Source organism: Adiantum capillus-veneris, chromosome 19, assembly GCF_014529385.1.
Source record: "Adiantum capillus-veneris isolate H3 chromosome 19, ASM1452938v2, whole genome shotgun sequence".
Taxonomy (NCBI): Eukaryota; Viridiplantae; Streptophyta; class Polypodiopsida; order Polypodiales; family Pteridaceae; genus Adiantum; species Adiantum capillus-veneris.
In genome coordinates this window covers 46,310,162-46,438,895 of record NC_140949.1, presented here as the reverse complement: position 1 = coordinate 46,438,895, position 128,734 = coordinate 46,310,162, and the positions used below count along the sequence as shown (strand labels likewise).

The 128,734-nt window shown below is 40.7% G+C and overlaps 1 pseudogene; it reads left to right on the top strand.

Annotated features, from left to right (window-relative positions):
• Positions 1-13,269: 13,269 nt before the first annotated feature.
• Positions 13,270-79,194, top strand: LOC147433940 (small ribosomal subunit protein RACK1-like; annotated as a pseudogene).
• The last annotated feature ends 49,540 nt before the right edge of the window (positions 79,195-128,734 follow it).

Genomic DNA, 128,734 nt, shown 5'->3' with positions numbered 1-128,734 from the left:
GGCAAGCCTCACCACAAGAGGCAGCAAGGACACATGTCATGCACCTACCTAGGTTGCCCTCATAATGTGCCTAAAGCCTATTGGTTGGCCTTGAGGGAGGTCCAATGATAAAGCAAGAAGGGGGGTTGCTTGGGGGTATACTCTCCCACACACACACACACTCATTGTGTGAAGTGCAAAGTGCAAGAGCTCCATCTCCTTCTCCAAGCTAGTAGAGAAGTTGAGAGCCTACACCAACACTCTTGGCTATGGAATGCAAATCCAACCGAGAGCCATGCTTCAATGCTTAAGCTTTCCATCTTCTCCATCTTCATTACTATGATATTATGTATGCTAGCACGAAGAGTGATGATAAGTGAGGAACTATTTCTTACTCCTATGAATGTTTCTTCTTCCTCTTCCCTACCCTCATTCCCCGCTAGCTCTCTCCACCTTTGAAGGTGTTGGAGGCCTTGGGACTAAGGCTTGGGATAGTTAATGCTTTTTGTTTATGTTATTCTTGTGATGAATGAAACTTTCCATATTCATTGTATCACCTAGGTCACAAGGAACACAAAGATTGTATTGTACCAAGTCTCTCTTGATGGGAGAAACTTTAATACAAATGCCTATCGGAGCGGGGACCGGCTCCACATAAATCCGGTCCTCAACTATTGTCATGTTCTCTAAACTCTCTCTCTTGCAAAAGTATTGTTTATGCCAAGTTAACTAAGTACTATGATTATGTTTCTACTGTCAATTAATTTCACCCTCTATGCTCTCAAAGTAGTCTCACAAAAATGTTCTCTTGAATTTTCTTAATTCTGCTATCCTTAAAGTTCATAGGCCATTTCCATGATGGCAACAGGAAAGAGTATCACTTTTCTCACCTATGATGGCACCTTTGGTGCTACTGAAAAAGTATTGGCCTTCATCTAGTAATTTGATGCGGCCTTTAGAGATGAGGGCTTCACGGAGTCCTCCAAGCTATGCCATGTAGCTATGCACTTTTAAAAATCGGCTCGTCAATGGTGGGCTAACCTTCGTGGTAACAGCGAAGCCCCAAAGACATAGAAAACTCTACGAGTTTCCATCATGAAGCCTTGCAATTGATGCAAAGGACAAAGTGCTTACCGAATGGCGGAGTTTAAAGCTTCTCTCCCATGAGTCTATTCACAAATACGTAGACAAGTTTTGGGATTTACATCTAAAGGCTACTGTCTTTCAAAAAATAGACTTCGTTCAGCAAAAGCAATAATTTTGTGCAGGATTACTCGAAGAGATGGCCGAGTACATCAACTCTCAACAGCCTAATTCTATCACCGAAGTAATCCACCATACCATGGTTGCTTCGCGCATCAATTTCCAACAAGGGGCTAGACGGAATGTAAAGCCCATGGAAAACAAAGAAAAAAGTGATGCAAAGGGGAAAACCAATGACCAAAATTCTTCCCAAAGCAATCCCCACAACAACAATCAGTCCAAGGAGAAGGGAGTCTACAAAGGTAAAAACAAACTCTCTCTTGAAGAGCTTGATGTAATGGAAATGGCCTATGAACTTTGAGGATAGCATAATTAAGAAAATTAAAGAGAACTTTTTTGTGAGACTACTTTGAGAGCATAGAGGGTGAACTTAATTGACAGTAGCAACATAATCATAGTACTTAGTTAACTTGGCATGAACAATACTTTTGCAAGAGAGAGAGTTTAGAGAACTTGACAACATTTGAGGACAGGATTTATGTAGAGCCAGTCCCCCCTCCAATAGGAATCTGTATTATAGTTTCTCCCATCAAGAGAGACTTGGTACAATACAATCTTTGTATTCCTTGTGACCTAGGTGATGCAATGAAGATTTAAAGTTTCATGCATCACGAGCATAACATAAACTTTGCAAAAAGCATTAACTATCCCAAGCCTCAGTCCCAAGGCCTCAAACACCTTCAAAGGTGGAGAGAGCCAGCGGGGAATGAGGGTAGGGAAGAGGAAGAAGAAACATTCATAAGAGAAATAAATAGTTCCTCACTTATCATCACTCTTCTTGCTAGCATATATAATAGCATTAGTAATGAAGATGGAGAAGATGGCAAGCTTAAGCATTGAAGCATGGCTCTTGGTTGGATTTGCATTCCATAGCCAAGAGTGTTGGTCTCTCATTTACGATTGAGGGGAGCTCCCCTTGGCTTGATTATCATCATTAGGATGCAAAGGCTCATGAGATGGTCTGGGGGTTGGGTCATGGGCTTGGGATTGATGAAAATATTGTGTGGTGGTGTCGTCTTCCTCAGTAAAATTGGGTATTACAAAAAGACTAGAGGTCGAGTGGCCAGAAACACGAGGGGAGGCAGGTTCGGGTGCTTGGTCTGTCGTTGGTGGAGGTGCTGCTTCGTACCTCCGAGGTGGAGACCGAGGTTGTGGTCGTGGCAGTGGCACAAAAAATGCATCGGCGACTCTTTCAGGATGAGTCTCCACAAGATTGATCATATTCTGGATGATCGTCGTCCTGAATGCCTCCAGATGCAAGTTCGAATAATCTACCAGGTTCCTTGCCTGCAAATGAATTCCATAGCTTTTATACGTTGTCAGGAGTTTTTTTGAGCAAGGGATTGCGCATATGTACATACACATGCATGGTGCATCGAATAAATGATTACCCAATTTCCATAGCCAGGTGGTTACGTGGGGCCCACATGTGTACAGGTAGGACAGCATGTACATAGTGCAGCGATTTTCACTATTATCAGTACTAGTGTGTTTTTTCTACAATAAGGAGGAGTTGGTAGCGCGTAAAACTTCTCGAGGAAGCTATCCGCGGGCCGACGACATGAGGTAAGCAGGTGCGTCAGATGGCATCTAGTGGCGTCAGGAGGGCGAACGAGGTCAATATTTGCACGCGGATGAGGACCGACACAACGTGGGTGTTTTCTGGTGAGAGTTATGCAGAAAGGTCATCTTTAGGACCACTTTTTGGGGCCACTTCACGTGGTGGCGAGATGCATTATTGGAAAAAAGCTGAGTGCCAGGTGTGCGAATGATGCAAAAAGGTGACAACTATGCACTGCGAGGTCAGTTTTTGGCCTGTTCGGGGTCCGTTTGAGGTCATCTAAAAGGCCAAGGGTGCCCAACTAATAAAGCTAAGTGTGGGAACTGAAAAAACTGAGAGAAGACCAGAAAAAACGTGGAGAAGAGAGGAGGAACAGCCGCAACTGTGTTTTTGCCCATTTTGGAGCCTGTTTTGGCTGTAAACTGCTCATCCGAGGTCGGATTTGAGCACTTTGACATTGTAGACTGGGGTTTTGGGCCGTTCCGGACGCGATGGCGCTGTCCATTTTGCCAAATTCCTCACTCTTTTCCTGCTGTTTTTCTGTGTAAGTTTCTTCTATGAGCGAAGTTTCTGCTCTAGTTTGTGATTGTATCTGGCTTATTTTACCCATATTGTGTGAGCTATTTGCCCCATTGGTGTTGGCCCAAGCTCAATTGTATCTAAACATCAGAAATTCTCCTCTTTTGAGCTGAGTTTTTTGGGTGTGTGTGTGTGTGTGTCTGTGTGGAGTGGGCAAGTGGATAGTCTCTCTCCTCTCACTCCAGAGGTGTGTTCCCTGTCTCGGCCAGGTATGTTGTCTAAGCCGAGTGGTGCCCCATAGTGTGTGTGTGTATCTTCCCAAGAGTGTGTGTCGGGTCGTTATAGAGGCACTGTGTGTGTTTTCATCCCGCTCACATTCTTTTGGCGCCCCCACGGAGGATCTTCTTCGAGTACCTTCTGCTTCGAGCCTCGAGCTTCGAGCTTCAGGTTGCAGGTTACAGGTTACAGGTTACAGGTTACAGGTTACAGGTACAGGTACAGGTGATTCACACAGGTACAGGTAGCTGGAGTACAGTGATATACTAGCAGTGATGTCACTTGCAGTTGTTGTGGGAATGCATCACTTGGCGCCTATTTGAGCGCATTGTCTGCTGGATTGTACGTTACTTGTGGAAACTGCCATTGTACGCATTTGTGGAGCCATACTTGGTTGTATTTGGCAGTCCCAGCCATTTCTGAGACTTGGTCTGGAAGATAGTTATTTCTGAGACTTGACTATATGCGATTTGCATTAGCCTTCGTGTGAGGGTCGATAGCGTGAGGTTTTTATTGAGCTGGGGGATTCTCAAATGTAGAGATCCTTTCGGTGATACAGGTAGCTGGAGCACCCTTTTCGTGACCTCGGCATAGGCTATGTACTAGTGAGTCCTACTTGATGCTCGGGTTCTATTGTTGACAGTTTATGCATACATAGACAGTCTATATTTTGGGTTCCTACTGCTCTACTTCTGGGGAAACTCTGTCGAAATTTTCCCAAGTTATGATGGCTGGTTTTTTGGTATTTTGAGCCATTTATGCTGTTATGCTGCCGAAATTTTGGCAAAATCAGAGGATAAGACAGGTGTGCTTTCTTGGGAGCTGCATGGTTGACTTTAATGGATGATCAAAATGGCCCTCAGTTCACTCCTTTTCATTTAACTCAAAGAATTCAGATTAATGTTCATGTGTCCAGGAAGATCTTTTTCCAGCAGCGCATAGTCTTTATGTTTGGGCCAAGAAGATTGAGAGAGATCCTGGAATGTCCTTTGCCTGTTGTCATTCCGATGATTAACTATGAAAACTCATTTGATGTGCATGTGTTTGTCCTTATCTAAAGTTGAGCTCCATTGAAGTTTCTGGGGATTGGGTAGTGAAAAGTTTTGGGTTCTTGCACGTGTGTTCGAAGGGGTTCTCAAAGCATCATAATTTGGGTAGCCATGGCTTTCTCTTATCCGGAATTTCATGGAAGAAGTGATGAAGATGTGGAAGAATTTTTGGAAAAGATGGAGGTTGCCTGCATTAGCAACCAGATTCATGACCCTACGCAAATGTTACGCCTTCTCCAAATTTGTTTGAAGAGTGATGCACGAGTTTGGTCTAAAGCATTTGAAGAGGAGTTGCGTGTAGCAGATCCACCTATAAGATTGAGTTGGGACAATCTAAGGCATGGATTGGAAGTGGAGTTTGTGAAGATAGAAGATCCTGACAAAGTGTGGCAAGAAGTACAGGCTTTGGTGCAAAAGGAAGGTGAGCCAGTAGATGTGTATATACGTAAGTTTTCATTGGCATGGGAGCGAATGTGCAAGGCTTTAGCACCACAGGTACCCCCGCCTGACATGATGAAGAAGGACAGGTTCTTAGCTGGTCTTTGGGAGAATATGCGTTGGAGAGTGGAGCTAAAGAAGCCTAGGACATATGAAGATGCACTAGAGGTAGCAAGGAACAAAGAGTGGAAGCTGAGGAAAATGAGCCAGTTAGGGGTGGAGTCTTTGCCCATGAGGTCTGAATTTCAGCCTATGTACTCTTTACAAGGGCGCATGTCAGGGGTTCATCACGAACCAGTGGGTCCTGTTACTACTCAGGTTATGCCGGCAGTGGTCACTACAGCAGTGCAAGATGATGGGCTAAGGCAAGACATGAGGCAAATGGTAGATTTGATGAAGAATCTCAGCCTAAACATGCTAGGTCAAGTGGGAAATAATCGAGGTCGAGGGAGGTTTGCAAATCAGCCAGGAGGTGAAGAAAGGCCTAGGAATGGTGTTGGACAAAGCAATGGTAGGTTTTGGAGGCAGACGCCCACATGTTATAATTGTGGAGAGTTGGGTCACATCAGCCCGCAATGTGATAAGCCACCAAGGATGGGGGGAGACATGTATCCATTGCCAAGACAGGTGCTAACTAGGTCAAATGATTATGGCATCGAAATTAAGGGAGACGAAGGAACCAGTGGACTGACCCAGGAGGAAAAGGGAAAGACAAAAGTGCTAAGTGTAGTCACCTTGGAGAAGGCATCAAAGCTAGAGGATACATTAGTGATGCCTATTGGGAAGAGGACCACAGAGGATAAGGAAGGAAGAAGTGCCCCAGGTCCTAGTAAGAAGAAAGGAAAGAGCCATGAAGGCGAGGATGTCAAGGCCAAGAGGAAAAGGAGAGCTCGTCGAAAGTTTCATGTTTCAGATTTTCCACTAGGGGATGGGCAATTAAGCTATGACTTGAGGGAGGATCTGACGAGCAGGAAGGCAGATGTTACTTTTGGGCAGCTTATAGAGATGGTGCCTAAGCTAAAGCGACAGTGGAAGAGGATGGTTAACCCAATGGAGAAAGAGCCAGAGAGAGGTTCAGTGAAGGTGTTGGCAATGGACGAGCTACCAGACATTTGTCCAATAGTAGATGTGTGGCATAAAAGGAAAAATTTGGGACAAGTTTATGTGGATGGCGGAGCCCAAATATGCGTCATAACACACTCATGCGTTGAGAAGATGGGTCTCACAGTGGCTGGGGTGTCAGGGTTTCGGATCAGATTGGCAAACCATCAAAAAGTAAAATGCTTGGGTGTTGTAAAGAGCTTAGAAGTGGAGGCATATGATGCAAAGGCAGTGGTTGATTTTCATGTGATGCCAGCAGGGTTGGGAGCATATCCTATTATACTGGGCAGACCATGGTTACGTGCAGTGGGAGCTGTTCAAGATTGGCGACATGGTACGATTAGCCTCTATGGAAAGACAGGTACCAAGAAGCTTTATAATATGGACACAAGGAAACGATTAGAGGAGCTTTATGAAGATGAGGATGAGTCTAGTGATGAAGACTCTTCCACGGTGACAGATGAGGACAGTGATAGCACTACCAGCAGTGATGAGGATGCTGATGTTGCATTTCTTTTGATGGATAAAGAAATCCAGGAGTGTGGTTTAGTCGCATTTGCAAATGAGGTTGAAGATGAAAGTGAAGGGCCTTATGAAGTGATTGAAGGGCTGATGCAAACCAAGGTTGAGTTGTCAAAGAAGCAGGAATTAATGACGCAAATGATTAGTGGAGACCTCTCAACTATGGAGAAGGACATATATTTGCACATGCTGGCTAGTTTTCCTGATTTGTTCATTACTTCATATGAAGAGATCAGAGGGTTCAAGGGCAAAGAGATGCATATAGAGCTGAAAGAAGGTGCTAAGCCAGTGCGGCAAAGGCTAAGAAGGATGGGTCAAGAGCAAATGGAAGCCTTGCGGGTAGAGGTGGACAAGTTATTGAAGGCAGGGTTCATAGTTCCAGTGGAGACCACAGAATGGGTGAGTCCAGTTGTAGTCAGTCCAAAGAAGGATGGGAAGTGGAGAGTTTGTGTGGATTTTAAACCCTTAAACGCAGCCACTAAGAAGAACTCATATCCTCTTCCATTCATCGATCAGATCTTGGATTCAGTGGCAGGTTATGAGAGGTACAGTGTGTGTGATGGTTTTTCAGGCTATTTTCAATTGAAGATTGCTCTTAAAGACCGCACAAAGACCACTTTTATTACGCCATGGGGCTGCTATTGCTACACAGTATTGCCATTTGGGTTGTCAAATGGACCTTCCTTCTATCAAGAGAGAGCGAATTGGGTGTTGGAACCATTCATTGGTAGTTGTGTTAAAGCTTTTATGGATGACTTCTGTGTTTATAGCAGTAGGGCTGAACACCATGAGAAGCTGCAGATGGTATTGGCTCGATATGATGAATGTGGAGGACAACTAAATCCAAAGAAATGTCATCTAGCACAGCCAAGGATGAAGTTATTGGGCCACATGGTGTCAGAAAATGGCATTGAGGCTGATCCAGACAAGGTTAAGTCTATTATTCTTCTTCCATCACCTACGAGTACGAAGCAATTGGCAACCTTTATACACAAAGTGAAGTACATGGCAAGGTTTATTCCATTGTCGTCTCAGATTCTTTATCCATTACAACAAGTGGCAAAGCATGATCCATTGCAATGGGATGACAAGTGTGAAGAAGTGTTTCAAGAGGTGAAAGAGGTGTTAGGGGGTTTGTCAGCCATGCAGGCTCCTGATTGGGAGAAAGTTTTTTATGTAAATCCATCAGTAGGGGATGATGCCATTGGAGCCATGCTATTGCAAAAGGGGAAGGGCAGCCATTATATGAGGCCAGTGTATTGTGCAAGCCGAGTGAAGTTGGTAGCGGAGAGAAAGTTTTCGGAAGTAGAGCTAGTGATGGCCAGTGTAATATTTGCTTGTCGACGATTTCGTCATTACTTGCTACCACGGCCTTTTGTTTTCTTGACGAGTTATGCTTTTTTGCCACAGTTAATTAATGGTATTAACATGTCAAATGTGGTGAAGAAATGGGTAATTGAGCTGCAAGAGTTTGAGTTTTTTTTTATTAGTGGAAGATAGTACAAGGGCTACCCTAGCTGATTTGTTGACCTACAAGGAGAATCTCCTTATTGTTAAGGAAGAGGTGGTGAGAAAGGTAGTTGAAGAAGTGCCACAGATCAGCAATGCACATGTGTTGTTCTTTGATGGTTTATACAAAAAGAGCCACGATGCAGCTTCAGGGGGTATAGCACTTTATGATCCAGAGGGGAATCTAGTATGCAAGAGAGGGTTCAAATTGGATGCGCATAGTAACAATGAGGCTGAATATGCTACATTGGAAGCCGGATTACACATTTGTTTGAAGCATGGGGTTCGAAGGTTGAGCATGAAAGGTGATGCCTTGTTAGTGGTGAAGCAAGTGCTGGGTGTGTGGAAGAGCAAGAACACCTCATTGAAGGAAATGTGCTTCAGAATTAAAGGCCTGTTAAAAAAGTTTGAAGCATGGAGCATCAGACACATTGAACGTGCTCTAAATGGAGAGGCACATGAAGCAGCTCAAGGCATGATTGGGGAGCTATTCGTGTTGAGGACCAATTTACCTCTTTATCATGGCCGGGAAAGTTTGGCTCAAGAAGAGGAGTTTTTGCTAACAGGAATCATTCCAAAGGAGATTCAGAATTCTAAGAAGTATGGCTTTGTGCGTAGAGCATACAGGTACAAATTGATTGGTGATGTCTTATACATGAAAGGGGCTGATCTCGTGTTGAGACGTGTACCTTGGAGGGAGGAGCTTTACAGAGTGTTGGAAGAGAATCATGAAGGCGCATGTGGTGGCCATTTTGCTCTAAATATTACCTTGCATAAGATTTTGCAAGAGGGGTATGTATGGCCTAGTTTGCACAAGGATGTTCACCATTGGTGTAGGTCTTGCAATAGGTGTCAAGCATTTGGGAAGAGAGTGTTGAAGCCAGAGCTACGAAAAACCATTATGGCGTTTGATGTGTTTGAAAAGTGGGGGATTGATGCAATAGGCCCGTTACCTATCACAAGCAGGGGAAAAAGCTATATTTTGATGACAGTGGACTATCTTTCTAGATGGGCAGAGGCTATAGCAGTAAAACAGATCACTGCAAAGGATGTGGCAAAATTTGTGTATGATGAAATATGTTGCAAGTTTGGGGTGCCATTAGAGCTACTTTCAGATAAGGGGACAGGATTTCGAGCTAAACTGCTAGATTTTTTATGTGCAAAGATGAAGATTAAGCACCAGCATACCACTCCTTATTACCCACAGTGTAATGGCTTAAATGAAAGATTCAATGGTGAGTTGGTACAGATTCTTTCGAAAGTGACAGAGCACCAAGGAAAGAATTGGGATTTGGAATTGCCTAGTGCAATATGGGCTTACCGTACTTCGGTGAAGACAGGTACAGGGTTTACTCCGTTTCATTTGGTGTATGGAAAAGAAGCACTATTGCCTGTGGAAGTAGAGTTGCCTGCGGTCAAGATGTTAGAGAAGTTGCTTGGGCCGCCTAGTGATGCATTCGAAGAGAGGCTCTTACAACTACAAGAGGTTCAGTTGGATAGGATGAGTGCATTGGAACATTATGGGCAGATGCAAGATAGGGCTTTGGCAAAGATAAATGAAAAAGTCAAAAGTAAGGGTATCAAGAAGCATGACTTGGTTTTGCGCTACAACAGTAAGTTGGACAACACCTTCCAAAAGAAGTTTCAAATTAAGTGGGAAGGCCCTTTCAAGGTAGTGGAGTGTTTTCCAAATGGCACATATCAGCTGGCTAACCTGGATGGTGTTCTACATAAGTCAAGGGTAAATGGATTGCGTCTTAAATTGTATCATGCTAGATTGATGATGGTGGAGCAAGATGAGCTGTCTGTGGAGCAAGCAATGTTGGTGAAGGATGAGGAGACCTGTGATGCGGCGAGTCTCATATCTCTCTTTACTGCTGCTGATCATGAATGATCTAGCAGGCTAGGGGATGGGCAAATTATGTCAGGAGTTTTTTTTAGCAAGGGATTGCGCATATGTACATACACATGCATGGTGCATCGAATAAAGGATTACCCAATTTCCATGGCCAGGTGGTTACGTGGGGCCCACATGTGTACAGGTAGGATAGCATGTACATAGTGCAGCGATTTTCACTATTATCAGTACTAGTGTGTTTTTTCTACAATAAGGAGGAGTTGGTAGCGCGTAAAACTTCTCGAGGAAGCTATCCGCGGGCCGACGACATGAGGTAAGCAGGTGCGTCAGATGGCATCTAGTGGCGTCAGGAGGGCGAACGAGGTCAATATTTGCACGCGGATGAGGACCGACACAACGTGGGTGTTTTCTGGTGAGAGTTATGCAGAAAGGTCATCATTAGGACCACTTTTTGGGGCCACTTCACGTGGTGGCGAGATGCATTATTGGAAAAAAGCTGAGTGCCAGGTGTGCGAATGATGCAAAAAGGTGACAACTATGCACTGCGAGGTCAGTTTTTGGCCTGTTCGGGGTCCGTTTGAGGTCATCTAAAAGGCCAAGGGTGCCCAACTAATAAAGCTAAGTGTGGGAACTGAAAAAACTGAGAGAAGACCAGAAAAAACGTGGAGAAGAGAGGAGGAACAGCCGCAACTGTGTTTTTGCCCATTTTGGAGCCTGTTTTGGCTGTAAACTGCTCATCCGAGGTCGGATTTGAGCACTTTGACATTGTAGACTGGGGTTTTGGGCCGTTCCGGACGCGATGGCGCTGTCCATTTTGCCAAATTCCTCACTCTTTTCCTGCTGTTTTTCTGTGTAAGTTTCTTCTATGAGCGAAGTTTCTGCTCTAGTTTGTGATTGTATCTGGCTTATTTTACCCATATTGTGTGAGCTATTTGCCCCATTGGTGTTGGCCCAAGCTCAATTGTATCTAAACATCAGAAATTCTCCTCTTTTGAGCTGAGTTTTTTGGGTGTGTGTGTGTGTGTGTGTCTATGTGGAGTGGGCAAGTGGATAGTCTCTCTCCTCTCACTCCAGAGGTGTGTTCCCTGTCTCGGCCAGGTATGTTGTCTAAGCCGAGTGGTGCCCCATAGTGTGTGTGTGTATCTTCCCAAGAGTGTGTGTCGGGTCGTTATAGAGGCACTGTGTGTGTTTTCATCCCGCTCACAACGTAATTGAAATAAACCATGTGTGCAAGGATTACAAAAGCAAAACATTGCACTTACACTTCTACGCTCCTCAACATAAATGCGTTCCAAAAGAAGCTCCACATTTGCAAGAACTCTCCATCCACAAGAATGCGCGTTGTCTTGCTTTGGAACCTTGCAACTCAAAATCAACATATCTTTCTAAACACTGTCTTGGGTTAGTGCTTCCCATGCAACAACAAGCTTCTGAACAGACCTGCAATACATAGTATATGGTGACCACACGTTGTATCAAAATTGCAGAATCAAGAAACAAGTAGCTACGTACCTTCAAACATTCCCATGAAAACCATGCGCAGAGTTTGCAAGGTAGCAACGCTTGCACTCAATGTTTAAGCCTACAACGCTCAAATGTGATCTGATTGCACAAAAAAAAGGAATTAATTTGCTATTCGTAGTATACAAAATATTAAAAAGACTAGCAGTATAAAAAATACTTACTTTTTGTTGTAAGCTAAAAGTAAAACTTTTATCGTGTCCATGTTCACTGATTGAAACCAATCAACGACTTCAATCAAGGAAATGTTCTTGGTTATTGGAGGGATTGCCAAAATGTTGTCCATTCCCCTGTTAGATAGATGGACTGGTGCAAGTGTCTTGTTGTATCTAAATCATAACAACTTCAGAGAATTGATATCCCGGGGCATCATTGTCACTCTATGGATATGAGTTGTGAGGATGTAGCTATCTTGGAACAACTCGATCAGAAAGTCCTTGGCTGCCTCATGGAGGCAACCCATTGCACTTCTGGTCCATCGAAAATCCAAATTTGGCAAACTACTCTTTGAAAGGGTAACTTAGAAATAGCAAGAGAAACATGTCTCTGGAGTTTGTGCAGCTCAAGCAAAACGCTTTGGTTCTTCTAGTACCTCCGACTATGCATTGTTGCCCAAAGATTAGGCAAGGTTTTGCCTGCAACTCTTGAGGATAAAGGTTGGTTGTCTTGCGGGTAAACCTTCCTTGCGGTCTGCTTCGTGCGAGCCATGGAAACAAGTGTTTACCCTAGAAAGTGTTGTGGGAAAGAATAAGAAGAAGATTGAGCAATGAGAAGGTTACGTTGCAAAAGCTGATTCTGAGAGGTGAGGACAGTCGTCAAGCAACAGTGGGGTATTCGGAAATAGAAACATTATATAATCATCAAGGACATCATCATCATTACCAAACGTATGGCGACCCCAATTAATTGAGTCGCTCATCATCATTGGGAAGAGTGCATCACCGCATGAACGACATGTGGCATACTGCATGTCAACTGGGACACGAGGTGACAATGTGGTTGTCGCAACACAATGCGATATGGCATGTTCCTTGTTCGACCAAACCCCCTCCTCGTGTTGTGTCACGACAAGGAAAAATTTTGCGGCACAATGCGAGTAGGGGGAGTAACCGTAGCCAGACCTCCTTGTCACGTTGTGGTGCGGCACTCTTAAAGGCACGTCATAGCGCGATAGGGACTAATCCTGTTGTGGTGATGCCTCTCTATCATTGTGGAGCGACATTTGGATGTCGTGTCACAACACGATAGGGACCACCCATATCGTGGACATGCCTCCTATCACGTTATGGCGTGACATTTGGATGTAGCATCACAACGCGGATAGGGACCACCCATATCGTGGACACGCCTTCCTATCGCATTGTGGCGCGACATTTGGATGTTGCGTCACAACACGATTGGGACCACCCATATCGTGGAGAGAGCTCCCTATCGTGTTCTATCGCGACATTTTTCAATCGATGCACAGTGCAAGCAAGTCAACGGCTGTGTGACATAAACCTACCACTCGCATTGTGGTGCAGCACATTTTGATAAAAGCTCTTCCTTCATAATCATTAACCAAAAAAAGAAACAAAGAGCAGAGGTATATTTCTCTCTCTCGCTCTCTTCTTCCCTCTCTCTCTATATATAGATATCTCTCTCTATATATATAGAAGCCCTTGATGGTGGCAATGATAGGCCTATGGGCAACCCTGAAGGGGCATAGTGATTGGGTGACAACTATGGCCACTCGAACATGATTGTTTTGGCATCTTGAGATAGGTCGATTGTGGTGTGGCCGTTCACCAGGGATGACCACTTTGCATTCACCAAGAAAGGTCTCAGGAGCCATGGCCATTTCATGCAGGATGATGTTCTCTCCTCTGATGATAGCTAGTTTGTACTCTATGGTAGCTAGGACGGCGAGCTCCACCTCTAGGATCTCAATTTGGGCTCTGCCACCCATTCCTTTGTTGGACATAGCAAGGATGTTTTATGTGTTTCTTTCTCTATTGACAACCACCAGGTTGTGTCTGCTTCTGGAGATCATTCCATCAAGCTTTGGGACACTCTAAGTGAGCATAAGTACATGATTCAGGATGTAGATGCACACATTGGGGCTAGGTACCCTACGTTCATTTCTCCCCTTATAGCTAATCTCATTATTGTGTCGGGCTCATGGGATCGATCTGTCAAGGTTTAGAATCTTAGCAATTCTAAGCTCCATACCGAGAGAGAGAGAGAGAGAGAGAGAGAGAGAGAGAGAGAGAGAGAGAGAGAGAGAGAGAGATTAAATTTGATAGCCCTCTTACAGAACCATATATTGACACTTTACCAAATTATACAAGAAATAAAAGACTGTAGACAATAGCCAAAGACAAAAGAGACAGAAGACAAAATTCATTATTTTATGTTGGTACATTCGGTTCTGGTAGGCGAACAATTGAGCTTCAAAACCCATGAAAGAATAGACCTATACCTGTCACCATCCAACATAAGTAGCCAGTTAGAACATGGGCAACCTTGATAGGAAGACAGGTATCCAAACAGTCTATTCAGCTTGTTATTGATGTACCATAACCCTAAACCCCTTCACTCTCCTTATATACATTTCGAGGGAGTTTTTTCTTTGCTTCTCTATCAGGCATGATCCATTTTTTAACGGTATTTTCTACAATAGGTTTGTTTGGTAGACTTTCCTCTACCATAAATTCAACCGGTGCACTGGTTGTTTTCTGGTTTGATGATGAAGACTGATTTGCATCCTTCCGAAAAATCACGCATGGCGGATGGACGTGACTTTCCATTGGATAGGTAACATCTCTTGCAAGTTTTTGGGCTCGCATTCTCAAAGGATGGTATATCCCCCGTAGTTTGGCTTCCGATAGAAAGCATCATACCCTGTAGTACAATTTCATAAACCAGATCTTGTCTATTAGTGGTCTATGCTAGATGCTAGCTTCTAAGAGTAGCTAGAGAAAACTAAGGCAGAAAGCAACATTTTTGTATAGTGATTACACATGACATTGGAAAACCTACTCCCCAAGTGGATAGAGTGAGAGCCTGAGAGAATAAAAAGAGAGAGATAGAGAGAGAAAGAGATAGAAAAGGAGCTTCATTTTGGGGTTATGTAGATGATCTATTTCAAAGGATAAGATATATGCTACTTCTAAATAAGAAGTAATGTATTTTGCCAAAATTTTGGCAGAGTTTTGTTTGTAAGTAGACCCATTTTTCAAAAGTAAATCGGCCCTCCTTTTTTAGGAGCCTCACATGAGGATTTTGTTTTAAATGATAAATCTAGAACTACCCGACAAAGTATGTACGCAGTTTTAAAACACGGTTATGTCAGACTTTTAAAACCTAGAAAAATCTTTTCCCTTTTGTCAAAATTTTGGCAGAGTTTTGTTTGTAATTAGACATGTTTTTCAAAATAACCATGCCCTCCTCTCTGAGGAGTCTCACATGAGGATTTTCTTTTCAAAAAAACCATTTTGGAAAACTTTCCCACAAAAGTATATCAATAAGCATTGGAAACAACTTCCTTTCCAAGTAATTAGATCAATCCTTGAAGTGTAAGACAACCCCTTTTCACATTTTCAAGACCAATTTCACTTAATAGTTTGTTTTATAAACTTAGTGTATAAAAATCAATAAGAAACTATTTCAAATATTGGTTGAACATCCTCTTAGTAGATCAAAAGTCTACCTGAAAGCTCGGGGTTGTCATCCGTATGCTTTGTGTTGAGGCCGTGCCGATGATTTCCAATGTAAGGCTGCCAAATAGACCATACAAGATGCTATTTTGTGAGCAAATGTTCACCATTATGTGACATACAGTCAACCATTGTTCAAAAAAGTCCTTTTAGTTACAACATATTATGTACATAATTAATTGCCAAGTTCTTCTCAAAATAATTCTTACTATCTTTTTGACTTTGTGTTATACCCAAAATAAATTAAAAAACTGGTATCTCATACGCATGCTCATGGAGTTAAAAACATATATCCTAGTACACAATGCCGATCTTTTTTTGCATAACTTTATATTTTTTTTCTTACCAGAGAGTTCTTTTCCTTATTGAATGTTTTATTTTGGGAAATCAAGAGCTCTTTTGGCATGCTACTTGCCTGTTTTTCTATCAAGTATGTATCCCCAGCTAGTGTCTACTGTCATGCCGATGAGAGGTTCATTATACAGTGTTCCGGACCATGCGGTTTATATAGTGTTCTGAACCATGCGAACCGTGTTTCATACCATGCGGTGTTTTGCATTTAGATTAGTTCTCCCTTCTTATGCCTTTATACAAATATTTAACAAGTATACTGAATGCTATTCAAAACAAAGTTAGTTTCCCAGTTTATTAGAAGCTAATGGACATGTCTTTCACAAAATCTAATAACTGCAAAGCGTTAAAAGAACATAACGTAAAAACCAATGTCTTATTACCTATGAGGAGTAGCACCGGGCCTTTATGTGTCGCAGTGCCGCCACCCAAAGATGCTACCGATCAATGCTGGATGATTCCTTGACTTTTGTGCGTTGGGGTAGTATGCCGCAAGATGTGTGCAAAGTGTGTGTGTGTGTGTGTGTGTGTGTGTGTGTGTGTGTTGAGAGGATACTGCTACGTCCGTAGGTTAGAAGAGAGCCTTTGGGTACAACAGTATAGTGTGATTAGCACTATGCCTGTGCGTATGGGCTTCTTGGTGGATTTTTGGTACTCCAGACTTGCGTTTTTATAAGTGCATCGCAACAGTTTCCCAATCTGTGCCTTCAATACAACCATGTGCTCAAGAGAATGAGTTAGAGGCACCAACGATTAATTATTCCTTATCAGGCATGCACCTCACGGTGTCTTTAAAACCTTTTTAACTTTTTTTGTTTGTCCCCATCCACGTTAAGTGTTTACAGTAAGTGAGCCACTTTGAGTAAGGTTCCATTCATTTTTAGCTTTGAATTTCCAATGGTGAGAAAACCAAGGGGGGATTTTTAATACGAAGATAACATTGGAAGTGTTGGCTAACAATTCTAGAGAGAGAGAGAGAGAGAGAGAGAGAGAGAGAGAGAGAGAGAGAGAGAGAGAGAGAGAGAGAGAGAGAGAGAGAGAGATTTTATTATCATCCCTTGAGATCAAATATGACATATGGGACCAAAGTTACATGTGATGTAGTGTGTGTGTGGCCAATGAGTGACTCTTGATGCTCCAAAATTGTTGTGTTGAGAGTTGCAATGGAGAGCCCACATTGTGGCTGAGAGAGGAAAGTGTGTAGGTCTAAGTCATGGCTAAAAATGTGGTGGAAGCAAGTTCGGATGTGACCAAAAGCTGAAGTGTCTGGTACTTAGACTCTCGAACTTGTAGTGAGCATAATGTGCACCATTGATTTGACTCTTCTCCATTGCCCCAAAGCCTCGTCTCACATCATATGGGAGTGGGAGCTAAGCCAAATGGTTGTGATAGTGTGTATCACGGACAAGGGGATAGGCTCAAGGATGTAAGTGTGAATACGGTTTCCTCTTTCAGCAAAGAAGATGGTTTTGTATGAAGTGTGACCCACCAGATTCCTCCCAAGCCATAATACATTGGTGTTGTAGAAAAGCTTCATTCACTTGCGAGTCAATTGAGGCATCATGTAGCAAGTGTAATGCATCACATCTCCCAAACCACTTCTTTATGTCTTGCATCCATCCTGTGCTCAAGATCTTGCTTTAATTGCGCATAACCCCAATTGGAAGAGATTATGACTAGGATCATATATGGTGTTTGTGTCTTAACCTGGAGAAAGCTTGCAAGAAAACACTTTTGGACATTCTCCAACTCTTTCCAAGTAGACTTTGAGATGCTCTCGCCCCACACTTCAACTCCATAAAGAAGAATCGGTGTCACCAGTGCATCAAAAAGGTACTTATTGAGAACCCAACACTCTTGTTTCCGCGTTACACATGTTCTCAAATGCATAATAGGCTCTCTTTCCCGCTTTCAAACGATGCATGGCACATTCATGCCACTTGTGATTAGCCGGAACCTTAGGGCTAAGGACTTAAAGCTCTCAACAACCTCAAGTGTCTCATTACTATACACAATGCATGGCTTCTCCTTATGGTTGGTTTTCAAATCATAACCTTTGTCTTAAACTCATTCACAATCAGCCCACTATGCAAGGAAAAGTTCTCAAGGACAACCATAAGATTTTGTGCATCTTCTAAAGTGTGTGCTAGAAGCACTACATCATCCGCATACAACAAAAGCATGATTACCACATTGCAAATAGTGACGTCTTCAATGCCTTCTTCTTGCATAAAGTCAAGTACCATTTGTTCCAATTGATCGATACATAAACCAAAGAGAGTTGGTGACAAAGGCCATCCTTGTTTAACCCTAATAGTGCTTGCAAATTTTTTTGAAATTCCTCTTCCCATGCGCAACTGACACATCACCGTTTCATAGATTCAAGAATCCGCAAGCATAAACTCACTTGGCACTTGGAATTCTTCCATCCTTCTCCACAAATTGTCATGTTGAATCATATCAAAGGCTTTCTTAAAGTCCACAAAACAACAATATAATCGCTTGCCTCTTTCAACCGACGTTCCTCCATGAGAACATGAAGAGTGATAAGATGATCAATGGTGTTATGGCGTCGACAAAAACCCACTTGTCCTTTTGCACGCTTGTCAGTCTCCTCAGTCCAATCACTCAATTTCATCTCCATTATGCACCCAAACAACCTTTCCATAAGAGACCCAATCATTATATTCCGATAGTTGTTTACATTCTTTACATCATCTCCTTTATGTAAAGGCTTGACCAATTAGTACTCCAATCATAAGGCATACCATGTTGAAGTGCAAGGTTGAACATATCACACATCCACTCATGTGTATAATCTCCCGTCCATTTAATTATGCGGCTTGATACCTTGAAGATCTCTCGCTTTGCGAGTGACCAACTTTTCAAGCCCACCGCATACATCCTCAATAGTAAACAAAGAGGGCATACATAGGAGTGAACCATAAAATGGATTTTTTTCAACATTTGGTTGCTCATATAGTTGCCTAAAATGTGTGTACATATCCACAAGACTCAAGTTACCATTCTCAACCTGCCCACCCCCCAAGTTTCTCCAAAATCTTCCACATGCACCTGCCTTTTCTTGGACTTGAAAACATTGTTGTCTTACTTCCCGTCTTCTTCTCTTCTTTTGAATCAATGCCTTGTATGTATGCAAATGACTTTGATAGTTGTCTTTGTCCATAGTTGCATCAAGCTTTACCAAGGACGTTCGAGCATCTTGACATTCTTTATCAAACCACCTTTTGCGTGATTTATATTTGTTGATACCATGGACATGCTTTATGGCAAATCATTCTTCTACACAAGAACAAATAACTTTCTTTAAAAGCTTCCTATTTAGTTTCCAAAAGTGAATCATATTGAAGCTTTGTCATCCAAAACTTTTGCTCAACCATTTCAATGTACATTGGTAGGCGTTTGAAATCCATACATGGTGATAACTTCTCTTCCCTTTGGCTTAGATTATCATGAGTACTTGCTTCTCCACATGCAAGGTCAATACATAAGGTCTGATAGTCTGATTCCGGGGTCCATTGGCCAAACATAAAACTCTTTATGCGATACATGATGGCTTTGAAGATTAGCATATAGTCAATAACACTATCCCCATTATGTTTTCTACATGTGAATCAATTGGTTTCACTCCACAAAGATACGCCATTGGCAATGAGCATACCCGTACTATTACACATGTGCAAAAATAACTTTCCATAGTGATCCAACTCTTTTTCATCCATTGAAGTACAATCATACAAGTGAATTTCCTCCAACTCTCTTGAATTGTATGGCATATCAAATTGTTGAGTACCATGTTGCAATGTTTTTGTGCGAGCATTCATATCCCCAAAGACAATAACATCACCTTCGCCTTTGAAATAAGCAATGTTCTCTTCTAAATAAAAAAATGGTTGATCTCTATCCATGTAAGAATAAAAGGGGGAATCATGAGATGAGGAATGTAGCAATCTACTACAAAAATGGGTGCTCTTTCTGGTGTCATAATTTTCAGGCATACATAACGTTTGCGCTTGCCATATTTCACAATTGATACAAAATCTTCCAATCCTTCCTTAACCATACATGCTACCCTCCTTGCCCTCTTTGTTACTTGAGATATCTCCTTGTTTTTCTTATTCCTCACCTCATATGCCTTGTGATGCATATTTTGTTGCTTAATAGTGTGACATTCACATACAAAAAAAATTGTATTCCTCAAATAGATCCAATTATTATTAAGGATACTCTTTTGTTTGGTCTCATCCATCAAGGTGCATACAATTGGTTGTTCTCTTGAGGGAGGAGCTCTTTGCTTGCCCACTTTATGTGCTCCATAAACCATAACTTCGGACATGCCAAAGTGGGTTTTGAAGAAATCTTTGATAACAATGGCAAGAGAAGGACGTGTCTCTAACTTCTCTTTGGGAATTCCATGAATAGCAATGCTCTTGGAACATCGCTCCCGTTCCTTCTAACACTGGGTTATCCGCACCGCCCTCTAGCCCGGGCGAGAGAATAGAGGTTCTCGGAAACTATCGTTGGTCGCCGTTTTTTTTCAAAATCTCTCTCTCTTTCATTATTGTCCGCACTCTCTCTCTCATTCCCCCCCTTATGTTTTGCCTCGCACACGCCTCTCTCTCCTCCCCCTTGTTTTCTTCCCACCGGCAGGCCGCGCCCAACCCCCACCCCAATCTCTCCCCCTCTCTCACTACCTCCATTCCCCCTTCCTTCTGTCTCTTCTATCTCTCGCTGCGTGTGAACAACCCCTAGGGGAAACGATAATAATGCACTCTCCCTCATCCTCATATCCCATCCTTTGACCCATTTAATCCCCCCCCCCCCTTCCTCACTCAGTGTCGGCCGAAAGCAGCCCTACCCTCCTATCTCTCTCTCCCTGGCGCATCCTCTAGACCAGCCCACGAGGGTGCAGCGGACCATCTCTCTCTATCCCACAACCCACACACCCAATCCCTCCCTCACCACCTCATCCCCCCGCTCTCTCGCTCTCTTGCTCTCTGCGCTCGGAGCTCGTAGGTACAACTTACAGCAACGAAACCATCTCTCTCTCACTACACACCCACACTACACACACACACACACACACACACTTTCTCCCTCCCATCTTCCCCAGCACCTTCTCCTCTCACTCGTTCTGTTTTCCCTGCATGCAACAAACACATTATATATATTATGTATATATATATACATAAATGATAAATTACCCCCCCCCCCTATTACATATATGATATACACAACACATATACACATACGCGCACGCATACATGCACACACACATATACGCACTCACAATAAAAAAATAAAAGGAAAATACGACATCAACACCAAAGGAAGAAGGCGGCCAACTCGTGCGTTGTCAACACCAAAACAAGAAGTGGCGCCGAAGGCACGCCCCGACTAGCACCGAAAGGAGGTAACACAAAACATCTCGGCTTCTCATGACAAAAACCGACTCCAACAGCACTAAAACCTCACACCGACCACCCGAACCATCGACAAAACCCTTGTAAATGCCCCAAAACCCCACTTTTCCCTAATAACCTAGCCATGGCTAGTGGATTGTAAAAAACTCTCCCCCACCCCACTCTTTCCTCTCTCTCTATCTCTACTTTCTCTCTATATCTCTCTTACTAGAGAGGCATCTAGACCTTCTACAGCGACCAATGGATATTTGCAAGGACCATTAGGTAAGGACCACCTCTCAAGCCTATATAAAGAGGCCTCTGCTAAGCACAAAAGGCAGACAAGTGAAGGAGGAACACACTAGCTCCATGCACTCTACATTTTAAGCAGCACTAATGCATGTAGTGCACCCCATGCTTGAGAGCTAATTGCATCATGTTTGGTTGCAAGCTTGGGCATTTTAGTATTGTCAACATCACCATTCTCCCCATGACTCACCACATCACGGTTGAGTTGCTAATCATGACCACTCTATGCACATGAAGTAGTCACTACTCTTCCGCCAAGCAACATGAGCACGCTTGGATTGAAGGCATCAATGCCATGCTACCTTGGGCCGCTCTCAATGTTGGTCATTGATGTCATCGGTGGCCGCATCGTCTTGATGTTCCCCCTCAACTAACCTTCCCACTAACTCCAACCTCGCCATGCACCATATGGTGCCCACTTTCCATGATGCATCCCTAATGCCAAGAGCCAGGTTTGTAGTCATCAAGACCACCACTTGTAAGTATCATCATCACCAATAAAGGGTGCAATGTTGTTTTGATCTTTGGGGTCCATTCTCTATTTTGATTTCCCATAGTTACTGGATGTTTCATCTCTTGCATATCGCCCTGCTTGTGGTTCATCACATGTGATCTCTCCAATCAGTCAGTGTGCCCTATTCCGACCTTGTCACATACTTCCCTCGTGCATACACTAATGACTAGTGATTAGGCATTCTCTTTACATATGGACGTCTGCTATACCACCATTTCATGTTGATTACCTAGAGGGCATTTCACTTTTGCTACCCTAGGTCATGTATGTTTGCGTCCTAGCAGCACTTATGCTAGGTGGTGCCCCTTCCTGCCTATAGGATCATTCCTACCTTGAGATGATGCTTTGGAAGGTTCAGGCTATGTGTGGTGTAGAGGCCATACCATATGGCATGTCATTTCCGACCATCATTTTCTTGGTGCCCCCACCGAGGATCCTTTCATGAAACCCTCCAGTTTACAAGACTGAAACCCCTAAACTTTTGTGGATGGATTAATGGCTAGCAGGGTTCGCTAACTGGACGATAGAAGAAGAAGAGCTCCAAGCACAACTAGACGAACTCCGCATCTCCATCAAAGCCTAAGTGCCAGGCATAATGGTAATTGATTTGCAGTGGGAGAGTCAACCAGCACGCCAAACTCAGTGGATATACATAGGCCGGGTGCCAAGAAGAAGAAGGAGAAGGTCGAAACCATGTCCGCAACCTACAACCAATCCACAACAACAAAATGGAGGGAGCTCTGCACAATAGAGAATCAACACTATTCTACTTCGAGAATCGGGTAACTCAAGTCACCGAGGTAATTATCACAGTCAGTTTCCAAGTTGCACCTGATGCTGTAGCACAGATAACGAAAGCACGTGCTCACACTCTCACTAGAGAGATTAGGGATCTACTAAGTTTGTTTCAGGAAAGAACACCACCCTCTCCCACAAGCTTGGACAGTGACTAAGCACCTCTAAGCTTCACATGAATCAATACAACCTACCTCAAGACAGATCACACATACTGACACAAGTACGCTCAATCAAGGTAATACTGGACTTGAAGGCTCACTACCAGCGTGTCATCGACACTATGCTGGGTGGGGAGCATTTTTTTGAGGTTCTGGAATCAGATCAGCCATTTTTTTTACCTTTGGTACAAGGCAATGTACCGTTTGAGATTTTAATCTATGTCCTAGTATAAAAGGGTATACACGCCTCCTTGTAAATAAAGAAAGAAAAAAAAAATTGCAAGCTAAGCAGTGTGTCTTTCTAGCTCTCTCTCTCAGTAATCATGGCAAGTGTAGCATTTCCAACATTTAAAGGAAAGAAGGGGAAGGATTTGGTAACAGATTTCCTAGATGACTTTGAAGTAGCATGTGTAGTGAGCAACAAAGATACAAATGAATCTCGGGTTAGAATCTTTAAGCATCTCATGAAGCTAGAAGCTAGGTCATGGTACAATGCACTTCCACAAGCAACCAAGGATGACTGGGAGCCCTTAAAAACCGCTTTTAAGAGGCGCTTTGGGGGAGGTACCACTTCAAAGAAGTTGTGGGACAAGTTGAGAGACTTGAAGTAGGAGGGTCTTTTAGAATATGCCACCTATAAGTCCAAATTTGTGCATTTGTGGGAACGGTGGGTTGAGTTACTGGCAAGGGGGGAAGCTGCACCCGATTTCCTAAGAAGGACCGATTCATGCATGGCTTATGGCCACTTCTCAAGGAGAAGGTGAAGGGTAGATTCCCGGCTACGTACAAGTTAGCCATCGAGATTGCTCGCCTTAAGGACAAGAAGCTACAAATGAAAGCCAAAGAAATCGAGTCAACAGAAGCATGAACATCACGCCGACCAACAACCACGACAACCACCATCCCTCCACCACCACCGACTCATGGGGTAAGACATGACCAACAAGATATGTTGGCCCATATTACTGACCAACTGCAGAATTTGTCTGTCCACTTAATACAGCAAGGAAGGAATCAAGAAAGAGATCAAGACCCAGGAAGAGCACAACGACAAAACAGGGAATATCACTGCTACAACTGTGGAGAAGATGGTCACAGTATGTATTGCTGTCCCAAACCACGACAAAACTATAATAGAGGAGGAAGGAGGAACCAACTGTCACCCCCTAGAGAAATAACACCCCCACCCCGAGCACCAGCCCCACCAACACAAATTCTACGTCCACCCCAGGCACCACCACAAGCATCCATTCCACCTCTTCCACCGGCACCACCACCTGATTGCCATGTAAACATCTTTTAAGGATAGAAGAGAAAGGAAAGGCCATAGTAGTGGATCCGCCCAGAGCAAAGGAGAGGGATAAGGGTAAGGAGAAGGTAACCTTTGTAGAACCATTTGAAGCCATGACTGTGAAAAGAGCTAAGAGGGAGAAAGCTACACAATCTGATGATGAGAGAAGCATGAAAGGAGAGACTAGCAAGAGGCCATCCAGGCCATGACGGAAATTAGGCATCACCGACTTCCAGTTAGGGGAAAGTTCTAAGCCCTATGATCTAACATTGGATGTGGAAGAGCAAGGACCAAAGATTACATGGCCACAACTGCTACATCTCGCACCAAAGATAAGGCGGCAATGGTCCAAAATGGTAAGTACAAGACGCTCCAAAGCAAAGGTAGCCGGAGCAATTTCGGGTTGCAACATGGATGACATCCTTCCAATTGTCGACGTCAACATAAAAGGAAAGAGGGTTGGCAATACCTACATTGATGGAGGTGCACAAATATGTGCGATGAGTGAAGTTATGATGCTTCAGTTGGGGCTCGAGGTTGATAGGCCTTCTCTATGTAAGGCAAAGATGGCAAAAAACACAAAAGTAAAGTGTGTAGGTGTGGTAAGTGCTATGAAGATAAAAGCTTTCAACACTGAGGTAGAAGTAGACGTTTTTGTAATGCCTACAAAGGGGGAGGGCTATCCATTAATCTTGGGAAGGCCATGGTTGATGGACATGAAGGCAAAACAGGACTGGGGCATTGGGCTTCTATGCATGACTGGCAAGAAAGGGGAGACAATCTACTACAACATGAAGACTGGCAAGCAGAAGCAAATGGATCTAGAAACATCAGCAGATGAAACCACTAGTGAGGAGGAGACCACATCCACCAACGAAAGTGACAGTTCCATTCGATGTGATGGATATCATCATAAAGGATCCACGAAGGGTAAGCACAACTGGTGATCCATCTCCAGAAGGGTGACGCAATGAAAAGGAGAGCAAATCACCTGGCCTAGGAGAAAGTAGGTTGAAGGGTATGTTGTCCACGGAATTAACACTTGAGGAGAAAGATAGTTTTTTGCAAATGTTGATGGGATTTCCTGACCTATTCATTGACAACTATGAAAGAATCACAGGTATTACAGTGGTGGAACATCGTATTAAGCTGAAGGAAGGGGTAAAACCAGTTGTGCAAAAGCTACGACAACTGGGGGTCATACAAGAAAAAGCACTCTTGGCCGAGGTAAAGAAGTTGCTGGAAGCAGGGTTCATCTATCCTGTGGAAAACTCAAAGTGGGTGTCACCCGTAGTAGTGACGCCTAAAAAAAATGGTAAGTGGAGGGTCTGCATTGACTACAAACCACTAAATGCAGCTACAAAGAGAGACCACTTTTCTCTCCCTTTCTTGGATGAAATTTTGAATGAAGTAGGGGGTTTTGAATTCTACACCGTGTGTGATGGTTATTCTGGATATTTTCAAATACGCATAGCCTTGGAAGATCAGCTAAAAACCACTTTCATCACGCCATGGGGTTGTTTTGCATATAAAATTATGCCATTTGGTCTCACAAATGCACCTGCCACATTCCAAAGATATGCCACATATGTCTTTCAACCGTTCTTTGGAACATCCATAAGAGTGTTCATTGATGATTTTTGTATATATAGCTCGCGCATTTCACACTTAGAAAAAGTAACTGAGGGTTTGGCCAGGTTGCAAAGCCTAGGCAGGCAATTAAATGTGGACAAATGCCACACTGGGGAAACTAAAGTCATTCTATTAGGCCATGAAATTTCAGCAAAAGGTATCAACGCCGACCCAAGTAAGGTGTCCGCACTCATAGCCCTACCTTCACCAACAACATCACGTCAATTGGTCTCTTTTTTTTCAAAAAGTGAGGTACTTGAGTAGATTCATACATCTACTATCACAACTTGTTCTACCACTACAATAGCTCACTCAAAAATCAACTTTCACTTGGGACGAGGAAAGCGAACATCACTACAACAAGGTAAAGGAGGTCTTAGCCACCCTGCCAACTATCTCACCACCTAAGTGGGATGAAAAATTCTATGTCACCTCAAGTGTGGGTGATGATTCATTAGGTGCTGTGCTAATCCAAAAGGATACAACAACATCTTTCATGAGGCCAATTTACTTCTCTAGTCGAATGATGACAGTAGTAGAGAAAGGTTTCACCCATGTAGAACACCTAGTCCTAGCTCTTAGATTTGCAACTACAAAGTTTAGGTCATATTTGCAACCTAAGCAATTTGTGATTCTAACCACGGATGAGATGTTTCCCTATGTTCTACAACACATGGATGTGTCTGCTAGGATTACTAAATGGCTAGTTCGTCTGCAAGAATTTGACTACACGGTACAGGTGGAAAGCACGACAAGGGCAAGCCTGGGGAGACTCATGACCTACCAAGGCTTTGAGAGGAAGGAGAAGCAATCTAAAGGGGAAGAAATTCAATTACTTCCAGTACCACCGATGGTAGAAGGAGCACACTCTCTCTACTTGGATGGAGCCTACAAGCGGGCATCCGACAAAGCAGTTGCAGGCATAGTGGTCTTTGATGGCAAAGGTATCAAGGTATTTTCGCTTGGCCAATTGTTAGATTCACATTCTAACAATGAAGCTAAGTATGCAGCACTAACCAAGGGTTTACAATGGTGCGTCTCGCAAGGGGTAAAGCACCTTAATGTATTTGGGGATGCTCTACTTTTGGTAAGGCAAGTAAATGGAGTGGGGTATCGATGCCATAGGACCATTTCCTAGGGCCAACTCAAGGAAATTTTACATTATCATGGAAGTCGACTATATGACTAGATGGGCACAAGCTACAGCCACTACGAGAATCACAACGGTAGAGGTAGCTAAGTTTATCTACGAGCACATATGTTGTAGGTTTAGCACACCATTAGAGATCATCTCTGATAGAGGGCCAGGTTTCAGAGCAGACTTGGTAGGAGAATTAATATAGAAACTTGGCATTACAAGGAGGCACTCTTCACCATATTGTCCTCAATGTAATGGCCTAGTTGAAAAGGTGAATGGAATGGTTTCTAAAATTATTACCAAGCAGGTAAACAATCATCTTGGAGACTGGGATAAGTACCTACTACCAGCTTTGTGGGCCTACAGAACCTCTTTCCGTACATCCTTGGGATTCACACCGTATCATTTGGTATTTGGTAAGGAAGCAATTTTGCCCATTGAAGTGCAACTACAAAGTCTCAGAGTAATGGCAAGCCAACTTCAACGACCCAACATGCATTTGAGAGATCACATCATCGATTTGGAAAGACTACAGCTAGACAGAGAAGAATCAATAAATTATTATGCAGCACAAGCAGAGCACAGACGGCTTAGCTTTAACCAGCATCTTCGGCAAAAAGAATTAAAGAAAGGAATGTTGGTGCTCCACTACGACAATCGCTTCGACACACACAAAGATAAGAAACTCCTACTTCGATGGGAAGGTCCTTTCATCATCAGGAAAAAGTATGCCAATGGAAGTTACCGACTTATGGAAGCTGATGGAAAAATTCATAAAACCAGGGTAAATGGTTGGCTGCTCAAACCTTATTTTCTTCGATTTGATCAAGCTCCACCACCTATCGACATTCCTGACGAGGATACACCATCAACCTCCACCTCCGACAACAATGATCAAACAGATGAGTTAGAGGCATGAATGCCCCTAACCTTAGAGAGAGGGCTAATGACACCGGGTTATCTGCATTGCCCTCTAGCCCGGGCCAGAGAATAGAGGTTCTCAGAACTATGGCGGGTTGCCATTTTTTTTCAAAATCTCTCTCTCTTTCATTATTGTCCGCACTCTCTCTCTCATTCCCCGCCTTCCGTTTTGCCTTGCACACGCCTCTCTCTCTCCTCCCCCTTGTTTTCTTCCCACCGGCAGGCCGTGCCCAGCCCCCACCCCAATCTCTCCCCCTCTCTCACTACCTCCGTTCCCCCTTCCTTCTCTCTCTTCTATCTCTCGCTGCGTGTGAACAACCCCTAGGGGAAACGATAATAATGCACTCTCCCTCATCCTCATATCCCATCCTTTGACCCATTTAATCCTCCCCCCCCCCCTTCCTTGCTTAGTGTTGGCCGAAAGTAGCCCTACCCCCTCCCCCCCCTATCTCTCTCTCCCTGGCGCATCCTCTGGACCAGCCCGCGAGGGCGCAGCGGACCATCTCTCTCTCTCTCTCTCTCTCTCTCTCTCTCTCTCTCTCTCTCTCTCTCTCTCTCTCTCAACCCACACACCCACTCCCTCCCTCACCACCTCACCCTCCGTTCTCTCGCTCTCTTGCTTCCTGCGCTCGGAGCCCGTAGGCGCAACTTACATCAACAAAACCATCTCTCTCTCACTACACACCCACACTACACACACACATTCACACACACACACGCACTTTCTCCCTCCCATCTTCCCCAACGCCTTCTCCTTTCACTCGTTCCGTTTTCCCTGCACGCAGAAAATGCATTATATATATTATGTATACACATATATACATACCCCCCCCCCCCCCCTCCTTCTCTCGTTCCCACACACTGCACTAAACACATACTTACATATATGATATACAAATACGAACACACATACGTGCACCCATACATGCACACACGCATATATGCACTCACAATAAAAAAAGAAAAGGAAAATACAACATCAACACCAAAGGAAGAAGGCGGCCAACTCGCACGTCGCCAACACCAAAACAAGAAGTGGCGCCGAAGGCATGCCCCGACCAACACCGAAAGGAGGTAACACAAAACATCTCGGCTTCTCATGACAAAAACCGACTCTAGCAGTGCTAAAACCTCACACCGACCACCCGAACCATCGACAAAACCCTTGTAAATGCCCCAAAACCCCACTTTTCTCTAATAACCTAGCCATGGCTAGTGGATTGTAAAAAACTCTCCCCCACCCCACTCTTTCCTCTCTCTCTATCTCTACTTTCTCTCTCTATCTCTCTTACTAGAGAGGCATCTAGACCTTCTACAACGACCAGTGGATATTTGCAAGGACCATTAGGTAAGGACCACCTCTCAAGCCTATATAAAGAGGCCTCTGCTAAGCACAAAAGGCAGACAAGTGAAGGAGGAACACACTAGCTCCATGCACTCTACATTTTAAGCACCACTAATGCACGTAGTGCACCCATGCTTGAGAGCTAATGGCATCATGTTTGGTTGCAAGCTTGGGCATTTTAGCATTGGCAACATCACCATTCTCCCCATGACTCACCACATCACGGTTGAGTTACTAATCATGACCACTCTATGCACATGAAGTAGTCACTACTCTCCCGCCAAGCAACATGAGCACGCTTGGATTGAAGGCATCAACGCCATGCTACCTTGGGCCGCTCTCGATGTTGGTCATCCATGATGCATCCCTAATGCCAAGAGCCAGGCTTGTAGTCGTCAAGACCACCACTTGTAAGTATCATCATCACCAATAAAGGGTGCAATGTTGTTTTGATCTTTGGGGTCCATTCTCTATTTTGATTTCCCATAGTTACGGGATGTTTCTTCTCTTGCATATCGCCCTGCTTGTGCTCCATCACGTGCGATCTCTCCAATCAGTCGGTGTGCCTTATTCCGACCTTGTCTCATACTTCCCTCGTGCATACACTAATGACTAGTGATTAGGCATTTTCTTTACATATGGACGTCTGCTATACCACCATTTCGTGTTGATTACCTAGAGGGCATTTCACTTTTGCTACCCTAGGTCATGTATGTTTGCGTCCTAGCCGCACTTATGCTAGGTGGTGCCCCTTCCTGCCTATAGGATCATTCCTACCTTGAGATGATGCTCTGGAAGGTTCAGGCTATGTGTGGTGTAGAGGCCACCCCATATGGCATGTCTTTTCCGACCATCACTTCAACTCCTCTACATCCACATTTTTAACATTCTTTGTTTGAGCCATAGCTTGCATGAGGGAGGAATTAGGAACCACATTGCTACCACATATAGTAGCCCAAGACTTGTTTGTGTGTACATTTTTCATGTCATATACATCCTGGCTCATGGTGTCAAATTTTTCATCTTTCAATACATGATCATGCTCTACTTTGCTCATGTGCTCCTTCAAAGCATTCAAGTACAGAAGAGAGCGTTTATATTCCTTGACTTCCTCTTCAAGTTGTATCAAACATGTTGTTTGTATCTCAAGTGTCCTCTTGAGATTCTCATTCTCAACCAAAAGAACCCTTAGTATGCCATTCTCCATTGCAAGTGCCTGTAAGTCTTCACCTTGTTTGGTGGTCTCTTCAAAAACGATATCAAGTATGCCATGATCATGGTTTTCGATGTCATTGGTTGAGTGGTTGTGTTGCTATCTCCACACTTTGAAGATTTAGGATCATTTTCCACAATTGTTGAAGAAGAAGAACCCTTGCAAGTGCTGGAAGACATTGTATGTAAAGTAAGAGATGAAAGTTAACTTTCCTAAACGTGTTAACTTCAAAAATGATGTTGCAAAAATGTCTTCCATAACTCATAAAATTTTAATATTTACATCAATGCCTAGAGGGCACCATTCTTTTTGATTGAAGCTATAGATCACCCAATTTGGAATTTGGTTAAAGAAATTATGATCAAAAGAGTAAATTGATGTCTACTAGGTCAAAAAACAATTAAGAGAGAGAGAGAGAGAGAGAGAGAGAGAGAGAGAGAGAGAGAGAGAGAGAGAGAGAGGAGAGCTTGGACACTAAAGGTCACGGGGTGCCATTGATGGGATATATTGCATGGGAGAGGGGTAGGGATTTTGAGGCGGATTGGGTTCAAAAAAAATATGAGGGCAGATCTTCTCGTGGGTCTCAAACCCTTGCTTATACCATGGAAACATTTTTCTATTACAATCATGCCCGTGCACACATCTAGGGTCTTGTAGGGAAACAATTATATATATTGGTAAACCTGGACATTTGGCATTTATATGAATTTACTTGCATGGTCCTAGTTTACTTCGCACCAATCCTATGGCCCGTGCTAGCTTGAGATGTGCGCACTCAATTCATTGTTGTGGATCCCATTATGGAGTCTTCATTAAAGACCCCACCGTAGATAGTCCCGAGGGAAGGAGAGAGAGAGAGAGAGAGAGAGAGAGAGAGAGAGAGAGAGAGAGAGAGAGAGAGAGAGAGATCTCTTTCTTCCTCTTTCTATCTGTCTATCTCTCTCTATCTAGCTCTCTCTCTCTCACTTTCCCTCTCTCCATCTATTTAACTCTATATATAGATAGAGAGTGAGAGATAACAATAAAAACAGGCTCCTTGTAATTGCTCAAATTGCCTTTTGAGCAAGCATTTTTTATAAAATGCAAAATTTAAACAAAAAGAGAAGAAAAGCTTACTCCAAAGCTCGCTCAAAAAGCTTGCTCCATTCTAATCCCCTTGGAGAAGTAGGAGCTCCATAGCATACCTTCTACAGATGTTGAGGACAACGTGATTTTTAAACCAACCAGACAATATAAGGCATCTTGAACTACTTTTGCAATGTTTGTTCTTGCTTTCTCTACCAAATTTCTAAGCTCAAGGTGCCTAAATTCCAAGTGGGAAAAAGCAAGAGCTTCAGTGATGGAAAGCAAAACCAACTTAGCCTCTCCATGCAATAGATGCTTGACCACATTGGACCGGCTACTGTTGTCTACAGCTTTCCTCCAAATGCTATCCATGGGCATATTTGTATAGATTTCTTGTTGTTCAGTCTAGAAGAAAAAGCTTGAGGTACAACTAAAGACCTAATTGCACTTGGCATTGTCCTCGCTTCATCAACATTTATCACCAACCCGTGGGAATGGTTGAAGAGGTGCACTTTGTTGCCAACTAGCAGACATGAATGAGGAAGGGATTGGCTATGCCCCCTCTTGTGATCCCCTCTAAAAGCTCTCTCACTCATTTGAGGACTAGAATAGGACTCCCACTTTGCATCACCCTTCATTGTTTCCTTCTTGTTGGTGTAGAAGGAATGTGCACGTTTTTGGTACCAAGTGAATAAGGTGTTGCATTGGAGGGATCCGTCTAAGACAATTGCAAGAATGCAACAGTTAACCATGTGGCTCTATCTGTGCAAGATCCAAGCTACCTTTCTGCATTGGAAAGGATTTTCAAAGCTTGCCAAAGTTTCTCATCTTCTACTTTTCTAACATGCTAAAGTCTGTAAGTTGTGGATCAATTATTTCCCACAAGGATGTTAGTTATGAGAGTGGCAAATTGAGAGATTAGAGCTAAGGCACCTACTCTAGATTCCATGAAGTCTCTAATTGCCTTCACAGTGTTGGATGTATCAGGTGACAACACCACTCCCAGAAACTCTATGAGCTTCTTCTCAGGTATCATCCCAACTCCTACACAATTGAGAGAGGAGCTCTCTTGCTGAGAAAATTGATATGATCCAATGTCATCACAACATCCCACAAAAAACCATTTGATCTACTAGTAATAAGGTACAAAACAGAAAGCTCTATGTCAATCGTTTCCTACAAAGCAATCTTTTGAAGTCTTGAAACTATGTTAGAGTCTTTGATCTTTGAGAATAGGAACTTCTAACACCATTTGTTGTGATGAGTATGAAAACCACATAGCTAGGGGGCTCTTCTAATCTCTTCAAGAATGCATTCCGTGCATCCACATTCACATCATGCCACTCATCTACGATGAAGACTTTATACTGGTGCGAGGGTGGTAGAGATATGTGCTTGAGAAGAAGCTTATACTCTTCATCCTACTACTTCCACCAACATCAACTTCCCTAATATCAACATTTTTCCCTTCATCAAAAGAGGAGCATTCCTTGCATGTTCCGCAAGGCGAGTGCTCTTTTGAAGACAGGAAATTCAATGTAGCATTAAAAATCCTCGCTGCATAGGTGTTCCCTTTGAAATGGAAGTACAAAATTTGACTCTTATGCCGTTTCTTAGTATTGTACCACTACTACCAACTTTTTTTAAAGCGGAAGAGGGATGGCCTTCACCCCTAGGAGGAGTCCGCATTGCAGTTGCACCCATTTTTTCTTTTCCTATTGTCTCCACTTGAAAGCCTCCTTCAAATGATATCTAAATTTCTTCATCTATAAGTTTTGTTCCTAGATCAACCGTCCAAATTGTTAGTGGAGGTGTTGGCCTTGGCTTTACGTTATGATCCACCACATAACAATGAATAACACAGTTGGAACAAAACCAAAACCATTGCTTAAGTAGCCCATTTGGATGTTTTCTATAGCCCTCAAAAGATGGTGCAGGAGTCCCTTTACTACATGCCATTGGGGGTGCCACTACATATTACATGGCTATCAAGAGGAGTTCTTCTATTTGTCCACATAGTTTCATTGACCTTTTGTTCCAAAACACAAACCTTTGCCTTGTCTATAGAATTCTAATTCCCATCTCCAATCCCTATATCCTCCTTGAAGATCACGTGTTTTTGTATTGTACTGTGGTCTATGTATGGAGTCATCCTCAACATCAATCACAATTAATGGACCTCACTTTTGTTAAAGGGTTTCTTTATCTCCTTGAAGTGATGTGCAAGATTTATACATGGGTGTTCCACATGTAGCCTCATTTACTACTCTTATCACTTACATTGGACTAGGGGAAACTCTCTCCTTGAGTCTCTCTAATGAAGGACCCTTTCCAATATGCTTACCTTGAGAGTAAGAATTTTCTTTTGTGCTTTGTAGTATTGCATTAGCCATATTTGAAGTACATGCATTATATAGTGAGAGTTTTTGTTTGAATCTCTTGCCTGCGAGCCATCTCCCATGCTTACTCTCAAGCAAGTTTGTTCTCGGGGTGTTTGATCCATCGCTACTTCTCTCTATTGATATCATGATGCTCCCGCAATGTGGAATACACACCTCCCACCAGCTCAACCAAGAGTCCATTGGTGAGGATGTTCTTATCCATGCAATGTCCATTGCGCCACTATTGTCAAAGGAGACAACCCTTTTATGTTGCTACCTCCCTAGAAGGGACTAAACACCATTTTTTTGCACATTTATTTGTGAGTTTGTTGAGATGAAGAAACAATGTACTTTTATTGTGTGGGCCACCATTGCCTTCTCTGTTATCTCACAAATTGCAGTTGTGAGGAGGTCTTGCATGCTACACTATAAGACATTCATATTAGTATATTTATTAATAGTCATTTCTTAAGATATGCCAAACTCGAAAAAAATATGTTGCTAAGAATCAAACCTTGGATCATTTACATGCATGCCATGGTAACCCAATTCGCCACTTCATGGGTGTGATCAAATTGCACCCAAGCGTGGCAAAGATCTCCAATTCCACTTTGCTGCATCCAAGTGACCAAACCCAATCCTGAGGTGCGGCCAATCGTAGACATTTTGAACACAAAGCACCACTCTCCTTTGCCCCTTGCCTAGAAAGTCTGATTGTGTGAAAATATCATATGTAACAATCCCATTTTAACCACGACAGGGAATCTACACCAAAGCTCTCTTTTGTTGGGTTGTTTCTTGTTACTGCCACGTACCAAAAAAACCTGTATTATAGAATTTAGTTACTTTAAGTAATATGCACAAACAAGAGTAACAAGTAATCATGCTCACCGGTTGTCCTCCACTGAGGGGTCTATTGCTTCAACAACATTTAAAATTCTTACTCGCCAAGTACATGGCAAGAGCTTTCTTGTTGCATCAAAGTTGTTGTCACAATTTCCTTTGCCTCACACATTTGTACCTTTCACGTGCACTGCATGTCTGTCTACACTGAGGACTCGTGCAATCATTTATTTGGATTTATCGATGACTCTTTTGGATTTTACCATGTCTCATGTCATGTTGGTGATTCCCTTGATGTACCATCAATCTATTCATACTTTCATCCCTTGGCATGACATAATATACAAAGCAATCACATGTATGCAAACAAATGGGCAGTTATCCACAATAGTGCCATGTGAGCTTGCCTCCATGACCATCACATAATTGCCCATACAAGGTAATTTGAGCATGCCACCATTGAAATGCATCATGTTCGACTTCCAAAACTTAGCTAATTTTTGAAAACTTTCATTGAGACACTTTAGGGCACCTACACAATGGCTTTTGTAACACACTCCAGGAAATGCAGAAACTCAAACACCATGTCTCTCCACACACCCCCTCTCTCACATGCACACTCTCTCTCTCTCTCTCACTCACTCACTCTCTATCCTTGCCTTTCTCTCTTTACACACACACACACACACACACTCTTTCTCTCTATCTTTCTCCACACACTCATATGCTCTCTCACACATGCACTCTCCCTATCTCTCTCTCTACACACACATCCTCTTTCACACATGCACTCACACTCTCTCTCCCTCTACACACACACATCCTCTCTCACTCACTCTCTCTATCTATCTGTGCCTCTCTCTCTGCACACAATCTCTTTCTTTATATTTATCTCTCTCTACACACATCCTCTCTGACACTCTCCACATCTTTCTATCACTCTCACACACATACACACCTCTCCTTTCTCTCTATCTCTCTCTACACCTCTCTCTCTCTCTCTCCATATCTCTCTCTCTACACCTGTCTCTCCCTCTCTCTCTCTCTCTCTCTCTCTCTCTCTCTCTCTCTCTCTCTCTCTCACACACACACACACACACACACACACAATCCCATTCTCTCACTCTCTCTCCGCTCTCTTATCTCTCTCTACACATGTGTCCTCTCTATAGCTCTTCCTCCCTTCCCCTCTCTAACCTCCTCCTCCTCCTCCTCCTCTCTCTCTCTCTCTCTCTCTCTCTCTCTCTCTCTCTCTCTCTCTCTCTCTCTCTCTCTCTCTCTCTCTCTCTCTCTCTCTCTCTTTCTGGGGGTAGCCTCGTGGTAGAGGGCAGACTCGTGGACTGCTCCCATATGCGGGGCAGCCCATGTGGCATGGTCATGTGGATGTGGGTCACCACACACGGAGTGCATTGATCTGTGTGGTGGTCCACATGCTGGCCCCAACCACATGGATCGTGGGCAACCCGCGGTCCACATGTCATGTGAGTTGTCCCGACAACGAGGCCATCCACAAGGGTAGCCCACATTGATTGTGCACCACTCTAGTCCATGGAGGGGTGCCCCCGTGGAGTCCATCAACGTGCCCCCTCATGGACTGCATGTGGCCTTTCATCCACGTGCCCTCGCATGGACTATGGAAGTCCACAGTGGCATCCCACTTGGACTGCAGGTGGCCCATGATCCACATGAAAAGTCTACCCCTCCCCCCCTTTTGCCTATAAAAGTGGAGTGCTCCCTTGCTGTCCCTTTTTCTCTCACTCTTACTCTCTAACTCTCATACTCAACATTTAAGATTTATTGAAATCCGAAAAGCCCTCCCCTCTCACTATCCCCCCGCCCGCCTCTTTTCTATAAAAGAGGAGTATCTCCATACTCTCCCTTGTCTCTCGTACTCTTACTCTCTGCCTCTCAAGTAGTCACTCTCACACTCTTAAGTTCTCAAGATCTTATGCTTTTCACTATTAATCATGTACTAAAACTCTCCTACTCCCTCACTATTACTCTCACACTCTCAAGCCCTCAAGCTTCTCTTCCACTCTTTCTCTCATTACCCTCTACCTCTCCCCTCCATTCTTCTCTATTTATCTTTCCCTTTCTTCATAGCCTCCTATCCCTCTCTTCTAACCTCTCCACCAACTATCCTTTCTTCACAGGGCCCTTTTCTATAATTCTTACCCAATGCATTTTCACTCTTTTTTTTGCACCCCTGTTATTGGAAAAATACCAATTCTTACAAGAAATTAGTTTAAAAGAGTGGACTGTCAATAAGAAATCCCAATCCAAACAACTCACAAAAGTGATTCTTCTCTTCTTGTGATGACATACATGGTTGGATCATTTGTGATGACGGCTATACACGTATCTCCATCAAAGGGTGCAATCACATCAACATCCATAGAGGCACAAAACATTTGTAATGACCCTCTTTGTAATCTCTTTGGATCCATGGTTGATAGCCATGTTTCTTCTTGTTGGATTGATACTGTGGGACGCATGTCTAACCTCACTATCCTATCTTATTGCAGTATTAGCGAGAATCATGATTAATTTGTCAAACCATGGGACGAAGCTGACTCGCCTAGTGCATAGAGGCTACAAGAGGTTGTCAATATCTCAGAAAACAACTAACAACTCGCATCTAACTCAGGCTACACTCAAGTGACTGAAATCATCAAAAGCCAATCGCTCATCGGCAAGCAAATCACATCCGTTACAGCATCAAATGACATCCAAACCTAACGAAAATTCTATGAAAAGTTTATAAGACCTAAGCACACATGCTTATAGTCTCAAACCCTACTTTAGGTCAAGTTCCAAAATCGCGATTATTAATAGCAGTGGATTTTTGACCTAGTCGTTTTTGACCCAGAATGCATCTAAATGCTTAGCAATGATGCCCCAATACCCCTCCTATGCTTAGTTTTTTATTTAAAAGTGTAAATTCCTAGTTATGATGAAATTAGGCCATGGGTCGGCGACGCCAAAAGCTACAAAATACTGTGAATGGCTTACGTCAATGCGTAGAGCTCTTACCTGCGGTTGCAGTGCAACAAACGCAATCGCAATGTGACAACCAGAGAGGGAGTAGGAAGCGCGAGAAGGAGAGAAGTGAGCGCCATTAGCTCACGCTGTGTATTTCTTATCCAAAAACTTATTAAAAAACTTATTAAAAAACTTATAAAAATTGGCTTTTATACCTTAGCCAATGTTTTTGGGTAGTCAAAACTAATAATCTGGAGTTCTACTAAAGCTGGGTGATGACTGGCTGATACAATCTGGAAGCTTGTAGCCCCGGCTCATTAATTATAGAGTTTATCCGAGAAAGTAGGAGTTACAATATTCTCGATTCATCAAAATAATAAATGTTTTACAAAGGGAACTCCAAAAAATGGTGTTCGTGTTAGCTTGCTGCTAACATTCCCCCCCTCCTCGCCCGTGTCGTCCCTTGACACAACTTTATGGGCTGAAATAGTCTTCGGGTTGACGGCTGGCGAGGCGGTGTTTAAGCGCGTTTAGTGCCTTCTGGTATCTGATTCTTCATTCTTTATCGAGCACTTGCAGAAATTGCATTGTTACTTGATTCTTCAGCTCCACCACTGAGTATCCTACAAACCTGGATGTTAGGTTATTGATTACTGACGCAAATATCTTCGTTCGCCAGGTGAAGAATCCAGTGTAGAATTCTTCTTCAAAGGCCAGCATATTATTCGATGGCAAGAACATGCATCTGGCATAGAATCCGTAAAGGACCTCTTCTGAAGGTTTCCCACTCAGATCGTAGCATAAGCCTTTGTTTCCTTCCAAGAATGATAGCCATGGGATTCTTGTTTGCTCAGGCTCATTAAAAACTTGTATACATGTGAGCAGCATTTTTGCAGATCTTACATAACATGGTACATGAGAGATCTAGCAGAATCTTGAAGAAAGACATGGTGCCCGTTAGGGTTTTCACCATGTATTTCTCCGTCGCTTGGCCTCTCTCTGGAGCTGGTAGCCTAGGGAAGTTGAGCCAAGTTGGCCTCTTCTTTTGCAGTGCTTCATGCGCTTGCCATGTCCTTACTCTGGGTACAGGACAGAAGGTCGGATCTCTTTGAAGGGCTGTAGGTGCTCTTGTGAACAGAATCAGGTATCTTGGATTCTTGTTCAGCCAGCTTAACCTCCACTTTGGGTGGTCTTTATCTGCGCCATCTTCTTGCATATCTTTGTACATCCTTTCTTTCACCTGTAATAGTTCTACTTTGATGAGAGGGTACGGCAGGGATTGTTGGTGCCATTGAACGTTCATCTTATTGAGAGTGAGCTGAGTGACGTTGACAGAGTGTAAAACTCTCAACTCCCAATCCATAGCGGCTTTCCACTGCTCATCCACCTCTAGGGTGATCTTCTCCTTCAGTGCGTCTTCTTCAGCTTTTGACATTGAACGTTGATCTTATTGAGAGTGAGCTGAGTGACGTTGACAGAGTGTAAAACTCTCAACTCCCAATCCATAGTGGCTTTCCACTACTCATCCACCTCTAGGGTGATCTTCTCCTTCAGCGCGTCTTCTTCAGCTTTTGACAGTTGGACCATTGGCACTGTGTCTTCATCCGTGATGTTAATCTAAAAATCTTCATTACCACTCGGCTCTGCTGTTGATTGTGTCTCAAACTCAGCAAATGAGACCGAGGGTATGTCTATCTGTGGCGGCTCTGAAGTGCCTGCCTCTTCTGCGTGTCTGGTTTTCCATCTCTAAGGAGTTGATTAATCCGCTTGAGTTTTGCTATCTCCTTTAGAAGCTCCTCCTCTCTTTGAACCCGCATCAATGCCAGGTCCCTGTGCTGTGATTGTTCTAGCTTTAATTTCAATTCTAGATCTTTGTTTTTCTTTTCAAGTGCCTTATACACTTCGTCAGTTCCTTTGATCGAGGCCACGGCTGGATTTTCTCTGATTTGCCGTAAGAAAATGGCATGATCATTGATCCTCTATTCAGAATACTGCAGAGAAGCATTGGCAACATCTAATTGTACCTGAATTTTTTGAGCTGACAGAGATGTCGTGAGAAGTTCATTCGTAACTTCTATCAGCTGCTCGTCTTTTGCTTTGCAAGCATTAGATAATTTGTTGACTAGATCACCTAGCTCCTCCATTTCTTTTTGTTGCCTATCTCTGGCTATCTAATGCTCTTCTGCTTTTGCCTTCAACTCTTGCACCTGCCTTTGGAGATCAGTGATGCTAATCATCCTATCTTCTAGCTCCCCTTGGAGAGCGTCCATCACTATTTCAAGTTCCTTGGCCTTTGTGCTACGGTTTAAAGCTACTGAACGGAGTCTCTGTGTCATTTCTTGCATCTGACGTGCACATTCATTGACGTGGACTATTACCTCGTCATTTGACTGCCACTCCTCTTGCCGTGCCAGCTGAGATGTGCCTGCAGCCTCATGTGTTGCTTCTTGCTGCGTCATAGCTACTGGTGGTTCATGTGTGGAGGTAGATGGTCGGTCTTCTTTTTGGCCATCTTGATGCTTTGATGCCTCTGCAGTTTCTGGCTGAGTAGAAGTCGAGGGTGTTGTCTCAACCCTTGCTGTCTCTTCAAGTGCCGGCCTTTCTTCCTTTTCTTGCTCAAGTTCCGTCTCATGTGCAGTTGTAGGCGTTTTTTCCGCATCTGCTTCCTTATCAGTCTCTTTTTCAGATCTACTTGCCTTTTCTTCTTCTGGCTTTTGAGTATCTTCTGCTGCCTTCTCCTGTTCTGGCTCGGCTTCTTTTTCTTTTTGTCCGTTGGAGTGGTCAGCGTCTTGTGCAGATTCTGTTTGTTGGGTGGACTCAAAATCTTTCTCTTTCTCAGTCTTCTTCATTGGTGTCTTTGCCTGCAATGACATGAATCTTCTCAATATTAGTAGCTATGCCATTTTTAGACACTATATGTCCAAGAATGTTTCCTTGTCTTTCCATGAATGTGCACTTTTCAGGATTTAAGCAAATCCTATAAAGTCTACATTTTTCTAATACCTTTTTGAGGTGTTCAAAATGATGAGCCCGGATTGATGAATGTACGCACAGATCATCCATATATACTTCTAATAATTTCCCTAAGATATTCTTTGAAAGCATGGCTCATCAACCTTTGAAACGTGGCTGAAGCATTAGTTAACCCAAATGGCATAACCCGATAGGCAAAAATATCCCATTCTGTTGCAAAAGCAGTTTTGTGTTGATCTTTTGGGTCAACCAATAGTTGATTGTATCCCGAAAAGCCATCTAAGAAGTTGTAAGCTTCTTTTCCTACAACTCGTTCTGATACATGCTCAGTTATCGGAAGAGGAAAGTTGTCTCTAATGATAGTTGCATTCACCTTTTTGAGATTAACACACGCTCGTAATTTTCCATTCTTCTTGGGTACGACCACAATTGGAGACACCCAATCTGTGTGTTCAATTTCATAAATGAATTTGGCTTCCTTTAGTTTTTCAATCTCTTCTTTGATCTTCCTGGCAAATGTTTCGTTATACGTGTATGGTCTCTGTCTACTTGGTTTCGCGTCATCTCTCATGGGTATAGTATGTTGACATATTTTTGGATCAACACCCTTGACATCCTTGTAAGACCAAGCGAAGATATCTCGGTATTCCTTTAACAAGCTCAGCAAAAGCATTTCCTCTTCTTCTGTTAGGTCATTCGCAATGTAAGCAGGTCTAGGCTCTTCTCCTAGTTCAGCCAAGTCTACCCTTTTAGCGTTTTCAGGCCCTTCGTAAGATTTGCCTTGTTTCCGTAGTTCCCTAACAGGTTGTTCAATTATGATTTTTCAATCTTGGAGGATATACTTTTTGTAATGGGATGGAACATGCATTACATTATTACCATCCTCTTCCGTGGTTTCCATTTCGGTTGTGTATATCTCCTTTAGAGTTTTTTTCAACTCTTGATATTTCTTTTCCCGCTCGACTCTGTTCATGAGTGGTTTCTTATCCTGTGATTTTTCTTGAGTACCCTTCCTTATTTTTCTCGATGTCTGAGATATTTCTGAGTTTTTGTTTGAAGGATATCTGTCAGTTATTTTGTCATTGACACAATCATTAGCATTTATTTGCATCAAGAATTGTGTTTTACTGGAGATTGATGGCATAGGTCGTGTTTTTATAATATTTGTGTCTCTCTTTTGTCTATACCATTTTTGTCTTCTGGATTTCTAGTTTGGAAACTCAAAAAACTTTTCCTCCCCTCCTTTTGAGAGTATCTTAGCTCTCGTATGCTCTTTTTCTGACCCCAAATCTTCAGAGGTAGCTGAGTGTTCATCTAACATTGTAATAGAGGTCAGAAAAAACTTGTTGATCTTTCATTAAGTCCTTGGGTTCCTCATCTTTGTTTTCAATGTTGAGGATTGAAATCATTTGGATGGGAATTATGTCGTAGCCATCCTCATTGCAAAATTGAGTAGGCATAGACGTATCCACACATACATTCATTGTTGCTAAAATTTGAGTCCACTCGAATGGCTCAAATAAATACTATGGAAAGGGTTCAGGTACGTAGGCTTCGTCAGTGCAGTCCCTTTTTAGGATACATTCTTCTCGTCTTAAGCTTTCGTTTTCTGAACCTCCACACATCCAAATAGGAGTGTCATTGTTTAACCAAGATGGGAGTTTAGCTTCAGCCAAAGAGACCGAATCAAACTCTTGGATGGGTGTTTTCAAGACATCTCTATAAGTGTGATCTTTTAGATTGACTCTTGTTATAAATCCCACTTGCTTCAAGTACAGATAGTTGTTTCAACAATCTTGGATAAGCTATACCTGTCGCATGAAAGGTCTTCCCAATATGATTTTATAGTTGAGTTTTTTTCCAAAGTCTACTATGGCAAAAGTGTGTTGATATTCAATTCCACAAGAATTGACTATCACTTTTTCAAGCAGCCCTAAAGGTCTCTCAATGTGTCCATCAGCCAACTGCAATTTCATTCGAGTTTGTCTGATGGCTGGCTGTACCCAAGATTCCCATACTACTTTAGTGGCTATGGCTATGACAACTCTACTATCTAGTATCGCCATGGTTTTAATGTTATTATACTTCACTGGGAGGGTGGTGTTTCCTTCTTCTCCTTCATAATATTCTCCGACTTTGTTCATAGGAACTGATCAAATCTCTTTGTTTTCCATGTCATTTTTCAATTTTTCCAAATTCTTTGAGATTAACCCCATTATCCCCACCTTTTCTAGGGTTTTCTGTAAATCACCCCACAAGTACGGTCTGAGTTTTAATAGTTCTCCCAAAGTAAGAGTGCATTGAATGGGTGTAGACATGATTGAATGAATGTTGTCTACTTCTAGGGTCTGTTCAGCTCTTTTTACTTGAGTGATCCTGCATACGATGGATTCATCTTTGTTATCTCCCAAGTAAGAAGGTAATATTTTTTAAGTCAATGGTTTCGACATTCCTGAAGCTTCCGATCCGCAATCCCCGTACAAGGATTGTAAATCCATGTTCATATCAGAAGGTAGGTTATCCAACCAGACTTCCTCTATAGGAGCTGACTTTAGAGTTAGGCTCCCATCATTGATCTCTCCCACTTTTTCCCATAAGTGTCCTAGTGGCCAATCTTCCTCTACGAATGGAATTCCGTCTAAAGCATCTTCGCTGTCAAGCACTATAAGCTCTAGTTCGTTTGTTTCAAGGTGGGGTTCTGCCACCACATCGGATTTTGCTTTTGTTTCTTCTACCACAAGCTCTTCAGGTTTTGCAATACTTTCAAGCTTGGGTTTTTGTTTTTCCAGCATTTCTTGCGTGATTCTTACCAAATTTTGATAAGCTTCCAGCTTAGCTGCTTCCATGTCTGGAGATGGATAGTTTTTCCACTTGTTTTCCATGTTTTGGCCTACTTTGAGTTCTGCTTGGTAGGCTTCCAAGGCGGCATTAATAGGCTCAAATTTTTTATCAAACCAGAATGGATCCTCCAGATTTCACTATTGTTTCCTTGAATTCACTGCCAGATTCTTTCAACTTGTCTTGGGCTAGCTTCTTTGCTTTCTCTTAGATTTCAACCCGTTGTTTTTGTTTTCTCATCTCATATCTTTTGCTTCTGCTCCTTTTGATTCTTTGAGAAGAAACTTTTGTGTTCTCTGATCCATCAGAGGAGTTGTGTTTCTTTTTCTTTGCTTGGGCTCTAGTGATTACCTTGATTGGAACAATCGGTTCACTCTCTGATGAGCTACTAGGAATCACTTGGACTACGTTTACTACGGTTTTACCCTTGTTCAAAAGATTCTTAGGAAAATCTTCTAGAAAGTGTCCTCCTTTTTGCAACATTGTATGCAATAGGCTTCAATTGATTTGAGGTTTTTGTTAGGCTCTGGACATTCATTTTTCCAATGGTCATCAGCACCACAATTATGACAGTTTCATGTTCTACGCTTCATCATGGGTCTTCCCATGGGAGGTCTGACACCTTGATTAGATACATAATCCATTGGTGCGAGCTCTAGTGGAGCATAAGTCACGGTTTCTTCCATTGGTGGTGGATGTGGATTATACCAATCTCCTTATACCATTACTGTAGATGGACTAGGCTTTGCATAGGGTGTAACTGGCACTAATGCTTGTTCATCTATGACTCCTTCAGAGTGCATGTACTTTATAGGCACTGCATTATGTCCTGGATACGGAGGTTGTTGTCCCAACACAGGTTGAGGTCTTTCCATACCCATTGGTGGTCTTTGAGCTTGGAACATATTAGGTTGATATTTGTACATGGGTTGTCCTTGTGGCCTCATGGGCACGTACTGAACATTCTCATCATACTTTGGTCTAAAGTAGCACTTATGGGTCTCATGGTTGGTCCATTTACCCTCAATTGCACACCATTTTTGTGGCTTAATTAATTGTCCCTGTGGAGGTATCCCTTGTCCTCGTCCTCTCATAGGTGCTTTTTGCATGTTGTTCATCATGTCGTTCATCCTTTTTAGCATATCTTCTATGGCTGAGAGTGGTGCCGCAGCAACCGTTCCCACTTGTGCTGGTTTTGTTGGATGCTGTCTTCTCACTTTGGTTATCATTAGGGACATCTTCTTCGTTGCCTAGGTCAATAGCATCAGACACACACGCTTCTAGGGTTGTATGCTTTTTACTATAGAGTATAGCATGAAGTTCCTTGTTTAGCAGTCCCTCTAGAAACAAAGATATAAGTCGTACTTCTGTAGGTATCTCCATCTCTGGGCATCTGGCAATGTATTATTTCATTCGAGTTGCACAATCCCTAACAGACTCACCATGTTTCTGTTTAAAGCTGTAGATTTGAGCTACGTATTATTTGATCCCAGTTTTGCAACAAGCAGCTACAAATCCTTGAGCTAATGTGTTCAAGTCCATGATTGACCTTGGTCGAATGTTTTGGAACCATGTCAAAGCTTTTCCTTCTAATGTCATTTCAAATCCCTCGAATTGAGTATGGAAATCGAATATACGCTCTGCTCTCAGCACTTGCTTAAAGCTTGCTAAGTGGTCGTATGGGTCCCCTGATCCATTGTATTTTCTGACCCATTTTTGAAAATCAGCTGGTCTGACGCATCTGTTTGCTTCAAATCCAGGTCTTCTGGGAGTTGGTCATGTTCCGAGTCCTTCAAACCAGTCTGTTGGAAATAGTGACTCATGTAGCCCTGGACTGGCCTTAGTGTCACCCGGTTTTCTACGTGATGAGGTGGTTTCTAGTTTCTTCACATTATTCTTAGATGATCTCTCACGGTGTTCATCCCTTGGAATTGTTTCCAGTCGTTGCCCCAATATCCAATCCCGGATGGAATACCCTTGATATTTGGTTTGTTCTACCTCCTCAGGAGTCATCATAACAAAGTTGTTGTTATAACAATCCCTAAACAGGTAGGTTGGTAGGTCTGCTGATCCCTTATCCTTGATCTTGAAGATATAGATGATCTTCATGGTTGTTAATTGTCCTGGTTTGGCATGAGAAGTCCATAGAAGATCTTTTATGTTTCTATCTTCCCAACAATAGACTTCGATCCTATGATTATCCGTACTAAGTAGTTTCAAAGGCTTCAAGTCTACTTGATCGTATCCCTCGAATTTTAAAGTTGGTGATCCTTCTTTTGCTGACATATCTGGGATTATGGTGTTTACTTCTAACCCCCATTTGTCTATCACGTCAGGGTTTTTGACTTGTAAATACTGAGTTCCGTTTCGATCCATGTATATTTTTCCTTGTTTGTTTGCCCTAACCTCTTCTTCGAACTCAATACCATGGTCATCAATGCGAATAGCATACTCCTCGTTAGGGTCCAAGTAAACCAGAGCTCCATGACGGTTAGTCTTGTAAACAGATAGTATATGCTTATAGCGCACTGTCATTCCGGTTCCCGAGTGAGTCGAGTAAGAAGACATTTCAGATGTTGAATCTGAAAAAGTGTCTGAGACTTTTTCAGGAATTGTGTGTAAGGAATTGCCTTGATTCACGCTTTCTTCGGTAAATACTCTACTGGAGGTTTCTCCGAGTATGCCCCGATTTCCTAGTACACGACCAGATCTAAGGTTCATATAGACTTATGAAGCCCTGGATAGAGTACTCACCTTTGGATTGACTTGTCATCAATTTCCACTTGATTCAATTGGAACTTCCTATCAAGCCAAGGATTCCTCGTCTACAACCTGATTTCTATACAAACTTGATCAAGTTAGCTATCCTTCTATGAAGACAGTAGAGTTTTTGCTATTCTTGTGATTGGTCTCTATGTATCACTTCAAATCAAGCTATGAGAGTCAAAAATTTGACTTTCAGATTCGACTTTAGGAAAAATCAAAGGTTTGATCTGCAACTTAAAAACTAAGTGTACATGTATCAATTTTGATCTGACTGAACCCAAATTTGCCATGTGGCTTTATATTATGTTGGTCTATCACTATATAAGTTCAAAAGTCAAATTTGATGTCTCTGGATAGCAAAAGTAAGTAATCGCGATCATTTACTTTTGTCAGTTTTTTGCACTTTTTTGATAGGTTTGGCAAGTATACAACTTGTTAGAGTCCCTAGACAAGTTTCAACAAGTTTGGACAAAATCTGATCAAGTTTATCAACTATTTGGTGTCTGCAGACTTTGATTTCGAGAATCTGGCTTAAGTCTCCCTTTTGGGGTCCAAATTCCACCAAAATTGATTTGTGAGGTCTACTTGATATGCTTGACCTTATGATGCACTCAAATTTGCAAAATCATCAAGTTTTGAAGCAGATGTAAATAATTGTGATTATTTACTCCAGCTAGATTTTTACAAGTTTTTGCCCCAACTTCGACACGGATCTGTTTAGCACCTTAAGTTAAGGTCACTAGCCAATTTTCATCAAGTTTGGATAATTTTTGGTCAAATGGTCAGCGATTATCTGTCCGCAGACTAACTTTGCAATTTTAGTCACAAATTTCACTCAGGTGGTCCAAATCTTACCAAATTTGGTTTGTGGGCTTATTACAACATGGTGAAAATAGTGGTATGTTGACTTGGTAAAAAAAGTTGAAAAATAGGGCAGATGTAAATAATCACAATTATTTACTTCTGATAAATTTTTATAAATTTTTGGTCAACTGAGCGTGTACACATGTTTATCACATCAACATAAGCCTATGAATCAAATTTCAACAAGTTTGGATTTTCCCCAATTTATACTCAAGATTCAAAAAGTCAGTACAAACTTTAGTTTTTACCTATTTTTTTACCAATTTAGTGATCCAAATCTCTTGGGTCTGTACAAAAGTTGTTTGTACACATGCAATGAGTCAATGGTATGAACTTCGACCAGTTTAGAGCACAAAGTTAATAATCGCGATTATTAACTTTAGGCTTGAAATGAGCACTTTTTTGCAATTTTCTCAAGGACAGTCTTTATATGATGTATTTTAAGCCTATGAATCAAGTCAAAACTTGATTTGGCCTAAAATATCAAGAAAAAGTAAATAATCTGAGTTTTGGCCAACTCTTGAAATTTTTTACCGCAAAGTGTCTTTGAGCTTACCCACTGGTTCAGACAACTCTTACGCTTACTCTCCAGTCGGATTGAGTGGATTCGAGTCTTTTCGAGCTATTTCTAGCCGTAGACCTAAAATTTTTCAACTTCCAATAATAACTTACACTTGATTCTTTCAAAGAGAACGATGTTCTAATATCCACCTCGGATCCTACTTACCCTACTCTTAGATTCTCATGCAATGGGATTGTGGAAAGTGTCCACAAACACTCGTTTTCTTGTGTTTTTTATGTTTTTCAGAGCCTTGATCTTAATACTTGTCTCGTCTATCAATCATTTTCCAAATCCTAATCTAAATCTACAGTCCTACAATCCTAAAGGTACTCAGCAAGTACGATTACTTCCAAGCTACCTCTACACAGCAAAAGACGACACTCTTAAGCTATGTGGTTTCTAAAAGAAAGTTTTGAACTCTAGGTGAATCTAGAGGAAGTTAAAGGACGACTACATAAGATGCTCGTTTTTTTCCCTAGTTTAGGTCTTTTCGATCCCCGGCAACGGCGCCAAATGTGGGACGCATGTCTAACCTCACCATCCTATCTTATGCAGTATTAGCGAGAACCACGTAATTTGTCAAACCATGGGACGAACCTGACTCGACTAGTGCATAGAGGGTACAAGAGGTTGTCAATCTCTCGGAAAACAACTAACAACTCGCATCTAACTCAAGCTACACTCAAGTGACTAAAATCACCAAAAGCCAATCGCTCATCGGCAAGCAAATCACATCCGTTACAGCATCAAATGACATCCAAACGTAACGAAACTTCTAGGACAAGTTTATAAGACCTAAGCACACATGGTTATAGTCTCAGACGCTACTTTAGGTCAAGTTCCAAAATCGCGATTATTAACATCAATGGATTTTTTACCTAGTCGTTTTCGACCCAGAATGCATCTAAATGCTTAGCAATGATGCCCCAATACCCCGCCTATGCTTAGTTTTTGATTTAAAAGTGTAAATTCCTAGTTATGATGAAATTAGGCCGCGGGTCGGCGATGCCAAAAGCTAAGAAATACTGTGAATGGCTTACGTTAATGCGTAGAGCTCTTACCTACGGTTGCAATGCAACAAACACAATCGCAATGTGACAACCGGAGAGGGAGTAGGAAGCGTGAGAAGGAGAGAAGTGAGCGCCATTAGCTTACGCTGTGTATTTTTTATCCAAAAACTTACAAAAATTGGCTTTTATACCGTAGCCAAGGTTTTTGGGTGGTCAAAACTAATAATCTGGAGTTCTACCAAAGCTGGGTGATGACTGGTTGATACAATCTGGAAGCTTGTAGCCCCGGCTCATTAATTACAGAGTTTATCCGAGAAAGTAGGAGTTACAATATTTTTGATTCATCAAAATAATAAATGTTTTACAAAGATCAGAACTCCGAAAAATGGTGTCCGTGTTAGCTTGCTGCTAATAGATACACATGTTGTGTTATATAATCACCTATTGCGTGGAAGTCCTCTTTGTCATCTTTTGGCTAATCTGGCTATTAGAACAAACAATGAATGTGTGGCAAAACTCATGACCTCTATAGCTAAAAGAGGTTACTAGCCCACAATGGCTTATTTCATTATGTTCAAAGTTTTTCGAGAGAAAGATCTCATACGATTTGATAGGCGTGGCACTTATGGGCGAGAGTTAGTGATGTCGGGCATGTTTGATGACCAAATTAGAGCCATTCCAGAGCTCTCTCACATGAAGGAGAAAATGTTCATCATGTGGGATAGGAATCATCGGCTCCATGCGTGGAAATATTGGGCATTGCACGAGCAGCTAGATAAATTCTCGACCCCGAAGGTTGAGTGCATGATTGTGAAGCTTGACCTTGAGGAGATGGAAGAATTTCTGTTAGTGGCTCAACATGATCAACAAGTAAGGTATTTTACATCACTTTTGGTGCACTTGAATATTGGATTGTTATTAAATTATTATCTTTAACAATAGGGTCATACAAACCATGTGCCTCACACGACTACCCATGATGTCTTCATGATGCAAAAATTGACACTTGCAGACACAGAGTCCTTGTTGGACAAGTTCAATGAAGAGGATAGGGCAAAAGCTTAAAGGGCACTTTGTGGCATGGCAATGAACCAATCAAAATGGCTTACACTGCCGATGTCTTTGCTAGCACAACTATTGTGGAAGGTAAGTGTAAATTGTAAGACACATGCATTAGATGACTGCATGTTCTTTCACAAAAACTCTATTTGTCTTTACATGTAGTTTGTATTAGATGACGAGTTTGATGCAATGTATTGGCTCAAAATGCAAAATTTTCTAGCTAAGGACAATAGCGATCACCTTTCAAATGAAGTGGATTACAAGGCAAGCTATGACTTGGTGGTAAAGGAGACGTAAAACTTCTTTGTTTAGAAGGGATTGGAGATAGTATTCATTCACAACCCCGATAATGGTACGAAATTCTTTTGAAAATGCATTTCATTTGTGAGTTGGGGAGAGAAGGGTTGTAAAATGAGCCTCTTCAAAGTGTCCAAGGTTGTACGCGTATACATCAATCCTCTGGAGAAAGTGCTATTTCCTTTTGAGTGCATTGTTTTTTTTATGATTGTTTAAGATGGTTTCCAATAAAACATTGTAGGAAATGTCATTTGGTTGACATATTGGCCAAGGATGATGTTTTGATGATGGAGACATCTATTCCAACTCAAGTGAAGCCATTAAGACAGTAGCTAAGAATGCATGTTTACTGGTGACAGTTGGAAAGGTGGGTGTAGTAACATTAGAGTACGGGATTATATTTATTAGTGCAATATTACTAATGCTTGAAGTGCACAATTTATTGAGCTTGTCATAGAAGATAAAGATCGAGAAATCCATGGTGGAGAAGCTATACGCATGTGTCACGTGTGATTATGGCCTATCTCATGCAGGTTTTTTGACAAGAGCACTTCGACAAGGCTTTTGTACGATGGAAGACAACCACATGAGCCACACACAACGGAAAGGAGCAGCCACACTTTTCATTAACTATGTGACACCTACTATACGGGGATTTGAATATAGAGTTTTATTGGGAAGTTTGATTCATATTGTATGTTTTGATTAATGGAGTTGTAATGGACACCCTCAAGAAAGGTGATTTGTGAGACTACGTTGAGAAATTGGAGGGTGAACTTAATTGATGGTAGCAACATAAACATAGTACTTAATTAACTTGGCATGAAAAATAATTTTGCAAGAGAGAGAGTATTAGTGAACATGACAATAGTTGATGACCGGATTTACTTGGAGCCGATTGCCCCTCCAAAAGGTGTTTGCATTATAGATTCTCCCATCAAGAGAGACTTTGTTACAATACAACCTTTGTGTTCCTTGTGACCTTGGTGACGCTATGAAGATGGAAAGCTTCATGCATCACGAGCTTAACATAAACTTTGTAAAAAGCATTAACTATCCCAAGCCTCAGTCCCAAGGCCTCAAACACCTTTGAAGGTGGAGAGAGCTAGCGGGGAATGAGGGTAGGGAAGAGGAAGAAAAAACATTCCATCGGAGAAAGAAATAGATTCTCACTTATCATCACTCTTCTTGCTTAGCATAGCATAATAGCATAGTAATGAAGATGAAGAATATGGAAAGCTTAAGCATTGAAGCATGGCTCTTGGTTGGATTTGCATTCCATAGCCAAGAGTGTTGGTGTAGGCTCTCCACTTCTCAACAAACTTGGAGAAGGAGATAGAGCTCTTGCATTTTGCACTCCACACAATGAGAGAATGTGTGTGTGTGTGTGTGTGTGTGTGTGGGAGAGTATACCCCCCTCTCATGCTTGATCCACCCCTCTCTCTCTCTCTCTCGTATTATTTTATTATTTCCTTTGGACATGTGTCCTCTTTTTTCTCTTTTGAGAGAAAGAAGTTAATTATTTATTTTTATGTATCTAAATTCTCATTGGACCCCTTTAAAACCTAACCAATAGCATTAAAGCACATCATGAGGGCCATATGTGGAGGATCATTTGAACATGTGTCTTTTATGCTTATTGAGTCATTTGGTTGAATGGAATACTTCAAGGACTTATTCAATCAAGCAAGCATGTGTCTTTTATGCTTCTTAAGTCATTTGTTTTGAATTTAATACTTCAAGCCTTAGTCAAAATCAAGCATGCAAGTTCATGCGTCTTGAGAACTTATCTTTGAATTTAACATTTCAAAAACCTTAGTCGTTTAAGCATAAAAATCACCTCAAGCTTTGGGCAAGGTTCCCACAACCACTTTAAGCGTCTTAGCACCTAATACTTGGGTACGATTTCCACCTCGAAGTTAGCCCTAGCTTGAGTAAGGTCAAAGGACTTTTTAACACTAACTTTTGGAGATCTTTAATGAAGCTAACCCTACAGTATTTAAGCTCCATTAGGTAGCATTGCTCTTTAACATACCATCTCTTATTTGGACCCCTTTTAATCTTGGCCCCATGTTGAGACAGATCCATAAACACATGTCTATATTCTAACCCTTGTTCTCGTTTATTCTCCCACATTAAATGATCAGTTTAATATGAAAAAATCATTTGGGTTGGTTAGATATTAGATTTTATGACATTACCTCTCTCTTGAAATCATAGTCGTCCTGGACTATGAGGCAAAAGAGATAAAGCCATAGTCATTAGTCAATTTGTCTTAGCGGGTAGAGGATCCCTTTTTACCCTACGACATCATTCCAAGATGGATGACTAATCCATTTGGGGCTTGGGAGACATAGCTGCCGCAAGCATGTCTGCTCTTTAGTCCATTTCAACCTCCCAATAGAGTGACAAATTCTACATGGTGTTTGAGAGACGTCGTCATCACAAACATGATTCTTAGTATGCATACTACTTAAATTTGTGCACAATAAAGAGAAAATTAGTCTTATAAGATAAAAACATTGATAATTTAAATGAAACATGTACATTTGCTTACTCTAATGTAGCATTGTAAGCGTTGACAAGGTTCATACTATCCTTAAGCTGGATTTCTTGCATCCATCTAGCATCTTCAAAAGGATAATTTTTGAACTTAATAAGATACCGTCGAATAATCTTACCATGTTGTAGTACCTTGTCTTCATGCCGAAGGATAGCTTCGGGTTGTAGCACCTCTTCTTGATCTTTGATTTCGGAAGGGTTTTTAATAGTTGGTTCATTTGGAGGCTCTTCTTTGTAGGGCTTAAGTAGGCTCACATGAAAAGCATTGTGTATGAGCCAATGGTTAGGTAACTTGAGTTGATAAGTCACCTCATTGATTGGCTTCAAAATTTGAAAAGGACCATAGTATCTTTTTGCTAGTTTAGCATAATACTTTTGATGGCCCGTAGGATTTTTTCCCATCGTTTGCCTCAATCGAGCCTTAGGAAACTTAAGTAAGACCCAATCATTTTCTTTGAACGTTAAGGCCCTTCTGTGCTTGTCACAAACATCTTTTTGCCTTAGTTAAAAGATGGATATAGCCTCCTTAATCTTTTGAAAAGATGCTTGCAGGTCACGGCTATACTCATCCTCAACGAAGATCTTCCCATGTACTTTAAGTAGCAAGGGACTTTTAGGTCTTCCCTCTATGATTTCAAAAGATGCTTTTTCCGTAGAAGTATGGATAGTATTATTATACGCATACTCTACAAGAGTTAAGTACTTTTCCCATTGTGAGGGTTGATCTACTTCTGTAACATAGGTCTTTAGTAGATCAAGAATCGTAAGATTGGCTATCTCACTTTGGCCATCTGTTTGTGGGCGATAGGCCGAAGAGAAATTCAATCTTGTACCTAGATTTTTGCAGAGACCTTTCCAAAAATTACTGGTCATTCTAGGATCTCTATCTGACACGATGGATGTTGGAAATCCATGGTGTTTGAAAATCTGGGATATGAAGAGAGTTGCCTTTTGGTGTGCCTTAATGGTCTTCTTGACAGGGATAAAGTGTGCTTGCCTGCTAAACCTGTCGACTATTGTCCATATTCTCGTATTCCCATGGATAGACATGGATAATCCAAAGATAAAATCCATGGATATACTCTCCCATGGTGAATTAGGGATTGGCAATGGCTGGAGTAATCTAAGTTGCTTCCCTCTATCATACTTGGTCTTTTGGCATACCACACATTTTGAAACATACTCTTGTATGTCCACTTTCATGGTAGGCCAATAAAAGTACGTCTCTACTCCTAAAAGAGTAGGTTGAATGCCTCTATGTCCCACATAGGGAGGAGCATGGGATTCATACAGGACTTTCTCACGAAGGGAGTGGGTAACACATAGCCTATTGCCATGGAGAAGATAACCATCCTGCACGGTGAATGGTTCCTCTTTATTCCCTAAAGCAAGGGTTGACATTATGTCTTTAAAGTCAGGGTCAGTAGCATACTCATCCATCATAGAAGATAGACCATTGTGAGTTGCTATAGACATAGCATTAACTTTTGGTCGTTGTGAAAGTGCATCATCCATTTGATTGTGCTTACCAGTAATGTGAGCAATGTGGAAATTAAATTGTGGAAGAAAAATTTCCCACCTCATTTGTTTGTCGAAAAGCTTTGTTTGCGTCATGAAGTACTTGAGAGTTTGATGGTCTGTTCGTAAGATGAATGGAGTCTCCAATTGATAATGCTTCCATGTGTCTAGGGCATGTAGAACAGCTAAAAGCTCTTTCTCATAAATGCCCAAGACCTATTCATCCATATTGAGCCTTCAGCTCTCATATGCTATGACATGCCCTTCTTGAAGCAAGACTGCTCCAAGGCAATCACCACAAGCATCGCATTGGACCTCAAATGGTTTTGAGAGATCCGGAAGCATGAGGACTGGTTGAGAGGTAAGCTTCTCTTTGAGCTTGTCAAAAGATTTTCTCCTTAGCAATCTATGAATACTTAACATTCTTCTTTGTTAAGTCATGTAATGGTCCTGCTATTTGAGAAAATTTTTCTATGAAGAAGCATCTATAGTATGCACACATACCAATAAAGCTTCTTAGCTCATGTAGATTCCTTGGATTAGACCATGCTTTTATTACCTCTAACTTCGATGGATCCATACGGATACCATCTTGAGAGATAATATGACCTAAGTATTGAATCTCTTGAAGGAAAACTTTGCTTTTCTTTTGGTTGAGAGAAAGCTTGTTCTCCCTCAAAGCTTGAAAAATCACTTGGAGATGTTGCTTGTGTTCCTCCAAGGACTTGGAGTAGATTATGATATCATCAAAGAACACTCCATTAAACTTGCGGTGGGGTCTAAATATTTTCTCCATCAAACGATTGCATGTGGCATGTGCATTGGTCAAGCCGAAAGGCATGACTAGATATTCATAAAGACCAAACGTTGTACAAAACACGATCTTTAAGATATCTTCCTCCACTATCCTTATTTGATGATAGCCACTTTTAAGGTCAATCCTACTGAAGTAGGTAGATCCAAACGGATTTTATACCCGAGGTACGAGAAATCTATTTTTGATAGTGATATGGTTTAGTGCGCGATAGTCCACACACATGCGGTATGTTCCATCTTTCTTTTGCACTAAAAGGACTGGAGAACAAAATGGGGAGGAGCTAGGCCTCACCATCTCTTTGTCTACCAATTCTTGTACTTGCCTCATGATCTCCTCTTGTTGAGCTTGGGAAATGCGATAAGAAGGTTTTTTAGGCGGTGTGCTTCTTGATAAGAGCTCAATCGATGGTCATCATCCCCTCGTTTTGGAGGTAAGTCCATAGAGATATCATCGATAAACACATCTTGGAATCCTTTTAGAAAGTTAGACAAGTCTAACTCTTCTTGATTCCTACCATTTACCTTTGATGAAACATTAGGACCTTTTAGGGACTCTTTGACAAAACTCATGTACGCAGAAACTGAGTTCTTCATTGATTTATCAAGAGCAAGAGGATTTACAAGTGGTATAGTATGACCAGACTCATTAGCATCTATATACATGTTCTTTCCCTTGTAGGTGAAGTAGAACTTCATGTTGGCAGCCATGCAATCAAACCATGGCGCCCCTAGGATAGCATCCTCATATTGGAGAGGAGAGATGAAAAAGTCTTCTTTGTCGACATAGCTTTGGACATGAAGCCTCAACTTCCCAATCAAGGGAGTAACGGAGGCTTGTTGTCCCTTGAAAGCTGTGTCAGTCATTACAATATCTCCCATCTCAAAAGCTTGAATGCCCAACCTAGTGGCCAAGTCCGCTGATATGAAGTTGTGAGTAGAGCCAGGGTCAAACAAGATGAAGGCAACATGCTCCCTTACCTTTCCCCAAGCATAGGAGAGAGATGATCCTTTGCAATAAGCATCCTCTTTTGGAGCTTTGATGGTGGAATCCCTAGGAGTCTCATTGCGAGCATTTTTCTTGGGACAAGAACGATAGCCATGTACTTGCTCCCCACGCTTAAAACACTTATGGTCCTTGCGAAAAGCTTCAAGCTCTTCATGAGAGAGTTTGTTTTTACCTTTGTAAACTCCCTTCTCCTTGGACCTATTGTTGTTGTTGTAGGAAGTGCCTTGGGAAGACTTTTGGGCATTGGTTTTCCCCTTTGCATCATTTTTGTCTTTGTTTTCCATGGGTTTGACATTCCGTCTAGCCCCTTGTTGGAAATTGATGCGGGAAGCAACCATGGTGTGGTGAATTACTTTGGTGATAGAACCAGGCTGTTGGGAGTTGACATACTCGGCCATTTCTTCAGGTAATCCCGCACAAAATTGTTGCTTTTGCTCGATGAAGTCTATCTTTTGAAAGACAGTAGCCTTGAGATGTAAATCCCAAAACTTGTCCACATATTTGTGGATAGACTCATGAGAGAGAAACTTCAAACTGTGCCATTCGGTAAGTACTTTGTCCTTTGGATCGCTTGCACATAATTTCTTCATGATGGAAACTCATAGAGTTTTCCATGTTTTTGGGGCTTCACCATTGCCACAAAGGCTAGCTCACCATTGACGAGCATAGCTACATGGCGTAGCTGGGACGACTCCGTGAAGCCCTCGTCTCCAAAGGCCGCATCAAATTGTTGGATGAAGGCCAATACTTTGTTGGTGGCAACAAAGGTGCCATCATAGGTGAGAAAAGAGATACTCTTTCCTCCCTCTTTGAATTTCTTTAGCTTTTGTGACCTTCACAATGCAGGGTAAGATTTGCGATGTCCTCCCCTCTTGTATTCTCTAGGAGAATAGCCATACCTTTCATCTGTAGAGGAGGAAGCTGAAGAATAAGGAGAAGAGGGTGATCTCTTTCTTGCCCTTTTCTTCCTTTGTTTCCTCTCTTCCCTTTTGAAGTGACGAGGAGAAGGACTATGGGTTAACCGTTTCCTCTTGGGAGGAGTTGGCAATCAATCGTTTAGTCCGCCTTCTTCGTGGAGACACATCTTTGGATTCCTCCTCTCGTATGGGAGAGAGTCTTCTTTTGGGGGTCTCATCAAGAGGCCTCCTAAGCTCTCTCTCTCCTCTTTGGAGAGGAAGGGAAATCCCATAAGCCCAAAGTTGTTGAGTAACTTCGGCTTGCAAAGTAGGGTTGCCCATAGCTTGATGCAACCTAGTAACAAGATAATTGATAAACATGGGGGCTTCATCATTAGCACCTTCATGAGCAAAATCAAAGTTATCAATGTTCATTCTACTCTCTTGGTTATTGTCAACCATGCTAATTATACTTATGTGTTTACTTAGTGTATTCTTTGGCAACTCAAAACCTTAGTTGCTATTCTCTTAGCCTTTGCAAATAAGCACTTAAGTATCTACAACCACGACTCGAATTGGTTAATTATAGAGAGTAGTGGGGTGGGCCTAACATAGCAGAATTGTCGAGGGATAGCTCCTTTCGGACTTCTTATGGCTCAATAATGGTAAACCGGTAGGCAAGTCTAGAAAGAACCCATTATTAAGACCAATGCTCCCAAGGTGCGCACCATATCCCACATAGTGGGCTCAACAAAATTGATAATAGATCCCAGTCCCACTTACCCTAATATAATTAACAAAATCAACCATTAATAGGCTACTTAAGGACCTTTCCTCTTAAGCAAGAAAAGAGAAACCAAACTCTCTGATACCAATGTAATGGAAATGGCCTATGAATTTTGAGAATAGCGGAATTAAGAGAATTAGAAAGCATTTTTGTGAGATTAGTTTGAGAACTTCAGGGTGAACTTAATTGATGGTAGCAACATAAACATAGTACTTAATTAACTTGGCATGAACAATACTTTTTCAAGAAAGAGAGTGTTAGTGAACATGACAATAGTTGAGGACCAGATTTACTTGGAGCCGGTCCCCCCTCCAAAAGGCACGTGTATTATAGATTCTCCCATCAAGAGAGAATTTGTTACAATACAATCTTTGTGTTCATTGTGACCTTGGTGATGCTATGAAGATGGAAAGCTTCATGCATCACGAGCTTCATATAAACTTTGCAAAAAGCATAACTATCCCAAGTCTCAGTCCCAAGGCCTCAAACACCTTCGAAGGTGGAGAGAGGTAGATGGGAATGAGGGTAGAAAAGAGGAGAGAAGAAAGATTCAATAGGAGAAAGAAATAGTTCCTCACTTATCATCACTCTTCTTGCTTAGCATAGCATAATAGCATAGTAATAAAGATGAAGAATCTGGCAAGCTTAAGCATTGAAGCATGGCTCTTGGTTGGATTTGCATTCCATAGCCAAGAGTGTTGGTGTAGGCTCTCCACTTCTCAACAAACTTGGAGAAGGAGATGGAGCTCTTGAATTTTGTACTCCACACAATGAGAGAATGTGTGTGTGTGTGTGTGTGTGTGTGTGTGTTTGAGAGAGAGAGAGAGAGAGAGAGAGAGAGAGAGAGAGAGAGAGTATACCCCCCCTCTCATGCTTGGTCCACCTCTCTCTCTCTCTCTCGTATTATTTTATTATTTCCTTTGGACATGTGTTCTCTTTTTTCTCTTTTGAGAGAAAGAACTTAATTATTTATTTTATGTATCTAAATTCTCATTGGACCCCTTTAAAACCTAACCAATAGCATTCAAACACATTATGAGGGCCACATGTGGAGGATCATTTGAACATGTGTCTTTTATGCTTATTGAGTCATTCGGTTGAATGGAATACTTCAAGGACTTATTCAATCAAGCAAGCATGTGTCTTTCATGCTTCTTAAGTCATTTGTTTTGAATTGAATACTTCAAGCCTTAGTCAATCAAGCATGGACGTTCATGCCTCTTGAGAACTTATCTTTGAATTTAACATTTCGAAAACTTAGTCATTTAAGCATAAAAATCACGTCAAGTTTTGGGCAAGCTTCCCAAAACCACTTTAAACGTTTTAGCACCTAATGCTTGGGTACGATTTTTACCTCGAGGTTAAAAGGTCAAAGCACTTTTTAACACTAACTTTTGGAGGTCTTTAAAGAAGCTAACCCTACGGTCTTTAAGCTCCATTAGGTAGCATTGCTCTTTAACATACCATCTCTTATTTGGAGCCTTTTAATCTTGGCCCCCTGTTGAGACAGATCCATAAACAAATTTCTATATTCTAACCCTTGTTCTCGTTTATTCTCGTACATTAAATGATCAATTTAATATGAGAAAATCATTTGGGTTGGTTAGATATTATATTTTATGACATTACCTCTCAAGAAATCATAGTCGTCCTGGACTATGAGGTAAAAGAGATAAATCCATAGTCATAAGTCAATTTGTCTTAGCGGATAGAGGATCCCTTTTTACCCTACGACATCATTCCAAGATGGATGACTAATCCATTTGGTGCTTGGGAGACATAGCTGCCGCAAGCATGTTTGCTCTTTAGTCCATTTCAAACTCTCAAGTAGAGTGACAAATTCTACGTGGTGTTTGAGAGATGCCGTCATCACAAACATGATTCTTAGTATGCATACTACTTAAATTTGTGCACAATAAAGAGAGAATTAGTCTTATAAGACAAAAACATTGATAAATTAAAAGAAACATGTATATTGCTTACTCTAATGTAGCATTGTAAGCATTGACAAGGTTCATACTATCCTTAAGCTGGATTCCTTGCATCCATCTAGCATCCTCAAAAGGATAATTTTTGAACTTAATAAGATACCGTTGAATAATCTTACCATGTTGTAATACCTTGTCTTCATGCTGAAGGATAGCTTCGGGTTGTAGCACCTCTTCTTGGTCTTTTATTTTGGGAGAGTTTTTAATAGTTGGTTCATTTGGAGGCTGTCCTTTGTAGGGCTTAAGTAGGCTCACATGAAAAGCATTGTGCATGAGCCAATGGTTAGGTAACTTGAGTTGATAAGCCACCTCATTGATTGGCTTCAAAATTTGAAAAGGACCATAGTATCTTTTGGCTAGTTTAGCATAATACTTTTGATGACCCGTAGGATTTTTTTCCATCGTTTGCCTCAATCGAGCCTGAGGAAACTTAAGTAAGACCCAATCATTCTCTTTGAACGTTAAGGCCGTTCTGTGCTTGTCAGCAACATCTTTTTGCCTTAGTTAAGAGATGGATATAGCCTCCTTAATCTTTTGAAAAGATGCTTGTAGCTCACGGCTATACTCATCCGCAGCGAAGATCTTCCCATGTACTTTAAGTAGCAAAGGACTTTTAGGTCTTCCCTCTATGATTTCAAAAGGTGCTTTTCCGTAGAAGTATGGATAATATTATTATACGCATACTCTACAAGAGGTAAGTACTTTTCCCATTGTGAGGGTTGATCTACTTCTGTAGCATAGGTCTTTAGTAGATCAAGAATCATAAGATTGGCTATCTATCTTTGGCCATCTGTTTGTGGGTGATAGGCCGAAGAGAAATTCAATCTTGTACCTAGATTTTTGCAGAGACCTTTCCAAAAAGTATAGGTCATTCTAGGATATCTATCTGACACGATGGATGTTGGCAATCCATGGTGTTTGAAAATCTGGGATATGATTTGGTGTGCCTTAATGGTCTTCTTGACAAGGATAAAGTGTGCTTGCTTGCTAAACGTGTCGACTATTGTCCATATTCTTGTATTCCCATGGATAGACTTGGATAATCCAAAGATAAAATCCATGGATATACTCTTCCATGGTTAATTAGGGATTGGCAATGGCTGGAGTAATCCAGGTTGCTTCTCTCTATCATACTTGGTCTTTTGGCATACCACACATTTTGAAACATACTCTTGTATGTCCACTTTCATGGTAGGTCAATAAAACTACGTCTCTACTCCTAGAAGAGTAGGTTGAATGCCTCTATGTCCCGCATAGGGAGGAGCATGGGATTCATACAGGACTTTCTCACGAAGGGAGTGGGTAACACATAGCCTATTTCCATGGAGAAGATAACCATCCTGCAAGGTGAATGGTTCTTCTTTCTTCCCTAAAGCAAGGGCTGACATTATGTCTTTAAAGTCACGGTCAGTAATATACTCGTCCATCATAGAGATAGATCATTGTGAGTTGCTATAGACATAGCATTAACTTTTGGTCGTTGTGAAAGTGCATCAGCAACTTGATTGTGCTTACCAGCAATGTGAGCAATGTGGAAATTAAATTGCGAAAGAAAATTTTCCCACCTCGTTTGTTTGTTGGAAAGCTTTGTTTGTGTCATGAAGTACTTTAATGGTCTGTTCGTAACATGAATGCAGTCCCCAATAGATAATGCTTCCATGTGTCTAGGGCATGTAGAACAGCTAAAAGCTCTTTCTCATAAATGCCCAAGACCTATTCATCCGTATTGAGCCTTCAGCTCTCATATGCTATGGCATGCCCTTCTTGAAGCAAGACTGCTCCAAGGCAATCACCACAAGCATCGCATTGGACCTCAAATGGTTTTGAGAGATCCGGAAGCATGAGGACTGGTTGAGAGGTAAGCTTCTCTTTGATCTTGTCAAAAGCTTTTTGCTCCTTAGAAATCCATGAATACTTAACGTTATTCTTTGTTAAGTCATGTAATGGTCCTGCTATTTGAGAAAATTTTTCTATGAAGAAGCATCTATAGTATGCACACATACCAATAAGGCTTCTTAGCTCATGTAGATTCCTTGGATTAGACCATGCTTTTATTACCTCTAACTTAGATGGATCCATACGAATACCATCTTGAGAGATAATGTGACCTAAGTATTGAATCTCTTCAAGGAAAAATTCGATTTTCTTTTGGTTGAGAGAAAGCTTGTTTTTCCTCAATGCTTGAAAAATCACTTGGAGATGTTGCTTGTGTTCCTCCAAGGACTTGGAGTAGATGATGATATCATCAAAGAACACTCCATTGACCTTGCGGTGGGGTCTAAAAATTTTCTCCATAAAACGATTGAATGTGGCAGGTGCATTGGTCGAGCCAAAAGGCATGACTAGATATTCATAAAGACCAAACGTTGTACAAAACGCGATCTTTAAGATATCTTCCTTCACTATCCTTATTTAATGATAGCCACTTTTAAGGTCAATCCTACTGAAGTAGGTAGAGCCTTGTAGTTTATTAAACAAATCTTCTAGCCGAGGTACGAGAAATCTGTTTTTGATAGTGATATGGTTTAGTGCGCAATAGTCCACACACATGCGGTATGTTCCATCTTTCTTTTGTACTAAAAGGACTAGAGAACAAAAGGGAGAGGAGCTAGGCCTCACCATCCCTTTGTCTACCAATTCTTGTACTTGCCTCATGATCTCCTCTTGTTGAGCCTGGGAAACTCGATAAGGAGGTTTTTTAGGCGGTAAGCTGCCTAATAAGAGCTCAATTCGATGGTCATTATCCCCTCGTTTTGGAGGTAAGTCCATAGGGATATCATCGATAAACACATCTTGGAATCCTTTTAGAAAGTTAGACAAGTCTAACTCTTCTTGATTCCTGCCATTCACCTTTGATGAAACATTAGGACCTTTTAGGGACTCTTTGACAAAAATCATGTACGCAGAAACTAAGCTCTTCATTGATTTATCAAGGGCAAGAGGATTTACAAGTGGTATAGTATGACCAGACTCATTAGCATCTATATACATGTTCTTTCCCTTGTGGGTGAAGTAGATTCTCCTCTCAGGTAACTTCATGTTGGCAGCCATGCGATCAAACCATGGCGCCCCTAGGATAGCATCCTCATGTTGGAGAGGAGAGATGAAAAAGTCTTCTTTGTCGACATAGCTTTGGACATGAAGCCTCAACTTCCCAAATCAAGGGAATAACAGAGGCTTGCTGTCCCTTGAAAGCTGTGTCAGTCGTTACAATATCTCCCATCTCAAAATCTTGAATGCCCAACTTGGTGGCCAACTCCGTTGATATGAAGTGGTGAGTAGAGCCAGAGTCAAACAAGATGAAGGCATCATGCTCCCTTACCTTTACCTAAGCATAGGAGAGAAATGATCCTTTGCAATGAGCATCCTCTTTTGGAGCTTTGATGGTGGAAGCCCTAGGAGTCTCATTGCGAGCATTTTTCTTGGAACAAGAATGATAGCCATGTCCTTGCTCCCCAAGCTTAAAACACTTATGGTCCTTGCGAAAAGCTTCAAGCTCTTCATGAGAGAGTTTGTTTTTACCTTTGTAAACTCCCTTCTCCTTGGACCTATTGTTGTTGTTGTAGGAAGTGCCTTGGAAGAATTTTGGGCATTGGTTTTCCCCTTTGAATCATTTTTGTCTTTGTTTTCCATGGGTTTGACATTCCATCTAGCCCCTTATTGGAAATTGATGCGGGAAGCAACCATGGTGTGGTGAATTACTTCGGTAATAGAACCAGGCCGTAGGGAGTTGACATAGTCGGCCATTTCTTCACGTAATCCCGCACAAAATTGTTGCTTTTGCTCGATGAAGTCTATCTTTTGAAAGACAGTAGCCTTGAGATGTAAATCCCAAAACTTGTCCACATATTTGTGGATAGACTTATGAGAGAGAAACTTCAAACTGTGCCATTCGATAAGTACTTTGTCCTTTGCATCGCTTGCAAAGAATTACTTCATGATGGAACTCGTAGAGTTTTCCATGTCTTTGGGGCTTCACCGTTGCCACGAAGGCTAGCCCACCATTGACGAGCCAATTTTTGGAAGTGCATAGCTGCATGGAATAGCTTGGAGGACTTTGTGAAACCCTCGTCTCCAAAGGCCGCATCAAATTGTTGGATGAAGGACAATACTTTGTCGGTGGCACCAAAGGTGCCATCATGGGTGAGAAGAGAAATACTCTTTCCTCCCTCTTTGAACTTCTTTAGCTTTTGTGAACTTCGCCATGCAGGGTAAGATTTGTGATGTCCTCCCCTCTTGTATTCTCTAGGAGAATAGCCATCGCTTTCATCGGTAGAGGAGGAAGGTGAAGAAGAAGGAGAAGAGGGTGACCTCTTTCTTGCCCTTTTCATTCTTTGTTTCCTCTCCTCCCTTTTGGAGTGACGAGAAGAAGGACTATGGGTTAACCGTTTCCTCTTGCGAGGAGTTGGCGATTGTTTAGCCTGCCTTCTTCATGGAGACACATCTTCGGAGGAACATAGGGATTCCTTACTCTTTTGATCTTTGGATTCCTCCTCTCGTATGGGAGAGAGTCTTCTTTTGGGGGTCTCATCAAGAGACCTTCTAAGCTCTCTCTCCTCTTGGAGAGGAAGGGAAATCCCATAAGCACAAAGTTGTTGAGTAACTTCGGCTTGCAAACTAGGGTTGCCCATAGGTTGATGCAACCTAGTAACAAGATAATTGATAAACATGGGGGCATCATCATTAGCACCTTCATGTGCAAAATCAAAATTATCCATGTTCATTCTACTCTCTTGGTTATTGTCAACCATGCTAATTATACTTATGTGTTTACTTAGTGTATTCTTTGGCAACTCAAAACCTTAGTTGCTATTCTCTTAGCCTTTGCAAATAAGCACTTAAGTATCTACAACCACGACTCGAATTGGTTAATTATAGAGAGTAGTGGGGTGGGCCTAACATAGCAGAATTGTCGAGGGATAGCTCCTTTCGGACTTCTTATGGCTCAATAATGGTAAAGCCGTAGGCAAGTCTAGAAAGAACCCATTATTAAGACCAATGCTCCCGAGGTGCGCACCATATCCCCCATAGTGGGCTCAACAAAACCGATAATAGATCCCAGTCCCACTTACCCTAATATACTTAATAAAATCAACCATTAATAGGCTACTTAAGGACCTCTCTTCTTAAGCAAGAAAAGAGAAACCAAATGCTCTGATACCAATGTCGTGGAAATGGCCTATGAACTTTGAGAATAGCCGAATTAAGAGAATTGGAAAGCATTTTTGTGAGATTATTTTGAGAACTTGCAGGGTGAACTTAATTGATGGTAGCAACATAAACATAGTACTTAATTAACTTGGCATGAACAATACTTTTGCAAGAGAGAGAGTATTAGTGAACATGACAATAGTTGAGGACCGGATTTACTTGGAGCCGGTCCCCCCTCCAAAAGGCGTATGTATTATAGATTCTCCCATCAAGAGAGACTTTGTTACAATACAATCTTTGTGTTCATTGTGATCTTGGTGATGTTATGAAGATGGAAAGCTTCATGCATCACGAGCTTAACATAAACTTTGCAAAAAGCATTAACTATCCCAAGCCTCAGTCCCAAGGCCTCAAACACCTTCGAAGGTGGAGAGAGCTAGCGGGGAATGAGGGGAGGGAAGAGGAAGAAGAAACATTCCATAGGAGAAAGAAATAGTTCCTCACTTATCATCACTCTTCTTGCTTAGCGTAGCATAATAGTATAGTAATGAAGATGAAGAAGATAGCAAGATTAAGCATTGAAGGCTTTTGGTTGGATTTGCATTTCATAGCCAAGAGTGTTGGTGTATGCTCTCCACTTCTCAACAAACTTGGAGAAGGAGATGAGCTCTTGCATTTTGCACTCCACACAATGAGAGAATGTGTGTGTGTGTGTGCGTGTGTGTGTGAAAGAGAGAGTATAACCCCCCTCTCATGCTTGGTCCACCTCTCTCTCTCTCGTATTATTTTATTATTTCCTTTGGACATGTGTCCTCTTTTGAGAGAAAGAACTTAATTATTTATTTTTATGTATCTAAATTCTGATTAGACCCCTTTAAAACCTAACCAGTAGCAGTCAATCACATCATGAGGGCCACATGCGGAGGATCATTTGAACATGTGTCTTTCATGTTTATTGAGTCATTTGGTTGAATGGAATACTTCAAGGACTTATTCAATCAAGCAAGCATGTGTCTTTTATGCTTCTTAAGTCATTTGTTTTGAATTTAATACTTCAAGCCTTAGTCAATCAAGCATGGACTTTCATGCCTCTTAAGAACTTATCTTTGAATCTAACATTTCAAAAACCTTAGTCATTTAAGCATAAAAATCACCTCAAGCTTTGGGCAATGTTCCCATAACCACTTTAAGCGTCTTAGCACCTCATGCTTGGGTATGATTCCCACCTCGAGGTTAGCTCTAGCTTGCGTAAGGTCAAAAGACCTTTTTAACACTAACTATTGGAGGTCTTTAAAGAAGCTAATCCTACGGTCTTTAAGCTCCATTAGGTAGCATTGCTCTTTAACATACCATCTCTCGTTTAGACCCCTTTTAACCTTGGTCCCTTGTTGAGATAGATCCATAACACATGTCTATATTCTAACCCTTTTTCTCGTTTATTCTCCCACATTAAATGATCAGTTTAATATTAGAAAATCATTTGGGTTGGTTAGATATTAGATTTTATGACATATGATATTTCAGCCCAACCAATAGACCTATAAATGGCAGGAGCCTATTTTCGTCAAAGCTAAATCCCATACTACTAACAATGTAAATACTTGATTCACCAGTATATATGTTAGACTTAAAGACCATGAGGAATTACCTACTGAAAATAGTGGTAGATCCGAATGTAAGTATATTGAGGCTTTAGCCTAGGAAAAACCCAATTCGGCATCATTGTCGTGCAAATTGAGTAGAAATAAAGCCACATATTATATCCCTAAGCCGTTCTGATCCCATACCATAATCTGATAGGTACTCAAACGTTGAAAAACCTCCTAGTCACCATTTGTATCAGTATAGATCAAATGAGCAATTAAGCACACACAACCAATTAGGGGTTAGTACAAGTAATCTCAAGAGAACACGAAAGTGCACAGAAGTCATACATAGGTGAGTGTACCCTTCACTCACAATCACCTCATGTCTTGTGTAAGCAACAAAGCTTCTATACCATCAGCGTTCATGGGTTGGAAGTCAGCCCTTAATTTGTTAGGGAAGCCCTCATATGTTTGGAGCTTGACGAGGCCCAAAAACACCATTTTTAGCATCCTTCTGAATCACCAGTAAGTAAATTTTCATTCCCAGTATAACAAAAACACATCAATTATCAAACCCTCATATTCTAAACACATAGATGTTAATTGACATCACAACACCTGGTGTTTTTCACACTTATACACTTGTTTAGAAGTCGCAGAAGCATGTTCTGGCACAACCAACTTATCCTTTTTTTTGCCATAGCCCCCACTCAGAGCAAACCAATATGCATAACATAGACAAAGTGAAAACTACAATGGTAACAGGCTAAGTGATTCTTCAAGAGACAAATCTAGTGACTCCCACAATTACTTACAGTAGAGAACATGGAATCACACTCCCCTTGAACTTTGCAATATGAGAAGTCACAACAACTAAGCTGGGTGCAATAACCCAATGCCATATTCACAGATCATCTAACCACCCTAGTGTTGGGTAAAGGCTGCCACGGCTCATATCTGCATGTAACATTCTCAGCTTGAACCCCCCTCACATACGCATCATTGGCAACACATAACCTCGACTTACCCACTTGTAGGTGCATAATAATATCCTGTAACTTATATCATTTAGCATCTCTCTCTGGATAATGCACACATACATCTCCAAGCAAGCAGTTCAATTCATTAGTTGAAAATGGATTTGACTAATCAAAGGATGGCAATACTCATACATAGCCTATGGTTCTCAAGGCGTGGATGACACCAATTAACTTATCTCCACTAGATCACACGTCCTAATTGGCATACAGGTAGGTGCATGTGCACCTACTCATTACATTAGCATTTTTATTGGTATATATATGAGATTAATATAATTGTAATACTATTCAATTCTTGTGAGTTTTGGCTTGTAGTTCTCACACAATGATAACTTAAAACCACAATGTAGTATAGTTATGGTAGGCTAGTTCAATTTTAAGCACACGTATGAAGAAGAATGGATAAATGTTTGATGCACATTCTTCTAGCACTGAAAATTGCATGTGCTGGAAATTGTGGTAATACTTTGGTGAATGAACATTCGTGAGTAGGATGGATACTACCTTGTTCGGATTTCTTAAAATAATTGCATGCTTATTTTGATAATAGAGATTGATGGTATGACCATAAAGTCTTCATGCCTTCGACCTCGTGTGAGCATTTTTGTGAGATAGCAGTCTGTGGATCATTTGAAAACATCATTGGAATATAAACAAATTACTAGATTTTATTCGTGTTTTGATGCCGTAAACCTCGTGTGAGGGTCTTGCAAGAGATGGTAGCCTATGGGATTTTTTTGTGATTGTCAGAATACAAACAAAATGCTGCTAATTTTTTTGAAATTTTGGGACACATGCACAGTAAAAAAAGATGGAATATGCGATTCCACAACACTTTGATAGAATATTATTGTCCAATTTTGATGGTCCATCTCCATCTCGGAGACGCACACTTGGGATTTTGAACAGCACGTGGGTGGATGTTGGATCTCAAGCCGCATGTTGGATTTTTCACATAATGACATGCTTTTTATGATAATTTTATAGATGCACTTCTACATCCGCCTCGTAGTAAGGTTTGGGAGACCTAATTTGGAATACATTAGCAAAGATATCGCTAGTAGTCTTGAATTTTATGACTAAGGTCCTATTCTGATTTCTTAACGTTACTTCATAGTTTTTTATGATAATATAAAGGGATTTAATTGTAAGAGTACTTTTTAGTAGGAGGTTATGGCTTGAGATAGACAAAGCATAGGATAATTGGTTTTGATTTTTCTTTTACTTTGAAAGCATTGAGCTAGTTTTCTCTTCATAAAGGATAGTCTCTTTTGAGATGGCCATAATTGGATTTTTTTTTGAAATTTTGTTCGAGATACAAGAAAATTTTTGTCCAATCTTTTCCAAATTGAAGTCTATGTGATAACTAATAAAGTTAGTTGACCCTTGCTTAGCAGGGAGTGTCACAATAGAAAAAGGTTTTTACACACATCCTTCCATGTAACACCAATGTTTTGGGTGCATATAATTACTGTTGTAAATGCTATTTACTTGATCTCTGCTTAGTTGTTAGTTTCTTTGTAATCTCTTACATTGATAACAAGGGGAAGGTTGATTGACACATGTCTTCCCAAGTAATGCCAGTTCTAATGGGCTTAATGCCAAGGGTGGTGGTGGTCACAAAAAAATTATAAGTACCTTAAATTTAAGTTTCATTTTGAACTTATTCCATCTTGTAGGATTTTGCAATGCCAATTTGACAAGCAAATGTTGCTTCAGTCAAGTAGAGTTTGGCAGTTAGATGACATTTGATAGCTAAGCTTCAGGAGCTATCTCTTGTAATATTGGGCAATCTCATGCTTCTCAATAGGTTGCATGATTCGACAAGGTTGTTCCTCTAGGAAAGATCGACAATGTCGATTCTCTTTTGCTTTGACATTTATGTGTCAATCCAAGCACGTATTAGCTAAGAGCAATCACACTCAGTTCTATCTCATCTCCTTGATGAACATTTGCGAAGCAAGGCTTCACTTTGGGGCATTTTTCCTAGAAGCTTTCAAAGTTTAGAATATGCTAGTAGCATACGAACTTGGGAAAAGTTGGCGTCTATGTGTTTTTTATTGGTGGTCGGTATGAACCAAGCCCCGTGAGCATACAAGGTACATCTGACAGCTCTAACTTTCTCAGGATACATGGCTAGGAGCCATATTCAACTGAAGTCAACTGCTCTCAGAGGGGCAACAAGGTTGGACAATTTCAAGTTCTACTTGTATTTCTCTCATCCAATTTCATTTGAATAAGATTTATCTGCTGTGCAAAGCAAAGTGCTTTGGCAAACTTACTGCAAAGCAAGGCTTCTCTTCTATGCCATAATACTATCCATTGACTTAAGATCAAGGATAATGGCACACAAGTTTGGCAATAAGAGGATATAAGCTCACAAACATGGTTTGCAATGACCAACTATAAGGTATCCATGCCAATACACATCTTGCAAGGCACGTATGTCATCTTCTCATGTTGTGGAGACCGTCATTGAATCCAAGGGCTTATCACACTATGTTTCTTATATGCATGCATGGCATGCCAATATTGTGGACTCATTTCACTAAAGTATGGTTTACGCTTCCACCATAACATCATTTACTTTTTTAAGAAAGAGTTGAGACTGGTATATTTGCTTGTGATCATTGTTTGTGACTACAATGGCGGGAATTTTTTGTGCACAAGGTGCTAGCAATACAGATGATGCTTTCTATGGATAGCAAGCAGGCATGGCCTCACTATCAAGAAAATACTTCATGGGATGACATGAATAGATGATGAGAGTCTCTCAATGTAGGTGATCTCCTATTTGAACATCCAAGGAACTTTAGTATGACTACGTTGTTAGGGGTGTTGACAATTTTCCTCTACTATTCATGGAGAGATATGATTCCTTCAAGATTCAGTTATGAATAAGATTCCAACTTTCAGACGATCTATGCTTAATTGCAGCATTGTTGTGTCTCTAGGAGTGGTAATTTTAGGGGTATGATCCAACTAATATAGAAACATTCCATAGGTGTTGAGGGTCACACTTCATCTCATCACAATTGTACTTTCAAGGGAAAAAGTTTGCAATCTTTCAAGCGGTAGTGAAAATTTTCAACTTTCGAAGTTGATTCCAATCAATATTAGACACGGTAGACTATGTTGTCACCGCTGCTAACTGCTAGTTCGCACAGTTCTTATACGGAGTCTAACCAAGGGGTTTTAACATTACAAATTTTAACCAAGGGGTTTGGATTGCAAGGGCAACACCCAAGGTTATCATCAATGCAATACCACTTGATTTTCACTAATCTTTTAGTTAGTGTCACTAGGCCCTTTCACGTATGAGATTTGGTCATGTACACGTGACTACGGATTAGTGAATGCTATGTTCAACCTTCAGGGATGCACGTGATTTGGCTTTATTCCATTTTTTAATATGTTTTGCTTGAATTCTCTAATTGGGATATGTTAGCGCTTGAATGCTTTCATCCATTTTTCTCTTCAGAGACATGACAAGGTCATGTAGGAGCAAAGTATTTTGGGTTGTAGTGTCTGAAATGTATTCCTACATTTTCAGTTATGGACCTACATGTAGGGTTTTGTTTGGCACATGTTGTCACATGGGATACAACATGGTCTAAGAACTCATGGAGTTTGGTTTAGCCAGTGTGGAACAAGGTAATGAGGGTCCCTCTCACTCATGTCGCAGAGTCTTTACAATTACCTCCACACACAAGTACATCTCGTACTTGAAGGATGTTCTTTTTTCGGACATCCTTATCTGAGACATATTCCACATGTGGAGAATATGAGTCTCTAGGGCACCCATTATTTCAATTATGTGTCTCACAACAGAGTCCTTAGGTGCTGGTCAAATCCATTTATTAGACCATTCTGAGCACATTGTATCATGAATAATTTCAATGGCAAAAAATTATCGAATACTTAGTAAGACTTGTTAAGGTTACAAGTATTGTTAAACAACTTTAACGGGTGGTTGCTTATACATGTAGCAAAATTCTATTTTGTTTAATGAACAAGTTCATTTGATACCTAGATATGATGGACTTTCACATTCTACTATGGTCCAAATATGTTAGCATAATTTTCACATGGGAAGTATTTAATTATATCCCGGTGAGATGTGAACATAACATTAGCCGTAAGCATTAGCAAGTATGATTATGGATATGCAGGTTCGAATTTGTTTTTTTGCTAAATGCATGCACACTAGGTGTTATAGGCCCTAGTGTTTAGCAAAGGCTGATTTGGAGCGGCATGCACATTCATGAAATTAATAACTTCTAATGCATTTCACACTATATTTGCAATATCTCTATGAGATTAATTGTGGATCTACCAATCACCAATAGAGGTCATGGCTTGCTTTGGTGGGTACTTGTAGATCAGTTGACTAAAGTTAACCAAGATGGTTGTTCCTAACATTGTTGATTAATCAACAGTGTTGCAAGGAATTGTGATCCCAGTTTACTAGTCATTTTGGAGGATTGCTTGTAAACAATAAGGATACACATATAAGTATTGTCAGTCATCCAGAGAGGATAGGTAGATTTTAAGTGTTACAAAGGATATGCTTAGCACATACGTTAGCACCAAGCAATCCAATAGAAGATATATCCCTCTTATTTGAGTTTGCTTACCATGACTCAAAGCATGTTGTGAGACTAATCAGTAGTTACAGTGGGGCTTTTTACAAATGAAGAATGATATTAAGTCAAGGACTTATACTTTGCTGTTGAGTTACGTCAGCCAGTTACTTTCAAGAAAAGTGAAAAGAGGTACTCTTTTCGATACATCTTACTTTTGATAACTCATGTAGCATACTCAAGTGAGTTCTAAATGGAGTCTATACACTATGTTGGCAGATATGGGCCGGTTACACAAGACGGTTGCAAAGGGACAACAATGTGAAAAATCAAGATGATCTTCTTGATTTCATTGAACCTCCTAATGAACTGTGTTTCGATCAAATGGACAGTTGGATCCATGAAGGATGCCACTACAAAAAACATTAGTGTTCTTATGAAGATATCACACGGCCAAGACGGACGTGCGGTCAAGGGGTGCTATGTTTTAATGATGAATCATTGATACTTATTGTTTCTTATGTTCAGGGCGCAAATAGAATTATCCCAGCCACTTTATAAATTGGGCCGATGTACATTAGAGCTTCCTTCTTTTGGCTAGTCAAGATGAACTCTACTAACACTTTGTCAAAACAACCAATGCTAGTTTTTTGGGTACTTCATCAAAAGTCTACTCTCTAGGATTCATGTTGTTCTTCTTGAGGGATTGGGAGGATAAAAACCCAAGCTCTTCAAGGGAATCAAGTAAAAATGACAACAACAGTGCGAACTCACGCTTTTTGATTGACTACGTTGACTTAGGCTTCTACACCGCATAAGTGCAATTTTTCTACTATTTTTTAATGCATGCATTTATTATCCATGATAGATAGAAAGCTTTTCCTCTACTATCTCAACCACTTTTGACCATTTTTCTAGTATAGCAACTACATAACCAAGTACACTTGTGACAATTATAAAACGTGCATGGGCATCCTAGGACACCTAAGATGAAGCTCATAGTGACCTACGACTTGCAAAAATTGTAACAACACGCAACTGGCATCCTATGATACCTATGCCGTAGTAATAGCAACTTGTGATCACAACCTGCAACAATACAATGTAATTTCAATGATGATGGATGCAAAGATCGAAGGAAGAGGGATCCAGATGATAGAAATCCTAGCTCTTTAAAAGGGAATCAATCACAAGAACTTGAGCTGTTTAATGTTTACCAAGGTAGGGTTTCACGTGACGTGGACCATGGATGGTTTGTGCAGCTTGCGGGCTTTCATGATTAAAAGGAAGGGATCGTGCACGAATTGTAAATTGCCACAACTTACATGACTAGGAGACATGATCGAGTTATGCAAGACAAGGAGATCATGATGGAGAGGATGAATATAGAAGGGATTGTAGCCTCGGAAGTTGATTGGAGCACTCACAGAGAACATGATGATCACAAGGGATACAATGGATGTGGTTGCACTAATGATGGTTATGAAAGTAGAGACCAGAGTGGGATTTATCAAGATGATGGAAACCCTAACTCTTCAAAAGGGCATCAACCACATGAATTTGAGGTGGAATCTAGGCCCCCTAGTATGAATGAGCCTTCAACAGGTCATAAAGGTCTCTCTAGGATTATTATAATAGAGGAGGATGAAAATATCTCTTCTAAACGACCATAACATCTTGGATGTGAGGGATTACCACATTATGATGCAAACAAGGTACCCATCGATTGGGCACCTATGAAAATCGTAGGAAAACATGATGGTTCACTTGAGAAAGCTACAATGTCACAATCTACTTTAGCCAAAGAGAATAGAGAGTTGTGAGAGCAATCTCAAAAGCCATGCTTGACTTCATCCCAAAGGATCTGAATCGTCCTTTGGAAGATCCTATGCCAGAAACAACAGAGTGGCATCTTGCTCAAGAACTTCATGGTGTAGGATTCTCTGCATATCACATGCGGAGTGGAAGGAGATGCATCGTTAAGGTAGCCATATTTGGCCAGTGGTCAAAGCTATCAATACTAGAACATAGACAAATTCTTCCCATTAGAAATGAGCTAGTTAGATTAGTCCATAAGAATGGGAGAAAATTGACAACAAAGTGTCTATAAACAATCGAACAAAACTCCGTGTCAACAAGTTGTAAGGGTCCATCATCTGCATCTAAATCTCCATGTCTATGCGTTTGCTTGGATTGCAAAACTAGATTACCAAGGCCACAACTTTGGTTCCTTATAATTTATGGGGATAAACAATACCGACTCTCCAACATACTTCTGTCTGGCACTTTTGTATGTGCACTAAATAGAGGGTGTAGTTTGTGTCATTTTCATATTGCATGTTGCAAATTTTAACTTGTCATAATAATCAATATCTAATTCTCCTAAATGATTTTCTCATATTAAACTGATCATTTAATGTGGGGAGGTACCAGGGGAGAAAAAGCTAGAATATTGGTTAAGCTAGCAGACCGACCACAGTAGGGATCCAAAGGAGGGAAAATAGGGATCAAAAGGGGGGGCCATCTGCAAAAGAGCCATGTGCAACAATGGGCTAAAAAGACCCTAAGGTTCAGCCCATTAAGACTTCCAAAATGCTAAGGTTCCAAAATTCAAAGGTTGTGTCCAAAGGTCAACCCTAGGGAAAATTGGATGCTTAGTGTGTGTACAAAAGTCTTCTTCAAAGCCTACAAAGGAGGGGGCGAGCCCATTTAGTAGGGGATGAGAGAGAAAGCCACACACACACACAGGCTCCCTTTACACAAAGGGAATTAGGGACACATGTCAACTCCCTAGGCCAAATGCCCACAAGGTGTGCCCAATTCCTATTGGAAGACCCTTGAAGTGGACCAATGAGAATTAAGCTAGAGTAAATCTAGTTTAATTAATTTAAAAACATTTAATAAAAGAAACCAATGAGAATTAAGTCTCCTAGAAGACTATTGGGCAGTCTCCCAAGGGGTCCAATGAGCATTCAGGAGCCCAATGGCTTGCCTGATTCTTATTGGCCAGGAGGCAAAGGGGTCCAATGAGAGTTTAGTTTAATTATTTAATTACCTAAAGCTCTCACAAAAGGGGAAAGGGGGACACATGTCAGAAGGCTATCACTTATGCTGCTTAACACCCATTGGCTTGACTTGGGGAGGTCCAATGAGGCAAAAACCAGACCAATTTAGCAGGAAGGGCTCGCCCAAGAGAGAGAGGGGGCTGATTTTTGCAAGGATTATCACACACACACACACTCACACAAGCTCATGTGTGAAGAAAGAATACTCTATCTCCTCCCAATCTTTAATGGAGAGCTCATCACCTACTCCAAGCTTGTGAGATAGAAGCCTATATCAACACTCTCTTGGCATGTGGATGCAAATCCAACCAAGAGCCAAGCTTCAATGCATGCTCATCTTCTCTACCAAGCTAATTACTAAGCTAAGCTATGCTAATATGAGTGATTATGTGAGGAGATGTACATCTTTCTCGTAAGATACTCCTTCTTCCTCTCAATCTACTCTCATACCCTACTAGCTCTCACCATCTTCGAAGGTGTGTGAGGTCTTGGGTCTGAGAACGGGGATAATTCAAGTTGTGTTTGTTAAGTGTTTTGCTTAGTGCATGAAGTTTCCATCTTCATTGCACTAGCTAGTCTTGAAGGAACACAAAGAATTGTATTGTACAATGTCTCTCTTGATGGGAGAAACCATAATACAAAGCCTTTTGGAGGAGGGACCGGCTCCATGAAAATCCGGTCCTCAACTGTTGTCAATAGCTTAATTTCTCTCTCTTTTGAAAGTATTTTTGATGCTATCTAACTAGGTGTTATGTTTTTTGTCGCTCTCTCCACCCAAGCACTCTTGTAATTCTCATTAGGAATCTATTCTAATGAAATGCCCACTATGCTCATGCTAATTTCCGCTACACATAAGTTATTAGGCCATTAAATGTTACACTACTCACATGGTTTTCTTATAGCTTGACAAAACAATGTTCTTTGCCTTGCGCATTCTAATGAGACGACTACCCGATTGTCATGTCAATAGTCCAATTCAATCTTTGCATCTCTCTATACTACAATCTACTATAAGTAAACAAATTGTTTTTGACTCGCAACATCACATCAATTGTAAACCACATCAACAGATCAGTACTAAACTGTGTCAACAAATGTATTTCACAAGGCCAACAAAGCGAAACTAATTTAGTCCAATTGGTCATGCTTGACCTTTGAAGACGATGATAAAATCTCTCTCTCTCTCTCTCTCTCCCCCCCCCCCGTTTTTGCCATCAAAGGCGGCAGGAGTTTCACTTGTTAGTAATAAATCTATATCATTGGCATAAATATGTGTTTACAAGTGAGGGAAAACAATGAGAGGTACTACTAGCAACTCTTCAAGTTTATTAGTTGGAATCTGTCCAGATTCCACCCGATGCAATGGTGCAACTTTCGCCTTGCAATTTATCCATTAAAAATTCAGAAGTTAGGTTTTGAACTCTTGCAGATTCATGCCATCGACACAGATTTCTGCGCTAAGCCACATGGACAGTTGCCCAAGTTCTCAAAGGTGATGCTGCTTAGTTAGAAAAAAAACACACCCAACTTCTTTCCAAGCCTGCTTGCGTTGTTCCTTGTGCCCGCCCCATCCTTCATCCCGATCATCAAGCTGTTGAGATTTTGTTCTCCTCCCTTTCATGAGCCAGAGCGTCTTTGCCTAAATGGATTCTCCTCGTCACTCTCACAAACACCTCCTTTAGCGTTGCACCCTGCCTTGCTCTCTAGCCCAAATGCTCTCAGTGGTTCCCTGCCTCCATAGTGCTCCACCCGCCTCGTCACCCTCCATTGCTCTGCACTCATCTAAGGACCCTTGGTGCTTCCAAAATCCAAGATCTTAGGGCATCTATAAAAGATTCCACTAATACTTTCTTTTTCCAAATCGTAGGCATATATTGAAAATAATTACTACATAATGGCAAAGATGAAATTAAAATCTCACAATAGCAAGATTCCCCCCCTTCCCATCTCCTCGCCCTCCTATAAAGTCCACGCCACCCGTGCGTTGCAATTCGTCGTGCTCGCCCTCTTCATCCCCTCCACCCTGTCTGCTCTGCGCCCTCATCCCCTATGCTCATCCTCATCCCCTCTCTACTTGGGTGACACGAGAGAGAGAGAGAGAGAGAGAGAGAGAGAGAGAGAGAGAGAGAGGGAGAGTTTTAGAGAGAGATGAGTTCATGCAAGGCTGCCACGCCTCTTTCTAGAAGCCGCCTTCCTTGACCTCCCTTACAAGCAAGAAAAAGAAAATCTATAGAGCGAATCTCTATTTTCTCTCTTTTTTTTGCGCAGTACAAACATAATTAGTGGCACATGCTATCCTAGCCTCGTGACTAAGTGTTACACAATATTTAATTTTGGGGGGGGGGAGGGAATTGATGACGGTGTGATTCCGAGGCGTACCAAACCCATCCCGAGGCTGACTAAACTTGACCAGTGCGAAAATTGAGACGCACTAAATATGGGCAACACAAAAATCAAGGTCACTGAGGGGCTCGGCCAACCGATTTTGAACCCACAACCTCATGCCCAAAGCTTTGAGACACATAGACTAACCACCTCACCCGTGCGCACATGATGTAACCCAACCCATGTTTATGATCCTTTATGGTAATTCAACATGCTCTGCCCGGGTTTAGGGGGTATAATTTCTACCTAGGTTTAGTTTTGATGTGATGCATGCGGCTGCGATAGCAGTGTGCGTGGACTTGGCAACCGTGGATCCCCTCACCACCCGTCACTAAATATTGTGTGTTACTTAATCTCGAGGCCGAGGCCCTAGGCCCTAGCGTAGAGGGATATGTCCAAACAGGGCACATGATCCTCGTCACCATATGGCACGACTCTGGTTTAGAGGGGATCTAGGGCCCAAATTTGGTGGCGCGAGGCGGCTTTAATCTCAGCCGTCGAATCACGCAACGAAGTAGGGGTGTGGGTGAACTGGGAGTGAACTAGGGGCGCCTAAACTAGGGTATGATCATGTGCCATGCCAACATGGACAGCGACGCGCGTTAGCGTGGTGGTAAGACATTCGTGTGACAACCGAGAAGTCCCAAGTTCGAACCCACACCTCATGAGGCGGGTGAACTATAGGGGGGTGAACTAAGAGTGAACTCGGGGCACCATTTTTGCCTCGAGTTCACCTTTAGTTCACCCTAAGTTCACTGCGTGATCCAACGGCTGAGATTAAAACCGCCTCGCCCCCCAAATTTGGGCCCTAGATCCCCCTTGCTATATAGTGACGAGGGCACATGATTGAAGTTGATACCAAAAACTTTCTATCTCCACAAGATTTAAATTTCGTGAACCCTTGTGTGGCAATCTAAGGCAACCTGAGGTTGGGCAGCTGTTGCAAGCAGAGGCTATGGAGTTCTAGTAGCGCACAGTTGAACTGTGCGTGACAAAGGTGGGAGAGAGACCCCCCTCTCGCTTCTTGAAATGGCACTCCGGACATGAAACGGCTGGATGACAATCACCTGAGCCCTCTCTATGCTTGTAGGGCTCCATGGTACACATCATCTGCACATGGATTCCTCCAGCGCCGTTGCTGGTTTCCTGAGTTTAAACTATCCATGGGTCTCGTCTTCTCCATGGGCTTCATGACTGACAAACTCGCACACTTGGCTGTTTGTGATGTTTATCAGCTTCACATCTGGCACCAGGTGATGTGAAGCCATAAGCCATCACTAAATCTTGTTATGGTCTGCCTTACTGAGATTCGCCCAGAAGGGTTGATGAAGATGTGTGCTTTGAGTGGAATTCTGTCTTTTTTATTTTCCTTTTTTGCTTCTGTCAGAAGCAATGCCGAGGTTTTTTGAAGGTGATTCTTTTACGTCTGTGGGTTTTCATGATCATTCCTGAAGTGGGCTGCCTTCAGATCTGCGTTGAGGTTATGATGATTCTTGTTTGTTGCCTTCTTTTTCTGCTAAAGTGGATGAGTGCTTGTGATTTCTCTCTTATCAACAAGATGTGAAGTAGAGAAGATGAATGGAGGTGCATCAAATATGTCATGGTTATGACAAAACATGGCAGTTGTCTCCGAGTAGATGTTCCTGTGATTTATCTTTCTAGGTGTCTTACAGCTGCGTCCCCCTGAAGATCTGCGGGACATAGAGTGCGAAGACCCACCTGTTTACGTGCTACTTAAAATACAAAACAAAGCAAAGTTTGTAGATCAATTTACGGGATGAAGCCTCATTTTATGCAGCTCTATGGGCTGTTGGCCTCAGTATTGTATTGTAAGAGGTAAATATGTGAGGGCTTCACTTTGGCTTACAATTATGAATATAGCATGCCAGAAAAACTTTTGATGTTATTATGTTGCAGTTGGGACTTTGCCAAAGCTTGTCAACTACTTCTCAAGATTTATTTGGTGTATCTAGGCTCAGGACACAGAGGGAGGTCTATTGTATACAGTTGGGATTGTGAAGGTTCATTAAGACTTGGAAAGTTTGACAGTTTGGGTGTGCATTTTTGGGGACATCTCTATTGCTTGTTGTTGCCACTCGTTCACATTTTAGTTGTGTTTTTTGATAGTATGGATCATCTAGGAAAGATTCTCGGTCAATCTATATACCAAGAGAAAGCCATCGGTGCAGGCTACACCAGTAATACTTTTCGCTCGTTAAATCCAATAATGGTCAAGGACGCATGTGCGACTCTTTAGAGTGTGCATTCTGGTTACTGATTTAGAGCTGATGCAACCATTTGGCAGCATATGAACTAGACTTTAGCTTCCTAGTATTGTAGCGAGTGGCCATCTCATTATAGGTGACTTGTTCCTATGGAAGTTCAAATCGAATTTGTTCGGTCAAGGTGTAGGCTTCTGTTGTCATTCAATATCTTTCTTAATTTATCATTCATTTGGGACATCAGGCCATTGAATTACTTTTACCCATCTAGCACAAGTGACTTTGAGTGTACATTTCCATGGGTCTAATAATTGTGTTTAGTGATTTTGAATCAAAGATCCTCTTTGGGTGGAATTAGTGCAGGCATACCATGAAAGAGATTTCTATCCGCTAAAATGGGAAATTCTTAACCCATTGTCTTTGGACGATGAACTAGATGTATACCCTATCTAACTCCAGAGCAAAAAGTGTGTTGCATTTGTCAATGACCTATTGTGACCCATCTCTCACATGGGCCCATACCTTTCTTGAAAATGAGTTGTATACATGTCGACATGTGCAATATGTTTGTCTGCAACAATCGAATATGTCAATTTTATGTATACTCAATTATCTATTCCATAAAATAATAATTGATGTTTTTTAAAGCTCAAAATTCCATGAAGTAAGAAATCACATGCATTTCTAATCAAGGTCAAATTAGATCTCAATTGACCTTGATTAGAAACGCATGTGGTTCCTTCTAATTTCTTATTTCTCCTTCTATATCTAATAAGGAGAGATAAGATGTAATTTATATTAATATTAATCCCAAACATTATATCAAAACGTGGAACGATCCCTACTAATAGTACAAGAACATGCATGGAACAAAATAGATCACAAGATATGCCTGAATGGGACTGCCCATTTCGTACATTAAATTGTTAATCCCATATCATTGCTTTCTTTCTCCATTCTTTAAAGGGAAAATTCCCAAAATACCCCTCTAATTTGTGGAAATTCCCAAAATATCCTTCAAATTTCAAAAATTCCCAATATACCCTTCATATTTTGTCAAAAAATTCCCAAAATGGCCTTCAAATTTCCAAATTTCCCAAAATACCCTTGGTTGTGAGAGTAAATTTATTCAAAAAATAAAAAATTGTAGCTTTTCATAAGAAGATCGATTGTCTATGAATATAAGATACTAAAAGTAGAATTTAAGCGGGTTATGTAGGCTTTGGAGATGAATTGCTTCATTATTTTTAGACATAATTGTCTTTTTTTGGGAGGTAATTTGTGACATTACATGCTAAGCACTAAAAAACGGATATACATTGTCAAAAAATAAATAAATTAGGAATTCGTGAACAATCCAGCTAAAATAGATACAAGGGTATTTTGGGAATTTTTGAATTTTGAGGGGTATTTTGGGAATTTCCACAAATTAGAGGGGTATTTTGGTAATTCCCCCTTCTTTGAAGATTAGTGTTTATCTTTTCAAATTTACCACCAAACTTATGGAAAAGTATGGCCTTACCTATGATGATGTACTCACATTCAAGAACGGCCACTCAATTGCATGACACGAGAGATGAGAGAAGGATATGAGAGAAGGATTGAATTGGCAAGTATATCATGTCAGTATGTGTAATATTACCATCAACACAATTTTTCTCTACATATATAACAATCAAGACCACTAAACCAAATCGAGATATTTACCAAAAACACCATCGGAGCAAGCAAGGAGTAAGAGGATACCAAACTTTACGTCCTCTCAAAGCTTCAATCACATGTACTTTCTCTATAGGCGTCTTCTTACTTGGTGTAAATTCTGCCATAAAATCCATCACACGAGCAAAGAGTACTAGTGTATTGCAAATAGTCTCCCAAAATTGTAAGGTCAATGGCATTCTCATTCATTATGCAATAAGATTCGCCATTTAACAAAGAGAACGACAAAGTTTAACTCGTAATGTTTTGAAGATAAGAACTCACAAATTGAATCTTTGAAGAGCAATCGAAATTTGACTTAATGTTTTGGTTTTGGATCAGTGAATTCATCTCTAATTCTAACATGTCTCTCTTCATCTCTAGACCAAACTTCTTTCGTAACTTCAATCCAAGATGTTGTTGTATGATCTCCTTCCCAAACATAGAGCCTCTTTCCAAACAAACAAGACCAAATTGGATCTCCCTCAATTTCTTTCTCAAAATACTCATTGACAAAAAGCAGTTCTTGCGCCAGGTGGACATAATGTCGATATCCACGGGTTCAATTGTGCCATCGAGAAGATGCAAAGAAAGGATGAAAACACCTCTAATGGAAACATACCCTTCATGAGTGAAAGCCCTTTTCAAATCAGAGAGGTTTGGTCTCAACTCTTGGACCCTTGTCTTAATAAGACAATGACACATAGCTATCTCAAGAATTGGCTTACCCCTATGCATAGTAAGTACCTTCAAAATGCTTGAATCCAAAGCTTTATCAATGATTTTGTCCATTTTTGCTCCATGTCATTATCTAAAGTTTGCACTTTAGTGTCACCATCTCCCCACTCAAGTTCTTGGATTTGGATCTTCCTTCACACTCCATAGGTTCGACTTTTTCAAATTGAGCCTCTTTCAAATTGAGCCTCTTTCTCTCAACATTTCATAGCCTTCTTTGACTTCGGTTAGGAGCTTGAACTTGCTACTCTCTTCCGTTTTCTCTTGGGCTACTTGCATGGGTCATTCTGATGCATACCTACCTAAAATACCCAAACTATCAATATATTAAGCATTAAAAAGTACATTAAAAATATCTTAAAATTTACATTAACCATCAATATCTTATGCATAAAAAATTACATGCATCGTATAATAATAAAAAAAAGCAATCACATTGTGATTAAACAAAAGACCATCTTTCCATAATTGTGACATCCATTTCCTTTTGTTGTCAAATTACCTCAAGAGAAAAGATCATACTAAAATCATAATAGCGCTATAAAAATCATAAATCTCACAAAATTAGTACCTAATGTGTTCTTTGATGAGGTGGAGGAGGAGCCTGTCAACTAATCTTGCTGGCAAAATTGGCTAGAGACCCAAGCTTTGATAAGACCAAATTTAGGCATGCCGTGGATTCAAACCTCATATCTAATGTAGCTTTGGTAAAATTAATTTTGTAGCACCATATATTCTATCCATAACAAGCACCCATAGAAAATAGTAGTGGACATCAGAAAATATGCATGTGCATCATGTACTCTTGAGAGGGGGAAAAATTTGCAATTTTTTTTCCAAATAGAAATTACTGATTGCTTGCCTTGAAATGGCTAAAGTATGGGATGCATTTGGGAATGTGTGTGTGTGTGTGTGTGTGTGTGTGTGTGAGAGAGAGAGAGAGAGAGAGAGAGAGAGAGAGTAGTACCCATAGAATATAGTGGTAGACATTAGAAAAGGAGGATATTGGTATAATGCGCACGACTTATCCAATGCTCACGCACTTCAATATTGGGAGGGGAAGATTACATGTTGTGTGAAAGTTAGCCATGATGATTGTTCCAATCCCATGAACAAGGGTTAAAATGGCCAAGATCCTTATGCATCTCCTGCTAGTAGTTTGAAGTAAGTTTAGGTGGTTTACCTCTGATATTCTTTATTGTCATCCACCATGTCAAAGAAAAGTTCCATATTTTGCTTCAATGTTTCCTTATTGGTACAACCTCTACTCGCTATCATAAAATTATCGTTGATACTACTATCATGCTTGTTGATTAAACTCGTCACTTAGTTAACCATTTAAATTAATTTCCATTAGCCCACTTCTACTTATTAATGTCCCTTTTCCTCCACAAATGTGCCACATATGCTTTGGTTTGAACCGCCTAGTGAGAACAATGAATATGAAAATTGATGGGTGAAATTACAATTTCTTTTGGGAGGGGGGGGGGAGTTGGCAAGAATAGCATAGGAATGTGGCCCACTAGAGATCCCTCTTATAGATTAAAGAACTAGCAAATTGACTCATTGCAGTCTCTCAATGGACAATAGCCGTTTGAGAAGATTCTCTTGATATAGGTCATTTAATCATCTCTTTAGAAGTCAGACAAAATTAGTACCTGACATGTTCTTTGATGAAGAGGAGGAGGAGCCTCTCAACTAATTTTGCTAGAAAAATTTGCCAAGATACCCTACATTTTCCTTGATTGATAAGCCATGGAAGACTCTACGGCAAATTCAAGCCTTGTGTCTAATTTTGCAGGCAAAATTAAGTTGTTGTTGAAGAGCTTACCATTGCCGCTTAAGAGCTTAATGTTGTGGTTGACACATTGATTACCTCGTCCAAGAGTGGGAGACCCTAGGCTTGAGTAGGAGCAATAGGTCTTGAAAAATTTCCATCCGAGGGCTTGAATAGGAGCAATAGGGTTGGAGCCCTAAGTCGTAGATCAATTTCATTGGCAACATGAGTTTCCAACGTAGGTATCTTTAACATGTCTCATTTTCCTACGTTTTGTTGGCAGGAGGTCCAAGTATCAAATCAATTTTTACTAGAAAATTGAGTTTCCAATGTAGGTCTCATTAACACGTCTCATTTTTCTATGCTCTTGTGTTTTACTGGCAGGCATGCTTCCTTGTGTGCTGCCAATTTTTCTCTTGAAAAAGATGGTAATATTCAAATAGTAGAGGTAGATGTGAGTCAAACAATGTGGAAAATATATTGGACCAATTCAAGGAATATGGTCAGATGTCAAGAATATCTCAATTCTATTAAAGCTAAGTATAATAGATACATAGATTCAAAGGGACATGCAGGCAATGAAGGAGTTCTAGCACCTTCTTTCTATGGGAGAATTACTGACATTCTATCACAAATGATATGGTTTTTTGATGATAGTGTTGAGCATAGTTGGGAGCCAACAAATTCTATTTATGGACTAATATCACTTGCACCTACTACATGGTTGGTGTTAAAAAGAACACCGCTTACTACGGGTAAAGTTCAAAGTTTTCAAGGTGTAGGATTTTTTCTTGATGGCCGCCTACTAAGGAATGAGTGCCTTGAACCCATTCGAACGAGCACATAAGAATATTACATACTCCAAAGCTATGCCCAAGTATAGAGAAGGCCAAAAAGTTATTACTAGAAGATCAATCATTAAGGACATGTGTTATTTAGCAAAGAGAGTGTTGAGTTTGTTTTGGCCATTTGACAAAAGATGAGCTCCACACTGCACTCTCAAGAGTTTGTTAACCTAGATAGTATTAGTTTTGGTGCCTTGGCCATCTTTTTTGTGCTTTGAATCTCCTCTTTTTCTCTTTTTTGTAACTCAAATTCTCAACTAATACAATTAAAATACCGTTATGTAGTAGCAATTTGTCTATCTTTTTGTACTTTAGATCTCTTGTATTTTGCTTTGCCTCGGATCCCACGTTAATCAAAGTAAATACCAATGTTTACTATGAAAATGTGTGTTTTCACTCAACCCTTTACTAGGAACCTTTATTGCAAGGTTACAATAGCTTTTATGCTCAAAGGTAATGGCATTAAAATTTTGCCAAAAAAATTCTTTAAACATATTTTCTACTCAAAATATAGTCGGTTATGATCAATATTTTCTATCATTAAAGGATATATTGTGTATGGGTTTTGAACCTTGGCTCACTAGCTTGTGAGTTTTAGAATGGCAACCCCCCTCCAAATCCAAAGGTGGCAAAGAGGGTGAGTTGGCTCCTCTACTAGTGATCCAAGGGAAGGCCAATTTTATTTAAATTCTTGCTAGTCTTCTTTGAGGATATGCAAGAAATGTTTGCCATGTGGTGCTTTGTTAATTGTTGATTGTCTAAGGAATGCTATGCTTGGTAGCCAATGGGAGTGAAAACTCTTGCATGGGTGCCAATAGACAATTTATGTTGTTGATTACCAATGGGGTTTGGATGTTGTCTTTTGCCATTCAGGGAAATTTATCCTGCATTTTATGGATCATTGATGCTATGTTGTAGCTCTGAAATGTGAACCGGGTGGATCCAAAAATTTCAGGAATCAAATGCAACATGGTTTTATGGTATTGGACACATGCTATGGTGTTAAGTTGTATGAAATACGTGGGATGTAGTTGCTTTGTGGTTATTTGATGTTGCATATGCCATGAAAGTTTGATGTTGAATGGTCTCTTCTTATGCCATTTGATCCAGATGAGTGCTATGATGACTACATTTTGGGACAAGGTATCTCCATGTGCTATGAAGTAGGGAATTTATTGGTTCAAGAGTGTGGTTGGTTGCACCAAATTTAGTTGAATTAGTAGAAGATCTCTTTAGGGAATATAGAGACTATTGGGAATATTTTAAAGAATAGTTTTTTCATGCAAGTGATGAGTGTATGGCGAAGAGGATGGGATACAAAAATGAGCATGCACCAAGTTACGAAGGCTTTTAAGAACAATTTTGTGCAAAGCTAGAAATAGAGAAAGTTGCACATCTTTTAGCAGACCTAATCCCAAAGGATAATGCTCTAGAGGGTGCTACGTAGGTTGAAGGGCCATTAGAAGTTGAAACTAAAGAAAATGAAGATTTTCTAGAGATACCTAAAGCTAATGGCTATACAATTAGCAACCTAAGTGATGATATTAATGAAAATGCCCATTGTTTTGAAATCGGCTCATATAGAGAGATCATGTATGGACCATCTACAAGTATGTGAAGAATCTTTGAGTCAAATAGAAGATCCTTGGTATGATTTGACAATTGTATAGGATACCATGGATGTATCACATGATACATATGAGTATGAGGAGAGGGTATGTCCATTGTGGAAGAAGTTCTTGTATATGATAATGATGCAAAATAGGAAGAGGAAGATGTATATGTGGTTTATATGCATATGATTCAACATATGATTGATTCCCCTACTAACATTATTGCCTATTCAAGAGGGTGATAATCATATGAAAACACTTGCCACTACTATATTGTGCCTGGAATATGTTGATGATATACAAAGGGAGATCGATGCTATCTATGTAAAGTATATAGATTTTTATGAAGACAAGATATAAATACGCTTACTAATAGGTATATTGTAGTATGACTCAATACTGGTGGTGACAGATGACAATCATGTGTAGGAATGTAACCATTGTAGAGGATGTTTTTGTCCTTCTATGTTTATATGCTGATGCTATGGATGATGCTACATAGGATACAAGGGTTCTCCAAGATGACTTTCGAGTACCAAGTGGAGATGCTCTTGGTGCTAAATGGGGTTGCCAAAATATACATGGTGGTTCTAAAGCTAGAGGTAGTGAAGAGGGTGAGTTGGCTTGTCTAGTGGTGATGCAAGGAAAGGAAACTTTTATGCAGATACTTGATAGTCTTCTTCAAGAATATACAAGATATGGTTTCCTTGTTGTGGTTTCTCTATTTTTTGATTGTATCAAAAATTCTATGTTTGCCAACCAATGGGAGTGATAACTCTTGCATGCATGCCAATAAACACTTTATGTTGCGATTGTGAAGCAATGTTCCTCGTGCTAGTGCGGGTGCAGGGAAGGGGTGGGAGAAGGAGAGTGCACATGTGTTGGGTGGAGCATAGTGAGGATAAGAATTCCTCATGATTCTTATTCTATTGTGTATAAAGAATAAGATTATATGGGTTAGTACTGGGCGTCTGGCCAATTGGTCTGGAACACAACAATCTCCTGCTAATTGAAGGCCAATGCCCAAGTGGCCCATGTATTTACAACCATGAAGCATTCTAGTCGATTCATCCTACACCCATCATGTCAATGCAATGTGAAAACTACTCTGTGGCTAGGTTATTCATGAGAGCATCTGTAGGGTTATCATCAGTATGGACCTTGACTATCTCAATGTGCTTGCTAGCCAATATGTCCCGTATCACATGATATCTAACCTCTATGTATTTTTACTTGGAGTGAAACACAAGGTTCTTTGATAATGCAATAGCAGTCCAAATATCACAAATGTAGCACTAGAGTCTAATAAATGTCAAGGTCTCTCACTAGATGAGCTAAGCATACAACTTCCTTTCTAGCACCACAACCTGCAACATACTTTGCCTTTGTGAATGAAGACAAAGTGTAATCTTGGAGACATGATCTCCATGGCAATACTTCTCAAGAAAATAGAAATACATAGCCATATGTGGATCTTCGACTATCCACACAACCCGCATAGTCTGCATCCGTGTAACCTACTATGGATGCATCACTATTCCCAAGGCATAAACATTGTCTTGTTGTACTTTAAGGTATCTCAAAATGTACTTCACTACTTCCCAGTGCTTCTTGCCAAGATTTTTCATAAATCTTCCAACCACTCTCACTACAAATGCAATGTTTGGTCAAGTGCCGACCATGGCATACATACAAATGCTTACTACTCAAGAATATGGCACCTTTGCCATTCCTCTTTCTTAGCATCAAATTTGGGAAATTCATTCTTGCTAAGTTTTTGATATGCCTTCATTGGGTTACTCAATGTAACCTTCCCCCCAACATATTAAAATGTTGCAAGACCTTGTGAGCATATTTTTCCTGAGAACTCTAGTATTTTGCATTTTCTATCCCTAACACAATTTTAGATAAATTGGAGAAATCCTGTTTCGCAAATGCTACATTGACATATTAGGATCATGCTATTCTACTATTCTTAAGCTCAATTTTCACTTAATTTAGATAAGATGTCATGATTTTAGCACCCAAATTTGACTTTTCTATTTTAATTTTTATAAGAAGACTTTTGATATAGATTTTTGCAAAAGAATTTGTATCAAAGAAACTCTTTAAAAAAAAAATCAAAGCTTATAAAGATGGATTCTACTAAGCAACACATATATTGATTATTCCAACCAAAAATATAATATCTAGACACAAAGATCACCAACAAATCTTATCATAAAATTTGTCACCTTAATCACAAGTACAAAAAATAGCTAGTCCCAATTTAAAACACTATCAAGTATCAACTACACTGTAGTATGTACAACACCTAAATTAACATTGGATAATTAAAGAACCTAAAGAATATTGTGGAATTATATCCTATAACCCAAAGACCATAACTTGTCATCTATGGCACCTATAGTGTCATTTAGTGTCAAAGAATGCATGTTTGTGCCAAAGAATTTATATTAACATGCCACATTTTCATCAATACATGCTTTAAGACTTCAACAAAGCTTCTAGATATGGTCTCTCAAAACTTCAAGAGTTCAATACATGGTTTAAAACTTCTAAAGGTATTGTCTCAAAAAAGGTGGTGTTTAAAAACACCATTGATGTGACTAATAAGCGGCCTTTGGATTGATTACACCAACTATAAAATTTATAGTCTTTATTTCATGTACAACAAAGTACTAAGTGTAAGAAGTATAGTATCTCCAAGATAGAGGGTGCTCAACAAACACCATTTTGGTAGCACTATCCATTGTCAACATCATTTTGGTAGTTTTCATCACCTCAAATAAAACAAGTACTAAGAAGAAAATGATGGGAGCATCAAACAATTATATTATGAATGTTACTTAAGTGAGCAATGTGTCCTCACATAGGATTCACTTCATCAATCCAAAATCTAACCATTTTTTGAAGCTATTTCTTAATTGAGATTTTTTCTTTTGTTTGCATTAGGGAATTTGGGAGGTCATTTGGAGGGCCTTAGTGAGGAGAGAGAAAAGGAGGCACATCCAATGAACATCAAGCCAATGGAACGTAGAAATATGAAGAAATAAATAAAAAAATGCAAAAGAAAGAGAAGAACATGATGTAAAACCTCATGTTTATGGCGTTGAAGGTATCTATATGTGGGCCCAGGGTCTCAATGTAGTTATGGTACCGAAAGACAACTACGATACTGTATCATTCTCCTACCACCAAAATCTCTTGCTCCATTAACCAAGCGTTAAAACTAAATTTCCTTCCATTGGAAGCAAGTTCACGCTTTCTTCTACCACGCAGAAAGAGCCATGGTTTCTTCTTCTTCTTCTTCCCACCCTAATAGCTCTAGGGGTTGTTGTTGTGCTCTCTCCCCAGCCAGCCTCGCCATTAGTCTCCCAAGTGTGAGTGCGTAAATGTGATGCGCATGGGTGGAGAGTGCGAAGGGGAGAGAGAGAGCACGACACAGGATGTGGGGTGGAGCTCCCAAATCTCACTACGTGAGCACCATGTGAGAATCTGAGTGACAGCTCCATATTCTTTGTATGTATAAAGAATAAGGAGATAAATGTAGGCAGTCGGACAGTGGCCGGCGGACACGGGCAAAGCACGGTGAGGCACACCGCCTTTCCCTAACATTCTCCCACTAAAGGTTGTGTGCTGATAAGTGGCAAGAAGACCATCCTACAACTAGTATATACAAGAGGTGAGAGAAGACAACTCTCAATCTATGCCCACTGGCTCACTCCAAACACGCTCTAGTGTAGATGCAACATGCATACCTCTAGGGCTAGAGCCACAATGACACTCCTCATGCAGGTATCGAGTGATGACCTGTATGGATCCAGAATGCACAATGCCAGTGTCAGTCATTGCACGACTGACAACTCCCACTGCAAATGCACCAACCGAATAAGCAAGATCATGTCTTGAGACCAAAAGGCCAGACATGAGAGACCCAAAAACCGACAAAAAATGCATTGTGTGCCAACCTATCCCTGTCAGCAACCTCAGTGCCATATGCATCCTCATTAAGAACCACCTGACTATGCATCACCATGTCAGCATCGTCTGGCAAAGGCATATCTACTGAGAATGACTGCAAAACCAAAAAATCAGCACCATTGTAATCACACACAGTGTCTAAAGGACACTGTTGCCCTCAAACGTATCAAACGCATCATAGAACAATGCATCAATCTCTGGCTCAAATGATGTCATCTCAACGGATGACTGACCAAGGTGTGCATCCCCATAGATACCACTGTCTGCGTGAACGTCACAAGACAAATGCACAACCTGCTCTCCATGCAACACATCCGCAAAGAGGCCCGCCTCGTCTCTCGCTCCAAACATGGCTGCAAATACACATAGACTACACCGCCTCATCTGTTATCAATATGCAAAGGGTATACCAGACCACTCCTATAACCTCTGGCTATCACCAGTGATCCCCTATGCATGTGAAATGACCACTCTCTAAGTAGTACACAATGTCCACTACTCTGCAACTAACGCACTGAAATGAGACTTTGGCTGAGTCCTGGTACATAACTTACATCTCGTAGTGTAAGCAATGCAATGCTAGGTATAGATATGCATACATCTCCAGCACCCTCTATGTCATATCCTGAACCATCAGCAAACTGCACACAACCAAGTCTCCCACTAGAGAAAGAGCAAAACAAATCACGATGTGGTGTCATGTGAAAAACTGCATGCTCGTCTAGTAGAAAACACGTAGACAATGTGCTATCCCAAGACACAAAGTAGTCTGAAGGCAAGCTAGACTCAAAAGTGACATGCCCATCACATGCATACTCTCTAGAATCTGTCCTCATAGTAGCACCATGCATCTGCCTCTTCCGTTGCCTCATACGCCTAAAGCAATGACACCTAATATGCCCATCGTGGCCAGAGTGCCAACATGTCAATCGCGATCGTGAACGAGAACCGCCTCTATCCTGAAGCGTCTCCATATCCATGCCAAAACTATGGCAAGCAATGCTCAAGATAGCAAGACTCTGCCACCTGAAAGCAAACCACTATCTCAAGCAAAGAAGGTGACCAAAAGCTCAAGCGCACTAGACTCTACAATAGGCATACATATATGGCAAAATTTTGGCAGAGTCTCCTCTATAATTGGAGTAAAAACTCAACAGTAAATCGTAATGGAGACAACAATAAATGCCCAAGTGGCCAATCCAGGAATGTACGCATCCGAAATCACCTCACAAAGTCATACACAGAGCCAAACCACTCTAGCGGACTAGCACTCAACGGCGCTACAAATGACATACATATGTGAGTGAAAAATTGCTACCAACACATGTCAATGAATGACCAATGTGCCCGAAAACTATAGCATACACAACTCCTCACTCCTACGAGAGTGGGTACAAGAACACCAAACTGTGTCCAAATTGACAAAACCTGTTAAAAGTGAGAGCTAAGCTCGATCACAAACCATGGCGAGTAAACTCCAACCACTATCCCACAAAAGCATACACAAAGCAAAAGCTCAAGACACCTCCTGTGTCGAAACCGGTATGCAAGCCAAAACACAGCAGAAGATGTCCTCAACTGCAAATGGCAACACCTGTGGAGGTACTAGACTCAACATGTAGCTGGGAGTCAAAACTGGAAGCTCCAAATGGCCAAGCACTCACAGCTCAAGATAAAAAATGCAGAGTGAAACATGCTCGCGATGCACCACCCAAAAGGAAAAACACTACACGCAAATCTTGAGTGCTACAAGCAATCGCAATCTCGATCGCACCAATGATTTGCACAAAACTATTGAGAAAATTTCATGAGAGTTTCATCAGCAAAATGGCTACACAACCAGTAACCAAAGTGACCGCACGCTCAAAACCATGAGCAACCAAAGCGCATCAAACCGCACTCCAAATGTACGCACCAATCTCCACACTTTGCATACATCATTGCAAACACCTGCAAATCTAGTACAAGACCAAAAATGCAGAGCAAAACACGCTCGCGATGCACCACCCAAAATGCACGCCAACCCTGAGTGCTACAAGCAATCACAATCTCAATCGCACCCACGATGCGCATAAAACTGTTGGGAAAATTTTGCCAGAGTTTCATTAACAAAACGGCTACAAAACATGTAACTAAAGTGACTCCACACTCAAAACCATGAGCAACCAAAGCACATCAAACCGCACTCCAAATGCATGCACCAATCTCCACACTTTGCATACATCATTGCAAAAACTTGCAAATCTAGTACACAAACTCTTGCTCTACCTGTGATTGCCAAAAAACATGCTCGAGGCATACATTGCCGAGCTCAAACTGCAATCACATGAGTCTCACTGAGCATCAAACCACATAAGGCATACATCATATCCTCCCACCTGTGAGGAAACTTGCAGCAAATACCACTCTCACATCCGAGAGCAAACCATGTGTGGAATCCTCGACACACAATAAACAACTGCTGTTGCAAAAAATTCAGCACTCAAAATTTCAAAATTTTGATATAATCAATGCGTCCGGAACGCCCAAGGTAGATTCCTGGATCACATGTATCTGAGCCCGGGTGTGAAAGATATGCCAAAAACCTCCGTTTCTCGCCCAAAAATGGAGCATAAACTACCAAAAGAGGGCTGAAAAAATGCAGCTCCTAAATCGTAGCTCGAATTACTTCGAAAGGGGGGTAAATTGGCAGGACACCTGTTGGAAACGCTCTTGAAAAGCTGAATTTGTCGATGCCAAACCCTATTTGCACTCTTGAAAGTGCGCGCATGCGAAAACATTTCAAGAATGAAACCGCTCTGATACCAGTGCGCAAATGCGATGCATGTGCGCGGAGAGTGTGAAGGGGGAGAGAGAGAGAGAGAGAGCAGGACACAAGATGTGGGGTGGAGCTCCCAAATCTCAGTGTGTGAGCACCATGTGAGAATGTGAGTGAGAGCTCCTTATTCTTTGTAAGTATAAAGAATAAGGAGATAAATGTGGGCAGCCGTGGACAGTGGCCGGCCGACACGGGCAAAGCATGGTGAGGCACACCGCCTTTACCTAACACCAAGGATACCAAGTAGCACCGTAAGCTCTATCACTATCTCAAACTCCATCAATATAGATAGTCAATGGCAACAATAGACAATATACAAAGGTTCTTGGGTTCTTATACAACCAAGAAGGAGGAAAAGATCCTCAACATCAAATCTATTTTGTTCAGCATGGAAAGCACGACTGCTAGATTTTAAAGTGGAGGTGGGCAAGAAAACTGTTAAGAAAGTTTTGGTACAACATGTCTATAGTCACTCCAAAGTGATTGCTAATGGCGGAGATGTCTCATTGGCTTATCATCCTCGGTGCAACTGTGAGTGTGTTCATAGCCTTCCATCTCTATTCTTACTTTTAGACCTTGCTGTTCTCTTTATTTCTTTTTTCTTTTGAAGAGGTAGAACAATATTACCTGAGCAAGATCAATTTCTCATAATTTCTTCATTTGTTTTAGTAGTTAGACTAGGTGTCTATTACCTTTTGTTGTTGCACTTGCAAATGTCTATCCTTCATCATACGAGGAATGGGAGCCAGTGGAGTGTATTATAGTTCTCATCTCTGTAACCCACACTGACATTGGTGGTCTATTACATTTTGTTGTTGCACTTGCAAATGTTTATCATTCATCATACGAGGAATGGGAGCTAGTGGAGTGTATTATAGGTCTCATCTCTGTAACCCACGCTGACATTGGTGGTTTATAATATGATGGAAGAACTAGCAAGAGTCTTGCAGATGAGGGATTTTTCTTCTATGAGAATTTCTACTACTGCAACCAAATTTTAAAAAAAAAGGTATTCTGGTTAAACTCCCTCTCCCTACCAATTGGTGCTCTATTGACCGGCCAGTCTTGGACACCACCAAACGCAAGTTGTTTAAGGATGTGCAGAGGCCCCTACAAAATTCAGTGCCCACTAAATTGGTGAAGATTGCTAATATTTTTCCTATAAGTTTATTTGTGGAACTATTTCACACCTGCCACATACATGTTGCAAAGACAATGCTGGTATGTAAATCTCTAGATGCTTGCTTTTGTGACAAGCTGCTTGGTATGTTAAAGATTTGGACGGCATACATTGCGAGGTTGCACTAGACACTTTGGTGGCGAAGGACATGATTGGCACACAGTCCCTTCTCATCTCCTTTTGGTACCAGTGCTCTCAAATTGTTGCAGGCTACTCTAAGGTTATTCCATTTGATCAAGAGTCAGTAGGCCTAGAGAACAATGGTGTTATAGATGTGGAGGTATTCGACAAAGAGCTCAACCTTGTGACAATGGTCACAAGAATAAGAAATCAATGCAACCTTTTGCAACTTCGACACGACATCGTGGATGAGTCCGCGGAGAACGAGCCCTCAACGTTCTATTTCTTAATTGGTGGACCCAAAGTAATGCAACAATGGAAAAAAGAGATTCTCTGTAGAGAACTAATTGGCCAAGTCCAAATTGTGCCAATGTAACTTGAATGAATCTATATTCATAACTTCCATTCCAACGTTTCTTGCAATTTGGTTATGAGATGATTCCCACAATTTGGTTATATATTTATTTCAATTGTAAGATGAGGTCTGTCTCACTACCTATGTCCCTTTCTTAGCTGGTAGTGTGATAATTGTATATTTTTAACAACATATGCAGAGTTTAATGTATTCTCTCTCTCTCTCTCTCTCTCTATCTCTCTCTCTCTCTCTTTGTTTGTGTCTGTCTGTCTGTCTCTCTCTCTCTCTCTCTCTCTCTCTCTCACACACACACACACACACACACACACACACACACACACTTCCATGGCACCACATTGAGAATCAGAAAGAATCATATTAATCTAGATAGCTAGAATTTTGGAGAGTATTTGTAAGCACAAATTCTGAAACAGTCAATGGACTGAAATACAAATTCTAGAGATAAGGGATCAAAATGTCCTCTAGATAAAACTCATGCTCATGACCTTCAAATGAGGGTGGGGAGAGAGTGGTGCCCAGTGGATTTAGCATTATGGGGTGTGTCATCTATCAACAAAGTGTTGATACCATCATGTGGGACATGGATTTGGAGAAAAGGTTTATAGAATAGCAATACATTTGGTTTGGTAGGGTTGTAGTCGCCTCCTTCAATGTAAACACACTCCTTCTGTGAATACAAAAAATCAAATTGCGAATGTTCGATTCCCACTACATTGCAAACCATATTTACAAGGGGATTGAAGGTTTCTTTGTAGCATAGAGGACCATTTGGCAACTTGGAACCTTGGAACCTTGGAAGTACAAAGTGTATAAATTCCTTGGTTCCTGGATGCACAATGCATCTGCAATTGCATATCCTGAACTTGCGTAGGTTGATAACTTCTGGGTGGGGATCATACGGCTCCCAAAACAACAACAATCCATTGACGTTCAAAATAATCAGTATCTGCAAACATTTTGTAAAACAAATAAGTAGTTAGACAATAGGTTGAATTTCATATTATTTATTATAGATTATTACTGGAACAATCATAGGATGTCTAGCAAGGGTCCATACTGGGTTTGCCTGCCATCGAGGTTGTCTTGTCCGTTGTTGACATCTTGGATCGTCTTCTCTTGTTCTTCTGCTCTTTGAGACTCTTGTGTCACCAGTGTTGAGGGCTCCATTGCACCTGAATTTACTTCTAATGTGCTATCAGGCATAAAAGACTCTTGAATTTCAAGCTCAACAGGTGGAAGTGTGGAAGAGGTATGCTCTGCTTGAGGGTTAGACCCCTCCCTCTGCACGAACTTCATCCTTATGAAACCCTCCAAGTGCAGAGGGAGTTTCAACATTTATTTCTTCGTCAGCCCCTTGATCTGTGTGATCTTGCTCCTGTGTGGGCTTCCCCTCATTTATTTCTTCGTCAGCCCCTCGATCTATGCGATCTTGTTCCTGTGTGGGCTTCCCCTCATTTGGACTTTTCTCGTTGTCAAACTCTCCCTCTACAACATTTCTCATCTCGAAAGTCCCTCCCTCCTCTTGCTCCTGTCCTTTCTCAACTGCCCTTATGGGATCTGTTTGTCCATCAACAGGCATCATTAACTCTACAATGTGGTCAAATAGGGTTTGTTCTGCATCCATGGTCACAGTATGTGAGATTGCAAGCAGATACTGCATTAGGGTGACACGATATCGGTGCAAATACTCTATGGTGTACTTCTCCACTGAACTCTACAAAAGACCAAAAAAAAAGAGGAACTGAGACACATTTTTGTCCAAAGTGTCACAATGTTATAGTAATGCTATGCAAAATGCATACCTTTGACATGAATGGGTTTAATGCAAAAACGCTCTGCAATATAACCAACAGGGAGGAGGCATCTCCATCCACACGAGTTGCCATTAGTCTGTAAAGGCACCGCGACTTCCTCAAATTTTGACCTATACAGCTCTAGATTCCCGCATAGCCTTCCATATATGTGCAACAATCTTTTTATGCATCTACAAGCAGGAGGAGTTGGTATGAACCCAACACAATAACTGTCTCCATTGTCTATAAAAAATAAAACCAATTTATTATTATCAATACTCACAGTCTCAATTCTGTATGCGTTCCTCGAATTGAGTTTAGTGTCCAGAAAGCTGGCCTGTCAAGTTCAGTGCACACGAGGCTCTTGTGACGGTTGCTCTCATATGGAAAAATTATGGTTGTTACTTGCAACATTGGACAATGAGCAAGCCACTTCTTGAATGTGCCGATAATGGTATTTTTCATCCTGAGAAAGGGAGAAATCTGGGAATCCAATATATATATTTCTACATGGCATTGTGGAGGTAGCTGGCTCTTTATCAAACTACAAGACAATTTGATGTTGTTAGTCTCTAGCCTCAAGACTGAATAAAAATATGCTAGAGCTGGTGAAAGCATATTACTTCAGGAAGATATATACAATTGAATGTATGACTTGAGCATCTGGATCCACAATATATTGATATTTGTAGAATCTAAAATCTTCTAGCTGTATGTCTAATATTAATCCTTCCTCCATAGATGACAAAATTTTGTTGTTGCTGACATCAATTTCGTCTGTTACAATGTGGTAGCTATTAACCTCTTCTTCTATAGCATGTGATTCCTTTTCCTCCTCTTTCAATTTATTTAACTCCTCTGCACACCAATTTTCCTGCTCAGCCCTGGCCGTGGTATTCACATCGTGGGTGACTTCTACAATCTTCACCACCTTTGGCTTTGATGGAGGAATAAGCAAAATTTCCTTCATTTTACCATCTATAAATTTGTTGGGATGGAGCAGCTTATCATATCTCCTCTTTACTCTTTTCAAAGCTTCACTGTCTTTGTCCATAATTGTTACCCTGTGTGCATGTGCTGCAAAAATTGTTATGTCATTGAAATATTCCATCAAAAAATCCTTTGCCCCCTCTTGTAGTGCTAGCAGTGCAACAGGTTTCCACCTCTTGGTCCCAAAACATGCTTCCTCACATATTGACCCGACTCATCTTTGGAATGGAAGCTTTGGTACTAGAAGCTCAATGCATTTTTGAGCCTTCCTCATTTCCTTAAATAGTTTGATGTGTCTTTGTAGCCTATTCATCCTTGGAGCTTTCAAGATTTTCATGGGCTTCCTTTCTCTTCTTTTTACCAACAGATCTTCCTCCTGCTTTAGCAACCAACCTGGTCCTTTGCCTGCCTTTCTCGCAGTCGCCTTTGTTCTTGCCATTTACATGTAAGACAATCTCTCTCTCTCTCTCTCTCTCTCAAGCTTTCTATCTCTCTCTTTCAAGCTCTCTCTCTCTCTCTCTCTCTCTCTCTCTCTCCCTCTTTCTTTCTCTCTCTCTCTCTCTCTCTCTCTCTTTCTCTCTCTCTCTCTCTCTCTCTCTCTCTCTCACACACACACACACACACACACACACACACACACACACACACACACACACACACACACACACACACACACACACACACACACACACACACACACACACACACACACACACACACACACACACACAGAGTGGCATTATGGCGTGCAAGAACAATTTAGCGAATGATAGAATGTTATCCGCGCGCCATTGTGCACACAAGGGCTCAAGTTTTTTACCACAACATTAAACTTCTTTTCTTTCACTCTCTCTCTCTCTCTAAGATTACCCTCTCTCTTTCTAACAAATACTCTCTCTCTCTCTCTGTCCCCCTCTCATTCTCTCTAAGATTTCTCTCTCTAACAATCTCTCTCTATCTCCCTCTCCTTATCTCTAAGATTTCTCTCTCTCTCTCTAAAAATAGATCTCTCTCTCCCTCTCTCTCTCTCTCTCTCTCTCTCTCTCTCTCTCTAAAAAGGTCCTAATTCCAAGCCACACAAGGTAAGTGATTTTTGGAATAACATATGTCAACTTATGGCCTTATGGTCATAGTCTGCTAATGCCATAGGTGCAAATTACATCGCTTCCTATGACTACAATTAATAAAAGTCTTGTAGAAGTTAATATAGAAATCTTTGGCCTTAAGATCATAGAGATTTTTGTGGATAAACTAGTGCGTCCATATGTAGGATCATACAATGCCAATAGTCACGGCTTCATATGGCCACAGTTTAACAAACAAATCTCAATGACCCAAAGGCCATAAGGTGCCATTTATAAATAACATAAAGGCACTTTAAGAATGTAAAAAAGTATGTTGTTTGTCCTAAAAGGCTCATGATTTTTATTGAAGCTATCTATATAGGGATCTTAAGTGCCTTATAAAAACCTTAGGATCTTATGACACTTATTATTAGCCACAATAAGTAAGTATCTTGTGGAAGAACATAAGCCAATGTATGTGTTAGGTTCATGGGGTGTTGATACTATAAAGTGCAAATCCCTTAAGCTCATAACATAACATATGGCCTTATGGCCATGTAGGTTGTCCTTGATGGTGCAATGGATACAAATTGTAAAACAACAAACATTTGAATCTGTCAATAAACTAAAATTGAGCATTTGGAACATCAAAGTCAAAAGTTACATATGACATTGAAAGACAAATTTACATAAGCACTCTAAAAAATACATAAAGAGCTTTTGTAGATTCCATAATATTACAAAAATATGTTCGATCATCTGCTCATTGGAGATCTATTTGAGATTATATCAAATCTTCAACTGTTTTATATAATTCTTGGCCTCATGTACTCTGATAGCAGGCTCCTTGTATCCCAACTTTTTGAGCAAGCATAATTGCTTCAATACCTTTTAAGCCTAATAAAGGTTTCATACTCTTTAAAAGCCTCACTTTTTCTCGATCAATCGTTAGGATTTTCTTGTCTTGACTTCAAGTGGACATTCCACTATTGCTAGATGTTGCACCTTTTTCATCATCACGAGGACGGAAAGCTTCTAATAGTCTGTGTGTGGAGTAGGTTTTCCCTAGACAAACCCAATTTTTCTCTTGCCACTCTGCAACAACCTTGTGAACATGATTATAAAGTTCATGTCCTTACACTATGGGTGCTTGTCCATATAAATATGAGCTTGTAATTGTGTGAATGTCATTGACATGATAAAGAACTTGAATATATGGCAATAAATCCCTAAGGAGGATATTATCCTCCTCTTCAACATTGAATGATGGTGGAAAAATACATTTCAATGCAGGATTAACACATCCCATTAATGGTGTATCATCTACTAGAATCATTATTTTTGCATCAATCCCAAGTTTTGTTGATGCAATAGCCAATGGTTTGAAAAGTGCTTCTACTCCTGGATTATCTGGGTAAGTGATTCTTGATTCTTCACATGATTGACATTGGCTTTGTACCCAAATCATAAATAATGGAAACTTTTCTCCTGCCTCCTTCTCTAGAATCTTGATGATGTCCATTACATCTGTACCATTAGCAGTTGACCATATCCCAACACTGAAATTACTAAGTAGAGTCTTTAAAAACTCAATGCATCCTAGTTGTGAAACAATATACTCATGTTGAAACATAAATTTCTTCATTTTTTTGGACTTGTGCTAGCATCGTCTAAAAAAAAATCCACCCAAGCTGACTATTATAATTAGCATTGGTCTGTCAGTGGATGAAAGGTCCAAACCACCATGCACTCCAGTTCCTAGATCTTGAGCCACTAACATGTTTTGGATGGATTCTTCTTCTGACCTTGTATATGTTTTGGAACTTGCATCACCTTCTACTCCCATAGCATCACTCTTGAAATTCTTCTCCATTGGCTGAAATGGTTGACCTTCAAGAACTTGTAGATGTTTGTCAACTTCTTCGAGAACTCCTTGGTTGCTATGGAGATCCATAGAATCTTCTACTTCCATAGAATTACTCTTCAAATTCTTCTCCAATGGCTGCAATGGTTGAAAATCATTTGTTCCAACAATATCAGGTGAAACTTTGTCAACCTCAATCTCAAAATGTTGAGTAGCTTGAAAATCCTTTGTACCAACAATCTCAGGTGAAACTTCGTCAATCGCAATATTGTCTTGAAGGACTGAAAGTTTTAAAAAATACCTATTGTTAGCTTTGTCACACTCTTGGAAGAAAATTAGAGAGTATCCAAATGACAAGTTTTCTATCTCAGAATAAACTTAATAGATATCTAAGAATAAATTTAATAAGACCAAAGATGTCATTGCAATATAGCTGGTGGAAAACTTAGGACCACCATAAAGGGCCTTATGGTTGCATGGTCAACTTTGACTACAAGCTGTTGATAATAGGTTTCTTGAAGGAAAACACATTTTACCTTATGGCATAAGGGTCATAGGGTGAAATTTGTAGGTATCTTGAAGATTGCTTCGGAGCTTAAAAGATGTCTTCTATGGTCTCAGGTCCATAAGGAGTTTTCCTTGTAGGTGATTAAAAATAGAACAAAATCTATAGTCTTGGGACCATAGAGTACTTTATACCCATTAGACTCTCTACATTGGCAGAATTTAGATTTAGAAATATAGGATGTTTTCAATATGATCCTATGACCATAATGCTTTGTTCTGAACCTAAAGGACCGCAAGCTCATGTTTCTACACCTCTATATTGGCACTATATGTCCCTAGGGCCATAGGGGCTCTCACTATGTTTTCTAGGACACTGATGTTGATCATAGGTAGGTTATAGGTTTCCCTCTATTCTAATGAGAGATCCTATGGACTTAGGGCCATATGGTACCAATGTACAAGCTTAAGGGGGGCCATATGTTGTCCTCTATTCCAGTGAGAGATCCTATGGTCCTAGGGCCATAGGGCTCCCAAGGTGCCCATGGAGGTGCCATTGAATGGCCTAAATTCTCATTTAGAGATTTTACATTGAACCTAGGTCACCTTCTAGCCCTAGAGCCATATGTTTTCTTCTATTCTAAGGAGCGAACATATGGACCTATGTCATAGGGTGCCAATATATAAGGTCCAATGCCATAGGTTGCCCCATATTGTAATACGAGATCCTATGGCACTAGGGCCATAGGTTGTCTTCTATTTTGATGAGAGGTCTTATGACCCTAGGGCCATAGGACTATCATGGTGCATATATAGGTGCCCTTGAATGGTCTAAATTCTTTTTGAGATTATATACATTAACACCTAGGATATCCTTTGGCCCTAGGGCCTTAGGTTTCCCTCTATTCTTATGAGAGATACAATGGCCCTAGGGCCATAGGGTGCCGATGTAGAAATTCAAGGGCCATAGATTACACCCTATGGCCCTAGGGCCATAGGGTGCCGATGTAGAAATTCAAGGGCCATAGATTACACTTAGAGCCATACAATGTGAATGTGTAACTTCACGGGTCAAAGGTTGGCCTCTCTTCCAATGACAGATCCTATGGCCCTAGGGCCATAGGTCTACCATGGTTCCCATGTAGGTTTCCTTGAATGGCCTAAATGCTGTTTGAGAGCGTTTACATTGACACTTAGGCCACCCTCTACCCCTAGGGCCATAGAGTATGAATGTATAATCTCAAGGGCCATTGGTTTACCTTTATTATAATGAGATATCCTATGGTCCTAGGGCCATAGGGATGTCATGGTGCCCGTGTAGGTACCCTTAAATGGCCTAAATGCTATTTAATACCTTTTACGTTCTCACCTAGGTCACCCTCTAGCCCTAAGGCCATAGGTTGACTTCTATTGTAATGAGAGATCATATGCACATAGGGCTATAGGATGCCAATGTGTAAGCTCAAGGGCCATAGGTTACCCTCTATTGTGATGAGATATTGTATGGCCCTAGGGCCGTAGTTGCCCTCTATTCTAATGAGAGACCATATGGTGCTAGGGTCTTAAGGTGACAAAGTATAAGCTCAAGGGCCATATCTCTAATCTAATGAGAGATCATGTGGCCTTAGGCTCATAGGTTTGCTATGCTAACCATGTAGGTGCTCTTATTATTAATGAGAGATCATATGGACCTAGGGCCATAGGGTGTCAATGCATAAGCTCAAGGACCATAGATTGCAGTCCATTGTAATGAGAGATCCTATGGACCAAGAGCCATAGGACTCAAGGGCCTTAGGTTTCTCTCTGATCAAAAGAGAAATTTGAATATGGTCCTAGGGCCAAAGGGTGCCAATGTATAATCTCAAGCACCATAGGTTGAGAGATCTTATGGCCCTGCAACCATAGGGGTGCCATGGTGCCCATATAGATACCCTTGAATGGCCTAAATGATCTTGGAGAGATTTTACATTGACACCCTATGTTTTCTGGGACACATTACATTGATCATAGGTTTCTTGAAGAAAACTACATAGGTACTCTTTGTATGTGTCTTGAAGACTTTGCAAGAGCTTAGAATACACCTTTTCATGGTCTTAAGGCTACATGGATAAGATTTTTTATAGGTATAAAATGGAGAAAACTTTATAGCCTTAGGCCTATAGGATGCACCTCTATAGTTGCACCATGTGGCCCAAGGGCCATATGATTTCCTAGAGTAGAGAGTGTTGATAATAAGTTTCTTTAAGAAAACCATATTTCATCCTATGGCTCTATGTTGGTATCTTTAAGAATCTATAAGAGCCTAAATATATCTATCTTTGTCTTTAGGGCCATAGGGATATGATTTTTTGTATATATAATATAGAGAGAACTCTATAACCTTGGGATTTGTAGTAGGGTACTTTTAAAATGTGTCACCCTATGGTCATAAGGCCATAGGACATATATGGAGAATTGTGAAACCTTAATATTGCAGGGTAACTTTTGCAGGTGTAAAAAAGAGAGAACTCTATAACCTCAACATTGTAGGGTACTTTTTGCATGTAGCACCATATGGCCTTAGCACCATATGGCCCTAAGGCCATAGGGTGGTTTTTGTATGTACCACTATATGGCACTAACACCACATAGCATTTATAGAGTACTTTATAGATGAAAAGAACTAATCTATAGCCTTTGGACCATATGATATAATTTAGTGAAACAACTCATTTTCCTATTTACTTAGCATTATGTAGATCCTAAGGACAAATGGTGCCTTACATGTTTGTTGGAGCCTTTTTCTCCTAAGACCATAGAGTGTCTACATAATACATATGAAAATTATCCAATGACCCCAAGGATAATGGTGGACTAAGTGTCCTTCTAGAGCATCCATGTTGACACCCTTTGGCTGTGGAACAATATAGGGTACCCTCTATATGATTTTTATGACCATAACATGCTTTGTTTTGAGCCTAAGGTATCATAGCCTTATTTTTATGTATTGGTATATTGAAACCCTAAGGACCAAGGGCCACAAAGATTAATAACAACATAGATCATAGTTAGACAACCCTATGGACTCATGGCCATAGGGTGACAAAGGTGCCCTTTAACATCCTAATGCACTACAAGCAAAGAGTACTCAATGTCTCCAAGGCCATTGGTGACCGAACTATATTTGTAGGCAATCTATATTGGAGCTCTATGGCCAATGGAAATAGGGTACCCATTGTATGGTTTTATGACCATAACATGGTATTCTTTGAACATAATAGCCCCGTCGTGTTACATAGATTCTATTTCTCTTTGATTCTTATGTGTCACTTGGACCATCACACAAGACACTCAAATAAGCTAAAAACATGTGATGCTATTAATACACATCTTGAAGATTATAAAAAAGCTAAACTATGCTATCCTTATGGCCTCAAGACATAGGGTCCTTTGCAAGTGTATACTATAAAAGAAATTTGGAATTGAACAATAACCTATGTACTTATGGAAAGGAAAGGGTACAAATAATATTAACAATAGTTTTTAAATTGCCAAGGGGATAATTGAAAAGAGAATCAATATTAGCTTTGTAGGTGCTCGTTTTAAACAATAGATAGATTGCCAAGTCTTCAATTTCATGTTTTTCTTGAATTTAAAGTCACATGATCACAAAAAATTCTTTTGTATATTATTAAAATTGATAACACATTTACTTTTCTCAATGTTCTTAATAACCACTTATGTAAATCTAGTTGTCTAAAAGAATCCTCAAAGTATTGGATGCTAGAAGTTTTAAAAGAATTGAAAGATGCTAGAAGGTTTAAAAGAATTGAAAGGGTAACACATCTTTAATATGCTAGAAAAAGATCCTCAAGAAACTAATCAAGCCCACAAAATTAAAAAGGAGCCTTTTTAAAAGTGCAAACACATCCACAAAGTTCATGAATAGGTTTAAGCTTTTCACTTCAATGTATTTGATTGTCTTGGATTTAACCACTAAGGATACAATCCAATTCTCATACATTATACAGCTATTGCTTTGCAATAAACCTTGATACTCCGTTCTAATTATTGTAAGACAAGCTAAAAAACTATAGTAGTCCTAGCTTCCTTCTATTAAAACAAATTCAAGATATCCATTTTAATTCTATACATCATCCAAAAGAAAAAAATACCATAGTTATGACCAAGATACTCACATTTTCTATCTTTGAATAAACCCTATTACAATTGAAGAATTAGATTTTCACATAAACCAACAAACAAATGCGTTATAAACCATGTGCACTTTGATACTTGATGTTCATTGACTACGCAAGTATTTGATATATCTAACATGTTGAATATCTTTGTAATTTTGCAAAAAAAACTTTTACGGCTTTTTTAGCTCATTTAATTCTCACAAGAATATTAAAACCTTAATCACAAGCTAGGGAATCTATGCCCCTATTATATATGACCCTTATGATTCCAAGGCAAGTTCGCATATCTTCTTCCATAAGTTTGGTTTAGAAGTAGCACACTATGACCCTAAGATCTTTAACAAGATAGTTAGGCCAAAGAATAATTTTTCTGTGACTCTGAAATAGTCTTTAGTCATGTTATATACTATAAGGTATCTTCATAGAGAGACAAGTGATTTGCACCCTATGACCCTAAGGCCGTAGGGTATCCCAAATTCTCAGGTGCCCTTCTAGAGATTCTATGCCATCACCCTATGGCCTTAAGGTTGTAGGGTGGTCCAAATGCTTTTGGGGGATCCTATGGCTATAAGGCCATAAGGGGACATGTCTACAAAGAACTCTATGATCCTCAAGTCATAGGGTGTTCTAACCAAACCCATAGCTTTATCCAACTCACTGTAAATGGATTATAATAAACATATTATGTTCACTTAGCTTTAAAGTATTACATAATATATGTCTTATGACCATATATATCGTCATAGACTATGGCTTTGACTATCGTCATAGTATCATACTTGTTGTCGTTGATGCAAAGAGAATGTATTGGCTCCAACAATGACTCTTTAACACTAGAATGCTATTTGCCTCCAATATATGTAGGGTGCTATTTGCCTCAATACACTTTTTGTGAAAAAACTCAAACTTACAAGTTGACATTTTTTTCAAATAAATTGAGAAAAAGAAAAAAATAAATATAAATGTTTTGAACAACATGGGTCGATTTGAAATGGAAAAAATAAGATAAAATGATAAATATAATAATAGAAGCATCAGTGATGTAATATCATGGATGGCTAATTAACCTGTTTCCTGTAGATTTTCAAGAATGACATCAGCACTTGCATCCAATGATTTTTCAATTTCTTCTTCCTCTGACTCCTTGGCATTGACTATCTCTGTGGTATTTACACTTGCCCACTATCTAAGATCAAGGTCTTCATCCACTGTGGAATGACAAAGAGCTTCTAATTGCATCATTTGATCATCAATACAAGCAATTGACATTACCTTTCTCTATTTTTGTAGTGTCTCTTTAGTCCCATAGCCTAATGAGAAGATGTCTATTAATTGATCATCTTCTTTGACACAGATGCATTTGATTGCACGGTGCATTAAAAAGGCTTTGACTATCGTCATAGTATCATACTTGTTGTCGTTGATGCAAAGAGAATGTATTGGCTCCAACAATGACTCTTTAACACTAGAATAGTTGGTGTATTGCTATCTTTGACTAAAGAATGCCCAAACCCCAAAAAGTACTTCACAAAGAGTACATGTTTGGACGGTCTCTAATGCTATTAAGGAGATCAAAGGTAGAACATGCATTTCATACCAACTAGATTTTTCAAAAATGGCATTCTCTAGGGAGGCAACATGCTAATACTTGACTAAGCCAGTGATTACAAACTCTGATGGTTGATGTGCCACCCCACATACTCCATCAATTACTTTACCAAATTGGACAACACTCCAACCACTAGATATAAGATTTTTTTCTTAGCCATTGACTCTAAAAGCACTACCCTCTTACTTAGGAGAGAACGAAGATGAGTCCATAGTGTGCAAAACCACTCAGGTAAAAAGAGCGGAATAGACCCTAGAGGTAGAGAACATCCATTCAATCATGTCAACACCCATTTGGTATACTCTTACCTTGGGAGAACTGCTAAAAATCAGACCATATTTATGGAATGATTTACAAAAAACTCTAGAGAAGGTGGGGATAATAGGGCTAGTTGCAAAAAAATATGGTAAATTGAAACATGAACTGGATAACAAGGAGATTATATCCGTCCCTATGAACAACTTCAGAGAATACTATGAGGGGGAAGAGGGGAACACAACTCTTCCGGTGGATATAATGATGTAGAAACCATGGCAATACTGGAAAGTGGGAAAGGCATAGCCATAGCCACAAAAACAGTATGAGAATCATGGGGAAAACCAGCCCCATAGACAAACTTGAATGAAATTACAATTGGTAGATGGACACATAGAGAAAAACCTAGGACTGCTTGAAAAAGTGATAATTAGTTCTTGTGGAATTGATTATCAACATACTTTTGCAATAGTGGACTTTGGAAAGAAATAGTATTATAAAATCATCTTGGGAAGGCCATTCATGCGGCAAGTACAACTCATTCAAGATTGGGGAAATAATTACCTGTAGTTGCAGCAAGTGGGATCAATCACAAGGGTTAATTTGAAAGATCACACGTATATAGATGTAATGAAAATGTCCATTCAAAAATTTGACTCAGTCTCTTCAACTGAAATATCAAAGTTTCCATCTTGGCTAAACAAAGACACACCTATTTGGATGTGTGGAGCCTCAAAAAATGGGAGTTTAAAACGAGAAGAATGTATCTTAAAACGGATTGCATAAATGAAGCATATACACCTAAACCCTTTTCGGAGCATTTGTTTGAACCATTTGAATGGACTCAAATTTTGGCAACAACGGACGTGTGCGTGAATACATCTAGGTCTACTCAATTTTGCAATGAGGATGGTTATGACATAATTCCGATACAAATGATCTCAACCCTTCAAATTGAAGATGAAGTTTAGGAACCCAAGGACTTATTGAAAGCTCAATAGGTCTTTTCAGACCTCTATTATGATGCCACTGACGAGTTTGAAGAATTTCCAGCTACATCTGATGATTCTGGACCAGAAAAAGAACATGTGAGAGCCCAACTACTCCTATAAGGAGGTAAGGAAAGTTTTTTGACTTTCCAAACCAGAAACCAAGAAGACAAAAATGTTATAGAAGAAAAAGAGAAACAAAAAATATGAATTCTAGACCCATGCCATCAATTTCTAGCAGAACACAATTTTTGAGTATCAAAGACAAAATCACGGGTAGGTATCCTTCAGACAACAAGCAAGGAACATCAAAAACATCAAGGAAAATGAAAAAGGAAACTCAATCAAAACCTAAGCACCAGGATGATGAATCATCCATGACACGAGTTGAACGAAAGAAAAAATATCAAGAGTTGAAAAAAATCTAAAGGAGGTGTATACCATTGAAATGGAAACAACCAAGGTAGAGAGTAAAGATGTGATGTGTGCCCCATCCCATTACAACAAATATACCCTCCAAGACCAAAAGATCATAGTGGAACAACCTGTAAACTAAGAAAACAAGGGGAGTCATATGAAGGACCTGAAAATGCAAAGAAAATAGATTTAGCTCAACGAAGAGAAGAGCCTAGACCTGCCTACATTGCGAACGACTTGATTGAAGAAGAAGAAGAGATTTTGCGTGCTAAGCTTAATACTGAAAGGATACCAAGATATATTTTCTTGGTCTTATAAAGATCTCAAGGGTGTTGATCCAAAAATTTGTCAACATACCATATCTATGAGAGATGATGCAAAACTCACTAGACAACGGCCATATACTTATAATGAAGCATTTGCCAAAAAGATCAAAGAAGAGATAGAGAAGCTCAAGGAGGCCGAATTCATTTATGAAATTGAACACGCAGATTGGATGTCTCCAATTGTGGGGATACCCAAGAAAAATGAAAAATTAAGAGTATGTGCCAAATCTTAAAAAGGTGAATGCAGCCACCATTAGAGATAACTACCCTCTTCCAATCGCCGAGCATGTTTTAAAACAACAAGAAAAGAAGCTTACAGCTTTTTAGATGGCTTAAATCAGCATAACATTGCCTTTGCCAACTGAATGGGGTATTTTTTCCTTTTGGTCTAACTAATGCTCTTGTCACCTTTCAAAGATTGATGAGCCATGCTTTCAAAGAATACCTTAGGAATTTCTTGGAAGTATATATGGATGATTAATGTGTACATTCATCAATCTGGGCTGATCATTTTGAACATCTCAAAAAGGTATTTGGAAAATATAGACTTTATAGGACTTGCTTAAATCCTGAAAAATGCACCTTTATGGGTAGACAAGGAAAAATACTTGGACATATAGTGTCTAAAAGTGGCATAGCGACGACCAATATGGATAAAATTCATGTTATTGTCGAATTGCCTAGACCGAAAACAATCAAAGGGGTTCAGGCTTTCATGAGACATTGTGGATATTACAGACAGTTCACTTACATGTATTCTGTACTCGCAAAACCCATGTTGGCTTGATTACACTCTTTATATGGACTAATGAGTGTGAAGAATCCATCATGAAGCTTAAACAAGCTTTCTTCAGCCCCAATATTGAAAGCACCAGATTGGAATAAGATATTCCATATACATGTTGATGCTTCCAATTTTTCCACTGGGTGTATATTAGCTCAACCATGAGACAAAAAATTTGATTTTTCCATTTCTTATGCTAGTAGACAACTGAATGTGGCAGAGAATAATTATACAACCACCAAAAGAGAAGGATTAGGGATGATCTATACCGTAGAAAAGTATAGAAATTACCTATTAGCCAACAAATTTGTGTTCTTTGTGGACCACCAAGCTTTATTGTACTTGCTCAACAAGCCATGCAACCCAGGGAGAATAGTGAGATGGTTCATCATTCTTTTGGAATTTGATTTCACTGTAGTTGTGAAAAAAGGCACCACACACCAAAGAGCAGATCATTTATCAAGGATTATTTCAGGAGAACCACCAAAAGGGGTAGACGATGATCTACCACATGCATATCTGTTCTCCGTGGAAATGATACCCCATTGGTCAGAAAATATGGTTTCATTGATGACTACAATTCAAGTGGATTCTCAAATATCACTTCCTATTACACCATGATTAATTGGGCAATCAATTATGTATCAATTACTAGCTGGAAGGCTATACAAAATAAATCAAGATGGAATATTGCTTTGGTGTATTTATCCTGAGGAAAAAACTAAATACCTAAGTCAAGCACACATTACCATAGTAGGACTTCACTTTGTGGAAGACCAAACTATGCAACGGATCATGAGACTTGGAGTATTTTGGCCAACCATGAGGAGTGATCTTCACTCATTTGTGAAAAAATGTCTTCAATGCTAGAAACAAACACCCATACCTCATGTGACATTATTTCAAACATCACTCGTTCCTAAGTGGGGTAACTATATAATTACTTACCTGTATCAAGTAGAACATTTCCGGAGGATATGAGTAAACACCGCCAAAGAGCTATTGAAACTGAAGCAAGAGACTATGCTCTTATTGGAAATCAATTGTATCAAAGAGGAAAGGATCAACATTTGCATCTCTGTGCAAATGAAGATGAATATATACCCACTCTAGAACAAGCACATGCTAGATTAGCGAGAGGTCACTTTTCTAATGAAACCACCACTAGAGAAATTTAATAGTAGGCATATGGTGGCCAACACTTTTGTAGATTCTAAAGAATAGGTTCGAAGATGTGATGCGTGCCAACGAGCAAAAATGCCAACAACGGTAGATAGCATGCCTTTTTAAGACCAATGATGGGGGCTAGAGCTTTTGCAAACTGTGGCATAGATTTTGTCGAACCAATACAACCACTTGCTCATAGAACTCATGCTCAATATATCATTGTAGCTACGGACTATTTCACCAAGTGGCAGAGGCTAAGGCAACCAAGAAGAATGATGCTAGAACCACAGTCGCGTTCTTGTATGAGAATGTATTCACAAGATATGGACTTCAAATAGAAATTGTCAGTGATAGGGGATTCCTCAATGAGGTAATTGAGTATCTGTTGAATGAATTTGTCATCCATAACAAATCCACTCCATATCATCCACAAGCAAATGGACAAGCTCAGCACACGAATAAAAATCTTAGCTTGGTATTGAATAAAGTGGTTAATTCAGGACGAACTCATTGGGAAATGAATCTACATGCTGCTCTATGGGCTTATAGAATTTCATTCAAGAGAGCTTTAAATGCTACACCCTTTAACCTTGTTTATGTCCTTGATGCCATACTACCGATAGAATTTCTATTGCTGACACTAAGGGTAGCTAGAGATCTTGAGTGGACCAGACATGAATTGTCAGAGAGGTTTGAAGATTTAGAAAATCTTGATGAACAAAGGCTAACAGTAGTAGCTCACATCTATGCACAAAAACAAAAGCACAAACAATTTTTTGATTCACATCTAGTCACAAAAATCTTCAAAAAAGGGGACCTAGTTTTAGTTTATTCCCTTAAGCAACACATTCTCAAATTCAAGATAAAGGGAAATAGACCGTTTATCATTGAAAATGTATCTCCAAGTGGAGCAGTTAACTTGTAACTCATATTAAGGAATTCCAGGAAAAATGCACAATTTGGGGACAAATTTTTGTTAACCAATCTCTTGAGTGATGGTTGCCATGTACTAGGTTGTAGTGTTATCAACCATTGGTGTCACATTGTAGAGCTTAGTTTGCATTGTTGTCAAACATTGGTGTCAACTTCTAGAGAAGATGTTTCATTCTTGTCAAATGATTGGGTGTCAAGTTCTACTAAGACTCACAAAAGTTGCATTGTGGTAGGAATGAAGAGTGCATAGAGAACTTGTGGAAACATTGACGTTTAAATTGGGATCAAAAGGATACAAAGCACTTGGAAAACCTTGATGCCTAAATTGTAAAGTGAACATAGCTTTTGCTTTCTCTAGAAGTGAAAGTAGAGCTTGAAGAAACTAGAGAGCTTTGGTGGTTAATTGTGGTTAATTGGATACAAAGCACTTGGGAAACCTTGATGCCTAAATTGTAAAGTGAACATAGATTTTGCTTGCTTTAGAAGTAGAAGTAGAACTTGAAGAAACTAGAGGGCTTTGGTGGTTAATTGTGGGGGCTACCATGTTCAATGCCACTTCTTTGTTGGAAGCTTGGGCTAGTTGTTCTACAAAACTCAATTCTGGAATGTGCTAGTTTTTGATAGAGAAATCATTGCTGTTTTATTTTTCACAATGAAATAATAGAGGATTTTTTTATTTCTATGTCCCAAGGAAATATTTTCTACAAGCACAAACGACAAAACTTGATTTTACTTAAGCTTAAACTTGAGTCAGCTAGAACACTCACTACAACAAGGAATGACCCAAAATTTGAAAGCAAGCTGCACGTACAAATTGAGAAGAGGGTGCAGACATGTATATGTAGGAAAGATGGTACTTTCTCTCACCCTTTTCCATACAATGCTCAAGATCATTAGCTTCTTACGAGAGGCCACATATCGGCGACTAGCCCGCCATCAGCTTCAAGGTTACTACCCCAATAGCAACTATTTAGTTATGTGGTTCTCCCACACAAAATCTCATGACAATGTGCTATGACACAATGTGGAAAATAATATGAGACTTTATTGAAAACTTTCTATGAACCATCACTAGGACTACAAAAATACTCTCACAAATATAAATGGAATAATCAAAGTTGATGTAAAGCTAAAAGTCTTTTCTAGTACTTTTTGTGAGGATTAAAGCAACCCTCTCAATAGCACCTAGTAGGATGTGGTGCCCCCCACACAAACGATCATGATGTTTAGGTATATCACAAAACAGGAAGTAACATAAAAATTTATTAAAAATTTCTTATGAACACCACCAAAAACTTTTGAATTCTCTCACACATTGAAATGGAATGAATCAAAGTTGAAGTTGTGCCAAAAAAAACATTTCTGTTACTTTTTTGTGAAGACAAGTCGTATCTAGTCTAGTTTGATGCTAAAGGAGCCACCACCATGCAAAATCCATGCTAGAACTTGCTTTTTAACTAAAATATTGGTATACTAGATAATGAGGTCAAATAATCAAAAACCCCAAAATGCAAATTCACATACAAATTTACAAGAAATGTATGATCTCATGTAGGGCATAACATCAAGAGATTTTGCTTTTCCACATACCTAGGCATGTACAATTGGAGGGCAAGAGCCAATGGTACTTAGCAAGGTATGTGGTACATCCATCGCAAAACAATGTGACATTTTGGTACGGTTCACACTATGAGATGTATTCTACTCCACCTTCTCATTGATAGAGAACAAGTGCACAATGAAGCTATCAAGACCTAGCCTCTTAGCTTGGTGGTTTGCATGGGATGGCATTGTTATAACATCTTGGGGAAGTGTACTAGGAACTTGTAAATTCTTAGATTAGAGATTGAGGCTTCAAAAGCCACTCACAATTGAAAGATTCCACTTAGACGTGAGCTTTAGCTCAAACATCCAAAAAATCAAACTACAAAAGTAGCTAAATCAAAACTGAAAGCAAGAACAAATTTTCAAGAGAGTTTAGACCTCTTGATGTAAGAAAGTGGGACTCATGAGCTTCCACTTGGGAGGCATTGTATCGTGTGCAATTGTAGGGCAAGGACTACACGGAAATTCCCTACCCCAAAAACACCTACTTAGGTATGTGGTTCTCCCTTCATAGAAGCTCATGAGGTTGTTTTAGGTCATAGTCTAGGGTGTATGATGAAAATTAGCATAAACCATCTAGGACTTGAGAACTCTTTTACAAAAAAAAGGGAAACAAATTCAAATTCATGTTGAGCTAAAAGTTTCTTTTAGCAATCCTCGTAGGCAATAGGTTGCAACAACAAGTTCTCATAGGAAACAAGGCTCGAGCTATAACTAGAGCCTTGAGGAACCACCTAGAGCCTACAAATCTTGAGCTCTCATTTGAGCATTGAGGATCCCCCTAGAGCCTCGAGGAATTGCCTATCAACGTTAGTTTAAAATTTCAAACCAGCGTTACAAACTCTGTCAAGTTTATTCATTTGTTGCCTTGATGCCTTCTCAAATTCTCCTTATCTCCTAGGGAATTGAAACCCATCATCATTGGCTATTAATCATGAAAAAAATTTGACTAATGGAGATTCGAATCCCCGTAACTGCCACATTCAACTAAATTCTTGTCGTTGTTGTACACCGCCCGTGCCAAGAGTGCCCACTATCAAGGGCATGTACCCAGGTAATACCAAAGAGAAAACATGCTCATTTACACTGGGTATGTTTGATGTGAAAGGCGCACGTCCATGTACGCCTCACCACTTGATTTCACGCTCTTTTACATCATGTGCAAGTGTCGGGCACGGGAACGCATGCCCTCTCCCTTCAACATGGCAATCACCTATCCCAACAACACCTACTTAAATATGTCATGCCCCCTTCACAGAAACTCATTAGATATTTTTAGGTCATAGTCCAGGATGCATGATGAGAATTAACATAAACCATCTAGTGATACATAACTAGGATTTGATAATCCTTTTACAAAACCAGAAAGTAAACAACGTGAAATTCATGTTGAGCTAAAAGTTTCTTTTAGCAATTCTTGTTGGCAACAAGTTGCAAAGATCTCAATCATCATAGGAAACAAAGCTCAAACAGTAGTTCAGCCTTGGCAAACCACCTTAGTTCAAGCTTTGAGGATCCACCTAGAGCCTAGAGATTCAAACCCTCACAGCTCTCACACTCAACTAAATTCTTGTTGCTATTGTACACCATGCTAGAGCTCCTCGTTGTCAAGGGAAAGCACCCAAGTACTATGGAAAAAGAGAACATGTTATCTACATTTGTTTACACTTGGTGTGTTTGTTGTGCAACCCCCCTACCTCCTGCCGCCCCCCCCCCCCCCCCCCCCCCCCCCCACAAGAAGTTTTTGACGGTTTTCCTTTTGGGAAAGAGGACCAAAAGAGGTCCTCTTTCCCTAGTTTTCCCCATAGTGTTCAACATCATAAGCTTCTACAGGCTCGGCACCGTGTACCTAGCTAGGTGCGGTTGGGGGCAGGGGGCTGCTTTGCCGCCCCCCCCTATCGGGGCCGTCAACCCCCTAGTCCCAACCGCACCTAGCTACGTGCGCGGTGCTCGCCCACAGAACCTCATGATGTTGTCATAATTCACAATGTGGGAATAATTGTGGGAAGGTGTTGAAAGCTTCTGGTGCCCCCCCACCCCCATCCACACACACACACACACACACACACACACACACACACACACACACACACACACACACACACACACACACACACACACACACACACACACACACACACACACACACACACACACACACACACACACACACACACGGATGCTTCTTCACACTCCTCTACTACCTGCTTATGGTTGCCATGCCTCAACAAGGCATTGTCCATGATTCACTTTAATTGAGCATTAGAAATGATCATAGCATGCATAAATTTCTCGGAGCTAGTAAATAGACATCATCGATTTAAGATGCTTTTGCAAGGATGAGGTGAGGATCAAGGTCAATGCTATTAATGCAGGCACTGCTAGGCAGGCGTGCACACACACACACACACACACACACACACACACACACACACACACACACACACACACACACAAACACAAACAACTATAGCATCCCCAACTCTCATCCGAGAGAGAGAGAGAGAGAGAGAGAGAGAGAGAGAGAGAGAGAGAGAGAGAGAAAGAAATTGGACAAGTTACGATCACTGGCAGAGAGGGAGAGGGGTTGGTTGGAGTGGATGGTGGTTGGGTTACAGTCACTGGGGAGTGAGCCAAAATGGCTGCATGAGAGTCACTGGGGAGTGAGCCAAAATGGCTGCAGGTCTCGCATCCAATTCTTGATCATATATCATGGTTAACTGATGGTTCGAGAAAGCATGATGTGGGCACAAACTAAGATGCCCCTGAATTTCATGTTCTCTCTCTCTCTCTCTCTCTCTCTCTCTCTCTCTCTCTCTCTCTCTCTCTCTCTCTCTCTCAAAGATGGATAACGCTGCCTGCCTCCAAAATGAAGTTGAAAGACTTCGCAAAGAGAACGACGAGCTGAAACAGAGAATCACTGCCATCAAGACTCGACTCAACACACTGGAATACGGCAAGAAGAGGAGATAGAGAAGATTGAATCCAGACTCAACAAAACAACGGTAGAGGTAGAAACCACCCTCACAAAGGCGATCAAGAATCAAGTGCAAGAGGTTATCTCCAACAAGGTCCAAGACCATGTGGCATCCACGCTATGCGAGTGACAACGACAAGAGGACATCTCCCTCAATGTTTGTATCGACGGGCTCCCAAGTGACTGGAAAGGGGAGGGAGCTCATAAGTTTCACGAGTGCTTTGCCCGTATCCAAGAAGTAAACCCCTTGGTACAATGGGATCCAGCAACAATCACCTTTCTTACACATGAGCATCGCACCAATCACGCAATCGTCACTTTCAAGACCAAGGCGGATCGAATCAAACTCCTTGAGCAATCAAGGCTTCTCAGGGATACTAAAATTTGGTTTGTAGAAGATCTCACACCCGCCCAACTCAAACAAAAAAAGGCAAACATGCAGAAGATGCGAGAAGCACGCACAACAGGGAAATGGGCAGTCTCTCGAGGAGGTAAATCCATCGTCCAGGAGTTTTGAACTCCCAAGCCAGCTCCCTCCTCACCTTCCCCTTCTTAGTTTTGTTTATTTTAACTTTCCTTTTGACACCTCTTTGGACCCTCAGTCCTTAACTAAGATGTATCTCACGATCCTCCTGTTTAGACGAACTCCTTTGTAATGTTTTGATTTCGGTCCAATGGGTCATATCTGACCTTCACGGACAATAATTCAATTTATCTATCTATCTCCGTCTCTCTCTCTCTCTCTCTACATGTGTCTCTAGCTTATGAGAGGTCTCTTGTTGAAGTCTCATAAGCTACAATGTCCACTCCTAGTGCCTCTATCTTACGTGGCTCAAACTTAAGTTCGAGCCTCATGACTCGGAGACTCAAATTGAAGCTTCATGAGCTACACATTGTAGCAAGATTCTTCTAGCCTGAAAAACATTTGCAAACATCTCTGGTTCACGAGGCTCAAGCTTAATATTGAGAGCCTCTTGAGATAGACTCTTGAAAAGCTCATAAACTTGAAGCCTCATAAGCAACAAACTTTGCTTTGACTGTCTAGGTCATGAGACTCAAACTTAATGCTTTGACTGTCTAGGTCATGAGGCTCAAACTGAAGTTCGAGCGTCATGACCTAGAGACTCAATTTTCTAGCCTCATGAGCTACACATCACTACAATTTTCAGATTATTTCTCCCTCCAAGGTGCAAATAAGCTATTGCATGCGTTGAATTTTTTAGAGTTTGTTTTGTTTCCAATGGAAAAGAAAATGAGCAATCATGGTCGTTGCGACTGCTCAATGAGAAAAAAACTTACTCGAGTAAGAAAAAAGACATCTTTTACACCCAACAACATTTTCCATAGAGAACCGAGTCTTTGCGTCATGAGGAATCTTTCTAGCTAGAAACCATTTGCAAAGTTCTCTGGCTAACGAGGCTTGAGCACGAGACATGAGGGGTAAGTTTTAAACTCATCAAAGAACATTTCTATGCAGTCGGGTAGCAGGTCTATGACCAGGAAGAAACCCTAGAATCCTAGCTGTGTACAAATTCCTAGAACTCAAGAACGACCATATCAACCTATCAGCTCAGCCGAATTGGACAAGACTTGAACTATATTATGCCCCTATATAGTAGAACACTTCCATATCATTAGATGATCATTTCGCAGGGGTCGAGGGGGTCCCCACGTAAATAATCTAGGTTTTTGCCACATGCCAGAATTGAATTCTGACTCCACGGGTAGCTTATTGAAAACACAATGTAGCTAGATGGTTTCAAGAAAACAGTCAAGGAAAGCTCTCTAATAGCATAAAACAACTCAAAGACTACAAAGCGTCTATTTTGACATATAGAGTCAAACTGACTCCAAATGAGCTCAAATTGGATGAGCACCATCAGGACTATGTAGCGGACAAGTCTATGGCTTCAACAATGATCAAACAAATCTACACACCAAGTGGTAACAAACACCGGTGATTTCAGAGTCAACAAGAGCACGAAGTGATGCCGACATGACCAAATCTTACCAAACTCATTTTAGGACTTGTTTGAGATGTAATGAAGATGTGTAGGTCATAAAATTGTCTTTTCAAGCAAAAAATTCAAATGTTTTTATTAATTGCGATTATTTACTTTTGTGTACAATTGGCTTGAAAATCATCTTTTTGCTTCACCTATAACTTGTACACATCTATCTCCTACCACATGTCAAATATGAGCCCAAAAGATCAAGTAAATTTCAGATTTTGTCAAAAAACACACTAAAAGCTTTTTAGTCCAATTTTTGAGTCATTTGCCACATTTTTTGATCCAAAACCTCCCATATTTCACACAAAAGGTCTATAGCATGTCAAGAACCAATTTGCAAGGAAAAAATGTCAATTTGATGAAAATGTTAATAATCATGATTATTTATATTGTTGCCAGAATGAGCCCAAATTTCATCTTTGACCTTATGGGACCAAAGTACATGATGTGACAAACCCACCATCAAGTTTGATCACATTTGGATCTCAAAAACCTACAATCCCTTTATATCTATGTTTCACAGTCTGAAGGCTAAATCTGGTACCATTTCCATGCTGTACACTCAAATGCGCCCATGCTTCACTCAGAGTATGTAGATCACATGTTCTTCAGGCCTATGAAATCAAAAGTGCAAAAAAATTAAAAAAAATCCCTTGTTGTAAATAATCGTGATTATTTACTTTGCTTGCAATTTTTGCTTGGATTGAATGGTTTTGATCTTTACATGTTTTTATGCATCTATGCATGCTCCAAAATTGGTTTGAAGCAAAACTGACATCATTTGCTAGCAATTTAGACACAGATCATTTCAGAGCGGAATTTGTGAAATTTCTAACTTTGAAAATGTATTCTCCTGATAGGTACAATGCAAGCTGTTGAGAAAGCAAAGAAGAGAATGACTCAAAAAGAAAAGTTGCAAGAGTTGCCACCATATCAGTTGGAGCCGAGTTCTGTGAAAACGACCAAAGTAACCTACCTATCAAAAGAACAGCTTGAAGAACACAACACCATAGTCTTCACGGACAGATTCATGAGTGAAGAGGGAAATCATGTAGAGTTGCAGATGCTACCCAAAGAAGTTTATGATGTACCAGCAAAGCCAGCAACAACAAAAGAAGCCAACATGAGGTTAGGACTTTGGGAATTTTATGATCAAGAACCATGTGGAGTAGACTTCAAGAGAGCTTACGAACCACTGTCAACAATCAAAGAGGATGGATGTGCTTAGATCACAGATAAGCAAGGGCAAAAATTTAAAGTGGTCATTAATAAAGACATAGTGGCTAAAGCACTAGCTGCCCATTGAAGGTATGACAATGAGATCCAGAGATAGAAAGGCAGCTGGTACATTCACAAAGAGTACAACTGCCACCACCTTCTCTGGCCTTATACTAAAGCAAGTAGAGGATGCCACCCGTCTATATCACCAACACTTCCATTTCCTTGCCAAGAAACCCGGGGTGGTCACTTTTTAGAATGTGTATGATATCACGTGAGTTAACCGGAGAGGATTATTAAAAGACCAAAATGTATAAAAATGTATACATACAGAGGGGGGTGGGGGTTTTTTAAATAGGCTCACAGTGTAAGTATAGTATGTATATTGGGGTATTATTAATTACCTCTTGAACACACGTGATATAGGGGTCTTTTGATAAGTGACTGCCCCGGGCCAAGAAACCACCAAGATACACTACCCCAAATCATGCAGTCGCAACCACCTTCATGCAGGTATTGAAGTCAGCAACAAGACAATCAATAGATCATGCTCCGTATGTTCTTAGAACACTCAAGAGCACAAAGAAAGAAGGAAAAGTAACAAAATTGGGAGCTCCAAAAGTTCTAACCAGAATTGCATACCATGCTATTGGGATGGCTGATAACTTGCCGCCAATCCCAGATTAGAACACATGGATAATCACAGGTCAGCCCTCTCCACGAGTAACTAGATCAAAGAAGAAAGGAATTTATAAATTAGATGAAGAGTCCGCAGAAAGCTCACCCGAAGTCCATAGCAGTGAAGAGAGTTCGTACAATGAGAAAAAAAGGGTGAGGAGAGAAGAGATGAAAGGAAAGGCAATGGCCACCCATCAGGAAGAACCTCAACAGAAAAAGTCAAGATTTGAAAGAGAAAAAGAAGCTTACGAACGAAGTGGCCAAGCTGCAGGACAGAATCCAAAGTCATGGAGTCCAAGGGAAATCAAGGGTCCTAGAACTAAATACCCTAAGAAGAAGATCCAAAGGACCTTCTAGAAAGGATGTATGCGGAAGTCTAAGCCTTGCAGATACAAGAGGCTTTAGAAGCGCAAAGAAAAGCCAGAGAAGAGTATTTTGCTCAACAAACATAGTAAGCAGAAGCTGCAAAACTGACTGAACCACATCAACCAAAGCATATGCATTTGATGACGAAAAAGATGTGAACAACAGCTCTTAGTAGCAGTGCTAAGCTCAAGAACTAGAACAAGTGATTGATTCTCTCCAAGGCGAGCTTGAAGACTAAATGAATATCATTGAAAATATTCAAGTCCAGACAAAAGAGCTCAAGAACAAAGCAGAACAACACCAAAGCGTCAAAGAAAAGCAACAAAAGGAGATGGAAGAATTAGGGGAGCTCCTCACAAAGTTGTCGGATGACTATAAAAGCAAGGATCGACAGCTGACTGAAGTAACAAATGAACTTATGAGCACTACTCAGTCAGTACAAAAGATCCAGGTACAGTTGAATGTAGCAAATGCCTCTTTGCAATACTCAAAATAGAGAATCAATGACCAAGTGGCATTTCTAAAGAAAATTAAGAAAAGCCCAGGAGTAGCTTCACTCAAGGGGACATATGAAGTTTACAAGACTTTGGAAAAGAGAAACAAAGACTTGGAACTTGAGTTGAAGCTGAAACAAGAACAAAGAAGGGACCTCACCCTAATGCGTGTACAAAGAGAAGAGCAGTTACTTAAAGAGATAGAGGAATTAAAGAGAGCCAATTAGTTGCTGAGAGAAGGGAATGTGGAAAATCAGTAGGAGGCAGGTACATCTTAACAATCAAATCTAGAGATACCATCAATCTCCTTTGCAGAAATGGAAACACAACCAATTGAAGGGTAGATAAGAAGTTTTGAATTCCAAGTACCAATGACGGACGGAGAACAAGTGCCAATGGTCGAGCTCTCTAAAGCTGAAGAAGATGCACTTAAAGAGAAGATTCTTCACAAAGTAAATGCTGAATGGAAAGCGGCTATGGATTGGGACTTGAGGGTTCTTCACTCTGTCAATGAAACTCATCTCACTCCCAATCAAATCAATTATTAGTGGCATCAAGAGTCGTTGCCTTATCCTTTGATAAAGGTGGATCTATTCTCGGGGAGGTCACCTAATAAAAATGTAACCTATCACGTGAGTTCAACAGAAGGGTATTTAAAGATCTTGAAACTTATAGAAATATATATACATAAGGGCATTATTTTTTTAAATTTGAAAAAAACTTATAGATTTTAAAAGAAAAGGGTACATTATATTCTTAACAAAATTCACAAATAAGGGGTTTTACAAACATGTCTTAAACGCACGTGATATGGTAGGTTTACACATAGTGAACCCCCCGAGGAGCAATTACAAGTAAAAGAAAGACTTTACAAGGATATGCAAGAAGAGGGGTCAAATGCTTTCCACCCCAAATGGAGAAAGAATTGGCTCAACAAAAACTTAAGGTATCTCATCTTGTTTACAAGGGCATTGGCATCAATCTAGAAAGACCCAACATTTTGTCATGTACCAAGGGTGCAAAATGCTGCTCACATGTATCCAAGTTTTTTATGAGCCTGAACAAGAAGGAGCCCCATGGATGTCCTTTTTAGAAGGTAATCAATGCTTATGCTATGATTTGAGCGGGCAACGTTCAGAAGAAGTCCTTTACGGATTCTATGGCAGTTGTATGCTCTTGCCATCAAGCAATATGTTGGCATTCAAAGAAGCTTTTTACACCGGGTTCTTCACATGGAGTACAAAGATTTTTGGACCAGTATTCAGCAATCTGACAACAAGGTTCGTCGAATATTCAGCCATAGAACTCAAAAATAAAGTTACTATTCAGTTTTTGCAAGTCCCTAAGAAAGAACGGTGCATTAGATATCAAAAAGCACTTCAAGCACTTACAGACTGCCTAGCAAGACGTCAATCCAAAGACTATTTCAGTCCATGAAACTATCAAGGGACGACACAATCAAGGAGAGGGGGAATGTTAGCACCAAGCTAACCCATGTAACATTTTTTGGGAGCTTTATTGTAAAAACACTTATTCTTTTGATAAATTGGGAACATTGTAACAAATATTGAATGAGTAAATATTGTAATCCATGAGCCGAAGCTATAAGCTTCCAGATTGTATCAATTTTATCTTTTGTTAGAGCTCCCAAAAGATTAGTTTTTGACCAAAGAAACCTTGGCTAAGGTATAAAATTCAATTTTGTAAAGTTAATTTTAAGTTTTTGGATAAGAAATACACAACATGAGCTTATGACGCTCACTTCTCTCCTTCTCGTGCTTCTATCTCCCTTGTCGGTTGTGACATTGCAATGCCGTCTATTGCGTTGCAACCATAAATAAGAGCTCTACGCATTGACATAAACATATCATGATAAATCATAGATTTTGATGTCGCCAACCCGTAGCCTAATTTGATCATAAGTAGGAATTTAAGCTAGGAAATCACAAAATAAGTATAGGCGGGGTATCGAGGCATCATTGTTAAGCATTTAGATGCATTCGCGGTCAGAAACGACTAAGTCAAAATCTCAGTGCTGTTAATAATCGCATTTTTGCACTTCCCCAAAAGTGAGATTTGAGACCATAAGCATGTGTGCTTAGGTCCTATATACTTGTCCTAAAAGTTTCATAGCATTTGGATGCCGTTTGATGCTATAATGGTCATGTTTTGTTTATCGATTTACTGACTAGATTTTGATGACTTAGGTCATTTGAGTGTAGCTTGTGTTTGATGCAAGTTGTCTGTTGTTTTTCAAGAGATTGACACCCTCTTGTAGCCTCTATGCACTAGTCGAGTCATCTTCGTCCCATGGATTGACAATTATGTTCGTGGTTATCACTATGTCTACAATAAGGTAAGAGTGAGGTTAGGAAACCCATCCACACACCAGGAGAGGCATCACCCGCTGGCAAGCGCACACCTCCCACAATGGGTACCTTTGGTGAGTCTCACATGGTATCGTTAGTTCTGGAGCATTTCAGCAGTCCATTGATGCACCGTAGTCGCGTCATTTCTTTGAGTGGATCTCCCTCAATTGCTCTTGGAGCACCCTCTAGATTTGGCATGGAGGCATGTGTGGAAACTAATTTAGCTTTGAAGACTGGTCTTTTGGCAATGGGATGCTCACTTAGCATGTGTGGTGCCAGATATCATACAGAAATCATTACAGACACCTACTTCACTGACATCAATCTTTCCTCACATACTCAGGTACTTGAGTATTTGTTGCAACACCCTTGTGTCATTGAGGCCCACATAGCTATCCATAGTCTAAGGCCCCATTGGGCTATGACGATAGTTGTAAATAGTGTCAAAATATCTTACATCATGCTAGCTGGTGGAGCTCCAAGGATGCACTTGCACCGCAGTGATGGAAACTACATGGGTCATAGGTATTTCTCGGTCCACTTCTCGTGTGTTGTATATTTGTCAGCGTACCTTGCATGCCAGACAACTCAAGAGATAATACTTGATTTGAGACATAGTGAGGAGATTTGGGCAAGTAGTGGTATCTCGGGTGGTGCAGGTAAGAAACCATTCATATAACGTGCGTTCAAAGGGTATTAAAAAACCCCATTACTTACACGCTTTAGGTAATAAAATGACCCCTTTTTCTTTAAAAACTTATGGGTTTTTCTCTAAAATCAATTAAAAATCCCCTTCTATTAATATAATCATGTTAAAAATTTAAAATTTTGGCAATTAAAAAACACATTCATTTGAATTCACGTGGTAACTTACATGTCTAAGAGGTGAACCCCTCGAGGTGGGGATGCTCCACGATGCTCACACATTTAGATTCATGCATGAGGGAGCTCATAGAACAATTTTGGGAGGAGATTTTCCACACCTTGTCAGACTTCAAGAAGGAAATTCGAGATTGTCCACAAGCAATGCATAACGCATGCTGCTATGCTTCTAGAGATTACACAGAGTCAGCTCTTTCATGCATTCTAGGATGCCCACCCTAAGATCATCATTGGTCAGTGCCCCTTCAAGGCCTCCAAGCCTTGTTACGTGCAATTCATGTAAGAGAGATACATGTTGTTGCAAATACCATGTGCATTTTCAGATGATGTATGATGTGTTTCACACTCTTTGGGGGCATGCTGGAGAGGTCCCCAATGGGACCACAAGACTTCATCCACTCTTTTTTGTGTGAGCAATAAGTAGATGGAGCCACACTAATCCCCACCTCCACAAAGTTTCATGTCCATCCGCTCCCGTCTCGTCGGTCCAAGGTCGTACAATCGCCAATTTTCTGGCTTTGGGCTTGCCAGGGGTCCTACGGCCAAAAGTTGGAGGTTGTGCCGTCCTTGATCATCGAGAAGTATTGTGATGGGCATGAAACTTTATTGGTTTCCATACCACTACAAAGTTTCATGGCCATCCACTCTCTTCTCATTAGTCCAAGGCGGCACAATTGCCAATTTTTTGGCTTTGAGCTCGCCAAGGGCCCTACGGCCAAAAGTTGGTGGTTGTATCGCCTTGGACCATCAAGGTGAATTAGGATGGCCATGAAATTTTGCATGGATGGGGATAGGTGTGGTTCCCTATACCTTGCAAATTTTCATGGCCACTCGCTCCCACCTTGTCAATTGAGGGTGGCATAATCACTAATTTTTTGGCTTTGGGCTCTCGAAAGGCCCTACGGCGAAAAGTTGGCGGTTGTGCCGCCCTGGACCATCGAGATGGATTCTGATGTCTATAAAACTTTGCACGTTGGGGGATTAGTGTGGTTTCATTGTCCCTGCATAATTTCATGGCTAACCACTCCCATCTGGTTGGTTTGGAGCGGCACAATTTCTTATTTTTTGGCTTTGGGCTCGTCACCTAGGGCCCTACGACCAAAAGTTGGTAATTGTACTCCCCTGGACCATTGAGACAGATTGAGATGGCCATGAAATTTAATAGGTATAGAGGTTAATGTGGTTCCCTTATGCTCAAAAAATTTTATAGCCATCTGCTCCCATCTTGTCGTCCCAGGGTGGCACAATCATTAATTTTTTTGGCTTTGGGGTCGCCAAGGGCCGTACGACCAAAATTTGACGGTTGTGCCACCTTGGACTATCGTGATGGATTTGAGATGGCCATGTAAGTTTATAGGGGAGGGGATTAATGTGGTTCCCCTATCCTTGCAATGTTTCATGGTCATTTGATCTCGTGTCGTTGGTCCGCGGTGGCACAATCACTAATTGTTTGGCTTTGAGTTCGCGAAGGGTTCTACGGCCAAAAGTTGGTGTTCTGCCACCTTGGACCATCACGATGGATTGCAAAGGCAATTTAATTTTTTAGGGGTAGGGATAAGTGTGGTTCTCCTATCCATGCAACTTTTCACGGACATCCGCTTCTTTCTTGACGGCTAGGGTGGCACATTCACCATTTTTTTGGCTTTGAGCTCACCAAGGGCCCTACAACCAAAAGCTAGCAATTGTGCCACCTTGGACCATTGAGATGGATTGTGATGGCCATGCATGTTTACATGGATAGGGATTAGTGTGGTTCCCATTCCCTTGCAAATTTCATGGCCATCCGCTCCAGTCTCGTCAATCTAGGGCTGTACAATTGCCAATTTTTTGGCTTTGGGCTCGCCAAGGGCCCTATGCCAAAATTTGGCAGTTGCACCACCTTGGAATATCGAGATAGATTTTGCGATGAAAATGAAACTTTTCAAGGGTGGGAGTAGTGTGATTCCCTTACCTCCACAAAGTTTCATGGTCATCCGCTCCCGTGTCGTTGATCCAAGGTGACACAACCGCTATTTTTTTGGCTTTGGGGTCACCCTCGGGGGGTTCACCATTCAGTACTCCCCTATACAACGTGCATTCGCGGGGTTTTAAGAAAACCCCTCTTTTAACATATATGAATGAGTAAAATGACCCCTTATTTTAACGTATCTCTGTAAAATATAGCATTTTAAAACCCCTCCTTTCGAACTCACGTTATACATTAACATGATTACATAGTGCATCCCCCGAGGGATCGCCAAGGGTCCTATGGCCAAAAGTTGGCGGTTGTGCCGCCCTCGAATGTCAAGAAAAATTGTAATGTCTATAATATTTTTCAAGGGTGGTGATTATGTGGTTTTCCTACCCCAGCAAATTTTCATGGCCATCCGCTCTCGTCTTGCCGGTCTAGGGTGGCACAACATCCAATTTCTTGGCTTTGGCCTCGCCAAGAACCCTATGGCAAAAAGTTGGTGATTGTGCTGCCTTGGACTTGTGAAGACAGATTGCAGTGGCCATGAAACTTTGCATGGGAGGAATTAGTGTGGTTCTTCCACCCCTGAAATATTTCATGGCTGTCCGTTCTCGTCTCGCCAGTCTAAGACAGTACAACCTCCAATTTCTTGGCTTTGGGGTCGCCAAGGGCATTACATCCAAAATTTGGAGATTGTGCCGCCTACGACCATAATAATAATAGATTGCGATAGACATGAAACTTTGCATGAGCAAGGATTAGTTTTATTCCCTTGTCCTTTCCCTTAGACCATCCAAACAATGGCAATAGCCATGACACATCGTACTATAACATGGCGACTACAATCATGAAGACACATTTTGCAAAGGTTTGGTACAAATAGTTTGCATAAAATAAAAACATGGTACATATGCTTATAAGGACACATTGTACAAAGGTGTAGTAAAAGTGGAGTGCAAAAACTAGAACATGGCGACTACAATCATAAAGACACATTTTGCAATGGTTTGGTACAAATAGAGTTCATAAAAGAAAAACATGGCAGTTACACTCATAAGGAAAAATCGCACAAAGGTGTAGTACAAGTGCACTACAAAAACTAAAACATGGCGTGACTACAATCATAAAGACACATTTGGCAAATATTTCATACAAAAGACTACATAAAGTAAAAACATGGCAATTACTCTTATGAGGAGACATATTACAAAGGTGTAGTACAAGCGGAGTGAAAAATTAGAACAAGCGGAGTGCAAAAATTAAAAGGTGTAGTACAAGCGGAGTGCAAAAATTAAAAGGTGTAGTACAAGCGGAGTACAAAAATTAGAACATGGCGACTACAATCATAAAGACACATTTTGCAATGGTTTAGTATAAATAGAGTTCATAAAGTAAAAACATGGTAATTACAATCATAAGGACACCTCGTAGAAAGGTGTAGTACAAGTAGACTACAAAAACTAAAACATGGAGACTACAATCATAAAGATGTTGGGGTATAAAGCCCAATGTGGTCGCCCAGGTAAGTGGGCAAGAGTGACATAAAATGCTACCATTGTGGCAAGAAGGGTCACATGAAAAGAGACTGCAGAGAATGGAAAGCAGAAAAAGGCAAAGAGAAAGCTGAAGACCATGGTGAGAAGAACAAGTCCTCAGTGAAGATTCAAGAAATAAATGTGACAAACACTGTTGCAGAGGATGACAGTCTAGTGTCAGGAGACATCTACTTCTTGAAGAATACAATGGACTCAGCTCTTCTTACAGCATCTGATGGAAATGCACTGAGTGACTGGATTATAGACTCAGGGGCATCACTTCATGTGTCTCCAAACAAGGAGTGGTTTACTTCTTATGTGATCACTAAAGATCATGTTCGGCTAGGCAATGTGCAAACATGTGAGATCTTAGGTGTTGGAGATGTTCAATTGAAGTTTCAAAATGGCTCTTCTTTCACGCTGAAGAATGTGAGACATGTTCCCGCAATTACAAAGAGCTTGATCAGCACAGGTTTACTTGATGATGCTGGCTACGTCATCACTTTTGGACAGAACATGTGGAAGATATCCAAGGGTTCTATGACAATAGCACATGGAGTAAAGTCTGGAGGACTTTACATGATTTATGTATCAAATGTCTCTAAAAATGTAATCAATGTAACCGAGCAGCCGAACGTTTCTTTGTGGCATAGCCGGTTAGGACATATGTCGAAGAAGGGAATGGAAATCTTGTCTCGTTCTGGTTATTTGCCTGGCTTTTCATTTGATGATTTTGAATTCTGTGAACATTGTCTGTATGGTAAGAAAACACAGCAGCCACATAAGCATAGAAGCAATAGAAGAGATACACAGTTGGCACTTGTTCATAGTGATTTGTGTGGACCTATGCCTAACCTATCTCTAGGGGGAGCTTCTTACTTTATGACATTTATAGATGATTACTCGAGGAAAGTATGGGTTTACTTTCTCAAGCACAAGGATGAAGCGTTGAGTGTTTTCAAAACGTTTGTGACACTTGTGGAGAATCAG